Here is a 110,490-nt window from a genome sequence, read left to right as displayed (position 1 = left end):
CGGGGAGCGCCCGGCGGCTCCGGCCTCTGCGGCGGGCCCGGCCCCGGCCCCGGGCCGCGCGTGCATGTCTGCGCCCGCCGCCGTGATCTGTTCTCCTTCCTTGTGGCCCCGGCCCTCCAAAGGCTTACAGACGAGTCTAGTTTTAGGCACCGTGTAATCCCGCTGAGTGGCTACAGCAAGTCACAATGTGTAGGACTAAGAAAGCATGGGAGTCTTGGGAGGACTAATGCCCAAACACTCAAAACAACGGTAGTTTTCATCTTACCACTTGCAAAGGCTCTTTATTCTATATCAAAAAATTACGTGAATTAAATCCCAGATTTAAAAAATCAGCAATTTGAAATGCAAAAAGAGGGCACTGTGTAGTGGAATAACGGATCTCATTAGTCTACAGTAGGTAGTTACATCATTTCTGCAGAATCTTATCAGCTTGAAATAATGCCGTGTTTTACATTCAATTTAATCAGATGTTTTGAGGTGTCTGCTGGGCTTTTGCAGAGGTCGTTTATAATAAAGTTACAGTTTGGTCTAGAAAACAGCTGAGACAAATATTTGTGCTGGAGCAGTTACACAAGCCTATAGCAATGCATGTGGTTGCAGCCAGCCTGCAGGGCTTAGCTGATTGTGGTGAGGCTGCCAGGACCTCAGGGTCTAGGTTGCTGTGGTCATGTGCTGAAGTTCAGTGGTGTTTGGATCATTGGTTCCTTTCCTTCCCCTGCCTCCCCCCCCCCCCCCCCCCCCCCCCGATAAATGTGCTAAACCACTATGGCCCTGGCTGTTTGAAAGATAAGAAGAGGGCTTAGTTTGAGACACAAAATGAGTTTGTTATTAAACACTGTAGTTCCAGCAATGTCAGCATTCAACCACTAATAGTTATGGGAAATCAGGGTCTTGCAGTAAAAAGGCTCATACTGTCCAAGCTGCACTGCATGAGTACCACCGCTGGAAAGAAGGGTCAGCCAGAGTTTCAGATCAGGGCTACTCAAATGGCATCGTGCTGGACAGATCCAGACCTCAAGTCTGTTTTCTCATGGCCTTGCCAGGATCCCCAGGAAATAATGTCTCCCATGTTCCTGTGGAAGTTACTGTGTTTCTTACCCTTCTGGCCTCTGGGGCAATGGCAACTGTTGTTCCCAGTTACGTGGGATATACTGGGCTGTTCTGGCAGAACTAGAGCCTGGTCGTTGCTTCTGGCTTGGTGCACTTCAATAAAAGTTACTCTACAGAACTAGGTAAAAATTAATTGTGCAGTCTGGCATAGGCATTAAAGGATTCAGTTATTATATTACTATTTATATCAGCTACTGCTTCACCTGGAAAGGTCCCAAAGCAACTTACTGTCCCTGAGTCCTACTCAGAAGGAGAGAAACGTCTTCATCTGGCAGCCCGCCTCCCCCCCACGTCTTTCATTGCTTAAATGCAGCCACCTCTGGGTAGCAGGGAAAGCATGTCAAGCAGACCACTGCTGCACACGACAGCTGAACAGCTCAGCAGCAGTTTCAGCAGTCTACGCAGCGAGTGCTAGAGGAACAACATCCTCAAGAAGTAAATATGCTTTTCATTTCCATTCAGGACTCATGGAGACAAACAGAAAGTATTTTCATAACCCCCCCCCCCCCCCCCACAAAACTTCAAGCTTTTAAGGGCTGCTATTTCCTTGCAGAGTAGTTCTAGAAAGCATGGAACAGGGAGATATTTGTAAAATTTCAGTTTGCATTAAACAAAAATGTGTGTTTAAAAATTTTTTTTCTGTCAGTTGGTATATTCAAAGTTCCTCCACTTCCAAGCTGGAAACAAGCTGGTACCTCATGACAGATAATTAGAAGTATTAAACTGAGTCATATTTTTTATTGTTTCTTGAATGTCCAATTCAATCACTTCTCCTCTTACACTCCTATCAGATACTCTGTTCCCTGAGTCTCTCTGTACTGAGCTCAGGAGGTAACAGGCTGGTTTTTTTCTGCTTGTCCTCGCACTGTCTATCTGCCTGGCAGAACATGCAGAAATTGTAATCAAGAGCAGCATGCAAAGTGCAAGTTATATACTTTTAAACAAACACATACTCACAAAGCAAACAAATACAAGAGTAGAAGTCACTCAGCCTCCCTTGTGTTGTTATATGGGACTTCAGGTGTGTTTAAGACCACACATCTGTGCCCGAGGCCGAAGCACTGCACCGCTTTGTTTGGTGTGWCCTTGGGGATTTTATGCCTGAAGTGTGGGCTTGGCATGGTTGCATCCAGATGACCTGTAGGTGCAGGGCTGGGACTCAGGCTAGCCTCTGTTTCCCTAGGCCTAAATTACTCCCCCTGCTAAGTCAAGATCAGCCAACAGACAGTGTGGACAAAGAGGTAGTTTGATTTTAGTTTGATGTAACCCATGAGTAGTTGATGTACCCACGTGCTGATGTGTTTGGCTGGCCTGCAGCCTGGGCTGTGTGTCATAGTCAGCTTACTCTTCTCCTACCTTTCTGCTTTGCTTTTTTTTCATTTCCTTGCTGAAGGTCCTTGATACTTTCCACAGTCCCAGCCCAGGTACTGAGATTTCACAGTTAATCATCCACAGGAAGTGAAACAACTGCTCAATACTTGTGGTGCTCTCCAGCCAAGAGGGATGTGGCTCACATGGCTGCAAGGCGAAGGCATCAGTGTTAAAGATCTCGAGAGGGCTGTACAGCAGTCTGTCTTGGGAAAAGGAAAGCTTCTATGATCTGTTGTCCTCTGCTGCCCAGTCCTCCTCATCCTCTGTATCCACTTTGTTCAGGTGCAGCATGCTGTTGCGCACTCTTCAGCTTGGGGGTTGTTGCATTTTAATTATTATTTCCAGAGTGCAGTTACAATTAAAAGCTGTGTGTACTGTAAGCAATACTTATTATTCATTACTGTAYGGTCGTCACTGTATGAGGCATCTGTAGCTGTGATGTGTTAGTTTGCCATGTAGGGAGGATGCCTGGGGAGCCTSCTTGTTAAAAGGCATTGGGCCAGGTCAGTGGCTGGGGTAAATCTGTGCTTTCACTCCTGTATGCTTGCTAAGTGTCTGCTTTCCCTGATGGACTTCTTTTCCTCCCCAATTTCACCTCCTTGTTTGTTAATTTTGTCTGGTTTGGGCTTTTTTTTCTGTAGCGTGGAAGAGATCACTGCTGTCTCTTAGCTTCACTGAGGTTAGGCACCAARTTCATTGCAACTGTTCCTGCTCTTCACCTCTCCCTGGGTCTAGCACAGAGAACATAGGAGCTCTTCTTTACTGATAAATTTTGACAGTCCCTTTTCATCCTCAAATGCAGGGAGATGATAGCAAACAGGTGGGTTTTGTAGCACAGAAATGGCTACACTTGCACAGTTATTTTCTAGTGCTTGGCTCCACAGCYAAGCATTACTTACTGGAGAGCCTCTTTCTCCAGCTATTGTGAGCTTTTCCTGAATATTGTCAGTGGTTGGGTGCAGGAGTGTCAGTCAGAAAGTACTTATTTTGGCACATTTTTAAAGTAAGAACTTTTGGAAATTTTAAGCAGTTATGTTCTCAGTTGTGTAATAGGAGAGAGAGCTAGCAGTGTATGCATGGGATTCCTAATCACTAGGAATATAAGTATTTTGAACCAGGACTGTTTTTTGGTTACATATGGATGGCATACAGTATGGTGGGTCTGACTGGGAACCTTGCTTGCGGAGTCTTCAACCCACAGCAGCCATAGCACTATGCTTCCTGTACTGCTAAAAGAAAGAGGGCTTCTGGCCAGGAGGAAGACCTGGGTGTCATCATGCTTTGAAAGAGCTCAGGGTCAGAAAAAGGCTGAGAGTGTTTGTTGAGTAGGCCTTGCTATGGTCTAAGTAGATAAAACATCATCTACTGTCCAGCTACAGCAGGGAGACGCTGGAAAGATGGCACGGCACAATAGCTTGTGTTTTGCTGCCGCTTTCAGTTCTTTTTGCAAGCAATCTGTGCCAGGAACATATAAAAGTGCATAGACAGYGGTAAAGACTGGGTGTGTAACAGTCAGCCACCTGTGAATCCTCATGCCCTCTTCTGCTCATTCAGATGTGCCCCCTGACAAATGTAGCTCAACTTCTTAACTGGGAGGTAGCTTCTAAGTCTTCAGCTTGACAACTTTCTCAGGGATTCTGTATAGCAGAGCCGGGTTCTCAGGGACTGTCATTGACCTAAATGCATCTCATTCGGATTCTGGGCAACACTTGGCTGATGTGACCCACATAGCTAGCCAGAGATTTTTGTAGCAGCAAAACCTGTAGGGTGTGCTGAGGAAGGTCTGCACTGATTTTTCAAGGTGCAACTCAAAAGACATTCAGGTTGCAGGTGGAGGTTGCTCAGAGACTGACTGACAGAAAAGCCCATCAGATATTAGCTGCAGCAGCCCCAGTGGTTTGTGTTCAAGGAGGCCACACATCCATCRTTTCCTCAGATCACCTGTTACTTAGACAAGGCTTGTCACAGACCATAGGCTGGACTGTAGTGGTCCAGGCCTGCAGCATGCCAGAAATAAAGGCCTCTGTGGTGCTTGCCTTTGTTCTGTTACCAAATTGCAGCTTTGCTCTCTCATGGAGACAGGAGCCAGAGTTTGAAGCCCCTGGCCTCATTTTCTACTGTCCAAGAGTCAACAAGAGTCTGCCTGTCTCTTGGGGAGTGACATGGGTCTTCATTGCCTCTCAAGGAATTTGCTTGTGTGGTTTTGTTGGGGTGAGGGGGTGGGGGACCCTGTGGGCTGTGTTTCCTTGCCRTATGAAGTGCAGGACTGTGGAAAGTTTGTTTGCAGGAGCGGTTCAGCAGTAGGTTTTGTGTGGAACACCTCCACCCTCTGAGTTTCAGCAAACTCTGTCAGACTGCCTGGCATGAGTCACCCTCATGGCAGCTTTATCTTTTTTTTGCTTTAGAGGTAGGAGAACTAAAAACTTGGGTCTTTTTCTTCTTGTTGGATTGAAAACTGAGCTTCTGACCTGATCCTGGGGAGCTTGGGCAAAGTTTTACAGTGCTTAGTTTAATTTTGTTTGGTAAAAACAGTTTGGGTCTGCCCTGGAGAAGAGGAGCTATGTAAAGCTATCATAGTACAATATTTCACTTTTTAAAATCTCTAGTGGCTCAGAAATTCATTGGTAATGTAAGGTTTTGTCTGCAGCCACTGCTGTGCACTCCTTTGCCATTAAAATGAAGAATATGGGACAGAGAGGATGCCTCTCTCTGTTTTTCCTGTTAGGATAGGAGTTTCTGCCCACAGTTGCTATGAGTTTTGAGATGGGCAGAGCTGGATCCCACAGTAGTGATGGGGGATGTTCAAGTGTCCAGGGGCTCCAGGAGGCTGAGAATGAGACAGAGTAAGTTCTCCAGTGGCTGAGACACCACTGCTTTCTATTCACATACAGGTTCTTTTTAAAACTGCTCTTGTGGTCTTGAGATCAAATTCCCTGAAATGTCCAAACTTCCCCTGAGACTTTGAGCCTAAGAATTGTTAGGAATCAGTGAGACCTGGGGACTTTTAACAATATGACCCCACCTTTTGGTAACTTTTGCTGGCTGGCCGCTCCTTTCGTTTATGCATTTCCTCCTGAATACATTGCTTGTCAATGTCATTGGTTGTTCCTCTCTAACTCTCTCTCCAAATACAAGAAAAAACAGAAAACCCTTGTTTTCATTATTTTACACGTCTCTATCACCTGTTCTCTGAAGAAGCAAGTCTGTGGGCACCTAAACTGACAAGACTGCTTTCTTACCAAGTTGTCAGATGCCTCCTATCCCTCTTTCCCCCTCTGCTTCCCACAATGTTTTCGGATCCATGCAACACTAACTGCTTATGCTGTGGCTGATTTGGAGAGACCCTGGTGCTGGCATTGGCCTGCTGGCTTCTGCCTCCTGGAAAGGGTAAGGGACTGTGTCCTTACTGCCTCTCCCTCAGCAGGAATGTGAGTTTGGGCCTGTTTCCTCTCCAGTGTTCGGTAGTAGTGCAAAAACTRTGTTTTTACAGATGTTACTGCTCTGTCACATCTAATTGAAATTAGCCATCAGATTCAGAAGAAAGAGAGGGAGGGAGAATAACTGGTAGATAGGTAGGATGATGGCACAAACCCTGTTTCCTTAGGAAGCCAAACTGAAAGATGGTTCTTTTATATAAATTTTTTGTATGGATTGCTGAACTAATGCATCTCACAGATTCCTAAACACCTCCTGGTTCTAGCTTGCTTTCTTTTTTGAGCTAGAGTGAACAGTCTTGAACATAATGTATAAGCTCAAGGTACGCAGCTGGTGCCTATTACGGTGTTATATGTCATCTGCAAGATTTCTTTCTACCCTTGCCTGCTCCATGCTTTTTAATTATTGCAATGTTATGTTCAGGTATTTTCCCTGGCACATGGGAATCCAGAAAAGCACATCAGGAAGTTAAATGATTCCTTCCAGCGTACGTTCCTTTGTGTGTGTATGTCATCCCTGATTTTTCTTTGCTGTCAGATTGCTGTGTCACCTAAGTAAGTCCCTGTCGCTTCTCTAAGTGTTGCCTAATCTTAACTAAATTGAACTTCTGTCTCTCATGTGGCATGACCAGCAATCCTTGCTCTTTACCTCAGCCATGTAAGTAATGTGACTATTATAAACTCATGTCAGTAAAGACTTTACTCATGTTGTAAGTGCACATTAATTATCTGACTTCTGCATGTGCATGGGTGTGCTGTGCCTGTGCTAGATACACATATTGAAACATGTATTTTTCAGCTGCTGCAAGCTCTGTGTCAGACTGTTTTTGCTAAGTACAATGTGCCATGTTCCTTCACTTTTTTTCAGTAAGGTTAGTTCCCAGGGGCCTGGCTGAGCTATTAGGTTGTCTGCTTCCCATAACAAAGCCGTGCTTACAGTTGCCCCTAGCTTTGGCAAACTTTAATAGCTTAGACTGATGCTTCCCTCTTCTTYTCCTATTTACTACCTTAGACAGAATTTCTTTGGAAAATTTCATGTGTTTCAGAGAACCATAAAGCAATATACTTTATAGTTCATCCTATCATATTCTTTGTCTTTTTTTCCCCCCTCCTTCATGTGTAAGGAGTGATTACCACTGCTTTTCCTCCTAGATGASACTCTGGAGCTGTTTACTGGCATATCAAAGTTTGCTTTCATTTGGCACCAAATCAGTGCAGAAATGAATGATTTTTTTTTGTTGAATGCCACTGTCAGAAAATKCCAAATTGTGTTTATGGAGAATATGCGATTGCAGAATCCCAGCACAAGTGGGAACGTACTGCACAGTTGGCACAGCAATTTCTTTATGTAAGGAGGGGATGAGCCCCCACCGCTGAGGTCATCTTTCACACATTTGTTGAGCAGGGCAAACAGAGGAAGTTGGAGAAGGTAGCAGTGTTGCAATTTGTGAGCCATGTGATGCAGGGGCYTGTCATCTTCCCATGACCTTGTGATTCAGCATCTTACTGGACTTGAAATCATTTTGTACTTCTGGAAGACTACAATTGTCTACGTAACACTTGTTAGATCCAGTATCACAGGATCTAGGAAACCTGCAGGCACAAGAAGCATGGCCTCCAGCATTCAAAAATGAACCTGCTAAATGTAAGTGTGGATTTTCTCCCCTTCCCTTCTACCTTTTCTAATGATTTATAATAAAGAACGCRGCAACATTACATCTTCTACCACGGAAGTTCTTCCTCTGAAATGTTTCAGTGTGTCACAAGCCCTTCTGGAATGATTGCTGCTCCAGTGGCTTCAGTCTCTCGTGTGGGAGCAAGGCTGTGTTCTCTGCCAGCCCCTGTGAAGTGGCATTTTTGTATGGGCTAGCCTGTAGCTCTCGCTGTTTGGTGTATGATTAAGTCAGTGTTCTGTTTATTCAAGTGAATGCCTGTTGCAATTTTGCAACTTTTAAATATTATTCTTGCTTTAAGGACAGAATAAGTGGGTACGTTGCATCACGTCATGTCCTTTAACATGTCTTCATTCATTCTTTGCTGTGTGCGTGCGTCCTGCTCACCTGCGCGTTCTGGCAGAAGCTGTCTAAATGCAGGTCCCAGTGGAGCCCAGGAAAGGTCTCGTGTTGTGTTCCAGGTGCCGGGAACTGAAAGCACTTTGTTTACACTTGTTCCATGGCGAACCATTGTGTCAATGCTTTAAAAGATGAGATTTGAGGCAGAGCATGGCATGTTAGCACCAGCTGCTGCCCTTCCTCCAGAGATGCTGCATTTTAGTGTTGGAAATGGGAAAGGAGGCTAAATCCTGGCTGTGTCAGAGCTCCCAAGCTCTGAAGTACCAGGGGCAGAATGCTGTTTTGAGGATGCTGGCAGGAGCAAGCTTCGATGCTGTCATCGCTCAGTGCTGCATTAAGCTAACTATGTGGATATGCCCAGAACAACTTAATTTCCCACTGCCATCAATTGGCATGGTCGCACAGCTTTGCAAAGGGTCTGTTGCCTTACTGTCCTGATTTGAAACCACTCCTTATCTTTTTTTCGGTCTTTTTTTCACCCTCTGGTCGTGGATCTGGCTTTACCTTTACTCTCTTACTTAACATTTTTCTGTTGAAGCTGATCCGTTTCCTGGTTCACTATGAGACTAGTGAAGTGAATCCTTACAAACAGATAAGGACAGAGAAGGCTCAAAGTTTCCGTGGTTATGTATGTGACAATTTATTGCCTTTTCAAATAATTTACCTGGAAAATATTTTACAAAGATTGTGATCTGGACTGCTGATCCATTATGAGGGAGGGTGAGATGCTGCTTTGAACATAAGCACGTCATGGCTGGCCACAGCGGAGGTGGGGAGGGGGGAAGCCAGCAGCTGGTGGTGGAGGGGTGGTTCATGCTACAGGGTTCTGTGCCCCCTTCTTGGGGGTGGTGGTGGTGTCGGTCTCCTTTGGCTTGCGGTAGGGAAGAGTGCCTCTTCAAACAGCTTAGGTGATGCAAGTTCCTCATGAGCAAGGCAAATAGACTGTTCTGGATTAAAAAAAGAACCTTGTATGTAAATATTTTGTGTGTTTCATGCTGCTTAATTGATGTTTTTTCCTGCTAAGCATAAATCTATATGGGTCCTGGTAGCACTTTAGCAGTACTCACAAGCTAATGAGCTGCTAATTATCAGCCCTGCGCAGGCTAATTAGTTCCATTAAGAATGTATTAATCTAGGCGGAGCGCTGAGCTAATGCAGCTTTGCTGCTTTTAGGACTTGGGCTACTGTGGTCAAAACTGGGACATAGATCTCTATGATTTGGGGTTGTGCTGCGTGTATAGGCTGTAGGTGCCGTGATTTCTTCTAGCAGCAGTAAGACCTGTTCTCCAGCTAGCAAATGACCAGTCTCTAGGTCCCAAGAATTTGCACATATTTGACTGTTTTCTCCAATTTAAACATGTCTGTTCTGCACTTCCTGCTGCATGGCAGAGCTGTGGGTTGAGCTTCAGGGCAGAGAGATGAGAGAGCAGCAGGCCTGGTAAGACAGCAGGCTTGGTAAGACCCCCTTATTGCACCACAAGGAGTGCGAACCSCCTTCCTTCCTCCGCACAGGAGTGAGCTCAGATGGGTCAGTACAGCTCTGCAGTGGTTCCAGCCTGAAAGCCTTTCTTTGCCTCTCTGCTTTCCACAGTGGACTCGCTGCTTAGAAGTAAAGATCTGCAGTTTTCTGGCAGTTCTGGGTATGGTATATTTTGTTTTACTAGTAGGATGTGTCCCCCATCTGGGACTTTGCTTGTCACACCATTTCACATAGGTACCCAGCGATACCCTAGAGAGAAAGTCCATGTGAAGTGCTCTGCAGCAGCCCTTTAGCATTGATTCATTTGGCAAATATCACAGCCCCATTTATGCAGACAGGTAGGAAAGTAGCTGCTGCAAAATTCACGTCAGTCTCCTAAAYGTGGGAATGCAAACAATCCATGAGAAAAAAATACTCCTAAACTATTCAAGGCTGGTTGGCTTGTTTTGCTGACCCTTATTTTTCAATTTTTTCTTACAGCCTCTTGGGAACATGTATCAGGCATTCCCTAGGTGGCTGCATTTGCAATGTTGATCAATACCACCTTTCAGTGTAGCTCTCTAAAGCTTATTTTGGTTAATAAATGCTATCACTGTGGTTCCCCTTTATCTGGTGCCCCACCTTACTCTGTGCAGTCTCCAATTCAAGAAGTGATACTCCACAAATTTCACATACAATGAACAACACAGACCCCAAAGCGGGTTACTTTATACACTAATGTTGCGAAATGAAGGAGACAGTAAAATCAAGGGAACTAAGACCGTGGGAAGAGTTAGGTGATTAAACAGCCTTCTGTGGGAGAAGGCCCATATTAAAATGATGTTTTGCTCTGCTTTACAGGCACTCTCCATCTCTGTAAGTTTGTTCCACAGYGTATCTGCGTCACACTCGACTACAACCAACTGAATCAGTGGATGTTAAGTCTCACATCTGAAGACAAGGGTTGATTTGGTTCTACCATTAAAGATTTTGACTGGTGAATGTATTTGTCCCCCCACCTCTAAGTTAATGGAGTGGCAAGGGCAGATGTGAAGCAGCTCTTAGCCTGGATATTCATGCAGTATCTTCTTAGCGCATCACAACACATTGGTGCCACTGGCAGCACAGGATATGGAGGCTCTCGAAGTTGATGATATTAGCCCTGCCTTGGAAGTGACTGAAGACTTTTTCAATAATTTTGATACTAAGCTTGATAAGATCGTGCAGCCTTCCGAGGTGTATGGTGTACAGGAGGTCCCAGAGCTGGTTGGGCACGAGGTATTTGATCAGATAACAGAGAGCAGGAACCTGAGGAATGTCACCTCCTTAGCCAAAACTAGCCTTATCTGGGATCGCTGCAAAAATGGACTCTTGGAAACCAAAGCCCAGGCAGCATTCCCTGCCAAAGAACAGCTTGTGGTGCGGAGGGGAAGAGCTGCCGATAACCTTGCTTGGGTAGGTGAAGGGGAGACTTCAGCTTTTAACATCTTCAACATCTGTCAGCGGAGGAGAGACAGGCCTCGCTCTGTGAATGACATCCTAGTGCAGAACGAGGAAGCCTCCACTTTCAAGCCAGGACACAACAGGTCCCGCTCTGATATCAGCTGTGTGGACTGGGGAGTGCTGCTCACGGGCACCGCTCTGCAGCAGCCGCCTCCACCTGCCGAGGACAATAACTGTGCTCTGCTCTCTTACCTGGCATTGACTAAGGGGGAGGACATCCAAGGAAACACAGGTGCGTACTGATGCTTTATTGTTTCTAYGATGTGAGGGCTTTCCTGTTTGTCAATATTCATCTTGAAAGAGGAGCTGTTTGTTTAAAAGAAAAAACCCCAGCTGTGAGCTAGCTCCTCAGATGATGGAAATCAGCATGGCTCTGTTATCTCCAGTATAGCTTTTTCTGTTTGTGTGGCTAAGGATCTGTTTTTAAAACAATCCCGACTTCTGTTCCTTTCACAGTTTGAGAAACTACATTTGTTTTACTTTTTGCTCCTACTTCATTCAGYTTGACTCAGGTAAAAAGCATTTGTTTGTTTTGTATTTCTGATCATTTTCTTACCTGATTTTCCTAAACTAAAAAATCTTTGAATGGTAAAGCTATTTGAAGAATGGCAAATCCAAACAAAGGCAGTTTTTATTAAAAAAAAAAATAAATAAATAAAGAGCAGCTATTAAATAGAGGGTATAAAAAGCTTTACTGCAAGGCCTGAGATCTCTGCTCTATTTCTTTAAGAAATGCTGGCTATTCAGTTCATAAACAATTAGCAAAAACTCAAGCATGCCATTTGTGCTTGTCAATACTAATGCATCTCTGCCAGCTTTGTATGGGATACAGGAAGTCTTGTTATCAGATTGACGCAGGCATCTCCAGCGAGGCATGTGAAGCAATGTTTCAGCAAACGATACTTTTCCTTTTCCTTTCCCAAGCAGCCCACTAGAAGAGATTCTGCTCATGGCTTTGGAAAAGCTGAACTGTTGTGTCCCTCTCTATGATTTATTTTGTAGATGCCAGAAGTGAACTGTGCGCTTAAGGGAAAGAAAAACAGTTCGTGCCACAAAGATTTTATAATCTAAATAAAGGCATGGCTTAATAAAGGAATTTCAAAAAAACAAAGGGTTGGGGAAGCCTGTATGTGTGGTAGAATGACACCAGTTATAAATAACTAGGCTGTTCAGGGTTAAAACAAGCCTTTTAGGGCAGATTTTCCAAAAAAGTCAGCAGTTTGGGGGCATGAAAAGCAGGTGCCTAAATGTAGTGTTTTTAAATATATGTATATACACATGCACACAAATCTGACCTGTAGGTTACTGTATTATGTTGTGACATAGTTGCTGTATCCCCAAGCAAGCTGCTCGTGGTGTGCAAAGGCAATATACCTACTGTTATTTTTCTTCAGGGATACATTTTGCCTCCTGTAGGCTAGGTGTTCGGTTCTTCTGCTGTCCCTCCTGCGGAAGGCGCCTGCAGGCCTGGAGATAGAGCTGTTGGGTTCTGTCAGCTGTAATCCTGTCTGGGCATTTAAGGGGTTAAACTTAGGACGTGACACGTTTATGTGCCCACAGAAACTCTAGCAAAATCTAGTGTCATACAGGTCAATACATGTACCCTGATTGTGTTTGAAGCTTAATCTTTTTGACCCAGTTTCCCCACCCTGCCTTCAAAAAAAAAAGAAAGGGAGGGGGAGAAGGGGGGGAAGGAGGAAGAGGGGGTTAATTATACTATTTATGGTAAGAAATATCTGGAGCAAAGAACTAAGCTTCTGGTCTAAGCCATTCTGTATTTACAGACTTGTTCATGTACTTGGCCAGTGAGTGTCATTTCAGGCTGTCACTGGATCCCCAAACTCCAAGAAGCAAGCCACTAATGCAGCTGGCCCTGAGCAACAGTGTCCAAGGCTGCACAGGCCTCAGTTTGGTCACTCCAGGCCTCGAGGACAGGAAACTACAAGAGTACTGTGGGATGCACCCCAATGCAGTGCACCTCTGTCTGGGGTGACACACATTACACCCACCCTTATACACGCATGCAAGGCAATGTGATGTAACTGTTCATGAAAGGAAGCAAAATGAAAAATGGAAACAATGATTTTGTGACCCCCCCGGCAAACAAAGAAACCTGTTAGGAATTGCCATCCCAGGCTGCGATTGCTTCCGAAGTCATGGATGGCGTACTGAGGTCTCTCCCGCTTCTGCGTAAGAGTCTGGGCTCTCGGGAGCTGGGCTCTCTGCAGCGGAGACTCAGTGTGGTCAAGTTGTTCTGGGATCTCAGAGGTGAACTGAGCAAGAGAAAGAAATGGATTAGTAATAATTGCTGCAGAAGTTCTAGGAAACTCCTCTAGCCCAGCAGCAGTCAGTAGCTTTGAGGAGCTCAGCCCGTACTTATTCTACTGCTTTTCACAAAGGTGGTCGAGGCATTTGTCAGTGTTTGCATTGTGCCTTCCAAAAGCCTTTCTCCATGGGATCTTTGAAGGCGGTGGTACCATCTTTGAGAGAGGAGGACTTCTGTGCTCTGAAAATGGACTCTTTTAACTTGTTTGCTTGACCTGTTCTGTTCAGCTACTGTACAGGTTTTAAAAGGTAGCTGTGGTATTTCTTCCCTCTGAGTTAACAAGAGAGCCTGCCTTAGAGTTTGCTGCTACTGTGAACTGAGCTGAAAAGAAAAAAGCAAAACCAAGAAAGTGGGTGCTGCAGGTATGTGTATTTGGGACTGATCATTATTTTCCACTGGAGACCTTATATACATATTAAGCCTGGCTCAAAAATGTATTTTAAGCTTGGCTAACAGCTGCTGCAGTGGTTGAAGGGGTCATAGTAGCCTCAGCCTGTTGAGGGATTACTTTACAAGGCTTTAACAAAGATTAAACAAATGTCTGTGAGATACTGAGAACAACTTCAGCCCCTCCTTTTAGTCTTTGCTGTGGTACAGAACTTCCCTCCACAGCCTGCAGAGGTCTCTTAGTACTCTGAGGCTGGCCAAGTTATTGCATGGACTAGCTTTTCACAATTCCTTTTTCCTTATCTTCATAGTATATTTATTACTATGAGTTTATCTGTTCCTGCTGCTCACTTTTTCATAATACAAATAAAGTGAAACTGGATCCTTTCCATGCACTGTGAAAGAAAAAGATTTGAAAAGACGCTTTGCCTTTAGGGGCAGTATCTCCTTGGTCCTGCTGGTAAAACATCTAGTGTACTAGAAAAGTGCTGTTTGTGCTAGCAAGCAGTGTCAAGCCCTAAGTGGAGCTAGGAAAGAAGGAAGTTGTAAGCAAATTCAAGGAAGGCTTTTGTATTTCTGAGCATGTGGCCTGGCAAATAAAGGGAGAACACTGTTTCTGCTGTATCCAGTGAAAGCCTGTTTAGATCCTTAAAACACAATATGTGAGCAGTTATCTTTGATAGTCATGTGGATGTTTTCATTCAAACACAGCCACTCCCTGAGAGTGTGGGTGCGATAGTACTTTTCCCGGGTAGCTCTTTCTTTGACTGCTGTGCCTGTGAGCCCCGGGGAACTGCAGAGCTTTCCTTGCGCTGGGCGCCTGCATGCTGAAAAACTGCCCCTACTGCAGAGAGTTAACAGCGTCGTGCCCCTCTCCAGCGAGCAGTTATGCACATACTCAACCAGTCCCATTGATTTGGGCAGTATACTCTGTCAGGAAGCTGGGCACGTAGAATAATTTGCAGCACTGTGGCATGGCAAAATAGGCATGTCAAAGAAAGGTGACTTCCCTAAAACTGCCCAACAAGGCCAAATCCTTTTTTTCCCTTCTCTTCAGATCTTTTTACCTGGCCAGGAGTCTAGCCATTGTTTGGGACACTTTAAAGGTATGATCTTGTCTTTGGAGACTGCAGGGGATGTTTCCAGAGAGGTTTGGACCCCTCTTTGTATACCTCTTGGGTATATGACATACTTTTCTAGTGTGTTTTTGTGGTGAGAGGCATAGCTAAGCCTGTACCCGTGAGCAATGCACCACTGATTCATAGATTGGGGAGCGGGGATCCTTGAGGTCTGAGGAATCATTTTACAGTGCTGCTTCCTCCTGTCCCAGGGATCACACAGACTTCAAGGATCTAATTTATCCACTGCAGCAAATACTAGCCATATATGGCATAAAGAAGCCTAGATTCCACTTTACCCAGATGCTGTTAGTGTTGTGTTCAGCAGAAAAGAGAAGGGTGAGTCTGAGGGGATCCTGACTAAGTGTATGAGTCGATGAGGAAAATTCAAAGGGTTTTCTTTGACTGAATTTATTGCTTGTAAAAGGAGCATGTGTGAGAGCTGTGGTGTTACGATCATTCACAGAAACAGATGCAGCACGCAAATTGCTAGGCCTGCAGATTTCGACAAGCTGTTCCAGCACAACCTGTGATCTGGGGTGACCAAGGGAAGGATAGTACATTTGTGGTTTTGCAAAAGCATCCCTATAGCACTGTCTTTTGTGTCTGTGGTATGCGTAAGCCAGACAGTCAGGGCAGACTGATATGCTATTAATTGCCATTTTGTCACCAAAATCGTTCTTGTCTGAGGCCTTTTGGTAACAGTTTGATTGGCAGAACATTATAGCTGTGTGAAACTGCACAGAAGATAAGGGTGCTGGTCATCCAAGGGACAGATGTGCAGAAACACTTCTGCACCTTCCTGTCTTSAGAGCAGGAAGCCTTGTACCGCTTAGTAATAATCCTAGAGGTGTCAAGCCAGTTAGAGAGCCAATGTCCCCATGGCCAATTTATTTTTGGCACTAAAAGGTAGTCAGGAAAGAGGTGGCTATGCCAGGGAAAATAGGGGCCTTTTAAGATTTGTGGGGGCAAAGTTGTTATTTAAGATCCAATGTCCATTGCATGTCCTCCACTGAGCTGGGGTCCTTGCATGCCAGGTGCTGTCTGTGCATCTTGCAAGAGATGGTCCCTTCTCCAAGGAGATTATAGCTTAAATAAGCCATGCAGTAGAGAATGGGTGGGTGAGCAGAGACAGAGAGAGGTGAGGTGCTTTGCTTAGGATCCCAGAGGAGCAGAGCTAGGAGTAGAGACTGGATCGCCTGACTTCAGCTCATCTGCTGGATGGATCTGCCCCTCTTAATCCCTCTGTGAACTCGGGCAGTGCTGCACCTAGTCCCTGCAGGCTGCTCCTGGGTGTTGCTTCAGCTGGGGCTCCCTCGGAGCTGGAAGGGTCCCAGGGGCTGGCAGAGAGCAGGAGCAGGAGAGGGTGGTAGGGCTGGATGGCTGTGTTGGCGTGGGGTGATGTGACCTGATCCGCTCCCTGGCTCGGGAGGCTGTGGGAGGGCGCAGAGCGGTGGAGACGGGAGTGCAGTGGGAGTGATGGGAGGGGCTCCTGTAGAGTAGATAATAAGTTCGCAGTGCAGGGGGATTACAGTAAACACCACTGATGAGTTTGGTTGTGAGGCCGTACTGGTCAGGAGGGCTCTTCTTAATGGAGAATTTGCTCTGGAGTTATGGCACTCCATAAACCTAATGATCAGAGTTTTCATCTCCTGGGGCAGTGCTGATTGCTTCCAGTGATGTTGTGATGACTTTCATAACTGAATTTTCAGGTTAGTTCCTATTACACTGTGTAAGACTTTTCCCTTAGTGATGTCAGCTAACTCTCCTAATGTGAACTGACCCTGTTTTCGTAGCTTTGTCAGTCACTTTATTCCCTTTCTTCCTTCCCTTTGAAGTTGAATGAGTTTATACAAAAATCAGCAAATGCATCTTCATTTGATATTCCCACTTCTTTTGCAAGTGCTGCTGTTCTGTGCATCTCCTAGCTGGTGATACATAACCATCTTTTTCAGCGTGCTATACCTTCCCTCTGTTCCAGAGCTGAGGATCTGAGTCCTGCTCTGTGTTGGTCTTGCACCTTTCTATCACTTCGACAGAGTCAAGCCTCCTTCTCCACTACCCCCTGGCACAGGCGCTGCGTTAGGAGGCACAGGATACTGGTCTGCTCGGCAAGTGGGTGACTTGCTGCAGAGGAGCAAAAAAGACTGGATGGAGTGGCTGGGCAATAGGGAGTCCATCCTGTGGGCTTCCAGTGGGGTTGCTTCTGGTTCAGAGGAATGTGCAAAGCTACACTTGAAAGGAATGAAATAAAAATAATTTGTTCACGTTCTTTATCCATCCTGTTTGGGTGGTTCATTCAGTTAGGTGCTTGTTTTTGATGTTTTCTTTGTGCTGTCTCCCAAAACTCTGTTGAATAGAAGATTTCTGGAAACGGGTATACTCTAAAGGTTTGGCTCAGGATTTCCAACCTTTGGATATTAACTAATATGCAAGGACAGCCAACTGAATTACAACTGCTTTTAAAAGCACATTCAAGTCTAACCTCCTTTCTTTACATTTTTATTCTTCCCATTTGCAGAAGGGGCACATGAGAGCATAAATCCAGTGCTTCTAGGAGAGAAGTGCAGTTATTCTATAGATATTTGCATTTATCATGACTAACTAATATAATGGAGTGGAAAAAAAAAAAAAAAAGCTAAGCCAACATTGCCAGCAATGGACAAATCTAAGATTAAGAGGTTGCCAAGTTTGACATTTCAAATCAGGTTTTGCCTTTCCTGAGCTTAAGGAACATGAAAAAAGAGTGAACACCCTTGAGCTGGAGGGAGATTTCTTTTTTAGTTGATATAAATTAATGCAAACTTCTTTCTAGTTAAAAGGTTTTGTTACTGTAATAGTCCCTTGAAAAGAGGTGGCATAGGGAGAATAAGCCAGACTTGGCTACAGGAGAGCCAACTGCTGGGAATTTGTTGCTAAATATCAATTCCATTGCTTTGGGAACCAAGTGAAATCTGATATACCTGCCTGAAAAAGATACATCTGCAGAGCCAGATGGGAAGACAGGTGGGAAGAAAAGACTGTTTTTAAGTAGGAGGGAAACAGGTATCATGGATGTCAGTGATACCAGCTGAGGAACAGTTTGTCCCTGATCCAGCAAAACCCAACAATGTCTGTTAAGTTCTGTGGAGACAGGCTTCTGGAGATAGGGGAAAAGGGCTGTCAACAAAAGCCCTGTGACATATGCTAATTTCTTATTAGGCATCAGAAAATCCAGTGAGGAGGGCTGCCTCAAGAGGCAAATCCCTCCAAAAGTGGGCATCTCTGGTTCTGCGCTTTGCCAAGTTACTTGCTCTTACCAGAAATGCTTCAATGGTACCAAGCAAGTTTTCCTGCCTTTCCAACAGGGACATAAGTACAGTCAGCTGTTCAGCAAAATAAATCTTCTGGACATGCTGAAAAAGCATTTAGGTTCCCTCTCTTGTAGTGCTGGTTAGCACCCTGACTGCCCCCTGAACACGGAGAGCGGTCGGTGTGCGCGGTGCAGGGTGCTGGGGCAGGGATGAGGCGGGAGCTCCTGGGGAAGAGGGCAGAAGCGAAGGGAGGACATCACCCTGTCCTCAGCTGCTGCATCTCCCTTTGTTTCCCTCTGCCTCCTTCCCCCCCCTCCCTTGAAATTATAACTCCAAATGGCTCAGACGTGGGCCATTTACTGTGATTATTTCGCTTTTTTACTCTTCTTCAATTTACTCTCCCTGTCTCTGCAGGGAGGAAGAGATGCTGTTTCTCTTTGGAAGGTGGATGGAGGGAAGGTAGCATTTACTATCTGAGTGGAAAGGTATTATCTGGCACACTGCACATCAAGGAGATAAGGAAGCAGAGGACTGTAAGGGGTGTGTGTGTGTGTATGGATTCAACCCATCTCTGCCAGCATCTACTGCCCTGACCTAAACAATATGAGACATTTGAATTTTAATCAAGTTGGCTGCTGGTTTTGTCCTAGATAGAGCGAGAACTGGTGGAGCCAATTCACAAGAGCTTGAGGGAAGGAGTGGGGCGAAGGGGGGAGAGGGGGTGCCTCTGTGAAAGGCAGAGAGGGATAGCTTTTCTCTAACTCAACAAAAGGCAAGCAAACCTGTGTGCAGACGAAGGAGGGGTGGCTGGGGGAAGGTTACGAGTTTGTCTTATTATGGAGAAACTTGAACTGTCATCTATACTTGATGGAAACGAGAGAGATTACATTTGGAGCTGCAGAAGCACTGCCTCCCTGATTGGATTAATAGAAAAGGAAGATGACTCTAGAATGGCTGTCCATTATCTGCACTACAAAGGGATTAGTGTGGGTTTCAGAGAAATTAATGGCTTTTGAGTTAGCACAGAAATACTAATGAATGTCAGGGCCAGAGATGTATGGTGGACAAAATTGGTTCTCTTTTAGTGTGTGTGTGTGTGTGCGCCTCTGTGTGTCTGTGTGTATCTATCCATTTGAGGTATGAAAGTGTGCTTTTTTTCTGCCATTTTAAGTTTTAGAGTGGGCTTTCAGTTTTCACATTTAGCCAAAATACTCTTGAGTAGCTTATTTGTCTGCAAGGTATAGTTATATCGACTTCTTTTGAACCTTTTCAGACCTAGTACCAAAGTAGTGATTTTTTAATTATTATGCTTTTAATCATCTGTGCAGGAAATCTTTGTAGATAAAGTGCAGAGTATTTTGAACATGGTATTAAATACAATCTCCATTCCGGGTATGTGTGGGCTAAGTGGGGAAGCTGAAGATGGGCTGGTTAAGTAAAACCTAAAGGTGTCCTTTTTGTGAATGTGGAGGGGAAGCAGTATCCTTCCCCCATTTTTAACTGCCTGCCCCATGTTTGCATGTTCACATTAAGTATTTCAAACCAATTAATTCTTGTGTATGTTAATTAAGTTTGACTGAAATTTGACTGCTTAATCCTTATGAATCCTTAAAGTTGATCTTCACTGAAGAGCTAGCCAGGACTTTCACACTGTTGCTGCCCTTAGTTGTCCTCCTGCCCATATACAAAACTCTCTCAGTCATCTACAGTGGTGCTTTCCACCCAGGACAGAGACATCTCCTTAGACTGTATGTTACAGCCCAGACTCTGCTTTCTCACAAGTTGGTGTCAGAAGCTCTTCAGACTAAAAACTGTCACTAAGTCCCTCAAATACTCACAGTCCTCCGGTACCCTTCCCTGATTGTCCCTGTGCCCCTGGAAGGATGGACAGGCTTGCTGATAAGCCTGTGGTGGGGAGAGTGGTTCAGCCAGCAATCCTAGCCGCACTCGCTGGGAAGCACGGTATGTGTTGGGACACAGTAACTTCTATACAGGCTCATCTTTGGCTGTTCRTTCCCCAGCACCCAGATGCTTCTGTTCTCTTAACTCTTCATGAAAAACGTCCTGGGGTACTCAAAAGTGATCATGTCTAAAATTTGTTAGCACGTGTGCTGTTAACTTATAAGTGGTAACTGGTTTAACTGCGATTCTGAAAATCTATTCTGCCTCCAGCTGTCTACCCCATCTCTCCTTCAAAAGTTGTCAGCCTGAGGGCAGAAACCACTAGTGAAGCAGCTCCAGAATTGCTGTAGTGTGTTAAGGTCAATTGATGATGATTTTGGTTTGGCCTAATTGTGCCAGGCAGTGGATGAAGAGCTGTTCCCAAGTGGTTACCTTGTTCCTGCTTTGGGAACAGAAACCTCTGAGGGTGATGGGCAACTGGAAGCAGACACCTTATTATCTTTTTCTGTTAATTCTGCCACTGTTTGTAAGTCAAAACCTATCACAGGTTCCCTTACAGGGAAGGTGAAGTAGAAGTCAAATGGGAGCAAGAATTTGTTTCTCAGTGCTGGATTACTTTGGGATGCCAAGTATTAAATTTGTCATTAGAGCATAACAATGAATTCCGCTGAAGTTGTATATTGCATAAAGCCACATGCCCAGCCTCAGGTGAAAATATAGTGTTCACATGTGCTAACGGTGACTGAAGCGCTGCAAATCRGATTGGAACAAGTTTTGCACTGAAACCTTTTTTTAAAATTCAGAAATTCTTTTGATAACTCAGTTTAAATTCTTACTATTTTGATGCCCAGAGCAACTTGTGTATGGGCTGATTTTCTCAAAACAAAGAAAATTCCCCTTGACTTCACCTTGGGCCGCGTTTGTAAGGGCCTGATCCAAAGCATCTGAAGTACTGAGGCATTTAGACATGTGCATCTGAGTCTGGGCAGCCTCTTTTTTTTATTTTTGGTCATCTCTGCTCATCCGAAGCATGATTCTCATAAATCAACAAAACTCCTTTCTAGTAAATGGAGCTAGGCAGAATGTTCTGGTCTYGGGTCATGCTGAAATGCAATGATAAACTACTGTCGTTGGACACAGTTCTCCATTCCCTGTATCTTGGGTAAGTCTATTACATGAGTGTAAAAGGGGTGTAAAATGCTATCAAAGATGTTGATAGAGTCACTGTGAGAGAGACATTCAGACAGCAATGTAGAGCTAAACTGGTCACTTTTCTGTAGGATTTAGCATTTTTGGGTTGCTATTCTTGTTTTAATTGATAATGCTGTACTCTTCTGAACTAGGATCTGGAAGACCTGCAACTGTTCTGTTGCTTTGTCACTGTCCTCCTGGAGAATCTCAGAAAAATCGTTTTGTTTCTCTGTCCATCTGTTTCCCCATCCCCTTTTTGTAAAGTGTTGTGGCATTTGTGGATGAAAAAGGACTATACTTTTCTTGATTCAAATGTATAGTCAATGCATGCATTTGATGAATATAGCCTACTGGGTGAAGGCTATTTCAGTGATTCTAGGCTCAAAACATACGACGTGTTGATAGGAGAGATGTATAAACCAAAATGACATAACAGTGTGAAATGATTCATTTAAAAAGAATTAACAGTTATATTTTCATTTTGTGTCTTGCAGAACACAAGCCAACATTCCCAAATATTCTGAAGAAGGGATACTTAGAAATTAGAAGGGACAATGACAGCTACTGGCAAACCTCTTATGCTGAGCTCTCCCCATACGAACTGTACCTGTATTGCCTGGACAGCAGCGGCAATCAGACTCTTCCCACAGTGTATCCGCTCATGCATTTTCAAAGGGTCACTGTTACTGGTAGCGTTGAAACCAAGGTGGTGGACACTGTTCTGTCAGACAACTCACAGCTACAGCTGAAGGCAGAGTCCTCATGGGAGGCTTTGGACTGGGGGCAGAAACTCTGGGAAGTGGTGCGTGCCTCCGTGCCTACTTTCATGAGACAGCAGGAAAAGCTGGAGAATGTGCCAAAGCCTGATGATAACAGTGACCTTCCTCAAACCAATGGATTGATAGAGAAGCCCATGGAGCTTTTTCTGTCCATGAATTTGACTGAAAACACTAAAGAGTACCAAAATATTCTCAAATCAGGGACTCTTTATAGGTTGACTGTCCAGAATAACTGGAAGGCATTTACTTTTGTCTTGAACAGATCTTATCTCATGGCATTCCAACCGGGTAGGCTTGATGAAGACCCTCTACTGAGCTACAACATTGATGTGTGCTTGTCGGTCCAGACAGATACTCAGGATGGCTGTGACTCTTGTTTTCAGGTCATTTTTTCTCAAGATGTCCTCCGCCTGCGTGCAGAGACCCGTCAGAGAGCCCAGGAGTGGATGGAGGCACTGCGAGCAGCAGCCAATGCTGCTAGAAATTTAGGTCAGGAYCTGCAGGTCACACTTAGGAGCAAACCTGGAGATCGGCCTTTTGGAAAAGATTTTAGAAAGAGCAAGCGCCAATCTGTGACCACCAGCTTCCTGAGCATCCTGACCACGTTGTCGCTAGAGAGGGGGCTCACAGTTCAGAGTTTCAAGTGTGCAGGTAAGCAACTGAACTGCAGAATCTGCACCTACTCCCCTTGTCCAGGAAAAGGGGGAAAAAAAATCCCTTGGAAGAACTTGCATGCGTTTTAGTAGTGCAAAGCTGCTCCCTTCCTTTATCTCCAGCCATGGGCACTTCRGTGTGTTAGCCTTTTCTTGCTCTCTGTAAAATAGGGAGAAAAGCCTATGAGATGTACAGGAATTCAGCAGTGTTTGAGTAGCTGTGAAACGCTAGGTCCTGCACATGTAGCATGCAACACTGAACGGGCCAGGGCTTCATTACAGGGTAACAGATCTCTTCTCTGCTTCAGGCCACTGGAAGGGTGGTCCAGAATCAAAGGGATTTGAATTCTGGCTATTACAGCTTTCCAACTTCAAGCATGTTTGTTTCCTTTTATTACTGTCTCCCTTCCAAGTCCTTTTTGGAGCCCAAGTTCAGCTCTGAGCCTTCTGGGGAGACTCCTCAAAGCATGTATATGCTTCCCTGAAATACTGTGATTTGGCTATGTGTGTTCTAACACTGAGGGTCAGGCATCAGCTTATCTGCATATTTCTTCTCTTGAGGCAGAGGTGAAAACATGACCTTAAGCGTCTGCATCTAATTGTTCTTAACCAAAATCTTAGTTCATTTGAATGCTGACTCTAGTCCAAGGCAAAAGCATGGTTTTATCCTGTTGGGGAGTGAAGTAGAAATAGAGGGGACCCATGTAAATGCAGTTCATTGTCCTTTTACTTTGGCAAAGGTACTTTGTGCCCAAATTGTGCTCTGTGTCTGGCTCCAGTTACATGCGCTTAGAAATTGTCAGCTGCATCAGAAACAGCTTTTTAGAAGGGTTTTCCCATTTTGTTATAGAAGCTGCTAGGGTTCTGCCTCCTCTCCGCTCTGCCCTGGGGTGGGGGAGCTGTCTGATGTGGCAGTCCCTTGTTGCTCTGGATGCACACATGGCTCTGGGGAGGTGTGGTGCGAGGCTGTGCGGTCCCAGGGCCTGCTGGCTGCCCTGAGTCCCTGCTGGGGGAGACCTGATCCCCCAGAAGCAGTAGGTTGCCTGTGAGGCTGCTGCAGGTGCGGCTGGGTTCATCCCGCCCTGTTAGTGACCTGCAGATGGTCTTCCTGCTCTGCTCTCCGTGGTGCACAGGACCCGCCTGGTCGCCTGTGTGCCAAGCTCCTGCTGAAAGCTAAGGTGCCTGGTACTATAATAACTTTGATCACCTGAACACCATTGGGTACCTAAGTGCTTTAAAAATATCTGCTGTCTATAAAATAGGGACACAGTGATGTCTTACCTTTAATGGTAGCTGTGAGAATGAAAGCAGCAGGGAGACTCTGGGAATGGGTCAGATAGAAGTCCCCAAGATGGATCCAGCCTGGTGTGTTACCCAGCAGACTGGCTTTGTGAAACTCCAGAAGACAGCAGAATTGACAGCCTCAGTTTAAGGTAACGTCCCAGATTCCATTCAAACTTTATTCCTTTCTCCTTATTTCTTTTCATTCAAAGTTCAGTAGAGAAAGATTTTGTTATTTTCTTCCATCGTCTGYCTGAGGTGCAGGAGAGTTTCAAGTGATCATTGCCAGTGATCTCCTCAAAAGCAGGATCAGACCCCAGAACARCAACAAAAAAAACCTTGTTTCTGATGTGAAAGGAGTTTTAGTCTTGCATTATGTAGTACGGAAGCAGAATTTTATGTGCAAAAGGGTGGATTTCCTCTCCCAAACTTGGGATACGTCATCTGCACTCAATCATGTATACCTGACAGAAATGAAGCGCTCTGACTGCCAGCGTTGCGTGAAGTTTTTTCATGATACACTTATATGAGGCATTCCCAGTGCTCCTGTGAGCTCCTTTTAGTGTGCAATACTGAACAAAAGCTCTCCTGYGGAGAAACACGACTTGCGGAGAGTCTGTGAGAACCAGGCTGCTGGGATTTGCTACCTGAGGACGGGGGGACACAGCCCTTACTTTAGGTAGTTTGCAGTGTGCCCTGGGACCCTCATAGGAGGTCGTTAAGCTTGAGCTGGAACTTCTAGCTGTTACCACAGTACAAGTGAATGAATAATCATAATTATAACTGAGAGAAACAGGGAAATCTTGTCTGGCTCAGAAAAGCTGGTGCTGAGGAGACTCTGGAGGCACACCAGCAAGCTGAGGCTCTCCCCTTGTGCCTTGCTGCCTGCAGGCAGTTTGTGCCGCTCCCCTGCATGGGCTGCTGTTTAACCTAAGGGGCCTGCTGTTGGTAATTACATCTTGCAGGCATTGAGAGTGGTTTTCCCCAGGGCTGCTGGGAGGGGTAAGCTTGGAAAAGGACGGGGAGGGGGGAGGAAGAAAAGTGTTGCTGTGAATTCTTCAGCCATTTAGTGCAAATTCCTGTAATTACCGTCTTTGTGTCCTGTCCCAATGGCACATAATACAGCAGAAGCTTTTCCTAATTGAGACCTTACAGGAGGTACAAATCCCTCCTTTGTTCGGCCTGACAAATTAGTGCCAGAAAGTGGCAAGGTCCGAGTGGGAATCAAAGGCAAGCAACACAAAGATGGAACTTAAGGCTACAGTAATAACCCTCTCTAGTCCTGCAGGGGTGGGAGGGAAGGAAAAGTAATGACCAATGAAAAATGAAGGTTTTTTTTGTTATAAATTCCCTTGACATGACAGCACCTCAGGGCTGCTTTATTTATTTAGGAAAAGTGATTAAATAGTAATACAACAGGGCAGACCATTGTCTCTCGAGCTCCCCCCTTTCTACAGACCCCTGCTGCCTTGGCTAATTGATTGACAATGAACCTCTGGTAAAGAAGGTTGTTGGGAGGACCTGATGGGGACCCTCCTTTTTTTTTTTCCCCCCTCCTTCTCTTTGCAGTCTTTGTGGGGTTCCCCTCCCCATTCCTCTGTTTGAATTGCCCTCTGCATCCCCCTTTCCCTTCCTCTTTCTGAAAAAGCTTTTCAAGGCACTGCTCGCAGACAAACAGCTGACGCTCCCGAGCAGGTAGGGAAGAATGCCAGTGTCTGTGCCTTGCTACTGACAAGTTTATCTTGGAGTCTGACTAGCACTTTTCAACTCGCCATACAAGCCAGGGCGGTGGTGTCAGATGTGGTCATAGAGCAGGGGGGACAACCTGTTGGTACACCGGGGTCAGAAGGGTAACTTGCAAAAAATTTTCCTTTGCTTGGTCATCAGATAGAAGCTTTTCCCCACATTTCTAACACTCTCTCTTGTTGCAGAAGGCAGGACATTACCTCTCATGATTCCCAAAGATGAATGAATAGGCTGCTGGTTAACAGTGGAGAGGCATGTTTTTATAAATCTTTTTACCTTTGCTGCCATTATTTGTATTTTTGGCTTGGAACAGTAATATTTTTTGGAAAGCGGTGGGAGCTAGAAACTGCTGGCACCAGAATGGCAGCCTTCTCTGTCCTTCACATACAGTTCACATAGCTGTAGGCTTGATCTCGTCCTGTTGCTATTGCACAAGGTACATCTGTGTTCCCATGGGCAGTGTTTGGGGCTCTGAGCAAGTGTGACATTTGTGAGCATTGGTCTGCTCAGGTGAGACTTTGGGGAGACCTGCCCATGCCCTCACGTGGATACGAAGTGAAAGCTGCAAGCCTGCAGCCTTGTCAAATTGAGCAGCAGGTGGAAAGGAGTCTCTCTGCCTCCAGTGCTGTGATCATATGTGTGTATGGGGAGAGTCTGGTGCAACATGCCCAGCTCATGCAGCCTCTTTGCTCTTCCTAACCCCACTGAAACCCCATCTGAAACCAGTCCTATCTTCAGTAAAAGTAAACTTTCTTCTTTTCCTCACAAAAATAAGTATTTTCCTTATAGCCTGCAAGCCAGCAAGCGTGATTTCCAAAAAAAAAAATTAGGCTCTTTAGTGATACAGATGCCGCATTGACTTAGTCCAGCTTGTCAGAAAAAAAAACAGAGTTGAAAAGTATAGGTGCTCCTTCATTGAATTTAGCAAATACTTCATGAATTGTCATCACGCACAGCACCAATTTGGTGGCAGCAAGTCACTAAAAATGCTAGGGGACAAATCTTAGCAAACTTAACACAATAATAGAATACCAGAAGGTCCTTTGGAAAGCTGTCAGCACTCTGTTCTTATGACTTTGCTAGTCCCAAATAGCAATTGCTCTCGCCTGTCCCAGGCACTTAGGATTGTGCTTACTTATTTTGCGTTTGGTTTCATTTCAGTTCATATCTTTTCATTCTATGACTTCAGCAGCTTTTTGCCTTCCTTGTATTTGAGACACTGTAATATCCTTTGAGAATGTGTGTTGCATTGTAATGGCTGTGTTGTTCAAGAATATTCACCTTAGACCACAGTCCTCCAGTCTTGTATGTGACTTTCAGGCCCTGTTTCTAGTGATTCAGAAGTGAAACTTCCATTGATAACAGTGGTATTTTTAAACTCTTATCTTATTCTTTGTTAGACAAAACCAGTTGAGCAAAAAAACATTGTCCGTGGCTAAACTGTTGTTCGGAAGATAACACCATGGCTGAACAAGTCCCCTGACTTCTTGGGAGGAGGGATGGGGAAGTTTCCAGACAAGGGTGACTGGAATTTGTGTAGTGGGGAATACTTCATTTGAAGTAAATCTGCATGTTTCAAAGCATGAGCTCGCTGTTCCACGGTTCCTTTGCTCTGTGACAACTACTGTTTGGTGAGAGATAAGAAGATATTGTGTGGTGTCTCTTCCATTTGCTTCAGTTGATTAAACCTATTACCAGTGGTCAGTTAGGATCATAGAAGCCATTTGATCTTCAGAAGTAAGGCAAGTGAGTTCTTCAGTCCAGTTTTAAAATGAGTTGACTGTCGAAAATGAGAGTCAAAAATATCAACTTTGTCTAAGCTGGTAGAAGTTAGGTCCTTCACCTTCTTGGGAGCTGGCTGACTCTTTAGCGAAGAGGGATTTTTCTCTTCATAGGATTTGGTCTGGAGCTGGCCTGCTCTTGCTCAGAAGGGCAGTTTAGACGCATACCTGGCTGGCTCAGTGCCTGTCCTGCACCCTGACATGCTCTTTGGTAATCCTCAGTTGGTGTTGTCTTTGCCTCAGCCTTGCGGGCAGAACAGCCAGTATGAATGTCTTGGCTGAATAAATCTATGCATTTCCCCTGGCAGGTTTAAAGGGTGCCTGCTCTCCCTGTATAGGGAAAGGTGACCCTATCACTCTGATCTGTTCTCTGGAAACAATTCCACAGGTTTTCAGCGTGTTGATTTTTTTTTTCCCCCATCACAAAAAAACAACTTGTGCTTTTTTCTTTTACTGGTATCCATGATGCTGGGAGAATGAGCTCAATTCTGCTGTATCTGAGGACATCTGTCCTCACTGTAGCCTCTGTGTTTGTCTTTGGCTGTTCCTTGTTTCCTCCAGGCTCATGGGTGCTAAATATTAGTTCCCCAAAGTACCCCAAAAAAACTCATGGTTTTTGTCCATCTGTCCCATGAAGCCAGTTCAAAAGAAAATGCCTAAATCGGTCTAAATGTCCTAGTCTGAACTGTGTTGGGATGGGAAAAGCTACATCTGGACAAATGGCAGTGTTTTCAGCCCTGAAAGCTCCCCAAATTCTTCTCTAGAGAACCTGGAGATTCCATGTGAATCACATTGTGAGAGACAACTTTATTTGGTGGGCTAGCATCTTTTTAATCAATCAGATCAGCTTTTGCTAATAAAGGCCTTCCCTTCCCAGGAAGACACTGCACAACACTTTCTGCAGGTACAGTTTTTACCAGCTCCCCTGAACTGGGGTATGACTGTTCATTTGGTTTCCTAAGGAAACAAAGGTGATGTTATAACTATGTTTGCTCTCAGTTTTACCCCTGCCCTGTACAGCTTGAATCTATCTGATAGTTTTAACAAAATTTGACAGAGGAAAAGAGCTGGAAAAGGTGTCAGGATCTTACAGGTTCCACAGAAGCAGACATCAGAGGGAGCCCTGCTTAATGCTTCTCTGAAAGACAAGCTGCGGTGCGTGTTTTGCCTTTGCTAGGCATCTGAGAATCCACCTGGGTGTGCAGCCTTGAGAGACAAATGCAGAAGAAACAAGGCTCTGTTAGGTCCACTACAGCAAAATTAGTGTTGTTGTCTGTGTTGGAGAGTGGTAGGGCTCCCCCTTCCTCGCGTGCCAAGGCAGCGTAGTATCGGCAGAACTATTACATGTGAATCAGATCAGAAGCAGTGTAAAAGAAGTTAGAGACTAAACTAGAAGCCAGCTACTGAGAAGCTTTCCGGCTTCATTTGAAAATAAATAACCACACTTACTGCATAGTCATTCCTCATGTTAGAAGTAGGTACAAAACCAGCTGGCGTATCCAAACTGAAATGGGGCTGATGTACCTATCTTTAGGTATGTTAGTAGCCCCTGTATCAAATACAAGAAACTTGGCAAACGAGGAAGCCTTCAGTGTAAGTGAATGAGTGAACGGTGCAGGGGTAAATGCTCCTCAAGTGAACTGCAGAGCAGGTATGAAAACTGAATTAAGTAGAGACTTGTTTTGCTAAATGCCTCTCTCACCCAGCCACAGCTGAGGTCACTAGTGCCAGCATCTGCTCTGATCACACAAACGCCCGCTCTTTGCTCTGGCCTCTTGTCTACCTTCCCAGGATAGAAAGCCAAGCATGAATGTAAACAGCTGTAGGACTGGGAGTACCATTATTAGTTATCCTCAAGTTATACGCCTACTCCTAGCTGGCAGCCTTCAGGAGCTGGCCTGGAGAGCGTGCTCAGCCCCCATCCCTGACTAAGGAGCTGCTGAATTACTGACTCCTGCCAGTCAGCCATTATCTCAGCAAAGCACCAGATACTGCAGAGAATAATCCTGTGAGGGCTTGGAGGAGAGAATGGTAAATTAGCTTGAAGCGTGTGCTACTCTTCCTCAGCGCTGCCATCCTGGGAATGGGGAGAAATGAAAGGATGCACCTGGAGAAAGCAAACTGTCTATGTGCTAAAGGATTCACAGACTATAACTGTAGGTGAAGCATGTCTTTTTATCGCTGTTTCTAATTCCCTTGGAGCAAATTCTCTGGGAAAAATGACATCTCGGCACTTCTCGGCGTTAGACACTAAAGGTAAAAGAACCCATACTCTGGTGAAATTCAAATGGGAAAATCCAAGCAAATAAAAACCAGAAGTTTCCAAAAGTAAAGTTTCATTGCAGCCATTTGACACACAGCTAGTATTTTTTAGTCCTGGTTTATTTATGAAGTTTTGTTCTTAACGTGCACAAAGTGCAAGATTAGATTTTGACATTTATGCCTTTTCAGTGTTAAACTTGCAGGCCTAATTACTGTCAGTTTTATTAGGGAGGAGGAATATAGCCTTGTATGCTATACAAGGTGTGCATGTAGCATGTCTTATACAAGGGATAGGTATAATGCAAACATGCAGAATGTCATGTATGCATGTATATGTCTGCATATCATGTCGTAACACCTGGCTTGTTTCCACCAGTGATTGATTTTTTTCTCCTCTTCTTGGATAGTTTCATGATTCTGCATGTTCCGCATGGCTGACTTAAAGGGTGTTGTTTACGTCACCTAACCTTAGCAACCTAAATATTAGATGTCTAGGCTAATTCAGTCTTCATTGATTGGAAAAAGGCCTAGGTGCCTAGGGGATGATTCATCTCATCTGCCTTGGGGAGATGCTCTGCRCAGTGTGTGAGCCATTGGGAGTAGGCTGGGATGGATCACTCTCTGGACTGGGCTGTCTCCCCAGCCTAGACCAGAGCCCGTTGTCAGCAAGCCCAGGCAGGGTGGCTAAAGCTAGCGGAGATGCATCGTATGAGAGAGAGAAAAGACGGGGCTATGCATTGTATCTTTAAATGGCAATAATCGAAGATGGGAAGGCTGTTAATTCAGGGCTTAGTCCTGAGCTCCTTCTAATAGAAAGTTTCCACTGACTTGGGAGGWTTGGGTCCATCCTTCAGGGTCTATTAAAAAAAATTGAGGCTGGGAACTGGGGACCAATGAACCCTTCCTGATTTCTGGGGAAGCCGATCTAGACAATAATTACAGTGGGATTTGTATATTGCTTAGATAATTATAACTGGATAGGGTCAAACCCCCATAGCTTCAACAGAGAAAATTTCCTGTGTTTAATTTGTTAGCTTTTTTTTGAAAAAGTCAGTAAGAAGGTCATAGAAAAGTAGGCAAAGGTGAGTAGAGGACCAGACTTTGGAGGTATAAGAGTTTTGATAATTTCTTTAGAAAGAGGATTTCTTTGGAGGAAAGCTAATGCTGGGAAAGGGACAAAGTGTAGGTGCAAACTCAAACCGGGGTAGGCATAAGAGGGGGAAACACCTGACAGAATGAATGTTGTACAGAAAATGAATAGCATGAGACATGTTGGGGGCTGAGCTGACTTGTAAGTCTGTCTTTCTTCCTTGTGGGTTTGGGTTTTTCTATGGAAAAAACCCATGAATTGAGGCAGATGCGCAAAATAATACAGCCTGGAACTGAAGGCTTCTCACCTTCTTGTTCTGTTTGTGCTGAGCAGCTAGAGAAATGTTGTATGTCTGATTTAAAGCTGAAAATTTGTTGCTGTGCTTCTGCTTAGGTTGTTTTATGGCTTTATCAAGCCGAAGCTTTTTGAAGTCTCTGGGTCATTATCTTTTCTTCGTATTTTATGTTGTTTCTAAATGAATTAGCTTCTAAGCTAATCTGTCACAGATTTAATTATTGTACACAATCATGAGAGAGTTGCTTTTTCTTGATACCGAGCAAGGAACTTTATTGAATAAGGAAAACAGTTGGGTACTTAATTCTAGTTTGGTCTTCCATTTTCTCTGTTTCACTATGGAGCTACTTCCATCTCTTCTTGCTAAAATTTTAAAGAAATAGGTATCTGGGTAAAAAATAGCTGTATGTGTCTGCCATCACTGTCGAATYTGAGCACATCGCAGCATCCTGAAAGTGGCAGAAGCAGTATTCTCCGCACTTAGCAGAAGAATTGTATCCATGTGTCTTGGCTCCCTTGCCCCTACCTTAAGTCAAGGAGAGGGGCTTGTTACGACACTTTCACCCCATCTGGTGTACTGCTTTCTTCCCAAAGTGTTAGCAGTYGGAGATGAGCCTCTTGATGTTGATGCTTCAGCTCTGCTCAGAGATGTTGTTGAGAGAGGTTCATCTGTGCCCAGCAGCACTTTGTTGCTGCTATTTTTTTCCAACCCCTCTTTTCCTTGCTTGGTTCCAAGGCTGTTTTGGTGTATTTTCTTTGATGAAAGGTTTGGAATTGTTCCTTCCCTCACTTTGCTAGCAGTATATCTACAGCTACATTCTATATATAGCTTGCTCTCCAACATCCTTTAGGTAAGGATGATTTTGTGGTAATAATAAATTTTACAGTATTCTCCTCACTCTAGACTCTGGGTTTGCCAGCCCCTTGCACAGATGTTAGATGGATAATATTCTGTGTGAGCACTAGGTATAGGTGAGAGAGGCTTGGTGAAAGTTAAGCTGCTTTTCCCTTGTCCTGTGGGAGCTGCTTTCTCCAGTTATAGGCAAGTATTTTCTCTACAACCATGAAACAGTCCCTCCCTCCACTCCAAGCTATTTGTTGAGTTGTGCTRTTGATCTCCCTGAGGTGGTCTGCTGTATCTGACTCTTTTCACTGGGAAGGACCCTCAAGAGTTTAAAGCAAGGAAAAGGTAATGTCTTCCTTTCTGGCAAACGTGATGGCAAGTTTATGTTCCTAAATGTCCAAGTGCAGGATTTCCAAGGTGTTAAGCCATGAGCTATTCCTTCCTCCTCTTCCTTCTCCCTCTTTCTCTCTTGCTCTTTTTTTTTCCACCTTAAAAAAACAAAGTAGCATAAGTGGTCTATGCCACAGAAATATGTTTGTCACACTACATCACTTTGAACTGCATAACATCAAAGAAAATCAGTGCTTTGATAACTTGATTTGAAAGGATTGTAGAAATAGCCATCATTATGAATCACAACAGATAGGAATGGAAAAGATGGTGATTTTCAAACAGCAAAGCCTGTAAGATAAAGAAAAATGTAAGGTAGGTGCCACATTCTCATCTAAAAGAAACCTCAACCTTACAAATGTTATGTAGCTTTGCAGAATATGATTTACTTGAGGATATGAAGAGGAATGGGAAATACACTGTGTGAAAACGTGTTTCTGAGGAACTAGGAAACACAAGTGGGCTCAGAGAAGGACTGAAACAAGGAGTGCATGCTGCTTGGGTGGAAACTTCTTCTGTGTCCTTCTCTTTTAAAACTACTTGTCCTAAAGGGAAAGACTTCTAGGATTGCGCACCAAGACCCTCCTCAGCCAGGAGAACTTCAGTCCTTATGAGCTGGACGTAACCATCTGTGGGAGGARGAGGAGGAGGAGGGAAGCCCCCTCAGCGCTTCTGTGCTTTGACATTCCTCTCTCGAGGAAACTCTCTCCATGGACTGGAATGTGTTTCTGGCTGCAGGAGATTGCAAGAAATTAGGCCTTAAAATTGTGACTTCTCAAATGCAAACATTTTAGTTTAGAATGATGACATTTCAAATTAAAAAATTGGAGTTTAGCTTATTCTTGCCTTCGTTCTAGCTGGTAGGAGTCAGGATACTAAGACAAACCAGCAGCCTGTGGAGCGAGAGGGAGTGTGCTGTGGCAGGTGACATTGGTGTCGTGTCCTCTGCCCCGCTGAGAGTTAAGTGCTGGCTAGTGGGGAATGTGTATAAAGGTTTTAATGGCACTGAGTTAGGAGACACCAGTCTCATTCAGTCATAGTTTTACCACTTGGACTGCATCACTTGTTCCAAATACAGTGAGCTGTTAAACTCCTCCATGCCATTTTGCACTCTGTTTCATCCAACCTGAGGAGCTTGGTGTATATATAATGAATGCTAAAACTGGAGCCAGTCAAGGTATCAACACTGATGCTTCAGTGCTTTTCAGTGATCTGAAATTCAGAGGCAACTTGTTAGAAGTGTTCAGACTCTTCACTAGTTCTTCTAGCAAGGCTGGCACTGAAGTCCTTGCTGTGCTGAGTTACTGCTAATGCAAATATTATCCTGTTCTGCGAGCTTGTTCCTGTTTAGCATGGAAAGGGGAACACTCTCCTTCATAGATTCCTTCATCTTGTTTTGTGAGCAGAGAAGGGGGCATATTTCTGTTTTTCCTTTACAGAGAGGCAAGATTTACCTCTGCTGAGCTCTTAAAAACACGGGTTCCATAGCAACAGTGCAAATACTTTCTGCGAGCATCTTCCAGGGCTAATAGGATGGCATATCAGACAGACAGGGCAGTTTTTTCATGTCTCTTCAGCTGTTGAAGCCCTTCACCTTTATATATTAATGCATTTTAAAAATTAAAAGAAAAGTTCTATATGTACTACAGTCCACTGCTGCGGAGCTTGCTACTGGGGTGCCTGCTAACTTCATCTGTGCCAGCCCAGTGGAGCAGGACTGCGTGGAAGCTCTCCTCACTGATTAGTCAGGAATCTGCTTATTTTAAATACAGAAGTGAGCCCAAAAAGCGAAGGCAGACAAATGCTTGCTTCACTCTAAGGGAAATACGAAGTTGTTGGCTCCTAAGTTCTCGTCCCAAGCCGCAGTCATAAGTTATCTTTTTTTGTAACATGCTGCTGAATTATTTGCATTGACTTTACTCTTGTAAAAGGCATACCAGCATTCTTCTTGTCCAGAAAATACTGCTTTGCAAAAAGTTCTCCACCATTTATCACACAAAAATTATTTCTACAATGACAGTAATTTACAGTCCTAATTCTAATATTTGGGTTTTCTGTTAGCTAAGATGAGATATTGCTTTTTTATTATGTATATTGAATGATATCACCTCAGACATATGTTTAGATCATATCTGATCTTATGAATGGCAGAGGAGGAGACATAAACATACGCATCTTTTTCATCAGCTGGACTGTGTATATATTTGCCTTTTCAAGAAATTGCATGACACTTGGTTTAAAAAAAAAAAGAGAAAGAGAGAGAAAAGTATTTGATGAGAGGGAGGGAGAGAGAGAGGGAGAGATGCATTTGATGTGAGAGCGAGACAGTGACAAAGACAGGATATGTCCTGCGCTGGTTCTCTTGATCATGTGTATTGCTGAGAATCAATGGTCAGATTATTCTAATTATTTTGATTGGAGCAGCAGGGACATGGTAGCATCAGGTAATGGAGAGGAGTTCAATTTATACCTAGAGTAGCTGAGTTGCTGCAAGCTCTCCCCAAATAAGAATAAATTCTACTGGGGAAAAAATTCATTTACTGAGATAAGTTATGTAATTACAATAAACAAAATCAGTTACACTGACAAAAGCACACTTTTGCTTGTAAAATGCTGTTTAACTAATAGTTTTGCCTTAGAAGCGGTGTACAATGATTCTGCTAATCAGCATTACTAACCAACTGCAGCAGAGACGGTCTGAGCTTACAACAGGTTAGAGTGAGGCTTTGGTGCTAATTGTGTCTGTGGCTATAGGTGTCATACGGGGACACTAACATTTGAAGGAAAAACAGAAATACTTGTGTGTGCTGTGTCAAAGAGGTGTTAATAACAACCACAGACATCTCATTATATCTTATCCAAACATTTTTAGCCTTGTTTCCTAAACAAGTTGTTCAATGTGACTGTGCTGTGTGTCTTCCAGTCCTCCACTCTAATACTATTTGAACCTGTTGGTCCATTTTAACCATGGTTGAGAGAAAGACAGAGGTGTCAGATACCTTGCATTTCTACATGTTTTGTGAGAACAGGTGGTCAGGTGAAAGAGATCTGCGTTAGTCCTTTCCAGCCAAAGGAGAAGCTTTGGACTGCATTTTTTTCACCTAGGGACTCCACACAGGAGGGGGTGGAAAGAGTTAAGTGATCCTGCTGTGGAAAAAGTCTCAGGCAGACCTCAGACCTCATAAGGCACAGGGTAATCCAGCCGTGAGGCACAGAGATCCAGGAAGCTGAGCTGCCTGAGTACTACGAGTCATGGACTACTCATGCTTAATGTGACCGCTGCTCACGGTTGTTACTGGTGGTCTGGCTGTGGTTTGCCCTGGCTGAGTCCTACCTGCCAAGTCGGCGTCCCTCCTGGCTCGCAGAGGAGGTTGCATGCGCTCCTCCAGGCAGCCTCTGCCAACCCATCTGTCTGTGGGGAAAAGGCCTGCCTGTCTGGAGCRAGTGCGTGGTGCTTCCCTGGTCTGGGGTTTTCTATTTAAGCTTCAGGTCACAGTTTTCAGATGACAGTGGCTTTTAAATGCCCAGTGTTGAGACATCTTGCAGCTGGTCTTTTGCCTTTGTTTCCTGAGAACTGCTAAGGACTCTTTGACTGCCCTCTCAACTCTCTTATGTTAGATGCTAAAGTCAGTGTATGTTGTTTCTGTGYTAGTGGCAGAATATTGATACTTGTTCCTTTATCTCTAGGGAATGAGAAATACGTTGTTGTTTAAAAAAAAAAAAGTGTCGGGGGAATAGTTAATTTATTTTCTTAGTGCATCCCAGTTGTGCACCTCTGGCATGATATACAAACTCAGTCTTTTCCCCTCTCTGTTCCCCAGGCTGTCAGCGCTCAATAGGCTTGTCCAATGGGAAAGCCAAGGTGTGCAGCTACAGTGGGTGGTATTACTGCAGCACCTGCCATGTGGATGACACCTTCCTCATCCCTGCACGGCTCGTTCATAACTGGGACACTTCAAAATACAAGGTAATCTGCCTGCAGGCTGGTTTGCTAACAAATGAACTGAATTGCTGTTTAAATTGAAACAGACATCATAACAGGTTGAGGATTAAATGTATTGTCTGCTAACGTCCCTCTAGCCAGAATGAGCCTGTCCTAGTGAATCTGCTCTCTCTCAACAAGACATGCTCTCTCCACAACTTTCTTAGTCAGGCCTAAGGCATTCCCTGCGCAGAAGCAGCCGTTCTTCTCTCCTTGGTGKCATCTGTTTATCTTGGATTGGTGCTGCTTGTTGATGATGACCCACTGGAAAATGGTGTAACCCAAACGTGGTGCTTGCAAAGTCCAGTAGGTCGCATCTCTTGGCACAGACCTTTCCAGAACACTAGAAGGATGTCATGACAACACTTGTTTGGGCCAGGCAGCCAAAAATAATGTAAAGAGAAAATTCTACAGTTGTTCACTTGCTACACAAACAGCTTTTCTAAAACTTCAGTAATCTGCTGTTTGCTGCTGCCTCAGTGGTAGGTTGCTTGGTAGGGGCAACTGATTACATGCCCCAAGGCATTATGCCAGCAAACACGGTAGCTGTGTTGTTTTGCTGTCACTGAGAGCATACGCTGAAACAACATCAAACTCATAAGGAAAACAGACCATGCTAAAGCTTTAAACCTAACAGCAACAGTTAGGAGAGGCTGTTTGATGTTTTGTGTCTGCAAATATTATTATTATGGGCTATTTGAAAYGGAAAAAATAACCAGTAAATGCCCTATTAGAGGAAAAGCAGCTCTCTTAATAATCTTCTCTTCTGACAAATTTTTGTCTTCAAAAGGTAGCCAGAGCCTACCATCAGGAAAATGATAGTCTTGTGCAATGCAAGAAATGCAAGACTCTTCAAAGTTTATAAAGCTCCTACATGTGGAGACTAAAAACCTCCTTTTCCTTGAAGCCAGGAAAAGTACTTAAGAATTGTTTCTTTGAATGCTTTTCCCAAGGACTAAACTTGCTGGCCCAAAGCAGTATAGTTAGCCCTGATGTAGAGAAAGTGCATAGTAAGGCAAAGAGACTTCGTATCAACGTATCAGTGATATTGCCAAGAAAATAAACTGTTTTGTTTTTCGTGTAAAAACTATACTCCATGCTCTGCTTGTGGTCTAGATATAGGCAGCTGAGGAACAAAACAAAATGAGAATTTTAAGCTTAAGCTTCAATTGAAAATCAAATTCACTGTGATTATTATAGTAAGAAATTATCAATTTGCACTTTTTGTAGACAGGCAGAACAGTTGTGAGGTGGTTTGGGAGCATGACCAAATTTGTACCAATGTCCAATTGTGGCAAAGCACTCAGAGAAATAGATTTAAGGAAGGAACACCATTCCTTAGGTAGGAAAACACTATGTTATCCCCAGCTATTAGAGGGGGAATGGAGGTCATGCAGGGGTCATGTGCCAAAGTGGCAATGTTACAGCTGAGCTGAGATCATTGGTTGAATCTCTTCAACTTCATCCCCTCCACATATAGGATAGATCTTTTTACTTTTGTGAAATCTGCTGTTTTTTCCCCTTTTTGTTCAACTCTGCATATATATGCTTTTATGTCTCTTCCTGCTGTTCCCCCATAGGAACTAAGCAGTGCTTTTCTGAGGCAGAGCACATAGTGCCTGCACTTTTACATCTATATCTCTTTTCTCCATTCAGAGATAAGGTTTGATGTCTGTTTCTTCTGAGTTGTCTAAAAGGCAACTTAATGCTGGCTGCAGTACTAACTAATGGTAATGAAGCTGCGTGATTCCTTAATAGTGTATTGATTAAATGCTCTGATTTGGCAAAGACAGATATTTTATTCTACTTTCTTGAGGTGATCTTGGTATGAATAATTTCCATTTCCTTTGGGCTCATTTTCAAAGGAAGATCACTTAATCTGTTAGCATTTCACCTCCCGTAATTGGTGAATGTGCCCACACAAAGCTGTCCAGCAACATCCCGGAATGAAGCTAAACAACAGAGCTTCTCCTAAGCATACAGCCCTGCCTCACACAGGTAGCACAGTAATGCCTGAAAGTGGAGCTGCTTCAGGCACAAACCACATTTGTTGGCCAGGGGAACTAAAACAGGGCTTCAGTCTTTGAATGCTTCTGTATTTCACAGAGTCTGAAATGTGCCTGTCAGTCCACCAATGAAGGAAAGTGAATGAAGTAATTGAAGAACTTCACTCCTTCCCACTCCTCCCCACTGCCATCTTTTTCCCCTCTGCAGGGGTCTCTGGAGTCTGTTGTGTCTGTCTCAGGCAAAGCAAGTACTGATACATACCCCAGGACATGGGCTTTTATGGTGATATAATGTGATTGAGCGCATTTGTTTTTCACATTTCATAGATTTCCCCATGCCTAAACAGCATCTGTAAGGTAAACTTGCAACAATTAAGTAAGCTTTGCAAATGGAGAGGTTCTTGTCTGCTTTTGGCAAGACGGGACGTGAAAAAACAGAAGCAGTAGAAGTCTGCAGAGTTGTGTCTTCCCATACCCAGGATCTTGAAAAACAACAATGCACTTAACACCTGAAAGCATGCAGATAAGAAAAGAAAAATTGCCTTGATTGTAATTAAAGCTGTTTCAAACAACTTCGCCATTAGGCATGTTTCTTCTGTCATAACCAAACCAGCAGTTCAGTCCCTAACTCACAGGGTTTTTTTTCCTGTCTCTCTACTGTTTCCATATTTGTGTTTTTCATGTGTTTGTGTGAAAGGAAAAGAAAGAGGCAGTCTTGGGAACATCCCTTCTTCCTTTTGCTTATGCCAACTGTTTTCCCTGTTTACATGCAAAAAACAGTAAGTATTGCAGTTTGGTTCTGGTGGCTTGCAGCTTGTTCAGAATGCCAAATGAACATAGCAGGAAATGAACTTCCTGTACCAGAAGGCTTCAAGGGAGGCTGACTTCTGGTGAATTGAATTCTGAAGTGCAAGTTTGCAGCCTCTAGAAAAGCGGTGTCTGAAAATGTTAGCATCCATCCTTGTGTGACATTAAAGGCTAAAAGCCTTTATATCTTCCCATTCCTACTAGCTTTATTTTAATGAGATGATCTAGTCTCTCCAATAAAATGGGAGGACTGTAAGTATGTTAATACATGTACTAATATATTGGCTGGTAGCAAGCTGAATTATTATGACTGCCTGACCCTTCCCATTATAAGACTTCATTTCRGCTTCTTGTAACTTTGTCATGGTTGGTTATGTGAGTTAATGTTTTACATGACTTGTGTGCCTGTGTCAGGCATGCACAGAGTGAACCAAGACCTACCTGCCTGCCAGGGATGTTGGGCAAAGCTGCTTTGCCTGTAGTCACTGCTCCTCAGGTACTTTTTTGGCGAGGAGAGAGAGAGGTTCCCTTCTCTCCTCTTCTCTCAAAAGCTGCGCTCAGACCATATGCCACCAGAGCTGCACTGTAATACTTTGTCCTTTGGGATCTGGATTTGTACAATAAATAGGGCATGGGGCTAYGCACTGAATGATGGAGAATAGATGCTCTTTGTCAAAGATAGGTCCTGCAGAGGACAGAAGTCGGGAAACCCTCTTGTGTTTGGGACTCTATTCCCTGACTGCTCTTGAAGTTTGAACCGAACGCTCTGGCGTTTGCAGGCTTTCCTCTAGCACAGCAGGTAAGTAAGCGCAGCAGCGTTGCTCTGACCCAGGTCATGCTGATGGTCCTAGGGCAGGGCTGAAGAATGACGCCTTGGTGGGAGGTGCAGTGCTGGGGCCGTACTGAGCATTCATGTGGCTCCTGGTGAATCACTGAATCTGTGGCTTAATTTGCCCATCAGTGAAAGAGGAATAATATTTACTATAGATACAGCAGTTGTTAGGAGATGGGTGAGATAGTACAGCTGAATCATTTAATGATTGTAAAAGCAGCTTGAAAGTGGTTGTTTAACTGCGTTCTCTTCTGTGCACTGCAGTTAGTGGGTCTAATAAAACATCAACATTGCTAATGTTAGAACTCTTGACATATTTGAGATTTGTAGAATTTTTTTCCACCAAATCCAAGTTGTCTGTGCTGCTCCTTACAYGGTATGTTGTCTGTTCTTCCATTCAGACAGCTTGATTCCTTGTACATGCACTGCTTGAAAAAAAGAAAAAAGGGATAGGGGGAGAAATGAGTGGAAGGTTTTATAGAAATAAGTGATGTGTTTAATATGGCTTCTGGACCTGAGAAGTCTGTGAAATTATGGTCTACTGTATTTAAAAATACACATTGTATTATCTATGTAGCTGTTAGTGGAAATACTGTCCTGGGTATTATTTATTATATTATTATTATGCATTATGAAAAGGTTACAGTTAAGACTAGCTTTCCCTGTAGATAGTTAGTAACTCCTGTCTCAGAGTTGCTCTGTTACTGGAAGTGCTGCTATTTGTATGGACATATATGGCTTTTACCTACTTCCTATCTTACAGAACCAGAAGGGAAATAACTTCCTAAATCTGAGGAGACTGTGGTGTGCCCTGTCTCCTTGTGTTAATTGCATGAAAGGTAGCATAGTTAGCCTAATTCATCCCTCCCTTGCCTCAGTGTAAACACTGGTTTAAAGGAGGACTAATTGAATTGCAGAACACATAGTATTTCTATAGCACAGTTTCAAGTGATTTGCAGTTCATTTCAGATAATCCCATCTTCTCTTTTCCAGCTGTGATAAAATGCAGAAGTAAGGAATGAGAGGGACTTTGGCCTTCTCACCTCAGAAATAGGAGTATCTTTTCTAGTGAGAATAAAAGTCCCATTAATTTATTAGGATTACAGTAGCTCTTCATAGGTGAAGATGTGACAGAGCACTGTCATGAAAAAGGCATAAGAAAATTTTCTTGCAGATGAAATACTGAGAATGAGTAACACTAGTAAAACCCAATTTTGTTTATCTGTATTTTTAAAAACTTGATAGATGTGCTTCTGATTATATTATTTTTTTTAACCCTATAGCAAACAATGAAAGAAATGAAGTAGTACAGTACACTGGAATTCTATACCCTGAGATAGTACAGTACAACTGGATTTGTAGTGTATATGTTTCCTTTTCTAATGTCAAACTTGTTTTTTCTTTTCTAATGTCACACTTATTTGATCTTTGCTTTCTTGCCCAAAAGAAAACAACAAACGAACATAAAAATATTAACAGGGAAGAACCTTACTGATCATAGTTTCTAGACTTGGAAAACATCTATTATGCTATGTTACCCTGCAGTGAAAATATGTGTGGCTGAAAATATCACTGTACTTTGGATGAGCAGTTAGCTCATACACTCAGCTTTGATAGGCTTGAAGAAGTTTGACTTGGGTATAAGCAGAGACAGCTGGATCTCTTTCAGCTTTGTCTTCATCTATATCTGGTAACAGAATAACATTTCAGAAGCAGAGAATGACTGACAGATCACAGAGGAGAAGAGCCACTTAAAAAGAATTGGGAGGAAAGCCTGGCTAAACTGGTTGTTTTATTTTTCAGGTATCAAAGCAAGCCAAAGAGTTCCTGGAATATGTGTATGAGGAACCACTGATTGACATCCAACAGGAAAATCCCATGTTGTACCAGCATGTTGAACCTCTGGCAACTGTTGTCCGTCTGAGACAGCAGCTAAAATCTCTCCGGGCCTATTTGTTCAGCTGCAGAGCAGCAGTGGCTGAAGACCTGCGTAGAAGGTAAGGACCAAGGACAACATGCAGCACAAGGATATAGTTTCTTTGTTTTGTTGGGTTTTTTTCCTTTTTGTTCCCACAGTCCAATTCTGAAGGTGTTACATGTTTAGAAAGACGCTGTGCTTCTACCTGACTTCTTTGGGCAGCTGGGTATCTACTGTCAAAAGAAAATGGTTCCAGTAGGTTTTATAGGGCCTGAATGCCTGAAGTTGTTCTTGACAACTGTTAGCACAGGGGTCACACATTGTGCCTGAACATCTTTTACTCCTCAGGCTTCCTGACTCTGCATGAGTATTTTCAGTCAGGTGTGACACCTCAGGCTCCCTGTGACACTGTCTGGCTCTCAGGTACTCACAGTGTGGTAGCCACTGTCAGGACCTCTGAACCAGCTCACAAGATGGCAACATGTGAGAGAGGCCAGAGCCAGCCTGCTTCCCTCCTCTGCGCTTCTGCTCTACTCGGTGATGTGACCTCGCATGAAGGTGGAGGCCAGATGCAGTCCCCTGGCACATGACGCAACTCATGAGTTACATGACACCAGAGCAGTCATGCTCCTGTTCACCCACCATCTTCTCCATCTGTGGCATGCCTGTGCTGAATGTTTTCTTTATTGGAAAATACATGGTCATAGCACAGGAGAAGGCATTTTGTTTGTTATTCCTTTCATATTGAGTTTTTCTTGGGGGAAACAGTAGGTTTATAAAAAATGAAATTCATTGTGGAAGTGCTGTAACTCAGTCCATTCAGCCGCTGCTGCATTTTCCTAATGAGCTAAAAAAGATCAGTCTTCTTGCAACCATCAAGCCACAGTTGTGACCTTAAAAAAAACAAGTTACTTTTGTTCTGGATCTCCTAAAGAGACGGGGAGTGGGCTGTGCCCATGCCGTGCTGTGGGGTGAGTGGCTGCAGGCACATGCAGCTGTCCTGCTGGTAAACACATCTGTAAGCATTTGTGTCCAGGTTTGCAAGTAAGGCAAATCTGCAAAAAGGAAAGCCACTGTTTGGGAATATTCAGCTGTCAAACGATAAGAAAGCAGATGGCATTGGTGGCTGTATTTTGAGCATGAAGTTTTAAGGACAGGGGACCTGAATTCTCTGGGAGGGGGAGGAGAATGCACCAGCGTTTTCTTCGCAGGAAGAGGAGTGATGATGAAGTCTGCTATTCAGCAGGTAACTTAGGTCATTGCTTTGAATAGCTACCTCAAGAACATCTAAGAGAAGGATATAGCAGCAGGTTTCTGGAGAGCACTACTGAGCTCTTGTATCAGATCCACGGCACGCTGATATGTGTTTGTGTGTGTCTTAATGCTCAATTCCTATTATTTGATAGGACAGCTTGCAGCGTTTTAAAAATTAGGGTGATTTTTTTCTGTTATCACAGAGGGTTGGTATTATCTTGCAGACTGTCTTGCTATTCAGCTGTAATAACTTTCCTATACYGTCCTCTTCAACTGCAATAAAACTAAAAGGAGAGCAAGACTTGTGAAGGCTGCTGTTCAGAAAAAGTGATAGAAAAGAAATTATGCCTTCTGATTAATGCTGAAGAAAAGAATGCCCTTAAAACAGAGAGGAGGAGACAGGAGAGACTGAAGGGAGTTGTGTAGGAGAGCGAAAGGAGAGATCAAAGGAGGCCTAAACAGAGAAATCAATGGACTAGTGACAAGGGGAAGAGGGAAAAGCAGGAGAATGGAGGAGATTCTGAGAGCCAGAGCTGAGGGAAAGAGATAGTGGGAGGGTTCTCAGGAAAAGAAGAGTTACTGAGGGAACCAAGACAAAGGGGGAACCCAAAAACCTGCCTCCGAAAGGGAGAGATGGTGAGTGCTGAAGAAATGGAGAGAAGAAGAGAGAATGGACAAAAAATAGCACAGAAATGTGTGTGTGTGGTATTTTAGGAAAAAAAAAACCCAAAGAGAAATAAGTTATTAAAATATTAAGTGAAGCATTTAACACCAACTCTGGTTATCATAAAGAGAGAAGAGGAAGAATCAGTGTAGGCAAGTATGTCACCTCCAGTTTCATGGCTCTTGCTTGGGTGATTGTGTTTTCTGTTGTATTGGCTGGACACCGCTGGAGCCCTGCTCCCTCTGTCAGAATGAAACACCCAGACTGACAGAAGAGGGAAGTATGGGAAATGCTCCCTTTTCTTATTTAAGGGTTCCTTAACACTGTCTCAGATTAAAGCTGAGAAGACTTTGAATGGCAGCTGCTGTTGTTTGGGAGGTGCTTTGTTTGATTCACGATAACCCTAAGTTAAACTTGGTCTCCTTGTGTGCCTGCAGCTGATCTCTGTGTAGGGTGGCGAGAAGAACCCCAGCCCAAGAAGGGCGAGAATACTAGGGTGTTGCTTTTGTTCCGAGGAAGCAGGTCCAATCTGGTAGGACTTGTAAAAATCCAGTAAAAGCCAATGAAGGAATGTTTCAAAAGCACAAAATAAACTTTAGAATCCAGCTCCTTCCTGGATTGTGAAGCCTCTGTCAGGGTGGGTTTTGGTACTCGATTGGTTCCCGAGGTCTCCCCTGAGAGGTTTGCAGGGGTGTAAAGGAAGAAAAGTCCCTTTCCTGGAAGCAGCTATTCCTTGCTCTAAACTGGTTCCAGTGGCTTTGCTTTCTGCATGTAGCATCAGAGCATGTGGACCCTCACTCTCAGTGTGATGGCTTTACAGAGCACAAATGACAAGTAAACAAAGAAAGTATGTGATTTAAATTTCCCTTTGGCTCTTCACATGGGCAAGTTGCAAGAAAAGGGGGAGTTAAAACAATACTATTAGGCAGCATTCCTAAATTTAGTACTGTTTCCTAGTTAGAAATGAAAGTCTGGGGGAGAGAATCCAGTTATCTGTCCTGCTCTAAAAACATTCTTTTTCTGCTTGGTCTTCACCTTACTATGCGAATGACTATTAATCACAAGCAAGTGAACACAGCATCTTGAAGGCCTGTCAGACCCATATAAACAGACTGAAACAAACTGTTAATATTGCTGTCTAAGGAGAACTAAAAACAGACTGATTAATTGTATTGGCACCTTACTGCCTTAGGGACACTGATAGAGCCTGCCTTATTAGGGAAAAGCAGATCACTTGGAGGCTTCTTTTATTAATATTATTTGTATTATAATATTCTTTAAATCTATACCTTGCTCTTGAACCCAGATCTCAAAATGAAGATGGCAGTGAATCTGGAAACTCTTGGTGTCCTCTGGGAAGACAAAACTGTTTACAGTGCTTACAAGTCGCTTTTTCTGAAGAATTCCAGATGGCTATAAACCAGGTTAGCTCAGGATCCAGTTGGTTTAAATGTGGAAATGTTATTTACTGTATAATGCCTGGTGTCCATAGATAGGTACTTTGGGGACTTTGTAAAATTTGTCATCTAGCAGAGTTACTCAGGGCTGAACCATAATGTGAATTTTAAGAGTCAAGTGACCACATAGAAAGAAAGGAAGAGAAGCAAAAGATATCCTAAAAGTAGCTAGAAGGCACAAAGTAAAAATGATCTGCATCACTAATAATGATTTATTTTCACATATGGATTCTAAACTCTTTATGCATTTGCAAGGGGAAAAAAAATAAAGGAAATCAGAGTTGACTGAGAGGTGAAATCAAACCCTCCATCAGTGCATATCAGCAGAGTACCACTGAGATAGCCAGCTTGATGCTCCTAGCCTGTTGTTGAGCACCCTGTTTTACAAGGGGCATGATTACGCCTAGTTTGCTGTGGCTGTCACCTCAGTATTACAACAGACATAATTTGCCTCAACAGTCCTTACTCAACAAGTTCTTGCTTCTTTTGGTTGCCCTGCTCATGTGGGTGCTGTTCAGAGAGAACCGTACAAGACTGAAGCCTAGAGCCAATGTAGTTAGTGCAAGTAGAACTGTGCAGATCCCAGCACAGCTGGCTGCCTGTGTGATGATGGCCGAGTGGCACAAGCAAAGAGGAGGGAGTCAGCCAAATAGTTTGGAGAGAAAGAGTCCCCAGCTCCATTAAACAGCTAGGGTATTCTGGGAAGCCGCTCTAAATGATGTGTCATTCTGCTTTTGATTTCTTCTCTTTATCTCTAGACATAAGTAACACTAACAACTTCTCCCTGTGCCATAGTCTGTCCTCCTCTGTTCTTGTCAGGGTCAAAGACTCTTCTAGTGAAGGAGCTGACAGAGCGTTTTTTTGGAAAGTCTTCAGGCACCTTCATGTCTCCTGTAGGGTAGGCCAAACCAGGTCAACTTCAGAGCTCTCTCTGGGCTCTCTGCTCTCCCAGCTACATTGCTCAGATATTCGTAGACAGATGACGGTGACAGAACGTAGATGTTCTGTCTGCTCCTGCAGGAGGTTCCCCTACATGTTTGTGCTCCTTCCGGTGCCCTCTATCTGGAAGTAGACCTCCTGTAGAGCAGTGAGAAACTAGGGAAAAATTCCCATATCATTCTTCATCTCCTCTGTAGGATACCATTTGTCTGTCAGCTCCAGAACAGCAATCTATTAGTTTTACTTAATGTATCCAGCACTGGAGTTTTGCTACTTAGTGTGTTACAGGAAGACCAAATTAGAGCTGGTTGTTGCAGCAACAAGTTRGAGGTACCCTTGCAGTGCTGCAGATGCATGGTCCTGGCTGAGCCTGCCGTTCTGTCAGCACGGTGCAGAACGAGCCCAAATTCAGTGATGCCAAACAATAAAATCCTGTCACTTCCTACAGTGAGGCCTTAGAAATATCGCTTCTGACACAGGGCTAGATTACTTTCAAAATATTTGTGTGGCAATTGGGGAACCTGTCTAAACACATCACAGGAACCCTGATTGATCTTATGCAATCACTGTACCACCAAATGCCTCATGTATGTGAAGCTGGGGCTGTGTCAGGTCATCTTTCAGACCAAGGACAACAGAAGGTCATTAAGTCATGGCGCAGCCCTCAAAGGAGACTTGTTTTCTCCATTTTCTTTGCAGCAGGCAGACCATTTGGAAAGTGGAAAATCCCAAAGCAGGAGAACAAAGACACAGCGTGGGAAAGCAGTAGACTGCAAAGGGAAAGTTTGGGCAGGGGAAAGGAACAGAAGGCTGTGGTTTCCTACCAGAAGGCTTTGAGTTAGATGAGAGTCCAACAGAAGAAGAAAATTTGTTGCACAGGTGATTGGAAAGAGGGAGAGAGAAAAACTCTTTCAAAGGGGATATCTGGATATCCTGAGAGGATCCAGACCTAAGACCAAACAACAGCCAGAAGTGAGGAAAGGTTAGAAAGAAATGTAGGGAGGTATGCACTTGCATTTGTTGTTCTGTATAGATACTGCATGTGTGTAATCATTGCTCTAGCTAAAATAAAAGATGTTTGTGGAGCACTTGCAAGTAGACTATCTCTCTGCCTTCAACTCCTGTGTCTTTCTGAAGAAGTAACTGTGCATGTAGGCTCCTTGCAAGGTGAAGATCTTAAAAAGCTCTCCCTAAAACCGTAGGGGGCTCAGAGTGGAAGTTAGGTGGACCTTGAGCTTTCATTTAAACTAAAGGTAATGAACAGAGAGCTGGGGATCGAAGAAATGTGCCAGAGCAGCCAGGGGCGGCAGCAGTACTGCAGTCTGTTTAAGCCAAGGGAAGATTAAAAGCATGTGAGCCAGTGCTCTACCGTGGTAAGCATCCGGCTGAGGAGCATGCCAAGATGCATGTAATAAGTTTTCCAGAGGACAGGCTGGTCTTTTGGTTCACATGAACATTTTCCTGTCCAGGGACACACCTGCACCTCCTTGTCAAATACATCAGTAATATTAAGCATCTTTCAAAATGGTAGTTTTCCTTCTTCTTCGTAGAATAGATTGCTATGACTTTAAATATTACCTGTGTTTTCACTTCAGAACTTGCAGCAAAGATTCAGAAGTGCACCTGGCAAGACTAGAGAGCATTTGCTTGTTCTTCATTTCACTTCAAGTTAATTGAGGGATCTAAGCTATTTTGATTTCAAAATGAAGCTGTGTGCCCCTAACTATTTCTCTGCATTCTGCTTTTAATATCAGTGATTCTTAATTCCTGGGTTTTAGCTGTAGTAATTCTTGCCTTTCACAATGTTGCTGTAATCTTGCTCAAGTAACTGCAGAGGAGAGAAGAGTTTAGTGTGCTGCATTTTAGCAGAAAGTTTATATTCTGATTGCTGATGAATGATAAGAATAACTGTTTTTAGGGATGCTCATGTGAAATTTCATTAACAACATTAAACAACACCTTACTTAGACATGCTCGATATTAAATCTAGCCCTCAATATGGGCTGAAGATATTTAGGGAATGGCTGCTCCCAGAACATAACCAGAAGAGTAATTATACCTCATGAATGTGGAATGGTTCACAAATGCCTTTTTAGCCAAACCTCTAGAATTAAGAAAAAGTCATTAATCTGGTGAAAATACCACAAGAATTAAGTAAAAAAAATAGCATTTTGGGGGGGAGGGGGAATGTTTTTATTTAACTTTCAACTTCTGAATCATTGGGTTTTGCAGTGTCCCAGTTCCCTGAGTAGCTTTTTATTTGACTTGRAGGCTGGGGTTCTCATCTCCCACCTACTTCCAGGAGCTGGGATTTTCGAGGAAATGCCATGTATCAAAAGCCTGAATAAAACTATAAGAATTGGCAGCACTGGGAAAAATCCTCCCTTTTCCCCTCACCTCTGTTGCTGTTCTCTAACTTATATTAACAGGTGGCATGTCAAATGAATTGCAAGACAAAATCTAGCAAGAGCTGTGTTTACCCTGCCATGCGTATCTGGGATGACTGGTAATTAACTTATATCCCTCTACGCTTGTTAGATCAAATGGTGACTCTGCAGATGGACATGCTGTGAGCGAGGCTGGCGTGCGCACGCTGCTCCCCCCGGCGTGCGTGGCCCCAGCTGCCAGCGGCGGTTTAGAGGTACTCTTCCTCATCATCTGCGGCAAGAACGTGTTCAGTCTGGTGGCAACAGCAAAAACCAGTATGTTTTGCCTTGCCTGTCAGCTGCCTGAGTTCACAGCCTGGTACCAGTTTTAAAAGTAAATTGATGGTGGTGCAAACTGCTAAACCGGGAGATGAACTGTGGTGGCTAAGGAATGGACGTGGTATTTAAGGTGCTGCGTCGACTCTGGGTGTAGCCATTTCCGGCAGAAGGGTGGACAGGCCATCTGAGCGCAGCTGCGTTTTGGACTGGTGCATCTGTAGTAGACGAATGAGTCAGAGCTCAGTCATGCAATTATCAACCTGGTCAAACAAGGCCCTCCTGGCTGGCACGTGAAATCATGGTGCCAACCTTTTCTTTTTTTTCTTTTTTCTTTTTTTTTTTTTTTTACATGTCTTAGCAGTTTTCAACAGGTTTTTCACAAAAGAGACTTGATTGTGCCCACCTGCCTAGCAGCTAACTTGATTTCTTTCGACTGCAGCGTCAAAAGAAGAGTTTGCTCTGCTTATCGCATTTGTACTTTGGTTATAGTGTCAGACTTGGGCAGATTAATTGGTTGTAGCTTTAGCAGAGCTGTCAGGGTATTTAACCCATTGGAGAAAAATTACCTAAGCTGATGATAAACAGGCTTTAAATGCAGAGCAATTACTTAGTGTTAACAAAGCACCATGGCTACACACTTTGTTCAAATGCAAAAAGCAAAGCCTTATCAGTGACTCTGTTTGCAGGAGGACACTAAAAGATAACCTTTGTTTGTGTAGATACTTAGCTGATAAAATCATCTGAAAGGGAACGAGTGAAATTTCTGGTTCTGTCTTGCCTGAAGGTTGTACTTCAGATTACACAGTATCAAACAAAAAATTGTAGTAGTTGCAAATTGAGAATGCTCAATTCTTTGTTTTAGTTTGACCCCAAATCTCCTATGGTGGGTTTCTTTCCTGCTTGCCTCGATTACTTTTATTTCTAGCACATTACAAGAAAGCAATTTAGAGACCTTTAACCGACAGAACTTTGGATTTCATTGTTCACAGGAGTTGGTAAAGCTAAAGGACTGGTTAGCATTGAACTTAGTTTGTTCACTGCAAACTTAACCCTGACTGGTGGCCAGGGTTTACAGCACAGCAATCTGGTGACTCACAACTGCTCTGTTTTCAGTGATGATGAAACTGGGCTGGGAGTTTCCAAACTGCGTAAACGCTTAGGAGATGCTTTTAGTGGGCCGTGCACTCAACACCATTTGCCTTTCAAGGGCTGCAGGTCATGTTCTGAAGCAGCAGAGGTTTGAGTTTTTATTATGATGAGTCCTAACATTTTTCATTTAACCTCTGTCTAATTTGCTGCGGTTCTTCCTGTGTTTTAAAATTTGACTTAAAGGACACTGTTTATTGAATGCTTTTAATTGACGAACAGTTCCTTGCAGAGCATCAGTCAAAAGATTTATGAAACTGATTATCTTGTATTTTGCTTTCAAATGGGGATTTGCCATTCAGAGTTTGTAAATGGCCTTTATATTAAGGAAGAACTTAAAACATCAAATGCAAGCACATGTTTTGGTCTTTTCAGATCAAGGCCTTATATTAAACCAAGCATGCTCAAAACTCCATCTCATGCAGAAAATAAATGTTTTCTGCTGAGTTGTTTTTAAGTGTAGTTATCCCAGCCTGCTCTGTAGTCTCTGTCAAGATTTTAGACCAAAGTGTGATTTTAAAATCTATTTGGACGCCATGTAGTATTTTGTCTGGTCACTAATGCGATGATATGGTGTTTGTGCGCGCCCTGTCTCACCTGCTGTACTCTACTGGCTTTGGGTTCCCTTGGCCAATTCAGTCACGGCTGACAGAGGGATGGAGATGGCAAAGACATTAAGTTCTTACCTGTCACATGAGGTGTCTGAGTAGAGAAGCAAGAGACACTGAATAAGTCCTGTCTGCTCCCTATTGAAAAGGACTTTAATAAGCCATCACCTCATTAGGCTGAGAGAACCTGTGCAGACAAGCAAGCCATTGGAAACTGGGCGTCATTCATTTTGTTGCTTGCTGAACTACTTTGCTGGTGTAAATTTCCTGCTTCAAGTGATTTGTTTGCTTTTTATAATGAGGATTTTTTTTTTAATGTGTTTGAGTTTGATATTCTGGTGCATTTTGTGCTTTTGTTCTCCATCAACTAGAGGTTGACAACAAGTGGCTTCAAAAGTCACATTCAGGAAGCAGTTGAGTTTTGGATGTTTGTATTCTTCTTTCCAAATGGGACTGGTAGATGTTTTCTAGAGGAGAATCTTAATCCCAGACTTGCAGCCTAGCAAGATGTGTTTTTGAAACTACCACTCAGTGCACTGCAGCTGTGCTGAGTGGACATCATTTGTATTTTGGAAGTTCAGAGATTGAACCACCTACTTCTAGGCCGCTTCAGTGGCTTCATCCTCATGGAGCTGTGAGAGCTCAGCCTTTGGCGATGTGGTCAGGTGCTCCAGGAGTGCTCTGTGCCTCCGCGTGCATTGGCAACCACACAGGAACTAGTTGAATTGTTTCTGTAAGAAATGTTGCAAATGCTGCTCTAGCATTTTCTCTTAAAAAAAAAAAAAAAAAAAAGGGAAAAGCTCTAGCTGCTCAGCTATTTTTCTGTGGCCCACCACAACCAGAATGTGATTTTCAGGTCAACAGAAGGACTGTGAATCTGAAGCTGGACCAGCCTTACTTACTGAGAGTTTTTTAATGCCTCAGTCTCCATAGCAATGGAAATAAGTGCTCCTCTGACTTGAGTGCTTCTTCTGCAGGTACATGTGTGTTTTACTGAAGATTGGGAGGGCAGTGCCAACTTCTTTTCCTGGATATAGATTTGGGAAGGAGGAGGAGTGTTGGATGCTGGCTCTGCAGAGCTAATTACTGTAAACTAGCAAAAAGCACATGACCCTGGGAAGGCAGAAAGGCAGACCGACACATGCTTCGGGGATGGGGACTGATACAGGGAGAGAAGGACTGTCACCAGTGCCTGTACTGGCCAGGAATACCCGACAGAGTGGGGCCCATCATGAGTTTGTTCCTCAACTGCACTCTTCTTATTAGGAGTCTTATTAGGAGTAGATCTTGCAGGAAATAAAATGTGGTCCTGGAAGGCAGGGGAATGAGGTATTAGTCACTGATGTTAGTCATTGACAGCTTCTGCCTCATGGGCTATTCAGGCTAAAGACTTTCCTTAGCCTGAGAAAGGAAATCTTTCATTAGCTAATTTCGCAAACTGCTAAACCAGGAGGTGAACTGTGGTGGCTCAGCAAATAATACAGTTCCTGGCAGTGCTACTGCACTGTCTAGTGCCTGGCCTGTGTGATCAGGGGAGAATGGTGGGAAAACTTTAATGAAAGAAATTCTATCAGGGCTGAAAGATATGAATAGCTCCAAAATCCTGTTTAGAGCTGACCCCTTAGCAATCAGTTCTAATAATCTTCTGTGTACAAATGAGGAATCTGCATGTTGTCTGATATCTGGATTTCGACTGTTTTCTAGCCGTCTTTCACATTGTGCCAAACATAATATGAAGGCACGGTGTTGTAGAGCCTCAGAGCACTTATAAAGGTCAGTTAGCTTGCCACTGAAACACATTCACCTCCAACAGGAGCAATGATAGGGCCTACAGAACTGAAAAGGGAAAGCACAATATCCCAGGGAGACCGCACCTGAGGATTAGGTGGGCAGGGTGGACCTACATGCTTGGTGAGTCAGAAGTGGCAAGGCCACATTCCCGCTGCCGGAGGTGTGCCGTTAGATCGGCAGTGGCAGAGTTGTCAGTGCCTTGCTTGCAGGACTTTTCCCCTCCAACCCCAACGAAGATGAGAGTTTTTCAAAAGTGCAGAAAAACTGTGGGGCCTTGTAGCCACTCGCTTTAATAGGAGCCAGAAGTCCTAGCCTCTCCAAGGCATCTTTGAAAACATCAGCTTACAATAGTTAACATGGTTGATGGAGCAGAATAAACTAAGGTGCCTCTGTTACTTCTTAAAGTCAGTGTTTTGTCAAAGATTGAAGTTGGTACTATGTACAGTTATCCCTGCTAATCTGTGTTTTTGCTAATTATGTTGTCCCAACTTCTGAAATCCCTTCTTTGAGTTCCTGTGAACTTTTTCATTAGTCTCATGTCATGATCACGTAAGTTCATATTGGCCTTTCAGTAGCTTGGCTTTTTTGTACATGTCCAGTGGTCTTTTTGGTGTGTCAGTTCCATCGTTACAAACCAGTCTTCAGCAGAGCTTTGTTCATACATTTGATAACATGAAGAATTTTGYTTCTGCATTGCCTTAAAATGGCATGATTATAAATTAGGAATTGAGTTCATGGTTTCTGCTCTAAGCAACATGTATTGTAAAGTAGTTGCTCTTCTTGATGTACCTGGTAGCTTTTATTGCAAGAGTGATGTGATTCTCCACTCCGCAGGATACCTGAGCATGGTGCCGTGTTTGTTCTGTGCGGATACAAAACAAAGACAGTCAGCTGGTTGTGTCTCCGTCCATGCCCACAAAGATAGACTTTTTAATTAGGTGCACTTTTTCTCTTCCTGACATTTTCATGGCAGATGCACATGTTTTCCATAAACTTTCCTTGCTAATATCCACTTACCTTTACAAAATCTATTTTTCGCCATAACCTTGCTTTAGCCTGGTTGTTCATTTTGCTGCATGTGATTCTAATTAGGACATCTATTCTCTGTTCAAATTTATGTAATTTTAGCTTTACTGCACAGGTCTGTTAGAGGATAATCAATGGTCTTGCTTTAAATCTTGTTTCATTTAAGGAAAATACGCCTTTCTCAAATAAGTCATTACAAAGTCTATGCTAGTACAGATATTTCTGTATGCAAAAGGGAATAACTCTACCAATATAGATCAACTTTATGTTGGAAGAACAGTATCTGCACTGACATTTTTCCCGGTATAAGTCTTTCAGTTAAAAAAAAAAGTCACATCTCAAATTGACTGTTAAAGCTTTCTAGCAGCCCAGGAATCTTTTACTAAAAAACACTGCACCTTCAAGTATTTGTTTTTGTTACTAGGTTAATTGTTATAAAAAACAAAAAACTTTTGTACCCAGGATGAGTTTTCTACAACTGTAATGTCATCATACATACTTACCTGACAGCCAGAGAATAACACTGGCACAGCATTCATTCTCGTGGAAATAGTCAGTGTCCATGAAAAATGCTATAAAAGCAGCTGATGCTTACAGGGTAAYGTAATTACAAATTCTGACCGTCTCTCTCCCTGGCGTCATTGTTGCAGTCTTTTGGGGGAGAGAGAGAGAGTGATTGAGCTTCCCGGAGAAGAAGCCTCCCTTTTGAAGCATGATGTCAACACATCCATTTTTCTCTTTTTCAGGATCTTTCCCAGAGAGTATCTTCTTCAGCAAATCCATCTTTATTCTCTTGCAGACCTCCAGCAGGTAAGTTTCCACCACTGATTCTACATGTTAAAAACCAAACAAGTTCTCATCTTCAGTGCTAATTGCATGTTCTCCCCTCTTGCTAATCATAGCATACGCAGCTCTGCATCCAAGCCATTTCTGTGGTTTATAGTTTGATACAAAAATGGGTTAACAGGGGCATTGCGTTAGGATTGAGAGAGAGCCAGCCTAGGGCTGCAGTTGAAATGGGGCTTGAAAAAGGTTATGAAAGAAGAGTGTAGGCTGCAAAGATAGCTTTGCTGTGAGAAATTTTTCATCTGGACAAAAGCTGTTGGGGGGAGCTCGTCTAAGGCTCAGCCTACAGGTGACAAGTAATATTTACTGAAAGAACAGTTCTTTAGGAGTTTAATGAGTTTGTACAGTCCCTAGTGTATCACACTTATTTACTACGTGTGCTAGGCATTACCACAATATCAAAAAAAACTCCCCAAACCTTCAGCAGGCCTACTACACAAAGTTAAGCCATGCAGTGCTACTGTGACATTTATAACCACAGCACAAGATGTGTGCCAGCAAGATGCGTCTTTGCATTGATGGTTGATGTTGATTGAGCTAAGCAAGCAGCTTGCAGCGCATCTACCTGAACAGCAGAATTTTATCACATACCAGATTAAACAAGAAGAATTTGGCAAAAAGAACTGAAAAGGGAGGGTAGGGAATCCAAGCAGAGTGTGCTGGAGTACTCAGATGCAGTCAAGGAAGTAATGAGGTAAAATGGGCTAGCTGATCTATGCACATCTGTGTACACAATCTTATGCCATTGCCAATGATATGTAAAACATATTAGTTTAAGTAGCTTTCACAGAGATTTCCCGTGCTTGACCTTGCCTTTTCTGCAGGGTGATGGGTTGTGTAGTCAGTTCTGGATGTTCAGTTGACACATTAAGTTAAGGTTGTTCAAATGCATCTCAGAGCTGGGAACTGCAGAACTACAGGAAGCAACATGTCTTTTGTTGGCTGGTAAAACCACAAGGTGGAAATTATTCCATATATATAAAAAATAAAAACGCCATTCATCTGAGGTCTAAAACTGTTTCCACAGCTTTTCAGCGTGTTCTGCTATCTCATCTTTAATAATCAAGCCATGAAATAGCAAGCTACTTAACTCCAGAGCTGCAGTCTCCCTGGTGGGCCTGTCTGTTAGCCCCCAGAGCTTTGTAAGCTGCTTAATCGGTTCCTAACATTGGTAGTAGATGTTTTAGAAGCAATCAGCAGCTTATCAAGCAACCTGTGGGAGGCAGGGTGGGTAGAAGTCACAATTTATCCATTGATTTAGCCATTCCCTTTAGCATGTTTCTTTGTGTTTATTTGTGTTTGCAAGACACCTTCTCCTCCTGCAGGGGCCCCAGCCCCAAACTTATCATATTTGAAGGCAGTATAATTCAATTACCATTTCTGCTGGGGAGGGTTAAATTGGATTTACTTTTCAATCTAGCCATATCCGTGTTATCAGCCTAGAGAGGGTTTTCCACATTTCAGAGGCTCCAAGTTTGAAATCAGATTGCCTGTTTTTGTCAAAGTGGAACCAGAGTGGAAAGGGGAGGAGGCCCCCGTTGAGAAAATGTGTCCAACAGTCAGAGAAACGCTAATGCCCTCAAAGCCCCTGCCTCCTCCCGGGTTTGTCCCTTACCACTGCCTTCTCCTGTTTGCTCATTGCTTTCCACTGACATGCAGTTTGGGTGTTTTTTAATCCTAAATGTTTCTTCTCCTTTTGATTCTTCTGCTGCCTATTTCTTCATATCCGTGGGCTGCTTTCACACTGTATCCTGCTGTCATGTATATTGTATGTGTTTGGGGAATTAACTAAAAGATTTATTAAAGATTAATTGAAAGATAAGACRTGGTGAGTGAATTAGAAAAGCAGAGAGGGGTAATCTGCAGAAATAAGCAACCTTACCCTGGTTAGTCCCAGCTCAATTCTGGTTTGTTTCCTGGTTCTCTTTAAAGAGCCTAGAAGACAAGGAATCCTTTTCTACCGAGCGATGGGCTTTAAAATGTGATATGAGGGTGTGTTCTCAGGTGCAAGAAAGTTGAAATGTATGTTTGCCAGTAGATGAAGTAGCATGTAATACTACTTTAAAAGGAAATCCAATTTAAAGCTCTTTCCATATGCGACAGAGCTCCATGCCTAGGCTTTATAGGTGCAGCAGAGTATGTACTTGAGCTGTCTGATAGTCTGGAGATGGTTGATATTTGCATCCGTTTGGACAGGGCTCTGCTGGGGGAGACCTTAACTATGAGATTAAAAGCGTGTGGGGGAGGGAATAGAAACAAAATATCTTTAGTTTTAGAAGCTTGCCAAACTCCCAATGAGGCAACGCTTTTGCTAGGCCTTTGCTGATTACCAGATGCTCCTAGGGCAGATGTGAGTAGGCCTGACCTTTAATCAAAGAGGCAGCTGGTGATGGTCTTTATTTGTATGCGCATGCGTGCGCGCGCACACACACACTGCACACACTGCACACACTGCACACCCCAGCAGGGTTTCGCTGCAAACCAGTGCCCTCCCCCCCCCCACCTGCAACTACAGCAAAGTTTACAGCAAATCTGTCTGTGGGCATTACCGTGGGGTATGTATTCTTAGCCTCTTCTTGTCACTGTTGTCATTGGAGGTATTAGCAGGCAAGATAACTAATTAGGTGCCTTCAGCTTTAACGAGCAGGAACAAAAGTGTGACAGCTCGCCTGTTCTGCCCCACTGGCTACAGTTGTTCCTTGCCAACCCTGGCCTGAGTCACCAGTGAGGCTTCTGTTAAAACTTCACTGTATCTCAGTTACCCAATTTATCCAGGGCTATKCCAATCAGTTAAAGCTTTAAAGAGGAAGACCTCCTGAAATTACTATTTTTAACAGACATAGTATACTAGGGAAAATGATGCCTCCTATTTATATGCAGTACAGTTCCTGATGGTGCAGTCACAGTCCAGGGTAGCTTCACCATAAACCTCGCGGTGATGCCAACTCTGTTCTCTGCTCATATGACTAACAGAGGTGTCACAGGTTTTGTGACAGGTGGACACAGTTCATCCAAATTGGAGTTCAAAATTATCCATTCGTTTCATGTGACAAGGGACTTTCTTTTTTGTGAGACTGTTAAGCTTTTGGTGAGCTTTGGTGAGCTGTTAAGCTTTTAAACTGCATTGATTTGGACAGAAGCTGACTCAGATGAGACTCTTGCCTTTCTTAGGAAAAATAATTCTTGCTACTTACACTAGATTCCAGTATAACTGGGTCTTTTCAATAAGAAGCTTGAAGGGGCTGTTGTGACCAGCTCAAAACTCATGTGCTTAATCCACACAGAGTAACTATATCTTGCCTGGTTTTTATGTTAAATAACAAGATATACAAGTGCACAAAAAGTATTACAATGATGTTTACTGTATAAAGACTCTTCTTTATGGATTTTTTTTCATTCTGGTTACACTACCCCCAAAAGATACAGCAAAAAAAAAAAAAAAATCTGTGTAACAGTAAAAATGACTGGAGGTCAAGGGTGGAAGCCTTGAGTGTGATAGGAGATATAAAAACATGATGATTTGAAGACTTGTTTACATAGGAACACTCAGGAAAAGTTTTCTTCGAAGTGATGAAATATGGGGATTTAAAATGATGAACTGAACTGCACTGAACGCCTATGTAAATACTGATGTTCAAAAATTAAGTGGCTTTCATTTGGCTTGTCTCCATTTACTTTGGAAGCAAAGTAAGCTAAATTGTATTAAGGCTGTTTTAATTCTGAATGTGTGTGTCTCCATACAGAGATTTAATGTAGTGTAATTCATCCATTTTAACACTGCAGATAAACTAATCCATTAACATTTAATTAGACATCCATTTAATTCAGATCAACTTTCCTGGCTATCTGTGTGTAGATAAACCATTAGGGAAGAGATCAGGGACAACGTGAAGAACAGTGGAGAGGAAGGATGAACAGGAGAGCCCCTTCTCACAATAATACAGCACGGGTCCTACAGTGAATATGAGGTACATATAAAACTCATTAATGGAAATGCTTCTTTACAGGACACATAGTGAGCATGAGGAACTTAACGCCACAATAATATTGCTAAGGCCAGAAGTTTATCATCTCTTGAGAGGATTAAGTGTCCGTAACAAGAATGTCCACAGTTACACTACATAAAATAAAGAGATTATAAGGTTTCAGAATAGACACATTACTTACTGATGAGATTATGAARATATTTTCCCTACTGATGGATCAATGATTTCATCTTCCTCTGACATATCTAGTAGTGATTACAGCCTCTGATAGGATTTTTGTAAACAATTGGTCGGATAGAAGCATTCCTGATATGAAAATCCTGATGTTTCTGTTGAAAATTTTGCAAATGTAATGTTCTCTAACAGAAGTGTGGGGAAGAAATACAAACTTCAGTAAAGCTTAAGTTCAGCCTAATTTGAGCCTGTTAGACCAGGATTAAAAAGCCATAGAAGAACAAGGAAATGGTTAAGTCTGGTTCACTTCTGCAGGCTCTTTTCTCATGTTGTACTTTCCTCTTTCCTCCTCTTCCAGGGACAAATTTGGGTCCCCTTGTATTTTCCTAGGCTGAGGCAGAGGAGGAGATCAGAGACACTCTTTCTAGCTTTCTTGCATGTGCAAAACTTTGGGTTCGTTTAGACTAATTGGTACAGGAGTCCCCAACAATAACAAAGACTCCAAGGAGATGTGGAAATGTATTTAGACTTTTTTTTTTTTCTTCAGAATTAAAACTTCTTCTGATCACTCAGTCCTCATACAATTACTGAGAAATGCTCACCTTAGATTTATAATACRCTACCTAACAACTTCTAAACCCATCAGTGGTGTTGTCCTTGTCCAACAATATATTTTCATTCACTCATAAAAACAGTTCCCCCAGTAGAATTTGCAAGTCATATAACCTTCATTTGATGAGAGTCCCTGCTGGCGGTATAATTGGCTTTCTAGCTTCCTGCTCTCTTTACTTTTGCATTTCAGCACTGAGGTGTAAAGGAGACAGAAGTGAGAGGCCTTTCTCGATGGATTTTCAGTGACACTAGCTCTCACTGAGGATGTAAGTGAGCTCATTGCAGAGCGTTGTACTAGGAGGGGAAACATGGCTTCTAAAAAAATCTCAGGTTGTTAGCTCGTAGTGGACCAGGTCTGTGCTACAAGATTTTGGTACTACAGCAGTGTCTGTCTGGAAGGTGATGGGATGGAGTAACTAATCCACATGGCTTTGCTGGTGAAAGCCAGTAGTGTAGATGTGGCTTTATTGGCAAAACTGTTTTTTGGCTAATACAGATTTGGTCTGACTTTAGAAGTGTTACTGGGATAGGTGTGTGACAGAGAATCCCATGCTTAATGGCTATGGCTTTACACACAAAAGCATTTGTGCAAACTTGGTTATATCAATGAGAAAGTCTTTTTGCTGGGATCATTTGTTTCATTCAGGGAACCAATTTAAGCTGTATCAGCTTAACTTCTGTTTACAAAAGAGATTTTCCCAGGTAGCTGTACCTGCAGATCCTTTTAAGTTTAGACAAGCCCTTATTTTGCTGGAGGGGTGGGAGGTGGCACATGAGATACAGAATTAGGGTTTTGGCAGGCCAGTGAGTGCTATGAAATCCTGCTGAGATGGCTGAAGATGTGTCTGCCCCTGTCCTCTGCTGGAGTGTAYGGCGCTCAGCAAGGGCAGCAAAATGCCAGGCACATCTGTGCCAGAGCAGCCACAGTTCACAGCTCAGCACTGCAGTGAAAACACTGATAAACATCCCCAGCCTCCCAAGCAAGAGGTGACCCAGCATGTGTGACAAAGATGCAAGTCCTGCAGTGTGTTACTGCCAGCGTTCAACTGACTACAAGTTGGAAGACATTGCTCAGAGGAGAGCTGGCTGAAAACAGTGACAGGTGTTTTCAGTGACGTGTCAGGTACAGCCCCTGCTCTTAAATATTTGGTAGGAGGAAGAGTGAGACAGATGGTTATGTAGGGAGGTGAGAAACATATGCGCTGGTAAAGTTCGTCTGTGCATTGGTCCAGTTCTCATCCTTAAGACACATGAAATGTGGAGCCTCTTCGCAGCTCTGTTGCAGGCTTTCTCTGAGACACAGGGCAAGTCATTTCTAATGGGATTGAGGTAAGGTGGGTCCCACTTTATTATGTGTGTGTTTAAGCTAGTCATCCTGGGCATGATTAAAGTCAACAGGGGGAAAACAACATTTCAGAAGGATAGTCCATCTGACCTATTTTAGATGTCTTTTAGAATGGAAGCAGCCAGTTTCCCTCTATTGCAAGTGAAAGGGACCAGGAGTGACTGACCAGCTCAGACTTAAGAGTCTTAGAGTCAATGTTGGTGTTTTAGCAAATGTGTTGTGCAATTCAAATACATTAAAGATTGTAAGGCACATAGATAATTATATGTACTTGAACTATGTGGATAGACAGAAGTATCTTGGACCATAAGGGCATAATGTTAATACCCATCTATATGTCCCTCCTTTGAGGCCTGTGAAGTATGACTGTGATAACTGTATTAGCAGAAGAATATGAAAATAATCCTGGGACGGGAAAAAATACACAATGTGTATTTCCATAAAAATTAAAATGTCTGGTGGCAAAACAGCAAATAAGCAGTTTAGATAGCTTCCTGCGTCTGTGTTGCCTTCCTCTGTCACTCATTTCTGTCACTCTCTGCAATTTGCTAGCACTGAGCCTCCTTTCAGCAGAACAGGAAACTCTTCAGGTTAGCTGATATTTCAGGTCTGTGCATAATTCCTCAAACTGCTGACAGCTCAGCTTACAATTGGTGGTAATGGCAAAGATTTTGCTAGCTTCTCCTCTTTACCGGAGTTCTGCTGGGCAAAGGAGTTGCAATCATGAATGGCTTGTGGTCAGGCAGAGCCTGGCAGAGTCATCCAGGCTTGTGGATGGGAGAGCAGGCCAGGAGAGTCTGACAGGTGACAGCCAGGAAGACAAGTTCATTCAAGTTTAATTAGGTGTGTCAAAATCTTGGAGGTGAAGTGTGGAGATACAGCAAGATTATTAATAGATATTTTTAATAGCAGAACTGGTTTTTGTTCTGCTTGAAACCAAAGTTTTCAACAAGGCTTAGATAATACATGTGGTACTTTTCCAAGTGAGTATGTAACGTGGACCACTTGGGGTAAATGTAGTAGGACCTGCCTTCTAGAATGAAACTTGCTTTAAAACAACCCAGCAGTGCTGTGAGTGGATTGTGAGAGCTTCTGAGTTGAAAGCTCCAGAGATCTTGAATTTTTTCAGCCCCTAGAAGGGGCAGTAACAATATAAGCTACCCCTTTTCTAATGCATTGTGCTAACCAGGTTTCTTTTGTTCTTTTTTGCTGTGAATAATGAAAGGCCCAGTACTGAAAAACAGGGTTAACAGTGTGAAGGATTGGGCTGTAACCTCAGTGCTGTACTTYACATAAAATGTCTGTTCAGGAGAGGCAGCTGGACATGTCCCAAGGAATAAAACCCCAAGCAATAAAATTTACCAAAGAAATAAAATACTTCTCAGGGTTACCTACTTGGATGAGAAAAGGGAAAAAGTAATTTAAATGTACTCTGTACTTACAGAGGTTTTTTCAGCATAACCCTAGCCATTTCCTTGATGTATTGCTTTCTTGTTCTAAAGTCCTTCAGAAGACTCTGCCTTAAAATGCATTGATCCAGTCCTGTGTGAGGCAGAAAAATTTCTAGCTTTTTGATGTCACTCATGAAATAATGTCTTATTGAGTAGGCATGTAAACTAAGTTAATATCTGTGCATGCAATTGCCTGCTTAGTCTTAAACACACACACACACACACACGTACATGCATGCACTCTGCATGAATGCCTGTTTGCCTGTGTGTGTACATATAGTCGTGTATATTTTTAAGCTAAGGAAGGTGCTTTCTGTTCTCTACCAGCCAGATTCCTGGTACTCTTTTAGCCTTGTTTGATTAAAACAGCCTTTAACCTTAGCTTGAATACCTGTTTCTTAAAACAAACTATAACTCATCCCTGCGACAAGATTAGGAGAACTCAGGGTGTGACAGAATTGACATGTAGCTGCCTGGAAACCTTGAGGGGAGGAAAAGGAGGAAAGAGGATTGAAACACTGGATGCAAGGCAGAAGCTGTGGGGCTGGAGCCTCTTTGCAGGGCTGCCTGCAGAGCTGGCACAAGTCATTGCAAGGCATGTTGTTTATACTGAGACACTTCCCTCTCCTTCGCGCTTGTGTCAGCTTGAGCAAAAAGAACTGCTGAATTTTCAGGCTTTCTCTGAGCAGAGCAGGRGAGGGCTCGGAGGGACCTTGTCATCCTCTCCCCGTTCTGCTATAAATTCGCTTGGACTGAAGGATAAACTCTTTACATATCCAGTTTGTTCCTCTCCCCTAACCGATGTATAACTCCATTTTTGCCTGTGCCCCCCTCCTGTATGTACTTGTAAGGACAGGGAAGCAGATTAGCAGTATTTCCTCTTGACCTTGTTTTGCTTTTTCCTCCTCTCCTCAGTGCCTCTTAGAGTTATACTGGCTGATTGCATGGGTGCAATATCACATTAACGCCGAATCTCTCAGCAACACGTAGCGTGGTCTGGTTCAGAAGGAGTGCAAACAGAAAATGGCTCTGCTGCCAGTGCAGATTGCCTGGTGCAAGGAGGTCAGAGAGAGCTACTGATTTCTGTTTATTCAAATTCTCACTCATTTCTGCTTTGGTTTGATTTATTTGGTTTTTTTCTTGTTCTTCGCAGTGTTTATCACCACATTTCCTTTCGGGATGTTCTCTGCCCTGTGTGAGCGATTAGTTAACGCAGCACAATGTGTGGCTGCGCAACATAGCATTGTGTGTCAAGGCCAGTAATGGCAAAATGGTGGCACGTGTGTCAGAGCAGCACAGAGTGCTGTTGTCAGCAGCAGGCGAACAGTGCTGGCCCTCACCTGCTCCCTTCCACTCTGCTGCCACTGTACTGCAGTGCCTTGGGACACTTGGGGACCAGTAAAGACTGAAGGCAGAGAGGAGAGAGCGTGGGGTGGTATCCCCTTTACTGTCAGCAGCTGGGAGTTTGTGGCCCATAGTATGGCAAAGGTAGGGGCTGTAGCAAAGAAAGGTGGGTTTTCACAGTCAGCCCAGGTCAGCCCACACCCGAAACACMGCTTTTCCTCTCCCTGTCCTGGAATGAATTCTGGTAAGACATGAAAGGTTGTCCCTAGTAATGTCAAATCACTTTCTGTACCTAACACACTTCCTCTCTTAAGCTAGATCTTTGGACTTTTCTTAATGGTGTGATACCTTCTCATTCCTCCCAGGTGGCTGGAGGCAGCTGGCCCATTCAGATTCAGCTCAAACACAGGCAGGTCCCAAACAGGGAGCTGTGCTCTCCTGAYGTTATTACTGGCTGCTTTTTTTCATTTGTTTTACAGCAACATGTAGTGACTCTAACCACCCTAAGAGCCCTTGTGTGTGTACACACAAGTATTAAGAAATCATTCTTCCCTTAAGTCACTTACAATTTAAATAAACAAGACAGGCAATCTGAAAGAGATGACTAGGAGTCAAAATGGAGCAAGGAAAGCTGACCAGACCAGTATATTGCACAAAAGCTGGGGCAGAGCTGAGATTTGATATCTGCTTCTCTGGGGCTTTAACCTCATGATCATCCTTCCTCCTTCCATTTCCCTTTCCTCTGAACTAAAGATTAATTGTGTATTGAACTCATAACAAGAATTCACAGTGTTAAGAATCTGGCAAACGGAAGGGAAAAAATCCTCAAGGAAATTAACAGTCTGTGAGCATTGTCTGTTCCCTAGATCTAAATGACTAGGAACTTCCCAGCCAGGGAATGTGTTTTCCCTTTCTTTTCTCTGTAGTTTGCATTATTGTTAGCTAAACATATTGTAGCATGCTAGTCTCCAAGTCCATATTTTCATGGGAGAAATCCTGACCATGCTGAAATCCATTGTGGGGTGGAGATTCCATTTTACCCTTTGTATTTTAATGCCTGACCTGTACACTTAACAATTGCTTAAAAACCTGCTTGTTCTACAGTTAGCAAATAGGTAAGGCAACCATTGCATCCTTCCTGCTCCCAGATCTGCTCTTGCTGTTCAGGCTTGCAACAGAGATCACCTGCGACAAAGAAGAGAATGTGTCACGAAACTCTTTCTGAAACAGATTGCAAAATACAAGGATAGGAGATGGATTAGATTGCAGCAAAGGAGATTTGAGATAGGTATTAGGAAAAACTTTCTAGCTGTTTTGAGCACTGGGGGAGTTGTGGAACCTCCATGGTGAGAAGTTTTTAAGCAAATCATCTGTCAGTCGATTGTGCCATAGGATGAGAGATAAAGTGAAGATATCTTGAGGTGGTTCTTCCAGCCCCATTTTGTTATGATATCATTGGTAGTTCCTTCAAAAGCTTATTTCTTGATTGTCATGGAGGTGAAGAAAGATTAGTGGATGTTTAGTCCTCCACCACCTGTTGCATTTGGAGGGTAGTGGGCAGAGTGATGAAGCCAAGCCGATCTGTTCAGAAGATTTTATTGTCTTTTTCGTTCTGTCCAAGAAGCATGTTCTATTTGGTGCTGTAATGTCTAGGCGAAGCTAGGGCTTAGCTCTGAGCTTGTTAGCAAAAGGCTTGGTTCAGATTAGTTGCTTCTGGAGAGGTAAAAAGAAAGTGACCAGGAAGAGCAGAAACTTGGGCTGTAGAGAATGGTGGAAAGCTGTGCGCTGTTGTTGACTGCTCCTTCAGATACTTTCTTTCTTTCAGGCATGCTTGTGACACTAACCCCAATRATTAAAGGACTTTCCATCCCTTCCATTTATATAATTGGGGATGGTGAATGAGCTTCACGTTTTCCACCCTTTTTATTTTCTCAGTGCCTCTTGGCCTTTTCATGTCTCTCTTGCATTGCATAAGTGCCTCCTGGCAAATTCTGTGTCTGTGTCTCAGATAGAGCCAAGTGTGTGTCTAGCCTTGAGAAATAATCATAAATTTTATTCTGTCAGGAGGAGAGGCCAGGACAATCCAGCTGAGATTTGAACCTGTAGTTCAAGGTGTTTTAGGGATTTCACTTAACCCATCCTCTCCAGGCCTGACTTGTGTCTGACATGTAAATCAGACTGGAGGAATAAGTGGAACAGATTGTTTAGCACTGCAGCAGAAGGTTACAAGGCAAACGTGTGTCTTTAAAGAGAGTGCCTTCAAATAAATGTTATCTGCAAAGAAATACACCAGCCCCTACATAAGTAGTTAATGTTACTGCTTCAGTGTTGGCTTATAAAACAGCTTTTATCACTTCTATGATGATAATGATTAACAAGCTGATTTACAAGGGTGGAGTCACAAAGCCATTGGGCAAATTTTGCTTGTCTTGCAGTGGCAGTGATACAGTACCTGAGTTTTACAGTATTTTCACCTCTTTACCTGGAATACTTAACCCTGGTGGTGGGGCTGTTAAGCACAGCAGTAGCGACAGCTGTTCTATTACGAGGATGATAACCAGGATTTCCCCTGTACTTCTGGCACATGAGGAAATTACAAATCCTCTTCTGAGAGCACAGGAGAGTTGAGGACATTCCTACCTCCCTTCTCAATGCTTATTTTCTGATCGGTTAGGCACAGTGATACGATGATGTTGTTCCTAGACGCACTGTTACTTGGTGCACTGTGGTTGTCTCTGTGTTGTGTCAGAGCTCTTAGAATATACAGATGTATGTAGATTTCCCTTCCCTTCACTCAGATCATAGATAGCTTCTGTTAAAATATCCTGCACCAGTTGATCCTTAGTTATCTTGGCTCTTTATATATAAAAAACCTTTTTTCTTTTTTCTTTTTTCTTTTTTCTTTTCTTTGTTTATACTTCTGATTTCACTTTCATTAGCATATGTTGGAAATCATTCACATCAACAAATTTAAACCATTGTTTTAATCCAGAAACCCTTGATGTGGTCTAACATACTGTGACACTTTTTCAGAATTTGTACTTCTTAACCTTGGCAGTTCCTCACACTGAGCAGAACAGTATGTCTAAAAGCTCTGAAAACTCTATATCATTTACCACAGGTCTCCACAATCCTAATGTGGGTCATCAAAGGTATTTATGATCTCCATGCAAAATAAACATTTCCTGCACTTTTAGAAGTTAGTAAAAATGCACAGACATGGTAGGAGATTTGATGACCCTCACACAAATTGAGAACATACAGACTCCTGCAGGGACAGAGGTCTTGCCTGCTTATCTGTTACTTCTTAGCTAGCATTGCTGACAGGAACCTGCCACTCAAAACAAACACATGAGAAATGTCTGAAAACTGTACTGTTTTTTTCTCTCCTGTCCAGAAAGTTCATCTCATGTCTGATAGATTTCAGAATGTTGGTGTATATGGCCATGATGCAAGGGCTGGGTATTTCTGTGGTTCTCAGCTAATAGGTGGACAGAAGAGTATGGTGGTGTTACTTGAAGCCACCGAGGGTTACAACTGACTCATTCTTCTTTCTGTTTTTTTTTTGTTTGTTTATTTGTTTGGTTTTTTTACTCTTACCTGTAGTTCTCCCTAAAACCCTCATAGTGTTTTCTCTTTGAGAAGGAAATGGTCTGAGTCTGAAGAGGAATTCTGTCCTTACTTTGTCTAATCAATGTTTGCTTTCCTGTGACACCCAGTCAGAGGCTGCTGATTATTCTAATTTGAACAACTGTCACTTAGGGACTGAACRAAGCTCTAACAACTAATTTTGCATAGGGTTTTTTGGGGTGTCTTTTGTCTTGTTCTGTTTTCCAAACAGAAAGTTGTTTAAATCTGTGAGTTTAGATCACCATCTCTGTGGGTTAGAAGTACATCTTAACAGAGACAAGAAGTTCTGCCGTTGTTACTTCAACCATCTGCTTTTCTAGTTCAGTTTTTGATATGAAAAATGTGCATATTACCTCGTGCTCACTATGTGGCTCTCCTGTGGGACTAGTTTGTACAACCCTCCTTCATGCTGGCAAGTATATTCTCATACAAGGAGTCTTTGTCGGCTGAAAAAGGAAGACCAAGCGACTTAACTTCTCTCTGATGTGTGTAATGGGCTGTTTTTTGGGTTCTCTGCACTGTGCTGCAGGATGGGAGAAGGGTTAGGGGCAAGGTTAGGGTTAGGGAGGTGTGGGGGTCTTCAGAGATGGACTTCTGCCAGAGTTGTGCTTAGCCGAGAAAGCTGGGATGAGGGATGGGGTCAGGACAGAGCTGTAACTTAGCATGTGTTTGGAGTGGGACAGGACTCCTTTGGCTCTGGTGCAGGATAGGGCTGGGGGCTCAGAAATGTGTCGTGAAGGTAGGGATGAGGATACCAGTCAGAGTACCCTAGGCTACTTCTGCTGCTCCTGGAAGTTTTCTCTGGAGGTTTGGGATGCTGCCGCCTTGTGCTCTGCTCATAGTGAGCTTTTTAGGAGTATTTCTCTGCCTGTGTAGGATGCTGCAGGCCGTGGCCTTTCCTATCTGGAGGTAGTTGGCAGCACACTTGTATCTCAAAATACAACTTGACAGAGCGAGGGAACTTTGTCTTTTGATAGAAGAATCAGAAAACCCCAGAGGACCAGCGGCCATCCTGACAAGTAGTGAAACTTTGAATGATCGCACATTGCCTCATGATAATATTAATATGATGTGTCCAAAGGGATTTTGACTTGTACAATAGCCCCTGCTGCCTTTCATCTTCTCTGTCTTCCTGCTGAATGAGGAAAAACATACCCCAGTGCATGTGCGTTTTGCCTCCCCCCACCCAAGGCTCTCGCAGCTGTTGCTAGCATTGGTTTGTCTGCTAGTGTTCAGCAGTTTCTGTATCTCCCCCTCTGCTTATATGGAGCTCAACTGTTTCTTTGGATTTGCACTGCTACCCAGCTGGACATAGCACAAAGATACAGAGAGAAGAAAGCTTGAGTTACCTGTATTCATAAATTTCTGACTTGTCTGAAAAGCTGCCTTTTTAGAAAGCACCTAAAACAACTGTTCCTAAACCTTTTGCTCCCAACAACCCTTTGTCGTCTGATAAGATACTGTGTCCCCCTTTAATTTCTCACAACGCTGCATGCAATTGTCTGCTTTCCCCCTTGCTTTCCAATGCCATCCAGGCCTTCCCCAGCATCTCAGCTTTTCCGAGCAGAGAGGAAGAGGCTGGGCAGCGGGCAGCCCCGGCTCCTGCTGGCTCTTAGCTCTCCTCTCCCCGTGACACCAAAGGGAGGAAGGACTGCAGCCCCACCACCTGCAGCCGGGCTCTCTGGCTGGAGGGATGGACCTCTGCCAAATGCAGAGCCTGGGAGCCTGCTTAGGAAGTTCCTCCAAAGCAAAGAGTTTGTCCCATTTAGGGTGGGAGATATGGGGAAGGTAGTACAAAAAGCAGTGTTGTCGGTTAAATCAACATTTTATTGGTTTAAATCATAAGTTCTTTGAGAGCATGGCCTGTCTTTTGTGTATGCACATGTGGGTGTGTATTTTTACACAATTCCTAACACAGTGAGACACAAAGTTAGGACCTGGAATATGTAAAGCCAGTGCTTTATGTTCTGTGTCAGCTTACAGAAAAGTGTTTTTCCAGAACCACAGAGAGGGTCAGTGATGCTGTTCTGAACACTGGGGCTCTTAAGAGAGAGAGGACCTGCCTTGGGCCTTGTAACAGGAATAGTTTCCTCTTGTTGTGACCATCTGTAGGTAGAGGAGAATTTGAACTCAGCCATAACTGAGCAAAATTTTAATTTGGTTTAAACTTTTTTTTTTTTGAGACAGGAATATTTTTAAGGCTTTGCGGGTGTATGTTGAGATTGTATTACATTACAAGGATTTAGGACAATGGTGATGTCTTTGGTCTCTGCTCCTTTGACATAGCCTTCATTTAGTAAGTTTTGTGCTAAACTTCCACATTTGTTATGGAATGGGGTGGACTGTTCTGCAGCTTGTAATGTGTAGTTTCACAGTCTCTCTAGACTTAATGTTCTCTAGATTGTGTAAAGTCTGTAGACTTTACATGTTTGCCTGCAGTTGTGGGGGACAGCCAGCTGATTCCTACTAGCTCAGATACCAGAGAATCTGGACATTTAGTTTTCATTAGTTTAAAGAGAATAAGGTAGTTTTGAAGATCTGGATTCTTTCCGAATACATCAGACAAACAAGGGATATGGGAAGGACCTGAGAATATTGCAGGGGGATTTCGGAGATGCGAATGGGAACAGGTGTTATTATGGTGAGGATGTATCCAACATACAACACAAATGCTTCCTTATTGCTGCTGCTTAAGGTGCAACTTGTTTCCTTATTTGTTCAGATCCTTTTAATACAGCTGTCACTCATGTGCATGGGCCCTTCCTAACAGTGCAGTATTTTGCTATTTTTAAGCCTTCGATTGATTATTTAGTTGGGTTGCTTATAGGCATGTGGAAAAACATACTCCTCTACCATTTCTCTAAATGTGCTTTTCTTTTCATGGTGTGAGAATATTATGGGCAGACCAGAGAGAACCAAAAGAGATGGATTATATATACTACTTTCTACTCCCAACAGACCATTACTGGCTGCAGGTCTTGAACATGACACTGCAATTTCCTTGCTCCACATGTGAATAATAGCTGCAGTCTTAGAGACCAAATTGAGGCACTCCCCTCTCCCCCCCCACCCCCCACTTTTTTTTTTAAACAAAACATGTAATTTTCTGATGGTTTGCCAGAAAGCCCATTGAATGTAGAAGATTGCATCTAGGCTAATGGACGTATTTTTCAGACTTCCTGCATATTTTAGAAGAGACCTTCTCACTGCTGACCCTGCCAGAAGGGCCTGCTGGTGGCTGTTCTCTGCATTCTGTTAAAGTCTTCAGGTCTCAACCTCGGCCTGAGAGCTGGGTTGAGATACAAGGAGCACTTGTGTTTTTACCACAGTGACACAAGTGATTTTGAATGCTCCTGGGAGCTGGACAACTGAATGTCACCTAACTCCTGCAGGTCTGCAGGTCTGATTTGAGCAGCACGTTTGTCACCCAGCATTGAAAGCATTATTTGCTCTCTTTAAATTTTGAAGAGTTTCCGTCCATGCTCCATTTCTGCCCTGCCTACTGCGTTGGTCCCCTTCTGTAGCAGGTCCCCCTCTGTAGCAGGTTTCCTATTGAGAAACGTGTCTCTGAAAGGTTCTCTGGGAGGATACACATGTAAATGTGATGTCATCTAACAAAAGTGTARCCTCATCATGATTTAACAACCACCTAGCACAAATGTTTAGGGTCTTGGAATGCTTCACCACAACAGGGGATTGTATTAATCAGGCTGATAGCCAGTCCTCTGCCARTGATAACAGTTTCTGGGTGAAGCTGACCGGCTCTCTGCTGGGAGAAAGCCTGGGAGATGTCAGCAAGGGCTGGGGCAAGCCCAGTGATTTCACCCACTGCCCGCATGGTTTAGATGTGAGCATGTAGGATTTAGTCTGGGCATGGAAGTGCCTCCACGTAGGTTCAGCCTCTCATTCCTAACATCTGGAAGGACTGGGCATAACCCCTGCCACAAGCCGCCAGCCTGAGCTCAGCTCCAGGCCCACGCATCAGCCAGCAGCCTGGGTGGAAGGAGCTGGGCCTTGCGGGTCAGTGGGGCCAGGGCACACACTACTCCTCACAGTGCAGACACAGCCTGTGTGGCCTCCTTTATCCTCCACACTGAGACACTCAGGCTTGGTCACTCCTTGGAGACCCAGCAGGAAAACCCCCTGTGATGCCCTTGGAGGAGGAGATGAGATTTTGGCTTCTATTGTAAACTGAAATGTCCTCAGGAAAGGTTCAGGTTAAAGCTTAGGAATGAGTGTAACAGTGAGAACAGAAATGGACTGAGTTAGATCGTGTGGGGGCTGTGGAGCCTCTGTCACTGAAGGGTTTTAAAAACAGATACAGCTGTAAAATATGACATAGATGTAGCTGGCCCTGCCAAGATGGCCTCTTGAGGTCTTTTTTTTTCCATGGTTACTCTGATATCTGGCTAATGCATTATATTTGTTTAACACACTTCTGTTCTTTAATCGCTTGTGTTTTCATGAAACTCAAGATCTGATTCCATCGTCAACTTGGAGAATGTCCTGGGACCCTGCCATCATGGTTCTGGGATGTCTGAACTGACCCACCCTGGGCCTCTGTCTGTCACAAGGGAGTGCTTAATCATAGGAGAAGTTCTGACACCTTGGATTACATGTCCTACGCTCCCTTTCCCAAAGCCATAAAGCACTCACTATGGAAGTATTACCATGAAACTCTTCTCTGGGGACAGCAGTTAGAAATCATCTCTTTTGCTTGCCAGAGTAAATGGAGATGAGAATTTTATTAGGTATAAACACGAATGAGAGAAGGCTGCAAGGAAGAGTCATATCCTCTGCACAGCCTTGAGGTCTGTGATGAAGTAAAATGACACAAAATTTGCAGATGCTAAAAATAGTGATAACATCAGTTTGATGTTGCATTTTGTCTTCCTCCTATAATACAGTAAAATGGCCTGTAATTCACATTGCAAAATTGGCATGCATGGTTCTTTGAAGATATAATCTTCATTGTATGTCTGCAGTGGCCAAAGGTACAAGTCAACCCACTACAGTGCTATGATGAGCCATACAAATAAATAAACAAATTGTGATGAATAACACTAGCTCTACACAGGCAGCTGCCTACTCTCAGTCTGTCTTGCTTGGGTTGTGAGCTCTTTGGGATAGGAAACCCTCTGTGCCTCGTACAGACTTAAATTCACTTCTAGTGCTTAGGATGGTAATAGAATATGGTAATTTTATATATTACATTATATAAAATGTAATTTTAATTCAGAGAAGTAACTCTTAAGTCTTGCTGACATTAGTCCAGTCTTAGAGTTTGTCTGGCACTCTATTTTCAGTATGGTATTTTGAGCTGAGTTTGTATAGCATGTTAGAAGTGATTGGTATAGCATGAAAATGCTTTGAAAATATGTATGTACTGTGGTTCATTTATTAACTTTGTATGTGTATATCATCTGAGAGTGCTAAATGGCTTTTTGCTGGGCGTGATCTTGGCAGTGCCACTGGCTGGGTGGCTTYGCTATTTCTTTCCTCCTGTTCCCTGAATGCTGTTAGGTTTTGCAGCTTTTCCCTACTCCCAACTTGTTTGGCTTTATGACCCTCTGTAACTGTGGAGTCTGAAAGCAAAAAATGTCTTCCTTTAAACTGAAAAACAAAAGTCAGTCTAGGGGAGCTAAACTAATGTCTCGCCATCTGTTAGAAGGTTAGTAATATCGCTACCTTGAACTGTGCCTTCGTATTTCTGTTTCATGCAGCGATCTCTCCACATTGTTTATATTCTGGTTTAAGGGGATCTTCCTATACCAGGATGCAATAGGAGCGTCGTTTTTCCTCTAACATGAGCAGATGTCCTATCTGTGGTACTAGCAATAACATTGCTGCTTCCTGTTGTTGCAGATGCTGTTAGCAGTCTAGAGCTCAAAGCAAAGGGGGGGCACGTATCAGCCCAYGCTGCTTGATGCCATCAGCATCAACGCTACCTATGCAGCTCCTTTTCTACTTGTATGCTTTAACAGTGCCCAGCTCAGCTAATGGGGAAGAAGTTACCCTGCAATGCAAGTTTATTTGCTTTCTGCTCTGCATAGGGGAGGAATGCTTCTGCAGTCTCTCTTGTTCTTCTCTGCCTCAACCTCTGTCTACTCTAGACTGGTTTATACTAAACCCACAGTACAAGCAATGTGTTACCATATTGGGGGAAGGGGGGCCTGAGCTGAATCTGGCACACATTTAAGTGTAAATCTCCCCACTCTTAGGTTTCAGGGCACAGCCTTCAAACGGCAATTATTGCATTCTTTTTGCTTTTTATAGGAGGTCACTATCAAATTCTGTGACACATTTCTATCACTAATCTGGCAGGCTGCCATTCAGACCACAGGAAGCCCGGCAGAGAAGAATATACACTTAGGGCCTTATTCCATCTTCATTATTCCCTACACCAGCAACATTCCTTAAAGGCTCTGGAAGTTTAATCTGAATGGGGAGTATTTTGCCTGAATAGCACCCCTTATTGAGACATTGTCACTGAGTCACAAATTTAGATGAGTGTTGTGGCTAGCAGTTTAATCTATACTACATGGTAGTTTTTTTCAGGCCAACACAGGGAGTGTTAATCACTTCTAATGGTCTAACAGGATTGTTTGACAGTGGGGCGTGAGGGACTTCTTGATTTGAGAGCTGGACACTGAAGGAAAAGACTAGTACCCATTTAAGAGTTTATCTGAGAATTCACCTCATTACAGAAATGACTAAATAATGTATTTTAATGCTTATCAATGGGAAACACAACCTTTACTAAAGTAGGAAAGCCAGGAGTCTGTTCATGAGAAATAGCTTGTGGACTATAACTGTGCTTATGAGGAAAGGAAACAGAGACAAAGCTGTGATTTGTGCATAAAATTTAACAATAAATGAAATTCATAAATGTAAGGCAGTCTCCATAGCTGTTGGTTAGGTGATAATATGGAAGCCTTAAACTCTTTTCATATATACTCTTYTGAGACTTAATATGTGAATGCGTTGTTGTGCTTACAATGATCACTATTCATGTATGTCATTGCTATATAGAGACAGATAGTAATATTTTTCCACATTTGGATYGTTGCCAGTTCATTGGCCACTATTATTATTTGTGATTTTACACAGCTATAACCGTTGGGAAATTACTTCCCTGTTACTTTAACCAGCTGCATCTCTACATTTATAAACATTATTCCAGTCTTTCAAGGAATTCTGGTCATTTTATGGGTTCATTCAATGTTGTCTTCTTTTCATTTCAGGTTATTGAAGGAAAGCTGGCTCCTTTCTTGGGGAAGGTGATCAAGTTTGCCACTTCTCATGTGTACAGCTGCAGCCTTTGTAGCCAAAAGGGTTTCATCTGCGAGATTTGCAACAATGGAGAAATCCTTTACCCCTTTGAGGACATTTCTACAAGCAGGTACTGTATGTCATTCATGCATTTGACTCGCACATAGTATCCTTGCAGGTTCCAGCCCTAGCGATGTCTTTTTAAATAACTAGGGACTGGATCCCACTGATTCACGTTTCTGGACAGCTACTCTAGATTACTGGCCCAGGAAGGCCACCAAGAGCAGGCTTGGAAATAGTTGGGAAGAGCTGCTTCCCAAAGCCCTGTAAGTCTCAGAACAGCTACTCAAAATGGGAAAAGTCCCTAGTAGTACCTCAACTGATTTATCCAAAGCTCTTCTGAGTTTGCAAAGTGTCCTTCAAAGCCAAATGGATTCTCAGAGTGATCGCAGACTTCTTTCTGGTCTCTGATGTCACTGGGCCCATGAGGTACTGGGACTGTACATTATAAAGTAATAACCATCTGTTCTGAAATGTTTTTTCCATGGAATGTTATGGTTAATTCTCTGCTCTCTGTGTGCGTACTCCTCTGTGGGTATGTGTGCAAGTTTTTTTTTTTTTTTAAATGACTGCTATTCTCAGGTGGGTACATAAATATAGATATACACCAGGCCCTAAGTAAAACAAAAGAATATTTATTTAACATTATATGGAATGCTTGATGACAGATCAGGGACAAGAAGTAAAGGASACTATATCTAGTTGCAATTGCATGGAAAACCATGCAAAATGCAGTAAACCAGACCAGGCTTGGCAACACAGCAGTGCTACTAAATGTCTTGGATTTTGAAGAAAGGGAATTAATTTTTTTTCATGCAACGGAAAGATAGTATATATGACAGCACAGCATTTCCCCCATGCAGAAGTACCCTTCTGGCTTTTTCAGATTCAGTCCTTTTAATTTGTTCTCCAAAGAGTTAGTTGTGTTGAAGAGAAAAAAAAATTGGAGAGCCACCTTTGGAAGCAATCAGGAGTAACCTGTTCAAAATGCTTCATTTAGAATCTGATTCCTTTGCATGTTTAAAGATGTTAAATTCGGACTAATGAAGGCCTCCTGTTTGGGGATTTTCAGCCTGACGTGACTTTCAAAGACTATTTGCACATTCTTTCTCCAGATTCACATTCCAAAAAATGCAGAGACAAAGCAGTGGACATAAGTTAAACAAGGTGTGTAGCTGAGCTCTATAAATGGTTTTCAAGAAAAAAAAAGTATCTAGGGTGTAKGAGGAGGTAGGTTTAGTTAAAAAGGGAGAGACTAAGATGAAATACAGCATGATGACTATTGAGACTGTATAAGGCAATTAAAAATATTCCCAAAAGCTTGATGAAAACATATAACAGTATTTAGGAAGACAAGTTCACCTGAAGTATCTGTGTATTTGATTTGCCTGGGGAATTTTTGGTCACAAAAACATTGCTTGGGTGCATATTGCTCCCCTGTCCTTCATTTGAGATCAGACATACCTTGCAATTATGGAGTTTAAAAACTTCTGGAACCAAACAGCATTTGTCAGCATTCAGTAAAAGCCAAAAGAAACTGCTRTCTCCTGTTTTTATGTGAATTAGAAGCCAGAAATTACTTTTGTTCAAGTCTCACAAATGTGAAATCGTGGTTGATGTCATGCCAAAGACAGCACTCTTCGTTAATGGTTTTAATTAAAACACAATCAGCGTGAAAAGTTCTCCAATATTTCTTTTTTTTTTTTTTTGGTCAGAGGTCATTCTGTTTGCTCCTTTTGTACTCCTTATCACTAAACCTTGCTTTTATCCCCAGCTTTTTCCATTTCCCTTCCTTGTTAGTTTTCTCATCTCATTACTACTGGTGTGCAAATGCACCTCTGTGAAGCTAACAAGATTATTTCAGTTCCGTATTTTTGCTCTTCTCCACCTTCAGGCTGAAGGCAAGTCATGCTAACAGAGGAACTTCTGTGTTTTACTGTGCAACTCCATCGGCTGCAAAGCAGTGGGGGAGAAGGACTGGTAGAGGGGTTTTTGTGTTTGTTTCCATCTTACACAGATGAGAGAGGTGTCTGAGGTAGATGCCCTTACCACTACAGTGAGAGGCATAAGGTGAAGAGACTAGTTAGAATTAGGTAGATGTGCATAATAAACTAAAGCAGATGCAATTGCAGGCCGCAAAAGGTTAGTGTGAAGACTTGCAATTATACCTGAAATTTCTGATGATGTATGTTTGGCTTTGCTTATTAGTTAAGTATAATACAGATGTCTGAGTAAACACTTAACTCAGATTTGTGATTCAGTTGTACTGTTTTGAGTTCCATAGTGTGTAGTGAGAATTGATTACAGTTCTCTTTTTCCATCCTGTTTTTTTTGGAATTGCTATCTACATCATAGTACTCACATCTCATACTCGAGGCCACCTAGGCTTTGAGTACCCCAGCAGTAGCTGCTGAATTGACAGAACAGCAGCTGAACGCTGGAGACCTGGTTTTCCTTCTTGCTTTCAGATGTTGCTCACCTACTTTGAGCATGCTACTAACCTGTCAGCAAAGTGGGCTGCTRAGTTAGAGGTACTCAAAAGTGGGTGCATGGCAGCTTTTGCAAACTTCGCCTCTCTGTTGAACGTTTGAAAAGTGTGTTAGTGTGTTTTGCTGTGTGTGTGTGCTGAGTAGGCATTTGTTTTTCTGGCTACCTCTCTGACCTTTCTTGTTCTTTGGAGAGAAGAGTGACAGCTGTCAGAGTGGCYATCGTGATGCCAAGGTGGTTCTCAGCTGGCTGTTAACTTTCCAGCTTTGTGGTCTCCTAGGTCAGCTTTGAGGCAGAGAGATTGTTTCTCTCCAAAATATTCCCAGCAGTTTCTGGAGCAGTCTTCAGCTGAAATTTATGAAGGATGGGCTCTTGTTTAGGTAGATATATCTGAGAGAAAAGGGGGGCCCCTCTTGAGGGCTGGAGTTTCTCTTTGGTCAGGTTATTTGCTTAAGAGTCATTTTTGTCAGTCCTCGAGCAAACAGAGTGAATACCTGGGTTATGCACTCCACGGGGTTTGAATACACATATATTACATACTCTCCTCTCCCTAATCAGTGTGAGACATTCCTTGTGTGCAAACGGTTCCAAAACAAACACAATCAGGTCACTTAATTAGCGTGTCTTAGCGGGGCTGTGCTTGGCAGGCTCTGTGCAGCCTGTTCAACGCAGTGCAACAGCTTGCCCTCAACCTGAGCGTAAGGGTGGGCTCCCAAAGTCAGAAGCTTTCTAATGATATTTCCTTTCTGTGGCTTTTCATGGGAGGTGGCCATTCTGTATGAAGCTTAATGAAGGCTGTAACTCAATAGTTAAAGAAAATCTGAAAAATCGGCMCATCCTTTTGGGTCTTCCCATCTGTTTGATTCCTCTGTTCTCCATTTTCTTACTTTCTGCCCTTCTTTCCCTCATTTATTTAAGAGTTCATCACAGTTCTTTCTGAATTTCACAATATCTGCCTCTTTCTGAAGGTCTTTAAATCATGAGAACTACATTTAAAGCCTCCTGTGTTAATTACACATTTCAAGGACCAAATCGCCAAATAATGTAAACTGTTACAGCTCTGCTTTCGTTGGAGTTCTGGCAACTTAAAACACCTGAGTATCTGCCTCCTGTTTTATTTCTTGGATGAAAATTTGCCCTGGTTTTAAATTTGGCAACTAAATGAATAAAATTACACTATTACATCACTAATTTCATTTACAAAGGCATTGAGAAATAAGTTTAAATATCCCTGATTATAAACTGGCTGGTTAGAGCTGTCCTTGCCTGTTTGTTAGCAGTTAGGCACTGCCCCTTGAGTTGTCACCATTAACGTGGTGAAAAGTTTGTTTCATTCTTCTAAAATAAAAAATAAAAGCAGAAATGAAAAAATGCCCATGCAGTGATACTGTAGTCTATAATATGTGATCTTACTTGTTTTATGACCTAAAACACCTTTAGCAAGGTGTTTAGGAATACTCAGAAAAATGCCGTTGGAATGAGTATAGATTCATTCAGTACAAGAGTTTTCTTTTTAATTAGGTAATTAAGTAATTATAATTTTGGTTATGGTTAATATATGCTACCCAGTTAACAAAGTTTTGATCTTACCAATGTGTAGGCATATGAGTGACTGCTCTCCTGGGCGATTTGCTGTGTTTAGCTGGTAAAGCTGCTCACTCGGTTAAGAACTGGTTAGTCAATTCCTTGCCTTTTATGTGGTGATTGTAGATGTATGTGAACTGTGGAGAGTGGTTCTTTTGTGTTCATACCATTTATCAAGGCTAAACTGTTTTCACTTTGCAAAGTTAATTAGTTCTGCAGATCAGTTAAGACATGTAGACAAAGATACAAACCAGAAGACCCAAGTTTAAAATAGATGTGCCACAGAACAGGCTTGACTATATCAACCAGCTTGGATGCCTTTGGCCACCATCCTGATAAGACCTATGAATATACTTAACTTTACACATAGTGAGAAGTCTTACTAAGGGCTCTGAGGCTGTGCTTAGCTTTATGCACATGCCAAAGTCTTTGCAAGATTACAGCTCATTGTGTTATGGATGCTGTGTCACTGGAAAAAAAGGGCCTTGAGCATTTGGGGGAATGTTAAAGACATATACTAGGAGGGGAGACTGAAATATGTAGCATAGAGCACTTCCAAAAAATACCTTGGCAGAGCTCAGGTGCATCACTCAAAGTGTATTATTTTCCATCGTACCTTTGGTGGTTTGTTTTACGCTGGATAGCCTTTTCCCAGGCCCAGTTCCACTGAGCTATGCTAGTAATTTAGGACCTGATTTTCAAAAGAGTTTAGTTTATTGGATGTTGATCATTTAAAAAGCTTGGCCAAAAGCACCCTGAAGTGATCTGCTCAGGACTTTCTTTAAAGAAACTCGGAGATGCTAAGCTCACTTGATAATTTAATTTCACCTGAATCTCTCGCAACTAGTCAAAATCTCTTGGACCAAATCTTCTGATTTTTGTCTGTGCACGATAGCAATGTAACTTTACCTAGAATGCGCAAAAAGAAAGCAATAGCCTATTTCCCTTTCCCTACAATACACTGGCTTTTCCATCAAGCACTGTATTTTGGAACTGGCTTAGTTTTAGAGATTGATTTTACCTACCTCATGTCAGAATGGCATTAGTTAGAAATGTTCTGGGTAAAGCCAGATTAAATACAGACATGTAAGTCACTTCACTTGTTCAACTCAGTTCAGCAGTACTTCTCAGTGGGTAATACTACTGTACCCCTGTTGCCGGTGTACAACAGTGGAGGGATGGAGGGAGAGTCACCAGGGCTTGGCCTCACCCAAGTTTTGGTTCCCAGTGTATTTCAAGCAGAAAGACCTCTGCAATGTTACATGTGCATTGCTACCCTTTTTAGTCCATTAAAGTCAACACTACCGACTCTAAATGTTGAGAAATCCTAAGATTGCCTTAAGAATCATGCTATTCATTCATTTACTTTATTTTTTAAATGTTGAGTTCCTTTTTTTCATCTTAGGTTGGACTGGGCATGTCTTCAGCATTACAGCAGAACTGTAAAATCCAGAAGCCTTTGCTTTTCTCTATTAAAAAGAGCAAAAATTCTGACCTAATCACAGGATTCCAAGAGTGGAGACATAAAGAAAAATGCAAAATAGTACAAAGTCCTACAATCAAATTATGATGATTGAGGGCATAATATTAATGTTAATAATATTACGTAGTTCTTTGCTTTTACATCTTCAACCACCACTTTGTGAATACAGTGTATTAACAATATGAGAGATAAAGAGGACAAGTCAGGTTCATGGTGYGGCAGCTGGCAGAGGACCTGGGTTTCAGCAGTGTAAACACCTGAGTATCTGTGGCACCTCAGCCTCTCCAGTGGTTTGCATGAAGGGGATCTATCCTGTGTAAGACTTTTCTCCTTTCCAGAGTGACTCAGCTCCACTGACTAGAGTTTAACACTTCTGTTTCAGATTGCATGTTTTAATACTGGCTTTAGTGTCCCTTTACTGATTTCTTGTGAATTGCTGTGAACAGGCCCCAAGCTAGCCAAACTCCTTGGCTTGGGATCTTTGAGCTCACATGGTTCACAAAATGCAGTGCTGAGGCGTGCAGTCACTCCTTAATTCTCCTGCTGAATGCAAGTATGGAAATACACGTGGATAAATGTACCATAAATCACTGCAGCCACAGCTGGGGTGGGAGCTGAGAACACACTTCCCTCCTTAATCAGGAGCGACCGGGCTTTGCAGAGAGAGGCATCTGAGAGCTGCAGGATTTCTTTGCTCCTGTTTGACCCTGCTGCCGCACTTTGGTGCGGTAACTCAGTGTGTGTGCACAACTGTCACTGGAAAATAGCAGGTGGTTAAATCAAGCCGTTCTTGTTGTTCAGCCCAAGTCCATAACAAATTGTTCTGTGAGCACCCAAAACGAAGGCCAGCTTGGCATTTTTTTCTTTCTTCTCTGGTTTTGCTGGGTCTAATAAGGGAGGAGATGACATGGAGGCCCCCCCTGCCTGTGGGGCACTAATGGTTTTCTCTCCTCTCCAGCGAGCTGCCTGCTTTTCCCCAAATTGATGGGGATTTAACACCTCTGGCCATTTTGCAGATGTGTTGGATGTAGTTGACCTTGGCTCGTGGGTACTGCTGTGACTGGATGGGGAGCGGAGGCAGCATGGGCTGCGGGGCAGCTGGCGGCGAGCCCAGGGCGGCTGAGCTGGGGACAGGAGGTTCCTTCGGTGGCGGCTCCCCCCTCCTGGGGCACTTCCCCGGCAGCTCATCTAACCCACGCTGTGTGTAAGGGAGGTTAACCCTGGTCTTGCCTTGTCTGTGGAGGTACCTTGTAGTGTGTCATTCTGCCGTCTTGACGTGGCTCTCCTTGGTGAGTCCTGTCAGCACAAACTGCTGGCTGCCACCTGGAACCAGTTCACCTCTCTGCACTGGTTTCCACAGCACACACGCTGGGCTGATGCATGGCAATTAGTTGTTCATGCTATGACTTTACCCTCCAAGGCCAGCCCAGAACCCAGCCACTCCCTAAAAAACAAGAAGCATCGTCATGCCGTGCTAGCACACCAAGGGTAAGCCCCACCTAGCGAGAGCGGATGTAGAGAGGAGGACTATGATTATGCTTTGAATCACCACCTCTGCCCAGTGCTGGCTCTCGGAGCCCTGGATTCATCATTTAGAATGAATTTCAAATGTAATGATTTCAAGTTTCATGCAGTGGGTAGAGGACTCTGTTCTAGTTTTTGTATGGCTTTCCCCCCCCCGAGAGGCACTTTTTTTTTTTCTAAAGGCTGAAGTATTAACAGTTTTTAAGTGTGGTATTTAAAAAAAAAAAGCCATAAGTATGTTGTGAAAGGAAAGGGAGGGAGGGCATTATCCTAACAAGCTCCTTCTAGGGGCAAATCAATGCTGTATTAGTGCCAACTTTCTTACATTCGTTTACTACACTGGAGTCCCTTTTTCCTCCCTAGACAGGCTCCTCRGATTCATTCCTAGGCAACTGTGATAATATTGCTGCACGTGTGTGTCAGGCATTGATTGCCTTTGGGCTTTTTTGTGTTGTCAGTGAACACAAGCTAGTCCATTTTTTTTCCTTGTGTTTTGCTAAAGTCTCCGAGAGTTCTGGAGGGCACCGGTACAATATTCACAGCTGAGCAATTCAGAAGTACTTGCAGGCAGGCACATGTGCCTGGCATGGCACGGTGAGCAAGTTGGAAACCCCTAGACAAGGCTTGTTTAAGCTACTGTGTTTTGCTCTTTGKTTTTTTTAATAGCCAATTACAGATGGCTTAGTACTTTGGATGCTTAGTGCATGTTTGGCATCATCTAAAGAAAATATAATGAACAACCCATGTTTTTTCTTATTTTCACTCTTTGTGGGGAAGAAAAATAATAACCTGAAGAGGTCTAGGCAATGAAGGGCTCAGTTCTAAATCAAATCCTTAGTGAAACTCCCTTCAAGGGATTGCTTACTTGAGCAAATGCATGCAAAATCTGGCACAGGGGAAGTTGTTCTTCTATGAAAAAATAAAAACATGTGAAGTTACAAGAGAGAAAGGATGATGGGTGTTTATAGCACTGCACTGAGATAGGAGAGAGCTGTTTTCATTTCTCAGCTCTTCTAAGAGCTCCTGGCAGACCTCAAGCAAGTCAGTTCCCSTCTTGTTCCCATTTGTAAAATGGGAATGCTGGTATATCTCTTATCCGCCATGTGTTCATTTCAGGGATGAACAGGTTTTGCATAGCTGTGGGCCACCTGAATTCCCAGCTAGGTGTTTGGAAGCCCAGGCAGTACAACCCCACATGCGTGGTACCAAAGCTGGCTCTTCTTGGCCAGTTCCATCACCTTCATCCCAGCATGGTCATGCTGGCGGCCTGCCAACCCGYAAGGTTCCTAGAAGCCAGCTAAAACTGCCTTGCAGACCACATTCTAGGCCACCAGTTGACCATTCCTGGTTTATTTTGTCTGTTCAAGGTGAAAGACCTTTGAGGCAGTCTGCCTCTTTGTGCGGCAGCCCCTCTTTGGCACCTAAATAGTGGCCTAATACAGAGGAGAAATACAAGTATAATCAATTGGTTGTGCAGAATCTAGAATTATTTGAGCAATAAGGCTGTGAAATACATGAGGGAAGCATGAAAACAATTTGCCAGAATTTACAGTTTGCCAAATATTGATATGAATATGTATAAAAAGTCCATACTCAATGGGACGTATTAATATTGGCTGTTCCTCAGCACAGAAGGAATGATTTTGTGCTTTTAATGTAGAAAGGGTTTTCTTTTGTAAGTAATAATAATAATAATAATAATAATAGCAATATAAAGCCTGTCTGGCTGTGGAAGGTTTGCTCTTTCTCTCTCTTTTCAGTGCAATAGAAATTATTTAGGGGATGAATAATTCTCTGCATTTCTATTACTCCAGCATAAAAAAAAAAATACTCTAGCATTAAAACATAAAACACCCCCTGTTGTCTCAACAGAAGTTGAGTTGGTCAGGAAAGAGCAAAGAAACAGAGAAAATACCAAAATAGAAAGGAAGCTATTTAAGATGCCTTCTTAGAAGGCTGAAAGTCAGTATGAAAGCAACATGCTCTGTTCACCTATTCTACAAATCATGCTTGAAAAATAGCAAGATGCTATTAATGTGCAGTATCACAATATCATTTGTTACAGAAGAAAACATGAAAGGCTTGAATAACTACAGGCTCATCAGCTTATTGTCAGTACTATATTGAAGTCTCACAAAAGATATAAAGACTTTTTGGCCTCTAGCCAAAGAACGGAAGAAGATTCAGAAATAATACCTGAACCATGAATTACCTATGACAATAACCAGGGTTAAGAGCAAGATAACTAAGTGTAGCGAACTATTATGCAAGCTTTTTGTAGACTACAAAATGTATTTCGTCTCTGGGGAAATAAAAACATTTTAGAACACTGAGGTTTGCAGATAGATGTAAGAAAAGCTGTGAAACTCCCATAGAAAAACCTGGTTGCAGACTGGTTTTAGACAGTCAGAGAATGAACAGTATTGGTGGCTGCCAACCACCTAACTCTTTTTTTAACCTCTGTCAAGCTGTTTGAAAACTGTTCACTATGGAATTGTTCTATTCTGGCTGCAGTCSTTAAACTATCAGATTTTTCAGCAAAGTTTACATGCTGAATGTAGAGTGCTTCTGAAATATCTGACCCTGGACCTAGACACTGATATTCGGATCTGACGACAGCAAAACTCAACCCCTCTTCTCTGGGAAAGTCCAGCAGAAATGCTGGCATGAGTAGGACCCCCAAGAAGACTGGAGCAGACCTGAATCTGCCTTAGATTTGCTACTGTTTCTTGGGAGCACCTATATAACTGAAAGAGGGGTTTAGCAGAAGTATTTTCAGTGTTTGCTGGATGGGGATATATGAGGACACTGAGGTAGGAAGATGTAACTAATTCGCGCTGAACTCTTAAGGGCATACCCTGCTCAGTGGTGATTTTCATTACTTACTGTTGTAGTAAGCCTTTTTGTAAGTGCAGGTTTAGGAAAAGGGACCCTGCAGAGTTTAGATTTGGCAGGCACAGGCTGCCTGTGCAGATGCTGCGTGGATGAGGGATAATATACATTATGCTCCCAGATATTCCAGAGACCGCTCTTCAAAGCCAAATAACCGTAGCCAGCTTGTTCTAAAACGTAGACCTAGGAAAGCTGTGGAAGCCAAGGAAAGCTGATAGTTTTGTGAAGTTGTCGGGTTTTTATTTTATTATAAACCAGAGGGCAGCATGTTATTAACATTTAATATTTTTGTAGTGTGAATGAGAGAAGGAAAAAGCATGCCTGGCCTGATGTCACCTGGCATCAATATTTGCTCACTGGAGGGAGAGCTGGGTTTGATTTCTCAGTTCGCACAGGGAAAAGGCCGCGCTGTTTGACCTAGCACCAACCCCAGCAGTTTCTCCAGCACAGGTCAGTCTGACAGGTCTGCTTGCTCCTCTCTGAGGATGGCAGCCATGATGGGAGTCCGGAAGGGGCATGGGAAGAAACCTGTGGCAGCTCTGGCGAGACTGTAGGAGTCCCATGGGACGGGAGTGAGGAGAGAACGCTCCGTAAATCATTGTGCCAAGGGAGGCAAAATCACTGGCCGACTTCAGCAGAGGGGAAAAATGATGTTCTCCTCCATCCTTCAGCAGGGAAGTGTTCAGTTGCATAGACACATCTATACACTTACCCTTGTGTAGGTGCCCAGATTGCCAGCCTGACAAACCCCAGCTTTTTAATTTTTATTCTGTTCTCTACCTTCTTGAAAAGTAAAAAAGGTAGTTCTTGTCTTTTATTTTCTGTGAATTYCAACAGTGCTGTTCTGTTTGTCAGAAACTCTACAAAAGGATCTGAAGAAAGGCGTAGAAAGAATTCTGTGAGATCAGTTTTCCAAAGCAAGTATCATTGCAGAAGTGCAGGTGGATCACCGTTTTTCCTAACACAGGTGCTGCTGTTGCCTTCGGAAGATAGAGTTGCTACTAATCCAGCTTCTGGACATCTCGGTTTGCCAAGGAGATGGGCTGGGTGGGGAAGCGATCTGTATTGTCGGGGCTATATTGTGGCATGGTATGGGTTACATGCATGCAGCTCGATCAGAGTATTTGTAAGCCAGGTTTTACTTTTGGAATCCAGTTCAAGTTCAGATCAGTTTTGTTCACAGTTTTGTTGTTCCCTCCCATCATTGAACTTGCAGCTACTGGGTGACATTTAAGCAGAAGGGCAATTGATGAAGCAGTTAAGCTGTTGGACTGGGTGTTTGAATTTTAATGTGTGTAAAAGCACCCACAACATCAAAGTGGGGCTTACTTGGAGTTTTGAATCTAGGAAAAAAAATCAGTCTGAAAAGAGAGAGTTCCTGAATGCCTTTAAGAGTAAGCTCTGCAGCTCTAGAGTTGTGATGCAGAACTGAATATGGGATCAACACCTGAAGTGCAAAGTAGCCCTGATGTTTTAGTCTCCAGTAATCCTCTTGGGAGGCAGCTTCCTATGCTGAGCGCAATATTTTAAGCAATGTGTAACCATTTAACCTTGCAAGTCCAGCATTTTACATGAAACCCTTTGGGTGAGAGAAAAACCCCAGTACTGCTTTTCTAGGACTCCTTGTCTTTTGGTCTTTGTTTCATAGCATACAGAGAAAGTAGAAAGATGTTTATTTTGTTAAACAAAAATATATTGTTTGAAAAAAAAATCTGTCTGTCCAAGGTCTTTATGCCAAGAGATAGACTTAAGAACAGATGATCAAGAAGAAACACCAGGCTGGTGTTCTTAGCCCTAATGGCCCTTTTTTGATGCAACAATGGAGGTAAAATCAGACTTCAGGATTGAATAAGAAGCAATCTGTTTGTAATATTCCAAGAAGAAATACAGTTTTGGTGGGGCTTTTCTGTTATCAATGGAAAACTTCTCCCAGTGAGATGAGGAATGTTTAACCAGTTGACATTTCCAGGGTCACTTAACACTGTTTATATAAATTCCTCTTTGTGGCTTTAAATTTGGCATGATGAAAAATGAAGGTGTAGATGGCTTGTACTAGTACAGCTCCATCACTTTCGAGGGAGTAACTTACTGCTTCCCAAAATGCACAACAGGAGCAACATTGGCCCTAAATGATGGAGTTTCTTTAGCAGTGAGAAGATACAGACACGTGGTGAAGTCTGACGCAGTCATCCTCTCATGTGGTCTCTCCAGAGAGCAAGAGGCAGCTTTGTCCGTCTGCGCTGTGTCTGCTTCGTGCGTCAGTGTGGGGTCTTGCTCCAAGCCTCAGCTACTCCACCGCCACCAAAGCTGCAGACATCTCTTCTCTCTCTTTTGGTTTTGAAGGATATGAGGAGTTTGTTAATTTTTTCCACTAAGCTTATTTTTGAAAAATGAATTCATATTATTTTAAACACTGTTAATCTTTAATTGTTTTCTCTGTGGATGACCTTTGACTGGAGGAGCAGGTGTGCTGGCTCCTCTCTAATCCTGCTGGCATCCATTTCAGCAGCAATTTCTGATAAGTTTTGTCACCTCTGTGAGTACTGGGGAGAATTATTGAGCGAGCATAGGGAGTGGCAGTGCAAGAACACAAAATTACGCTCCTCATCAATCATTACCCTCTAGCAACTTCCAGAGCATTGTAAATTGCTGACTAACAAGGGCGAATTAGCTTGATAAAATCACCATTAGTGTCAGTTCCGAATGATGGAAAGTTTTAAAGCTGTGGCTGTCCACTCTGTCTGCCTCTCATCCGTTAGCATGTCTGTTCATGGAGATCCCAATCCAGCAGAGCACATAAGCACATGCTTTATTTAGGCAGATCACTAATCCCGAGAAAATCACTGGGATACCAGTCCTAAGCATGTGTTTATGTGCTTTACTGGAACAGAGCCATAACACACATTCTCTTTCTGATCACACGAATGATAAATATCTGCATGAGCTGGTTTCTAGATTCAAAAACTGATTTGGACTTGTCAGCTGGACTTAGAAATATGAGCACGAGAATCAAGTTTTAGTGAAAAAGAGCATAATATTGAACAGATATAAGGCATTATACTTTACTTAGCTTCTTTAACCTTACTTGTCTTTTCTGCTGTTTGAATTTTATTGGTTCATGCTAGCTAAGGATTTGCCTTTCTAAGCCTCTGCATAGCCATCTCAAAGCTCTGCAGTGCCTAAAATTTAGACCATGCTTGGAGCCATGTATAGAACTTAAAGTATAGCCAGCTCAAGAATTGCTTTTTAAAAGTTATAGAGGCAAATGCAGCCAATATAGTTAATAAAGCAGACTGTATTAGCTTATGAACTTTTCTCAGTGTTGCCAGACTGCAGGCTGAATATCACAGATTGTTTTTAAAGGTAGCTTTTATTTGCCTTTTGGTTTCTCAGTGTTTAGAGTTTATTTCTTCATGTTTTCAGTTTTCTTCACAATCTTGAAGGCAAGAACCTTACTTCTAAAAAACACAAAACAAAAAAACCCCTACCCAAATAAATGAGTAAAGGCATAATAATGGAGGCTTGGATTCTCACATAATCATTTGACTACAGTAGCTGCTACAGGAAAGTACAAGGCATTGCAAGACTTACCACAAACTCACAAGGCTGATCAATGCCCCTTGTTTATATTGAAAAATTGCTCTAAAGATTCATGTTTTGTTGCTTTTATTATTTATTTATGCAAGTGTAAACAAAGACTTTGCATCTCTGACACTGTCATCCTTTTATTTTTTTCATTTGATACAAAGCTGCAGTAAGACAGTAACTTACTCATAACTACAGATAGGTATTTGCATTGAAAAGATGAGACTGTCCAGCTCTTCAGCTCTAACCCACTCCACAAGAACCATCTAGGGCTGGGCATTGACCTGCTGTGACATTACATCCATGGGCTCAGAGTGCCCTCAAAGTAATCCAGTCACCTTCGCAGAGCATTTGATTTGTCCAAAGTTATCATATCACATTCTAGAAAAAAAAAAACACAGCTTTGAATGCCGGGAGCTACAGTTATGATGATCTAGTGTTACCTTCCACATGACACAGAGCAGAAAATATAGTCTGCTCATTTTCCATGTTTCATTTTTTGTTTGTTGAATGACTTTTTTCCTGCTATTGAAGTGGCCTGCACTTTACTTTTTCCAGAGTAGCTGACCACACCACTGGAATTTTAATGAGCAAAATGTCATCTTTATTGCTCCAAATGCCAAAATACATCTTAATGGAAATGAATATTTCTTCGCTTAGAAACCAAAGCAGCAGACTTGTCTTTCATAAACCAAAAAATATGTCGATATTCTGTGAAAGACCTGAATGCTAGTCTTTAAGAAGATAAGTATTAGTCCTTTTAATGATTTCTGTCCCAGAAGTGGAAATGCTGGGATGGATTCTCAGCAAGTGCAAGTGGATGGAAGTCAACTGATTTTGGTAGCCCTGAGGGGCTTTACAGCAGCAGAAGTGTGGGCAAGCTCGTGTCTTATGCAGCTTCCCCCCTTTTGAACTACAGCACTCCTGGAGCTATCACAACCGTTTGAAGGGATGTCTGCTGCCCACAATCCTTTTGAAGTCCATTGCATGCTCTGGTCGTATTTTGTCATTCATTTTGATGCTAATTTGTGTTTGCAGGTGTGAAAGCTGTGGTGCTGTCTTCCACTCTGAGTGCAAAGTGAAGGCCGTACCATGCCCTCGGTGTGTGCGTAAAGAGTTGCAGAAGAAGCAGAAATCCTTCTGGAGGCGACTGAATATGGATGAAAACTTCGAAGAGTCTTACAATATGTTTGAGTTGTCATATCAGAACACATGACTGCCTTAAGGCAATGGCCAGCCTGAAGAGAATCTCTTCCCCATTTGCCAGCTCAAGCAACTTCTCAGCTTAGACAGGCAGAAATCTTTTTGCAAAATAATGTCTGACCACCTTCTTCATCTGTGAATAGCAGCTGCCAAAGTGGCCACAAAGCCTTATTGGCTTTGAAATACTGATGGCCAAATTGCATTTTGCGTTGAAGTCCAGCCAGTAGCTCTCATACAAAATGTGGTTTACTTGAAATGCTTTAGGTCTAACTAGTTAAGCACCCAAACTTTTCTTTTCCACCTCTGGAGAAGACTTTTCCTCAAGGCAGAAAGTATTTCCTGCCATGACCACATTCTTTATTATTATTTTTGGTGTTGCTCATTTAGAATTGATGGCTCATCTACTTATTTATCTGTATTATTTATTATTAGCCTTGGCAGAGATTTTGGTGAGGTGTTTTACAGAACCCAATAGGGCAGGAGTGGTTTTAAGCCCACCTGCTCCATCTGACATGGACATGGGGTTGCATTTCCTCATGTTTCCAGCCAGAGAGCTATTTTTAAAGGATCAATGCATTTATTTGTCACTCCTCCCTGAGGAAAGAAAAGTATCTCCCATCAAACCTTTTCAAGATGCTTGCAAGCATAAGATGCAGAGGAATTCCTTTAGCTATGTTTGTATATTTATAACCAGTCCCATGGAATATTACATAAGCAGATAAGCAGGGAACTTACTGCTGTTTTTGTTCAGGCTGGGTGTATCCGTCACTGAAGTCCATTCAGTTTTACGATAGTTATTCTTGATCTTTCTGAGGCCRCATCCTCATCTCCAATAACATGATGTTGGTTCTGACCTCCTGCCACTTTCACATTTGAAGACACTGTAAGTGTTCACATTGGTTTTGTTTTTATCACATGAAGTTTACTTGACCTGCTTCTCTAACCTCMGCCTCCTAGACTGTTAGACAGAAAAGTGTCTTGTCCTCCTTAGTTAGAAAATATCTCCAAAATTGTGAAACATATTTATTTCCTTTGCTGTGTTCATGTGCAATTTGTGTCCCACGTTCTCTGGAAGCTCTAAGGATTTTATACTTCTATAGTGACTTGTGTGGTGGAGAGAGAAGTTCTTCGAGGTATGGTTCTGCCTCATGTACCTGGAACACAGGGAAGTATTAAACACGGTACATTGCGTATATTGTGAAAGAGGAGTAAGTGATAGATTCAACTGGGGAAATATGTGTGTGTCACCACTGACAGTCTGTTTAATTCATTATGGTGTCACCTCTAGTGGGTACTTGGAGATCCTCCTCACTTGAATCGACATTCTTAACTCTTTCTCCAGACCCTGTAGTAATGCGTATTGCATACATATGAATGCATTCATATATATGTACATATATACATATGTGTCTATAGAAAGCAAATATGGTTTCAGGAAAAAAATCCACAGTCGTGCATGTGTATTTTTTCTCTCTTTTCACATAGGTTTGTTAAAATGCAGAATATTGATCTTTGCTTACTACATAATCTGTGGGCTGTTGTATTCAAGGCAGAAAGCAGTCTTGATCATTGAAGCAGCTCACTACTTACTGAACTATTTTAAGTAAAAGAACAGGGTACATCATGCTTATGTTAAGGGCCAAGAAAGCTACAAAGAATTGCCTTGTACTGGAGTATAATTAGTTACCTTTTCCAGCCTCCAGTCAAAGAAAGTAGCAGAATTGGAGCTTTTTCAAATGAGTGCAAGTACTATACGTATAGAAGCATGTTTATATCTGTATACATTAGACAACCAGTGCCTTTTTTTTCCAGAAGTCCTTCTCACGGTGGGTTTTTTTTTTTTTAGAAGGAAGTGAGGGTTTTTTTCCATGTTCTTGGCAGAATAGTATAGGGATTCCCATATTTAACAAATTTGGTGAATCATGTRCTTTTATTACTAAAATTAATACTTCCCCTACACAAGGACTGCTGTGCCTCAGCTCACTGTTTTTCATGTGAAATGAGTTGCTTTCAGCTATCATCCTTAATGCTCCTTGCAGGTCCATTCCCATGTGAAGAATTCCCTGCATGTTCACAAATGCAAACACCGGGGACGTGCTGTGGAATTAGTCATGCAAACAGGAACTGCAGTAGTACTGGCTGAATAAACAGTACGCTCCCATGTTATTTTCAGCGTGTGTCACTGAGACCAGTCCTATGGCAAAGCCAGTAGCTCTGAAACTGTCAGGACTTGGCAAGTACTATTTTGAGTTGGCTGCAGACATACTGGTGGGTCATTAAAGAAAAAAAGGTAGTGTTTTTCATGCTGTAATGCATTGGAATTTGAGAGCCAGTTTCTAAAATAGATACATGTTCATTTCCACCTTGGAAAAGTAATATAACCTTCTCTGGTAGCTATAGGAGCAGAGTGTAATGTGGAAGATATTTTCTTCTCAGGGATGCCTAGCTCCTATCCATAAGAAGTTATTCTGTATAGATGTGCATGGCAGGATATAGTGTTCTGCCTAGGAGACAAAGGTCTAGTCTTCTGTTCTTTCAAGAGCGTAACTAAGGCCTGATCTTGTCCTCAGGAAGTATGCGTGGAGTAGGAACAAGCCCAGTTCATTTTTCAGGACTGCAAGGCAAAAGAATAAACAGAAACTGCTGCTCGTATTACCAACTCTAAAAGGACAGTTTTCCTACAAAAGCCGCCTGGTAGCTGGGACAGAGCCTGGGTTTCTGTAGGTGGTTTGGCTTTCCAACAACACTTTACCCTTGCGTGGTTGTCTCTGTTGTAGTAACATAGTGTTGCTGTGCGCTGGTCCCCAGTACTACTGTTTTCCCATTCTGCTTCCCATAGCCTGCCACGTGCTGTGGTCTGTAGACTTCTGGGTGGGCACCAGCTGGAAGAGTACCTGGGATCTTTCCAAATTGGGCAAATCTCTCTCCCCACCACATAAAAGTGGAACTTACATATTGGTACTTCTTGTCCTGTGTTGTCCTGTCCGCGTGTGAAATAAGTTTGAACAATAACATTTCATTGTGAATCAAATAGAAAATGCGCTGCTTGTCTCCTTCACAAAGAAAGTGCTGTCTTAGCATATGGAGGAGGCATTGATCCATACATCCAGTTACTGCTGTTATTTGCATGTACAGAACTTAAAATCACTGTAGAAATAGAGTGCTTCACAGAAATGGACTGTCACCTGACTCTTTACAACTACACAGAATATTTCAAATCTCAGTTTAGTTAGTCTGAGATTTTTTAACGCAGGACAATGTAGAGATATTTATTCAACCCTCTTTCTTTTCCTCTTTCATCCACACCCTCTAGCTTTCCTTTAATGGGGGAAGGATGTATCCAGGGGATGCAAACTTCAGCTTTTTTAATATTGTCAAACCATAGAGAAATTCGCAAAGTCTCGCTGAATTTTGTTGTCTGAATCCATCCTTGTCCTAATCTGTCTGTAAAACGCATCTTTAGGCATCAGTGTTTGGGTTTTTACTGGTAAACTATTCTTGTTAAGTTAATTTTTAGTGTTCTTGCTGCACTAAAATCAGGAAAATGAGAAGGGCCCTTCTGCATTCATTTACTCCCTCTGCCCTGAAATATTTGGATCTCCTATGCAGAAACCTTTCTCTCACCTTTCCGTGTCTGTCTTAGGTGATGAAAAATGATTGCTTTGTGATATGACACAATGTCCTGGTTGGCACTTACCAGTATGAACTCATTGCTGGGCTGAYAGAAACTGATAGTTGTGCTGGTTTCATAGATAAGTGAGGTAAGATCCTTTCTGGTGAGAAATTTGAGTTCTTCATGGTACTCCACAGGCTCTGATGGCCCTCTTAGGAATGAATCATCAGGGTACCTCTAGCGATGTTCTTTTTAAGGCTTCTCTTAATAATTAATACCAGGATACTGTGCATATTATAATGGATTGATGATAATGTCCTCCAAGACTTAAAAAAAAATAAAAAGCAGCTTAGGGTGTCTGATTACAATGAAATGGGGAAGCTGCAAAGTTCTATTTTGTTTTTTCCCTGTAGCAACAGAAGCTATTGAGTTTCCTGTGCTTTCTAAGGTCGTGGGCTGGATTGCAACCAACCGTTGGTCTATATAAAAGGAATTATAATCATTTTTAATCTTATCTCTTGTTTTCTGCTGCTCTGCTGCAAGCCAGTTCCCTCCCTTCTTCTCACTGTATCTTTCTGTCGTCTTTGCTCAGAATGATGAGCCTACAGCTAGACTTCAAGCTTTGTAGCTCATTGTGTTGATGTTGAACCAGTCGCATCCAATCATTCTCTCCTTCATAATTTGCCTTCCAATTTTCCCTTCCCAGTAGGAGTGCCTTACAGTACTGTATATTAGCATCTATCTTCCTATTTTGGATTCCCTGATTGAATCTGCTTTTGATTAACTTGTAGACTTAAACTGAAACTGTCCCATGGCTGCACATGCTGCTTTGCAGGGGCAGCTGACTAAATCAGTTTGCTTGTTCTGCCCTCATGAAGTGAGCTCTACAGACTACATATATGAGCTCTGAAGACACCAAGCTGCATGGAAACCCCTCACTTTTGCTTAACTTGGTGCCTTAAATTTTCAAAAATGAAGACTCTTGTCAGGAATGCTCTGCCACGATGCAGCGTATTTGGCATTGAGCTGTGAACCCTAGCTCCTGGCAGTTCCTGTCTTGCTAGGTATGATGACCATAAAATTTATTTACCATCTATGCTTTGAGAGGGAAAGATGGGAAATGTTAACATGGAGAAGGTGCTGTTTTATTACTGATATTCTGGAGAATAGCTGGGCTTCTCTTCAGCAGGAAATGAGATTGTGCTTACATGAGACCTTTAGGAGTTGTGCATTATAATACTGGCGAGCGTTGGGCATGGGAACAGGCTCAGGTCATGAGACCAGTGGCCAGCGCATGCCATGTGGAGAGGGCGTCCTGCTCGGCCTCCCTGCCCACACTGCAGAGCAGGGTCGGTACTGTGGTGGAAAAGGCATTTCCTCAAAGCCGAGTTGACTGCAGCCTGGTTCTCTGAAGACTAACCCAGCGAGGGTTTGGGCAGTTTTATGTTAGAGAGGGGGTTAACCTGCTTAAATTTTAGCAAATAAGCAGCTAACCCTTCTAGCATGTGTGTCAGTCCTGGACACGTGTCTATACTGATTGTGATCTTTTAAGTCCACTTTTGACACCGGTGGCAGGAATCCCATTTGAAAATGGCAGTCCTGTCACTGCATTTTAGCAGTGAAGTAAGGAGACAGCCCAGAGGATAATGCGCATGGTCCTTCTTTACTTGAAAATCGCAGTGTGCACACTGACTTGGGACATATCTTCAAATGCCAGTTGCCTCCAAATCCCTTAGGGTGGTCATTAATCCAAATCACAAGGACGCCTCTCGTGGGCAGCACCAGAGCAGTCCAGGCCTGGAAAGCTATTAACTGTCTAGGACCAAAGTGTATTAGGCCTCGTCTTTGTACTCAAGCGTCAGTGGCTCAATTATTTATTTATTCATGCCTAATCAGTGCTTTAAACTAATATAAATCCTTGAAAACACACTGCCGTTTTGGTGGAAAAAGGATTTATTTCAGTTTTGCTTATGCACTTGTCTACAAAGTTGATCTTGTTTAAAAAAGGTGTGCGTTTTCAGACTGATTTTTAATGACATTGACACCTATTATAGCAGGTTAGCTGTATAATCCCTTCTGTACTTGAGCTAAACAAAGTAAAAATTCATAAGCAAAAAGGATGTTTGAAAGGTTTTGCACCTAAGCTATAAAGACAGCTTCAAAACTGACTTGAGTTCAATCAAAGCAATTTTGAGGATGGGGGTCTGACTGACAGAGAGCTGAGCTACTGCTGTCTGTGTCGGTCTGGGCTTTCCTTCCCTCCCGAGCACCCAGGTCACCTACAGCACTTACGGATGGATTTTAGCACTAGTGGCAGTGCACCCCAAGTTTTTTGAAAACCACTATGTGTGTGCACTACTCTATCTGTTAACTTATTGGCAACATCATTATTTGTGTTTCRTTGCTCTTGTTTGTTTTGGTTTATTTACTTTTGACAAGGATTTTTTAAATTATCTGCAACTGTTGGGCAATAGTCTTAATTTATTATTGATGTGTAATGACATTCTAATTTAAATTCAGTGAGTTGAATTGCTTGTTGACACTTGAGCAGGGTTTCTTTGGGTCATTTGTGACAGCATCAGAGCACCAGTCCCTCGTGTATAAAGGCAACTCTCAATAAATACTACAAAAACATTATTTGTGTCCTTATTAATTTGCCTTCTGCTGGGTACTGTGCCATGAGTAGGACAAAAGCTTTGAAAGAATGCTAGTTTCCTTAAAAAAGCTAAGCTGCTGGTGAAAGTGTTCCAAATCTAAGCAAAGTATATTTACTGTTCTCAGGTCTGAGCCAGGAAGTCTCTGGAAATACCGTCAATGACTGCACCAGGCTTTGGGTATTTGGATTTCTGATTAAATCTCTTAAGCTTTTTCAGAAGTCATGATTGCCTGGATTTTTAAAGGTGATGAGCCCCAGCAGCTCCCAGTGGAGCTTACTGGGAGCAGTTGTTGGTTGGCACCTTTGGACACCAAGCTCCTGCACGGCGTGCAGGAGGTGTAGGGAGGCTGCTCTTCCTGCCACCGCAATGCAGCCTCTGCGCGTGGCTGCCCTGTGGACCTCTACCAGAAGGTCCAGGTTAAGGGCCTGAATAAGGGAGGCACCTTCCAGTTGTACTGAAGGGCTAGAGCCCTGGGAGGGCAGGATCATGCCCACACTGTAGGGGTTTCTAACTCAGACAGCTCTGTCTGGCTCCTGGAGGAGCAGGCATGATTGCTGCTCTCCTGAGCTGCCTTCTCCTGATGCACCAGGCAAGGACCTTCAGCAGCTCCACAGGGCCTGGGATTTGGTAAGGACTGCAGAGACTGCAGTGCTGAGCTGCAGCAGAGCTAGAGACCAAAACCCACTGCCAGAGGGCCCCCCAGAGCGGCAGGGGGGATCCCCTCTCTCAATCTCCTCCTCAGAGAGACCAGAAGACCACCAGGAATGTCAGTCCTCTCTCCTGCAGGTACCTTTGGACTTCATCCCCACGATGAAATTGGCTATGAGCAACAGGTTAATGTTTGACTGGGACSACACAAGCTGCATGAGGGAACCATGTGCATGACCGTCTCTTCCTTCTTATTTGCTTTACAAGGTGAGCAAATTCGGTTACGACACCTCTGTCCCCTTTCACTGCCCCCTGCCCCCCTCACTTGCCAGAGTAAGAGACAGTGGGAAGGAAGCATCACTGCAGAACAGAGATCATGGGTCTGGCAAGCCCTGGGAGGAGCATTAGCCTTTGCTTGTTTTTCTTGTCCTCACACAACTGTATTTGTGCAGCTTCTTCTCCCCTCACCGCCCCTTCCCGACCTCCCTATTGTGCTCTGTTTCAATGTATGAACCCTTCACTGAAATGAGTTGCTAAAAGAACATATTCCAATAGCTGTTATAAGGAAACCTGGGGCTGGAGTTTCAGGCAAAATTTCTTCTGGTTTCGGTCAGGAGCTGAAGTGCTGGGATTTTTCTTCCTGTAATATGTTGTCATCACAACGGAGCTGTGCCCTGCAGTGAAGTGTGAGAATCCCAGTAAAACCTTACATTGGCAGCCCTGTTCTTAATCCCCCCCAAAGCCATGCTTGTTGGGTAACTCTCTTAACCTTTTCTGTTAATTTATCAACTAGCCTTTAGCTCAGCAGGCCACAGAAAATCAGCCCTTCCAGGTCCCTTGGGAAACAGTAGAAAAACTGGTGTTTGCTTCAGATACTGAGCAATGGGGACAGACTAGCACCCACAGAGTATCCACCCTCCTTGTCTCCCTCATGGCTGACACCCCTCATTCTGGTGGGACAGGCAGTATTTTATAACCATATAAGCTTATGCATTAGGCAATATTAGATCACAGGCGAATCTCACAACCCCTTAGGCCCAACATACAGCCTTCTGGATTTTGTCCTTCCATGTTCTCTTTGCACATTAAATGCTTTACAGTAGATTGAACCAGGAATTTGATCATCTCATATGGCCAAGTCCGGTGAATGGTTTTATATCAACCTGAGCATGCCAAGCCAAGCTCCAGCTCTTCCCCTAAAGGTCAGGACAGATCATTTTAAAAAATAACCCTCTATCTCTTAGACCAAAATTAACAGTATTTGGCTTAATTCAGGAAGTGTCTCTATGACCAGTTCTCTATGACAAAGGAAAATGCACCCTGCAGTATCAGAACAGAAAGCATTTTCCTAAATGATGGATTTGTAAGGTCTGAGGTTAAGTCTCCGAACTTATCACTAGGTTTATTGTTTGTTTGATTGATTTTCTAAAAGGTGGCATAACTAGAATATAACCCTTCTTCCAGGAATCTGTAACAGTGATAAGTCTACAAGTTTAAGAAGTTTCGAGGACACTATCTAAAATAAATAAAATGGCCCAAGCTTTCTGTCCAGAACTGTGCTCCAGACTCAAGGAGACGCATTTATTCTTTTCATTCAACTTGTCAGGTTTCCATAATGTGTATAACATAATCCAGATTACAGTACAAGAATAAATTAACCCAAATGGAGCTGGCTTCCTCCCTTTTTCCTTAGGGCTGGAGAGGGGCCTTCCAGTTCTGAGGTTACCATAGATTTTCACTGAAAAAGGCATGCCGAGGACAAGTGAAATATTCTGGGAGTGGCCTTTTGTGTGCACGTAGCTCTGGACTGTCCTTTTAAAAGAGTTCTTGTTTAATTCAGTACTCTCCAAAACAGTGGTTCCATCTAGAGGCCTTAGTATTACCAATATGAGAAGGTGGTGAAAAGCATCTCAGATAGTCAGGTGTCACAAGTAAAACCAGACAAAGTCTCCAAGACAAGTAGGAATAAATTCCAACCATTTTAAGCATAGACAAATATAAACCTTGGCACCGAAGCTGCAAACATGCTAAAAAGTGGCTTCATTGTTTACAGTAAAAGACTCCTGATTTTCTATAATTGAATCTGAGGCATTAGCCTCAGATATAAAAAATGAGGTTATGAGGCTCATCTGGAAAGCAAGAGAAGTCAGATAAGAGCTTGTATTAAGGGCTGAACTTCACATGGACTTGATAGTTCCCAGGTGTTTATTGTGTAGGTACAGTAAGATGTGTTTAAAAGCAAGGAAGAAATTGTTAGTAACATTAAGTATTTTTTAAATGGATCTGTGTAAGAAAGTAATAGATGTAATCAGTGTGCGTGGAACAGTTCAGTCCAAAGTATCTTCATAACAGTAAAGTTTATAAATAAATCTCATCTGTGACAGTGCAGGAAGTACTGAAAGTACAGTGCCGAAGGTGTGAAATGCAGTGAGCGGCTCTCTACTGAACTGTGCCTTGCCCTGCAAGTAATCCCCCTGATTTCCATGAGCAGGGGGTGCAGACTCCCGTGGGAGCAAGGTTAGGGGTGGAAGAACTGAGATCCCAGCATATTTCTGTCATCAGACATTGGTGTGCAATTGCTTGTGACATTGGTTGATGTTGTTTGTTGTGTACTTATTGCAAAATGTCCTGTTTGGCTTGGACTCTGCACTTTTGAAGAGCATTAGTCTCTTTGATTTAACAGACAGCATGATTGATCCTTTAAGCAGATACGAGCTCTCCTGACTTCAGTGAAAGCTGCAGTTTGTAAAGAACCAGAGTTGGGCTCCCAGTGTTTAGAGATGTGAGCTGTAGCAGTTTATAAAATTGGCAGATTCCTTGTACAATGAAGTAACTGGATGTGCATTCTGCACAGAGTTAACCCTGGGTAATAGCAGGTAAAAAAGAGAGAAAGTATAATAAAAGTATGGGTCTTTACTGTAGGTATTTACACAGTATTGATATTGTTAGCTGTGCTTAGAGATTTATGTCTAGTGTTACTGCACTGTCATAAAACAATAAAGTACTTCTGTGAAGGGCTTAGGGCAAAGGGGAGACAGAAAAGTCTCGCTGTATAAGGCCCTCCWCTAGCTCCTGTGGTAATCCGTGGGAATTTTTCCATAGCTGTCAGTAGGAGCCATATGGAGGCTGGCTAGGGGAAGGGGAGCAGAAGCAGCCTATGTGCTACATTCAGAGCAGGTAACTAGAGATTTTGTCTCAGGGAGGATATTCCCACCACCCAATTTTAGTAGCCTTGCACAGCTGATGAGTCTGCCTTGCAATCCATGGAGAGAGATGAGGGCTSCTCTGGGGAGCAGGGATTTATTTGAACTGAATTATCCTCTGGTGTTTTGTAGAAATGCTGGCAAGGCCCACAAAAACTGAGAGATGACATTAAGGAAAACACTGTGTTTAGCGTGGCCTTCTGTCTTCACGGACAGAGCAGCCCCTCTGGCTGGTGGGAAATGTGCCGCTACGAGGGTGCTCATGGCAGCACTGCCAGGGCACCTTGCAGGCTGGTTTTAGCTCAGGTTGTGGTACGCTGCCCGAGTTGGACAACAGGGGTAAGGGTGTGTGTCAGGTCTTGCAGCAGAGGATGAATTAGGAGGTATGTCATGATAGATAGTGGCTTTTCATTTCCTTGCCTCTAAACACAGGACAGCACTAACAGAGGCACAATATAGCATTTGTGTGTTTAATACATGTTCCTTTTCCCAATTCCTCCAATGCAGGGACAATAGGCCAAGGTGCAATACRTACAGAAAGGTGGGGATTACTAGAGTCTCAAAACTTATGAGATTTCTGTAGAGCTTTAGCCCCTAATAATCTCAGGTTCCTTTATAAACCCTAAAAGAGCTGTGCTAGAAGAGATTCACTCTGGCCTGCAAGGATCAGCAGATCCCTGCTAGCCCCCTGCCCTCCACCCTATCCCCCTGCTCCCAAACAGATCAGCCTTCTTTGAATTGCTTCTCTGGTAGCTGTGGGTTGAACCAGCTGCCTGGGGAAAACAGTGTTCTTATCTTCATCTTCCCACTTTTGTGGCTTTCAGTTGGAGCATCCACGAAGCAAGGAGCATGCAGCTAGTCACTGTGCAGTTACTGTCCTGCAGTGGCCAAGGGGTCAGGCCGTGAGGCTAAGAGGGTTAGGGTATTCCTGTGCTCCAGGGCCTCTCTCCGGTGCACCCTGGGCTTGGCACACTTTTGACTCTGGGCTGGAGTTTGGAGCCAGGTGCAGTGCATGGTTCTCTGTGAGTCTGTGACTCCAGTTTGTCTTCCCTGCTTGTTGTCTCTTCTTTTCGTGTGGTTACGATAATATTTCTTCTCCGAACCTTCCCAATACAGTGGGACCCATTAGTCTCAACACAGAAATGTATTGCTCTTTCACTAGATGTGGTTCCTATTTAGTTGTTCTCTTGTTGGATGCTACTGCATGGGAAGGTGTTGTGCTGCTTCTTTTCACATGAAGGAGATAATTCTTTTCCATCAAAGGTACTTAGCGGAAGTAGTTCCCCCCATAGCAGTCTCACAGCTGTCCTGCCCAAGGGTAGGAGAGATACGTGCTTCCTGACGCTGCTCCAAACAGTGCTTCTCAAAAATCAGCCACGTTCAGAAAAGAAAAACACCTCTGTCTCAAAGGGACTTCTCAGAGCCCTTCATAAACCTGACACTGCAAGCCCAGCATGCTGGCAAGCTGGGAGGGTCCCCTTGCGTTCCCTGTCAGGAAGCAGTGCTCCATGCCTGCCAGTCTTCACTGTTCTCCCAGGGAACTGATTAGGGTTGTTTGCAAAACGGGTGGATAGGTGTTGAGTGCTTCAATATCTGACCCCACCTCCCTCAGCTGGCTGAACTAATTTTGGGCATAGGCCACTAGATCAGCCTTCCTCTCCAAGATCATACTTCTTATCGTGTCCTCTCTTGGAAGCATTGTCCATGCTGTTTCCTGCCCCAGATTTTATCTTAAAAGCTAATGAGTAGAGCTGAAATCTGTCTCTCGCTCATCAAATGCGTCGTCAACCTCCAACCTCTAAGCAGAGTTTCGCACTGGAGCAGCGCTCTCACAGTCGATGAACTCACTCTAGCCAGTTCTTGGTGTGGTGAAAATTGGGAGCTGATCCCTCCTTAGAGCCCTGGGAGGTGCCACAGTGGCAATAAACAGGCTCATTCCCATGACACCTGAGGTCCCTGTCATTCCTTTGGGTTTCCAGCTCAGCCAGTGCTGAAGACATGGTCCAAGTGTGTTCCCCTACTTCATCAACGTGATAGCAATCTCCGGCTCCACAGGACCACCACTTACTCCCGCAGAGCACTGTAGGACACCCTGTCCTTGGTTCCCCCTGGCCTTGTGCAGAAATAGGAGTTTTTAAGCTCTGTTTTGTCAGAGGTGAGCACGCTCTCTCACATATATACCCAGAGCAGAGTGCTGTGGCACCAGCAGCCCCTTGGCTTTGTATGTTATCTTTTCCCATGAATATCTCAGTGGTGTCCTCATCACAGGAGCTCTTCAGCCTCTGGAATGGCGAGACAGCCTGGGAGATTGAGATGACCCTTTTACTTTGTACATATCTTGCTCTGCTTACCCACTGATTAAAATCAGGAGCTTGGCTCTTCTCTTTATGAATTTGGGGGGGGACCTTGGAGCAAACTGCTTGGGACTGATAGGTGTGTGCACACGGGAGAGACAGCGTGTGTCTTTCTCGCTCCTCACACTCCTTCTCTTCTTTTTATTGACCCCGCTCAGTGATTGGAAAAGACCCATGTCCCCCCCCCAGCCCCCTCTTCCTCCCCAGCCGCACAATTGTCACCGCCAATTAGTGCACTGTTAGGGCACACAATGGCGCTGTGGCCACTGGAATGGGCCGCTTTTGTGCGTCTCCAGTCGGCCGTAGGGGCAGTCAAGATTCATTTAGGGCCTTACACAACATGGACAGAAAATACTATCAGAAAAGCAAAAGGGGGAAAGAAAAAGAGAGTGAGAGGTAGCAAAAGGGGGGGGGGGATCTGCTATTCAGGGGTTAGCCCAGGCGCATGAAAGGCCCAAGAAGCAGTGCCACATTGAAGACGCCCCTTGCAACACAAAAAGCAACTAGGGCTTAATAGTAATTAGTGGGCAAACTGCAAAGAGTGCTGTGGCTCTCCAGCAGATTGTTCCTGCTCTTACTGCCACTGCTTCCCCTTCCCCCTTCCCGCCGGATCCGTCTGGGAGAGGGGAGGGGAAAAGCCAGGGGATGGGAATTGGCAGTCCTCCTTTACCCACCACGCTCTGTAGAGGCCCCATCCAGCTCTTCTTTGTGGCAGGTAAATTGGATTTCATTCTCTAAAGCTTGTAGCCAATTACATGAGGTATTTTGCAGCCAGAATAGGACATATGGGTATGATTTTGGAATCACCATTGTGCCTGTTTCAAGGACCTTTAAAGCAGACCTGTCCCTTTTTGCAGCCTGGCATGATGTGCCTTACGGCTGGGCTGTGTTTGTCCATAGTCTGCTCTTTTTTCTCCCAGCAGAACCGCAGAGATCACCACTGTTGTTCTGATCTTCTGCTTCCTTTGTTTCCCTCTTTATTCATAARATTATCAGGTTTATAGGTCTTCACAACCTGTTTAGGCAAAGGCCTGACAGCATCTCTGTCAGCTTAGTAGCTAGGAGGAATATGCTCAGATTGAAAACCAAACCTCACTCTGCCCTCTCCGTCAAAGTGTGAACAGTGTGAACATCAGCAATCTCCTTTCTCCTGCAATCACTCTTTTCCCCTCATTTCAGTGCCCCTTCCCAGCCAACTCACAGTCACACTAAGGGCCTACGGAATTTCTTAAAGCACGTTTTGGCCCAACCTGGCTGTGGCTTTCAGGAGTACGCCAAGTTAAGAGATCCATAAGCCAGGTTTAACCTCATAAAGACGTGCTTAAGTATTGAAGAAAAATTTAAGGCATCTTAACCCAAATGGAAAGTAAATAGAGACCCAAAATAATGAATGATTCCTTTTATTTTATATTCTGATTGAAGGTAAAGAAAATGTATTGGAAAAAGCTGTGGTGGGGCTTAGTGGTTAGTTTATTAGCTATTCTCAGCTGGTGGATTTGGCTTTCAGTTTTCCTTGGATCCAGGAATATTAGACCAGATTCAGATTTCAAGCACAACAACATGAGACCCCACAGAGCTCACGCTGAGTTCGTGTGGATACAACTCAGTGCAAATTAGACCAGATGCCAACCCACCAAATTCAGTAGTCTCTGCTGGAAACATTCCCAAACCATAGTGCGTAGAAGTGATACACACGCACATGTGTGTACAATTCTGGAGTGCAGTCTCTTTTCAGAAAGAGACTGGAAACAACTCCCAGTTTCCTCTCTCAGCTACACTTTTCTCTCTCTAAGATGGCTGAACATGTTTGGGAGATGCAGTTACAGCTCTAGTACCAGTCGTTTTCCATGGCTTGGAAACCACAACCATTCTGTGTGTCTCTACAGAATCGGTTGATTGTATCAGGACAGTGAAAACTGGATTCACAACCAAGACTTCTGGCCCACCCCAGATCCCATCATGGGTAGCACGGCAGGCATCGGGAATTCAGTGGGAGTTGTTGGCAATGCTCCCACGCTGCCAACGTCATCAGGAGCCCTCGCAGTGTCTGTGCTTCACACAGATAGTGACTTGGTTTAAGGCACCGTCTAGCAACACAGAGCGTGTCTGTCTCACACCAACCACAACACTTCCGCACTGTGTTAATTAGCAACGTTACTGGCAGGCTCTCTGCTGAAAGGATTAAACTGTATCCTCTCCTTGCCCTACCCCTTCCCCCCCCACCCCTCYCCCCCCCGCAACGAAGGATGTTTAGTCCCATCAGGATGCAGGCAGGGATTGCTGGCAGCTAAGGTGAGGAGGCAGCAGGGCTACCCTCTGGGTTGTACGTCTACCAGGAACAAAATTGGGTCTCAGGACAGTCAGTCTAGCCTGACCACAGGGACACGCTGCCCTGGAGCCCGTGGTCACCAGGCTCATACGCTGAAGTGAAACAGAGACAGAGAGCAATGCAGGAGCCAGAATAGTCTTTTCTCAGCTAAGGACTGAGGATGTCAGGGTTGATTTCCTAGCTCTGTGTGGCCAAATGGGCAACTCGCATCATTTTTCTGTCTGCAAAAACAGGGAGAACTTTCTTTTCTTTTTCATGTGTTTTGTTCTGTGGTTGTTGATCCCGAGAGCTGTTCCATGGCACGTTCAGCACCTGGCGCAGCGAAGGGCAGATAATGCAGTTGCCTGATGGAGGCTTGCGTGGCATCTCCTTAGCGTACACCCAGCTGAGGCCCGTCTGCCTCACAGTGCAGTGCCTGCCTCCGCGAGGCATGGAAAAGGGCTCCTCGCTCCCCTGCCCCAAACAGYAGAACGGTTAAATTCATTAACACAGGGAAACGCATGCAAATGGAGAGTGAAATTCTGCTGCAGCCAGACAGGCTTCTCTGAGCAAAAAGCCAGACCAAGCTACTCAGCTGGTTTTATGCCATATGGAACATGCTGGTCTGTGTGAACCCAAATCCATCACTGTAGAAGTTGTCCTACCTTTTTTGTTATCTTATTGCTTACATAAAACCAGTTTGACTGCATCAGTTTGGTTAAAAGAGCCTGTAATAGGATTCACTCCTTGGTCAGCAGAGATTTTTGGCAACCCTGCTCCAGCATTTGTGGAAAGATGGAAATATTTCAGAGCTCTTTTTTGCCTCGCCAGGTCATATTCCAAGCAGGGTGACATCATCGCACGTTTGACGGTATTGCGCATTGCAGTGGAGTATAGGGTTTAGGGCATGGATGCCTTCTCTTTCCCCACAAATCTCTTCATGTGCTCCAATTTTGTAACACCAATTTCTGTTAAAGCTGTTGCTATTTAAGATCTAGCTCTGTGGCTCACTTGCGTTTGTTAATTCTACACATTTAACAAAAGCATGAATTTGAAGGTTGCTAGCAACATCCTTTCCAAAATCACTTTGACCTATGTATTACATTATCCCATGAATGACTTGCAGAAGAAAGTAATCAAAACATGTATAGTTCCAGCTAGTGCTAATTGCCTTTTCATCTCAGTTTCTGTCTCTTTCTACTTGTGTCCAATAAATGTTGATTATGCAGGGACTTAAATCTGTATTTCAACATAATTTGCTTCATTTGATATGAATGACATGACTCTCTACGTCTGAGCTCCAAATATCCCGCCGACCCTGCGTCAAGCACTTCAAGGATGTCAAAAGCGCGTACCGGGAATCTGAAGTGCCTGGTCTTAGCAAGAATGCCTGAGAGGTCAGAGAGAGGATGTTGTTTGGGGAGGTCTCCGGCCTTGATATTTACCAACTGATTCATGAAAACCTAGAAGCACAGAACGTGTGGAGTGCATGTAAATTCTTCTCCTTCAAGAACAATACAGATAAGTAAGCATAAAGGATAAAATTTTCAACCTATTTGTGATTTTTGGTTGCCTGTAGTCTTGGGTGGCCAATATGGGATGCTATATAGGAGCCTGATTTCCAGAGGACAGACACATTAACCATTTCTGAAAATAAAGATCCCTTAAGGTTGCCTCAAGTGGGTCCAGAATCAATCACTGCATTTGGAAAATCTTGATCACAGCCTCTTGAGAGATCAGTGGAGAAATGCAGTCAAAAAGTGGTTTGTGTGTTTGAAATCTGTTTTGGTTGTATGAATCTTTATATTTTCAGGAAAGGACAGACTGAACAGGGATTAGTCTGAACACAGACTGAAGTCACTCTTAGCAATGACGGTTGTTATCATACTGGTTTCATAGATTCATAGGTTTTTAAGGCCAGAAGGGACCATGCATGACCGCAGATGTTCATACCGATAACAGTTTCTTTGTGAAGTGCCAGTTCAGCATAGACAGGCTCCTTCTTGGACGTGTTCCTGTTTTGACTTTCTCTGAGAGCAAGGCAGGATCTAATGGACAAGTGCTCATCAGGCTGCTTGCTGGCTGCAAGCTGTCCCGTTTCCCGACCAGCTCCGGGAACCCCAGGCTTTCCCTGTCCCCAGCTCTAGGATCCCCTCTGTGCTCCCAGGGCAGAGGGGCTTCCAGGTCTTTTCTATTACGTGGCAGGAAACCTCCTAGCTTTTCCTGATGCTACAGGTTTTCTCAGAAATACAGGCAACTTGCCCTGTTTGGCCCAAACGGGTGTTTTACTTTGTTTTTGAATGTTGGAATTTTCCACAAAACGGAAATTCCGAGTTTCAGCCAGCTCCAATCGCTTGAGCATTGCTTGAGTTGCTTGAGTATTTTCTCCAGGGGATTTTTCATGTTTACTGTTAGAAACTTGCGTCCTAACTCTGAAGTATTTGATGCTGCATTTGCCCAGAGGTCCCTATAGTCTGCCTTTCTCTGCTAGATTAGAAAACTGCTTAGTACTTTTTCCCCTGGAAGTACTTACATACTGCATACTTATAGATTTTACTTAAATTTGGATGTAAAGCAAACAAATAGAAACAAGGTTCCAAACATTTTGGCCTGAGACATGGTAACGAAAGCATTGTGCCAAAGCTGAACTGCTTTGAGCAGTCTTACCCTGATGGTATCTTGTGGCAATGGAGAAAGTAAGAAAAGGAAATATTTACTTAAAGATGGCATTGATCAAAAGAGCATTGGTAATAATTAGCCTGTATTATTGTTATTTAATAGAGGAATTTGATTGCTCCCACATATGAGTTGGGGTTTGGTTTTGCTCTGCTTTCATGGTCAGGCTGGCAGTTGCGTAAGTCAGCACAGATCTTGGCCAGGCAGCGTGGCTGTGCTCATCCGCGCCTGCTGGCGAGCCGGGCGCAGGTTAACTTTGCAAATCCCCACCAGCATTTGGGAGCATTTGGGAACCTTTGTATGTTTGCGTGCTGGCTCCCAGGAGGTGGCAGGGAAAGGGCTGAAGGGCCACCTCGCACCCAAGCAGTGGGTTGGATGTGCTGTGGTGAAAACCACTGCTTCATCGCTGTGAAGGTCCCCTTGGCTGGACGTTTGGCTCAGACAGGCCAAAACGCCCGTGGCCTGTGGGAGATGTGCTGCACTCTTGGCTGGGAAATAGCCCGTGCTGGTCAGACCACCAGAGGGGCCAGCACTGGGCCTGTGGTCAAGAAAAATCTCTCAGATTTCATGCTTCAGGGTTGCTCGTTTGACAGTTTTCCTGACAGCTCAAATTCACTTATAGCTGTAAGCATACAAATGTATGTTCAGGCCAATCACCCTGCTTGGAAGTCTCGGTGCAGCAAAGTATTTAACTCTGAAAAATACTTGGAGTAACTTCTTTGCAATATATAGAGCAGCAACCATTTCAGAAACCATCTATCTATATATATTTAAACAGTCATTACTGCCTTCTAGGTAAATAACACATGTTTTTTAAATGGTCTCTATACACAATAGATGCTAACACAATAAATCCTAATTGCTCTGAAGGACCCATTAGGCTCTATCAGGTCAATAAATGGTGGAGGTTTTTTGAAAGTCACTCACCATGCTGTTACATAAGCTTCAATTTGAAAGTCCATAAATAAGTATTTGCCCAGTGAAGAGTGAGAGCTTTGCCAGGGCCATGCTAATTTATCATGTCAACTACACTATGGGGACGGTTTCCTTTTCAAGGGCCGTTGTTTAAAAAAAAAAAAAAAAAAAAAAAGAAGGGCACAACATGATATTTCAAAAATGACGTATCTGAAAAGTTTCGGGCTGCAATACACCCATCGAGAAAATCACGTGTAGAGTTCACTGCCTCCTTTCTCCTTCTCTTGGCATTGTGCGAATCAGAGCAAGGAGGTTTTGAGCAGCGGGTAGCTGTCGCTGCCGCCGGGCCGTGCAGGGGGGCGGCCGGGGAGGGGGCGGCCCTCGGCCTCGCTGCCTCCTCGCGCGCCTTCGGGCCGGACCAGCGCTGCAGGACACCGAAGCTCCTTCCCGGTGTGCACGGGGAGGGGTCCCGGCCTCGTGCGAGGCTGTTAGATGCTAACTATCGACATTACGTATACAATTATGTATACAAATAACGCGAAGTAATAACTGACGAGTCCAGCAAGATGAACTTCAAATGCAGTGTTTATTCCTGATTTTACTTTGATACTACTTACCTGTACTTTCGGTAGCATTTTACAAACAACACCACTCATGTCAGTTGTTGCCAAGTCTGCGTCGCTGTTAGAAGTTATGTTTTGCATTAATTTACTCAGACAGCGTGTCGTTCCATGTGGCTTTAGCTTTGAATATGGCTACAATTTGGTATGGTTTTGTTTTCCCACAAATATTTTAACATGTGTAATACAAGTATATATAAAAAGCAATGAATATATTGATGCAGTTCAGGATTTTCAAGGGGATTTGAACTAGGCATCCATGGTGAGAAGTGACTTAAATCACTATTGCCAGCCAATGGCTTTTAAATCACTGGAGCACACAGGAAGACGTTCGCCCCAGTGCCTGTTGCATTTCGGTAGGATTTGAGCGGCCTTCTGAAGTGGTTTAAAAGCCACGGTATCCTTCACAAAGGTGAGCACTGCAGGCTTTGAGAGAAAGAACTAAATGCAGAAATATTCACCACCTTGTTACTTTCTCTTCCCACCAGGGCCCACTCCATCGCAGCTGAAACCTACCCCAGCGGGTGGAAGGTATAAAGGTGTGTCTGCGGGAACACGTCTCGTCAGCCCGTGCCCGGATGCCCCGGCTGCAGCCGCGAGGGGCACGAGCAGGACTCCCCGGCCGATCTGCCTAGTATGGTGGAGCTGCACTAACGCCTTCTGCACAGGGATTAAAGGTAAAGCAGTTTCCTATTAATTTGTGGAATTTATTAACAGTGACAGCAAGTTCTTAGGGAAGGGAAATGCTTTGTCTTTCGTCTCTCCAGGGCTTGGCGTGGTAGGGTTTTGTTCAGAGGCACCGTTATGGCTAGTGCCGTATGCACATAAAGCACCGTACTCTCCTACACCACCGTACAGCAAATCAGCTGTACTTGCACTTATACCATATTTAATCCTGTTCTGGTTGCTCTGCTACATATTCATAAAAGCAAAAAGGAAACAGAAGCGCAGAGCAAGCCAACAGATGTCTACCTGGCTCTTAATTGGATTTTATATGTCCCCAGTGTAGCAAATGCAGCATTATTTACAGCCAGGCTCTAAGAATTAGATATGTCTGGAGGAGTGGTGAAACCTGGACCAGACTACAGCGGTTGATAGATTAGCTGAAATGGAGAGCTGCCCCTTTTCCCCTTCTTCTCATCTTCTCCCTTCCCACTTACATACCTGTTCCCCGTTGGGTGTTAAATCGAACTAAGATGTTGCCCAAGGGGATGCTTATAAAAAGGAGAAATACCAGCAAAAATGAGAATTTCTGCTCTTGTGGAGCTTCATCAGCATTTTCTAATTGTACAGCAATGATGATAATAAAAAGGCTGCCCTCTGCTCTCAGCTGTAATTTGGATAATCAACTGAAAGCCATAATGAAACTGTCTGTGATTGCTTTCTGCTGGGCTTCTAGTTCACAGAAATTCATTGTCGGGAGAATTAAAAGTTATGGCTTTGGTAGAGGGATACGCTGTTGTGTTTCAAAGGAACGCGCAAATTCTCTCTGGTGCAGCTCTGTTATCGGCAAAGCTTAGCGCGTGACGCAAAGCGGTACAAGGGCTTGAGCTTTCTTGTAAGTCATTCAGCACCAAGGTTGGCGGTGCCAAATGGTGCGTAGGGCAAAGCCGCGGGGGCTTGGAGATGCAGAGGAGCTGGGAGGTACCAGCTGGGGGGGAAATCGAGGCTTGTCGTGGGCTCCGGGTGCGTTTTTGTGCCCTGGCGCTGGAGGTGGGATGGGGCCTGTCCCCCAGGGAAGGGGAGGCTCTCCTGAAAACTGGCTTCGCTCTTTGGCATTGGCCTCTGGTGCCTGCCGCGCGTGTGCATGGGAGGGAGGCTGTTTGCGAAACACCTCGGGCAGCTCCGCAGCGGAGCAGAGGTGGCCGGGGCTGGGGCCGGGGTGAGGAGCGCGGTGCCGCCGGCCGCCTGCCGGGACGCGGCCTGTCTCGCCCGCTGAGGGCAGGCTGGGCCTGGTGGGGAGCCCTGCGCCGGGGCTGCTCCGCCGGGTGGCTGGGCACATGGCCGCGGCCTCGGTACCCGCACGCGACTGCAGCTGGGGAGCGCTGGCTCGCCCTCCTGCTGCACCTTGTCCCCCGCAGACTGAGAGAGACAGAGATTTTTTTTCCTTTTTTTCCCCTTTTCTTCCTTTTTTCCTTTTTTCCTCTTTTCCCATTTTCCTTTTTCTTTTTTATTTCTCCTTTTTTCCCTTTCTCTTTTTTCCCTTTCTCTTTTTTCCCTTTTCCTCTTTTTTCCCTTTTCCCTTTTCCCCTTTTTTCTTTTCCCTTTTTCCTTTTCCTCTTTTTACCTTTCCTCTTTTTCCTTTTCCTCTTTTTCCTTTTCCTCTTTTTCCTTTTCCTCTTTTTACCTTTCCTCTTTTTCCTTTTCCTCTTTTTCCTTTTCCTCTTTTTCCTTTTCCCCCTTTGCCTCCTTTTTCCCCTCTTCCTTTTTTCCTTTTCTTTTTTCTTTTTTCCTTTTCCTTTTTCCCCTTTTCCATTTTTCCTTTTTCCTTTTTTCTTTTTTCTTTCTTCTTTTTTCTTTTTTCCTCTTTCCTTTTTCCCCTTTTTCCTTTTTTACCCTTTTTCCTTTTTTTTCCCTTTTTTTTCCTTTCTTTGCCT

The 110,490-nt window shown here is 43.4% G+C and overlaps 1 protein-coding gene across 6 annotated transcripts; it reads left to right on the top strand.

Annotated features, from left to right (window-relative positions):
• Positions 1-5,767: 5,767 nt before the first annotated feature.
• Positions 5,768-95,147, top strand: PLEKHM3 (pleckstrin homology domain containing M3). Of its 6 annotated transcripts, none has more exons than XM_026087325.1 (10): positions 5,768-5,868; positions 7,321-7,560; positions 9,500-9,627; positions 10,308-11,181; positions 21,661-22,596; positions 36,108-36,253; positions 41,717-41,910; positions 54,168-54,231; positions 74,054-74,211; positions 88,735-95,147. In XM_026087325.1, the coding sequence occupies exons 4-10, from the start codon at positions 10,578-10,580 to the stop codon at positions 88,910-88,912; spliced, it is 2,280 nt and encodes a 759-aa protein (XP_025943110.1). In that variant the 5' UTR covers positions 5,768-5,868; positions 7,321-7,560; positions 9,500-9,627; positions 10,308-10,577; the 3' UTR covers positions 88,913-95,147. The 6 variants fall into 6 exon arrangements, with proteins under 6 accessions (XP_025943110.1, XP_025943100.1, XP_025943145.1 ...); XM_026087341.1 differs by having other exon boundaries at positions 5,774-5,868; positions 7,483-7,560; XM_026087315.1 differs by lacking the exon at positions 9,500-9,627.
• The last annotated feature ends 15,343 nt before the right edge of the window (positions 95,148-110,490 follow it).

The sequence above is a fragment of the Apteryx rowi genome, unplaced genomic scaffold (assembly GCF_003343035.1).
Source record: "Apteryx rowi isolate R43461 unplaced genomic scaffold, aptRow1 scaffold_12, whole genome shotgun sequence".
In the NCBI taxonomy this organism is placed as follows: domain Eukaryota; kingdom Metazoa; phylum Chordata; class Aves; order Apterygiformes; family Apterygidae; genus Apteryx; species Apteryx rowi.
The sequence above is the reverse complement of the archived record's forward strand: the minus strand, read 5'-3'. Positions and strand labels throughout refer to the sequence as shown.